We start from the raw sequence: 144,179 nt of genomic DNA, 5'->3' as shown, positions 1-144,179 counted from the left end.
TTGATTTACTAAAGGCCAATTGGCTGTTTGCTTTTCAAGTTAATTTGAGTTCCAACATCCAATCATGAACAAGCACGTGATTAGGAACTCTTTGCAAAGTGAGTTTTTACAACAGTAACTAAGGTAAGGGTAAATCCCCTTGCAAAGTGAAAAGCCTGTTGCCTTTAGTAAACCTCTTTGTCTGTCTACAAGCAAAGAATGTTCTTTGCATTCAAAATAAGTAAAATACTATGAACATTTCAGCATGTTACCAAGGTATAATTCTTAAAATATGTTCATTTGACTCTTCATAGGATCTTTTTCCCTCTTCTTGGAATGTTGTCCTCTAATCAGTGGCATAGGTGGACACACATAGACCCCTGTGCAAGATATGAGCCAGGGCCCCAAGCTTCAAACGTGTACCAACTGTATCAAACTTAATATTCCTAATTCTTATGACTTGCAATATAACTATCAAGCTGTTACCACCTGCACCTAAACCTCCAATTCTTATATCTCATTTTCCATCTTGACCAGCATATTCCCCTCTTTCTATAGAAGTGAATTGGCTGTGCAAGTGCTAGCAAATGGAAATGACTAGATGGACACTGTGGGCCTCACCAAGTGCAGGTGTCCAGTTGCAATCACAAGCTAAGCCTGCTCAGATGCAAGCTGTGATTCAAGCTTTCAGGACCTTCTCTAGGTTCCTTCCTCTGAATTGTATAATGTCTGAGGAAGGAACTAAAGAAACGTCCACAAAGCTTACATAGTTAGCTTTTAAAGGGTATCATCTATACTCCAAACTTTCTGCAGTATTTTCTCCAAACTCAAGAGGGCACTCTCTTCTCATGCAAAGATGGTCTCCAGTTCTTCATAGGGTCATGCTCTCCTTCCTGAAGCCTGATTCTGTAGGTGTGAATAATGTGTTCACAAGTGAGTCACTACAGAAGAGAAATAGGAAAGATGCTGGCACTAGAAACTCAGGGCAAGGCAGGACAAGTTTGTTCTCTTTTAAAATATTACTCTTTCCACTGTTTATTCATGAGTGGAATGGCTGCATAACTATTTGACTTTGTAACAACAAATAACCTTAATAAAAAGTCATTTGTCCTTGCAGGCATTTACAGAGGTCAGCACATGATATGCAATGTAAAATGTTTTTATATATCAAAGGTTTTTTTTTTATTAGAAAGACTAAAAAGTTGCCTTAAAAAGATTCTAAAGACTTACATTTTATTTTTTTTAAAATAACAAACATGTTTAGTTTAGTTAAGCTAGCCCAGGGCCGTATCTACTGCGAGGCAAACAAGGCGTTTGCCTTGGATGGCATTTTTCAGGGGGGAAGCACCGCTCCCCAGGCAGAAGGGACACCATGAGCAATGGCATCGCTCTGGGGGCATGGGGCCCGCTAGAAGGGTGACACCAGGCCCGGACTGGCCATACACAGACGCATGTCCTAACCACTGGTCGTGATGTGTGTCACCAGTGCTGAGGGGGTCGCCCCAGCATTGACAGGACAGATTAGCTGCTAGACCAGGGGTGGGAAACTGTGGCCCTCCAGCTGTTGGTGAACTACAAGTCCCATAACGCCTCTGCATTTTAGAGTCATGCTTGTAACTCAGTTTTGCAATGCCTCTTGGGACTTGTAGTTCTACAACAGCTGGAGGGCCACAGTTGCCCACCCCTGCGCTAGACGGATTCTGATCTGTCCATGTGACGGTGCTGACCAGTTAGAATGCCTCTTGTCCATACATGTTGAGAGTTAGGGATGCCGCGGGGATTTCAAATCCCTGGATCAGTGAAGCAGCATCCCAGCCCCTGGAGAAGAGTATGGGGAGGATTCAGCACACCTCCAGCCAAGCTCTCCTTTAGCTGGCAGTGCTCCTATTGACACCCAGCTCTTCTTCTAGGGGGACTCTATTGCCCGCACTGACCAAGGCTGCAGCTATAGCCAGCTCTTTCATCCAACAGAAAAGACAGGCCAGGGAGTCCAACAGTGACCGGGTATGTACCTCTAAGAGATGCAGCAGCCCCACCAAGGGCAGCCAGTCCCTGTGCGAGAGGCATATCCTGGGGGTCTGGAGGTGTTCAAGAGAGTCTGCAGTGGGAAGAAGAGGCCGGAGAAAACCAGGTGAGTGCATGACAGCTACTCACTCTATACATCCCTCTGTCTCCCCATCTACCCTTCCATTCATCAATCCATCCTCCATACATCTGGCCGTCCATCCACCCTTCTCTCTATCCTTCCATCCATCCACCCATCCCTCCATACATCTGTCAACCCTTCCCTCCTTCCTTTCATCTACGCATCCATCTGCCCCTCCATACATCCATCCACGCATTCCTCCATACATCTATCCCCCCATATGTCTGGAGTTTACAGGTGAAAGGGTGAATCTTAAACAAGAAGTGGTGGGAAAAATTTAGATGGGTGGGCACCCGATTTTAATCTTTCCTAGGTCAGCACAGAGCCAAAATACACCACTGAGCTAGACATAAACATATATATTTATTTCATTCATCCACGCTAAACAACATGGATGAAGAATTCTCCCCTGCTAGCTATTGTATTCTGACAGTCAACGCCCACCGTAATACCCAAACATTGATTTAAAATTATACTAAAGGTTCAGGCTCCTTTTTTTTTTTTTTTAATAACAAATGTTATACTTAACTGCTCTGTACAATGGTTTTGCACAGAGCAGCCCCAATCCTCCTCTTCTTGAGTCCCCAACGGCACTCCGGGCCCCTCCCTCTGCCAAATGCTCCTATACATAGTTACATAGTTAGTCTGGTTGAAAAAAGACACAAGTCCATCTAGTTCAAACAATAACAAGGAAAAAAAACTGTTTTTTTTAAAAATGTATATATATACATAATCAAAAAACATCCAGCAAAGCATGATGCAATTTGCTCCAGCAGGGGAAAAAGTTCCTTTCTGATCCTTTTTGTGAATTGGTGATTCACAATTCACAAAATTGTGAAATAATCAGTTTCAGCTGCTTTGGTGTTGATGAAATTAACAATAGTTGCACTAGATCAGTGTTTCTCAACCTTTTTTCAGTCAAGGCACCCTTTAAAATTAAAGTTATGGACAGTCCTGAGGCACCCTTTAAAAGTATGGACAGTCATAAGTCAAACCATTCTAAAATGTGAAAAACTATTCTAATAGTTTCCTATAACGCAGCAACATCCACACATGTAGGACTCCCAACATTAGAGGTGATTTATTCTTCCAAAGCAAATACACTTTTGCACACTGGTACTGAGTAGCATTCCAGTGTTTTTTTTCTCCATATCCATGGAGGGGCGCACAGACCTCTACAGCAACGGTCACTAAATGGCGGACTGCGGTCCATGAACACCCCAGCAGCGCTGCCGCTCGGCCCACCAGCCCGCAATGACAGATCTGCCACTGAGCAAGGTCACTCAGATGGACCCATTTTTTGTTAAGGGGGCACAAATGGGCACATACTGTGGAAAGGGGCACTCTGATGGGCACATGTGATGGAAAGGGGCACTCTGATGGGGAATATGACGTAAAGGGGCTCTCTGATGGGGAAATATGATTGAAAGGGGTACTTTGAGTGTAAGGGGGCACTCTGATTGAAATACCTGATGTAAGGTGGCAATGTGATGGGGATACCTGATGTAAAGGGGCACTCTGATGGGCACACCTGATGTGATGGGAATACATGATGTAAAGTTGCACCCTGAGGATGGCACCTAGGGGGCACACTGATGAGCACACCCTATTTGGACCTTGGCCAGAAGAACATTTTAGTGACCGGGCCTCCTTGAATTTTAATTCAATACCCCTATTCTACAGGCTTGAAAATGGCACCCAGGCTGCCATTAGGTATGGGGATGATATCCTTGGACCCATTGTCAGACCTTATGTTGGTGCAGTGGGTCCTGCGATCCTCCTGGTGCAGTGCCTGGCCTCATGTGGCGAGAGTATGCAGGCAGTTCCTGGAGAATGAAGGGATTGATAACATTGAATGATACCCCGTGCTCACCTGACCTAAATCCAATAGAACACCTCTGGGATATCATGTTTAGGTCCATCCGACGCCGCCAGGTTGCATCTCAGACTGTCCAGGAGCTCAGTGATGCCCTGGTCCAGATCTGGGAGGAAATATCCCAGGACACCATCCATCGTCTCATTAGGAGCATGCCCTGACGTTGTCAGGCATGCATACAAACACCTAGGGGCCATAAAAACTACTGAGTACCATTTTGAGTTGCTGTAATGAAATTACAGCAAAATGAACTAGCCTGCTGCATTGTTTTTTTCACTTTGATTTTCGGGGTGTCTTTGAATTCAGTCCTCTGTAGATTGATAATTTTCATCTCCATCAAACGATGGGGCATCCCTATATGCCTAACACATTACCCAGTCCATATCAGTATAGATATCCAGCATGAGATTTTTCCCCATTGAGATCTGATGTTTTCAAAGTGTTCCTTTAATTTTTTTGAGCTATGTATAAGGGGGGGGGAGCTGCTTACAGAAGGTTTTTCACTTGAATGCATAGCATTAGGACACCAATTACAGTATATACTTTATCTTCGAAAATTTAAGTACCTGGTATGAAAATTTTTACAAAGTTACATCAGTCCAGCTTGAACCAATTTAAGTATGTTTGTACCACACCTGTGGGATCCCCTTGAAAGCAGTAAAATTGTCATAGTAGGCAGTGACGTTGATTCTGTATTCCTGTGCTGACTGGCTGCTCTGCTGCTTACTGGACAAAGGAGGTCACTCACTCTGCACTGGTGCCAGTCAGAGAACACTTTTTTCTCAATTAATTCAGTACGTTCTATGATTGGACAAGGTGTAGAGGTGAAGTGGTGACATCATGATCAAAGTAACTATGTTCTCTGAATGTAGTAGCGGAGCCTACTACACTGATTTCCAGCTTCATCAAGATCCCACAGGTATCGTACATAATGTACATAATTAAATCGGCCCAAGCTGTACAAATGTAAAAATTGATATAGGTAAACTTCAGCTTTAACATACCAGAGTACAAGCAGGAAGCTGACAGGTCATATAAACTATTTTTTTTTTTAATTCATGAAAGTATTTCCCCTTTATAAAAGTTTAATGATAATCCTCAGCAGTGTGTTGTCATATCTCATATACCCCTTGATTCTTGAAATGTTTTCCAAAGAATTCCTTATATTTTAACCCCACTATCACCATTTTATTTTTATTATAATTCTTACTATTATTAGTTATAATGTAAAAACACAAGGCGTTATCATGCAGTCCGACCTGGGGCCATCCTATATTTAATACAAAAGTCTTTACCAGAGGCGGACTGACCATTTGGAAACTCGGGCACCGCCCGAGGGCCCAGGGTTAGTAGGGGGCCCCATGAGATGCCCATGATACCTTTTTCATAGGCTTTTTTGAGTTTGGGCAAGGACACAGGGGCCCCATGATCCCCTATTGCCCGGGGGCCCCATGAGTTGTTCAGTCCGCCCCTGGTCTTTACCACTCCAATTTAGCATGGGGTGTGACCTTTTTTGTAAGCATAGACACCCTTTTAAAAATACAACTAACTATTTCATGGGTCTGTTTTCTGAAGTCATAGTCTGTTGCAATGTCATAGCCAGTTTGGCAGTGTCTAAGTCAATATTGTGATGCAATGCCACGGTAGATGCTGTAATGCTAAAGACAGTAATAACTTTTTAAAAATCAAATGGAAATCATCTGGAATTATAATCATAATTTAATAAAAACAGAAAAAGAAGTGATGTAAAACGTGTATATGTGACAAGCTCAATGTAGGTATTTTGACAGGGCGAACATGATTTGACACCACCCTACAAATTCATAAATGGGTTACACGAAAATCAGTTCACACCCCAAATTAATTCAGGAAAGGGCATTCAATTTACAGTACATTTTAAAATGCTTGTTAATTCCACGGTTTACATATTTAATATCCATAAGTCTTCATAAAGTGAATTGACTCCTCATGGTTACATATGTATATTTCTGTATCCAGCTCCAGAATGTGTTTTCTTGATACAGGGGAAAAGAAAGCCAGGTAGCTTTATGATCCATTTTCTTGGCATCAGGGACGTATGTACACTGTGCATACTCTTAGGATGACCATAGATGGAGCAACACATGGTGAGATATTTGTCCACCCTCTCTCACATTGCTGTGCAGCCAGGACCCACCACGATCTTCTGTCTGACTTGGCAAAGTGTGAGCATTTTCTTTTCTTCACAGAAAAGGAAATAATAATTGGTCTCCTAGAGCTTTTCCAACATGCTTCCAGGAGGTCTATCAAATTATGTAATGTGTTCATCATAAACTGGGGGCATTGCTATACCATGATGGTGTAGGGATGTTGAAACACAGTTCTCCTGCTTCAACAATGCAGTGTAGAACTGTCAGCAGCTATTCACCATCACAGCTTCATCACAGTCACTCAGGACTGATGAGGAGGCATGGCCAGCTTGGGAAAGCAGAGAGTCGTGGCCATTGAGAGCTTCTGCTCCCCCACCCAACCTGCTGTAAGAGAACTCGGTATCTGAGACAGATAAATGGGGGAAGAACCCCTCCAAACAGCTCTGGGAATTCCATTAACTCCCATCGCCTTAAAAAAAGCTAATCAGACTTACAATGGAGAAGGAGGGAGTGAAGAAAACTTCCCCAACTACCACCCTAGCCACAACTAAAACAGGCACCAAGAGTATTCGATTGCAGAGGTCCACAATTCCACAGGATAGTTTCATTCTCACTTCAGATCTGCCATTTTTGCAAGACAGCAGAGAGAGAGAGAGAGCAAAGAACAACTGTACCCAGACAGTTTATTCCAGGCAAGATCTAACCACATTTCTCAATGCACAGATCTAACCCTGGGGCGAGGAGAAGAAGTAGGTAAGCCACAGCAGACATTTCCTTTAATTTGCACTTTATCTAAGCTGTTCTATCAACCTGAAATGTCTTGCAATGACATTAAAATCTACTAATTGAGAAGTGATCTGAAGCGCTTATTATTTAGAAATGAAGAAGTCAAAGCCACCAAGGCATCACATGCTCAGGCAATTCAGCAGTTGTAGTAAAAATCTAACACAGTTCCCTCGTCAGATCCTGCATGTTGAAGATAGAGGACCAGGAAAACAGACCTTGAGGTAACATGTTGTCCATTAGAGGCTTCTCTGAAGCCAACTTAACTGACACAGTAGAAGGAAAGACTTGGAAGCACTGGATTCTGCCTTGACATAACACTGCAACTGTGATGCCTACCAATAGCACAAAAGCCAAAAGATGTTCTATGTAACCTCCATAAGTATGACAAAAAGGAACTGTTTACAGACATACCCCAGTATTGATTTTGATAGACCCTGCCTTCTCCTGTGTCTAGACCTGCCAGTAGTGCTGCTCAGTGCTGGAGAAAACCTACAGTTCACCTCAATCTTGTTAAATCTAAGCTTAATTGGAATATAGTCAACAATAAATTAACCAGTATCCTGAATAACACCCAATATAAAAGTCGAAAAAACATGGCAACCCTGAATACAATGCAAATCTACTGAGGAATCTATATCTCGCCAAACTGATGATGGGGATCTCTGACTCATCTTCCGCTTTCTTTTCCTTTTTTCTCCTTGTAGCACTTAAGCGTGAAATGCGTCAACTCTTTTCCATGTTATTATATCGCCTGTGTGCTCATATGTTGTAATATTGATACTATGCTTCAATAAATCCACATATTTTAGTGGAGTGTGCAATGAAGGGCCACAATTCCTCTCAATGACACCAATTATGGGGCACAATTTGTCCCAATGGCTCCAACAATGAGGCACCATTCCTCCCACTGACACCAAAGTAGCAGTATGGTATATTCTTGATTACGCCGGGACCTTTTCTACTCCCAATGGCCACAATCCAGCCCCCCACAAGTCTGAAGGACAGTAAACTGGACCTTTGTTTAGAAAGTTTGGAGACCCCTGATCTATACTATGTAACCAGCTGGCACTAGCAAAGGGCCTGCTGTTTACTTGACAGCTGTCATTGGGAGAGGAAGGGATATCTCATTCGATCTTCTCCCCCAGCACCCAATCTTCTCCACATCACAAGCGCTAGAGTTACAGCAAAGATTCATGTAACGGCATAGCGCTTGTGATGTGAAGGAGATTGGGTGGTGGGGGGAGCGGCAGGGGGAAGAGAATTGGATGCGGCACTCCTCTCCAGATGACAGCTGTCAAGTAACCAACGGGTGCTTTGCTAGTGCCCGCTGGTTACACATTACGGAGGTGGCTGGCAGCTGTGGGGTTCAGCTCACCCTTGGCTCCTATTCCAGCAGTCATGGGGTTATCTGTGATATATCAGCTCCTTCCCCAGGCAGAAAAGACAGAGAATCTGTGTCGCCATGTTGTGCAAGGTGTGAGGGCACATTGGGCCTTCCCCTCCCTTGGGGCCAGTGTACACCACACACATTGCACCCATGGATGACACACAACTGATGAGCACATACTTCTGTGTCACTTACTACTGATCTTGGAACTCTGCTTCATTTACCACTGAACCCCTGTGCGCTAATGTGTTTGTGCTAAGAGCGCACAGCACACTCCCAATGCAAAGACCACTGTCTTGGACAGCCTCTGGTCTCATACTAACGATCTAAGCTGGGCGGACTGGTTCCTGATAACCTGTGATGGCCTGTGATTGGCTATCACAGTGATCAGTCACTACAGCCCAGCCCTGTTTTTTTTTCTCCCCCTCAATGGAGAAAAATATATATGGTATCTTTTTCCCCTAGCTAGAGGAGATCATTTTGAATAAAAAAAAAATTGTGTAAGAAAAAGAAGAAAAAAATAAAGATTGCTAGATCAGGGTTTGATCTCAGCGTCATGGTTATGATGAAAGGTTGGCGTCAAAGGTCAGGGCCAGTGTATTTAGGTAGGATTAATTACAAATTTAAATTAGTATCAGTATCAGTTAGTGTCAATGTGTTTTAGGTAGGTTACAAAAGCAAAATGCGCACTATTGTTTCTGGGCCATATTATTATTATTATTATTATATTATGGGTACAAACAACAAATAATGTAAACGTGGTATCACTGCGATCATCAGATGCAGGAGAAATTATTTCAGGTTGTTCTTTGGTACTAGATAATGGTAATAACAAGAAATATACAGCTAAACTGTAAAAAATATTTGTTTACTATTTTGTATGAGATGTCCATTACTATTTCTCACTGAAGGAAAGCCCAATTTGTCCTTTAAAAAAAACAAGGTATAATTCACCTGGATACACTAAGTAGTTATGAAGATATGTACAGTTTAAAAACACGTGCCAACATTGCACAACTCTGTTCAGACATTATGATTTGTTTTACCCTCCGTTATGAAGAGGTTAATGCATGGGAAATTTTTGTTTTGCTTGAGCTACCCACCCAAGCACATGCAGGAGGAATGTAAACATTATATTTATTTATGATTTAAAAGGGACAACATATTATAAATTGCAGAGCATTAACCACTTGCCCTCCAGAGGATTTACCGCCTTCCTGACCAGGCCATTTTTTGCGATACCGTGCTGTGTTACTTTAACTGACAGTTGTGCGGTCATGCAGTGCTGCACCCAAATGAAATTTGTAATTTTTTCCCACAAATAGAGCTTTCTTTTTATTTTTTGCACTATAAACAAAAAAAGACTGACAATTTTGAAAAAATATATATATTTTTGACATTTGTTGTTAACCGGCTCCCAACCACGCTATAGCCGAAGGATGGCTACAGCACAGTTGTGTAATCCTGGGACGATGTCCATCTACGTCATTCTAGAACACTCCCCCCTGTGTGCACCCAGCGCCACAGGTGTTCGCTGTGTCCTACGGACACAGCTGATCACGTGATACAGTAAACAGCCAAGCACAGCGGTCTTTTACTATGTGACACAGCAGATCACCGGGTAAATACAGTTGTCGGTTATCGGCTGCACTTTCCTCATGCTGTCACAGCGTGAGGAAAGTACTGCTGAGAACGGGCAATTGTCAGCTAAGGGATCGGCACTGATCATCAGTGCCCTGATGATCAGTGCCACCCACCTGTGCCCATCAGTGCCACCCACCTGTGCCCTGCAGTGCCACCCAGCAGTGCCACCCACCTGTGCCCATCAGTGCCACCCACCTGTGCCCTGCAGTGCCACCCAGCAGTGCCACCCACCAGTGCCCATCAGTGCCACCCACCTGTGCCCTGCAGTGCTACCCACCTATGTCCATCAGTGCCACCCACCTGTGCCCATCAGTGTTGCCCAGCAGTGCCTAGCAGTGCCACCCATCAGTGCAACATCATCAGTGCTTCCCATCAGTGCTGCCTATCAGTGCCCATCAGTGTTGCCTATCAGTGCAGCCTCATCAAGGCACATCAGTGATGGAGAAAAAGTACCTGTTGCAAAATTTTATAATTGAAACAAAGAAAAACTTTTTTGTTTATAGTGCAAAAAATAAAACACCAAGTGGCGATTAAATACAACCAAAAGAAAGCTCTATTTGTGTGAAAAAAAGTGATAAAAATTTCATATGGGTACAGTGTTGCATGACCGCACAATTGTCATTCAAAGTGCGACAGCGCTGAAAGCTGAAAATTGGCATGGGGAGGAAGGGGGTATAAGTGCCCGGGAGGCAAGTGGTTAAACATGTCCAGTAAAAAAATTTTAAAAATCAAATTTTGTCATAAATTTAGGCCAAAATGTATTCTTCTACATGTCTTTGCTAAAAAAAATCCCAATATGTGTAAATTAATTGGTTTATGTGAAAGTTATAGCGTTTAAAAATGGCAGTATATAAACTGGAATTTTAATTTTTTTTTTACTAGTAATGGCGGCAATCAGCGACCTATGGTGGGACTGCAGCGAGCATTCTGATACTGGGGGGAAGTGACTTGGTGTCACTGGCACTGTACTAATGGCACTGGGCAGGAAGGGTTAACATGTGGGACCATCAAAGGATTAACTGTGTGCTGTGTGTGTGCTTTACACTGTAAGCACACTGCTTTGTATGGCTCTGCTATGCAGAACCATACAAAGCAGTGTGCAGGAGCTGACAGGGGAGAGTTCTGTATTATTTTATACACAGGTCTCCCCCCCGTAGGTAATACTCAGAGATCGCCAGGTGCCGGCGGGGAATCCCCGGATGGGACCTGGTGATTGACAGCTGAGGCCGCGAATGGCGGCGTGGGTAGGGCATGTGCACGCCCCCTACCCGGAACTGCAAAATCACGTATATATACGCAGGGGACCCCCGGGCAATAGGGGATCATGGGGAACCTGTGTCCTCACCCACACTCAAACCACACCCAAAAACGCCTATGAAAGGTACTAGGGGTATCTCATGGGGCCCACTACTGAACTGGCCCTTGGGCAGTGCCCGAGTGCACAAATGGTCAGTCTGCCTTTGTATATACGTGATTTTGCACGCCCGTGCCGACCTGTAGCAGTATTTCTGCTATAGGGTGGCATGGAAGTGGTTGAATAAAAAGCAGAACCCTCTCATCCCTCCTGTATTAATCTGTATTGTAACTGTACCATCTGCCCTTATGTTGTAAAGCGCTGCGCAAACTGTCGGCACTATATAAATCCTGTAATATAATAATAATAAAATTGTAAGCTCCGAGGAGCAGGGCCCTCCGATCCCCCTTGTATTGAACTGTTTTGTTGCTGTATTGTCTCCCGTTATATTGTAAAGTGCTGAGCAAACTGTTGGCGCTATATAAATCCTGTATAATAATAATAGTAATAAGATTGTAAGCTCCGAGGAGCAGGGCCCTCCGATCCCTCTTGTATTGAACTGTATTGTTGCTGTATTGTCTCCCGTTATATTGTAAAGTGCTGAGCAAACTGTTGGCGCTATATAAATCCTGTATAATAATAATAAGATTGTAAGCTCCAAGGATCAGGCCCTCCTAACCCTCTTGTATTGAGCTGTATTGTTGCTGTATTGTCTCCTGTTATATTGTAAAGTGCTGAGCAAACTGTTGGCGCTATATATCGTATTTTTCGCTGCATAAGACGCACTTTTTTCCCCCCAAAAAAGGGGGGAAAATGTCAGTGCGTCTTATGGAGCGAATATAAAGCGGCCGGTCCAGTATTTCTGCAGCCACCATGTCAGAATACCGGGCCGGCCACTCAGCTGTTCTCTCCTGCAGGGCCTTACCTGTTCCTTGCTCCAGCGCTGCACAGTCTTCCCGCGCTGGCTTCTGTGATAGCCGGGTGCCCACTGCGCATGTGCTGCGCTTTGTGAATGATCCGGTGTCTTCTGGGACACATGATAGGTCCCAGAAGACGCCGGGCCATTCACAAAGCGCAGTGCTTCTCGCGCATGCGCAGTGGGCACCCGGCTGTCACAGAAGCTGGCCCGGGAAGAAGAGGGAAAGACAACGCTGCGGAAGTGGGAGCGGGTACCTGTCAAATTCAGGTACCCGCTCCCCCTCCCTCCCCAAAGGTCAGCAGTCTCTGGTCATTCCCTGCACTGTCTGCAGTCTCTGGTCATTCCCTGCACTGTCTGCAGTCTCTGGTCATTCCCTGCACTGTCTGCAGTCTCTGGTCATTCCCTGCACTGTCTGCAGTCTCTGGTCATCCCTGCACTGTCTGCAGTCTCTGGTCATCCCTGTACTGTCTGCAGTCTCTGGTCATCCCCTGCACTGTGTCCGCAGTCTCTGGTCATCTCCCGTATTGTGTCCGCAGTCTCTGGTCATCTCCTGTACTATGTCTGCAGTCTCTGGTCATCTCCCGTACTGTGTCCTCAGTCTCTGGTCATCTCCCGTACTGTGTCCGCAGTCTCTGGTCATCTCCCGTACTGTGTCCGCAGTCTCTGGTCATCTCCTGTACTGTGTCCGCGGTCTCTGGTCATCTCCTGTACTGTGTCTGCGGTCTCTGGTCATCCCCTGTACTGTGTCCTCGGTCTCTGGTCATCTCCTGTACTGTGTCCTCGGTCTCTGGTCATCTCCTGTACTGAGTCCGCAGTCTCTGGTCATCTCCTGTACTGTGTCCGCAGTCTCTGGTCATCTCCTGTACTGTGTCCGCAGTCTCTGGTCATCCCCTGTACTGTGTCCGCAGTCGCTGGTCATCTCCTGTACTGTGTCCGGAGTCTCTGGTCCTCTCCTGTACTATGTATGCAGTCTCTGGTCATCTCCTGTACTGTGTCCGCAGTCTCTGGTCATCTCCTGTACTGTGTCCGCAGTCTCTGGTCATCTCCTGTACTATGTATGCAGTCTCTGGTCATCTCCTGTACTATGTCCGCAGTCTCTGGTCATCTCCTGTACTGTGTCTGCAGTCCATTGGTTCAGAATATTTTTTTTTCTTGTTTTTCGCCTCTAAAACCTAGGTGCGTCTTATGGTCAGGTGCGTCTTATGGAGCGAAAAATACAGTAAATCCTGTATAATAATAATAATAACAAAGGGTGCCTAATACAGAAAAAACACAACACAGAAGAAGACAATGCTGTTATTAACTAGAAATGGTATGAACGCATTTTTTATTCCTGCTTCAGCAACTCTTCAATGTGTCTATTTGGTCTATTAAATGTTGCCAACTGTACGTAATGCTATATGTTATGTTTACCACAATGTTTTGTAGCTTTGGGTAGAAGCCTGTGTACCTGGTGCTTGAAAACATTCATGTGCTCTAATACAAGGCACTTCTTCAACAGGCCCACACTCCGGCTCGCCTCGGTGGATTCCTCACATTCTTGCAGTTTGTGAGTGTGAAAGTCAGCCTAAAGTGGATTTCTACAGAGCTGGCAGCTTGGGGTAACATGGGTGTTTTTCTTTTTTTTTTCCTCTTTTGGCTGCTTTCTGCCCTGCTTGCTCCAAACATAGAGGATTAGTAGCTGAGGCAGGAGGAGCAGGAGACTGTGTGTGTGTGGTCTGCGCTCCATCCCTTCCCCTGTACCTCCTCCTGTCTCCCAGGTCCAGAGCCCACCCTCACTGCTCAACCGGGCTGCTAGATTTTAACTGCTTGTTCCCTGACAGGCCTTCAGAACACAGCACAACTTGCCAGCACAACTCTCCAGCCTCATACTTTCTTTTGTTCTTATAATTGGTGACTGCAAAACATTGAAGACAAATATTATGCCCGATATTCGTATGAAAATGCTGAGTGTTGAGCTGGCCATACACCAGCAGAGTTTCATTTGAGCATTGGTTATTTAAATTAGAAAAAAAAAACATTTTGTCAGAGTATTTGGTAGTACAATTATGAATTTCATATGAAAACTTTGAAAAGTTTTGTTCAATTACCATGCCAATGTTTTGAATTGTACATTTGATTTCAGGATGCGCATGCACATTACAATAAATAGACATGTAGAGGGACTGAATTTATTCTCTCTTGAGAAGAGGAGATTAACCACTCGCCTACTAACGGGCACTTCTACCCCCTTCCTGCCCAGGCCAGCTTTCAGCGCTGTCACACTTTGAATGACAATTGCGCGATCATGCAACATCATACCCATATGAAATTTTTATCTTTTTTTCACACAAATAGAGCTTTCTTTAATCGACACTGGGTGTTTTATTTTTTGCGCTATAAACAAAAAAAGAGCAAAAAAATGTGGAAAAAAAAGTTTTTCTTTGTTCCTATTATAAAATTTTGCAAACAGGTAATTTTCCTCCTTCACTGATGTGCGTTGATGAGGCTTCACAGATAGGCAGTACTGATAGGCAGCACTCATGGGCACTGATAAGGTGGCAGGGATAGGCAGAACTGATGGGCACTGATAGGCAGCACTGATGAGCTGGCACTGATGATTATTATTATTATTATTATTATTATTAATATACAGGATTTATATAGCACCAACAGTTTGCTCAGCGCTTTACAATATAATGGGAGACAGTATTATTTATTATTATTATTACATCGAATTTATATAGCGCCAAAGGGTTTGCTCAGCGCTGTACAATAGAGGGGGGGGGGGACAATACATGAAACAGCACAGCAACAACAAACAGCACACGAGGGGTTAGAGGACCCTACTCTTTCGAGCTTACAATCTAGGAGGGAGTACAGCAACAATATAGTTTAATACAAGAGGGTTAGGAGGGCCCTGCTGCTTGAAGCTTACAATCTAAGAGGGAGGGACTAGTGGTAAAAAAGGTAATAACTGTGGGAGATGGACTGGTAGAAGGAATAGAAGATTCCATTATTAGCTGAAGGCAGGATAATCTTCCCTGAAGAGATAGGTTTTCAGAGATCGCCTAAAAGTGAGCAGATGATGATGCAGCACCGATAGGCAGCACTGATGGGCACTGATGAGTGGCACTGCTGGGCACAGGTGGGGGGCACTGATGGGTACAGGTGGGCGGCGCTGATGGGCACAGGTGGGTGGCACAGCTGTAGTAACATACAGGTGGTTGGCACTGCTAGGCACTGCTGGGCACAGGTGGGTGGCACTGATGGGTACAGGTGGGCGGCACTGATGGGCACAGGTGGGTGGCACAGCTGTAGTAACATATTACATGTTACATCTATATTCAGGGTGTAACCTGTAACATGTTACTAAAGCACCTGCCCGCACCCTGACCCAATCTTTACAGCAGGCAGGGAATCCTCTCCCCGCATCTGCTGTCCCAATTGAAAAACAGCATGGTCGTGTGGGGCTCTGCCCACAACCTTGCCATTCATTCATTGAGTTCTGTGAATTAATGAACTACAAATACTGTCTGCCATGGTGGCAGACAGCTTGTAGTTCTCAATGTACTGTGAGGGCGCTGATGAGCACTCTGGTAGTTCATTGATTATTCTGGGCTTCAGTAACTGTCTACTTGTATGGGAGGTACAGGCAGACAGCTGTACTGACAGTCTGCAGGAGCCTGACAATGAACTCGCGATCTGCTGATCGCAGGTGCAATGCTTTACAGGCTACCCTGGAAAAGTGCAGCAAAAGCACACCAGTGTGAGCGGAGTCTGCAACCTTTATCCTTGAAGGAAAAAAACTGTCACTATAACTGCTTATAAAGTGCGAGATGGAGTTTGGCTTCAATTTGTTAGTGTATCTAAGTCTGCTAGTACATCTAATACTTCCCTCCCCCCCAGACTGATAATGCTGCTGTTCAAAGGTGCCCCCTGTGCTCTTTCATCCAGAATGGGGGGCACTCTAATACATGATGAGTGTTACTGGCCAGATCACCAGGAAAACACAGAGGGGGGAAAAGCCTAAAAAAAGAAAACAAATGCAGCTCCAAATATGATTACATTATACTGTATATTACATTTTTGGTTTTGGGTTTAATTCAGCTGCAAGGCCAGGAAATGTCATTTGCAGCAAGAGCCTATCGGAAGTGCACTGAGTCAACGGTTGGCATGTTTTCTGTTGGTGGGTGGGTGGGCAAGCATTGATTATTATGAATAATTTTGATTCTGTATCACTGGATGACATGTTCAAATCTCTTCCCGTGTCATACACATGACTCTGTGAGCCCAAAGAGGCAATAATGGTACATACAGTACATGCTGTGTTTAATCCAGATGTTAAAATGCCCCAAAATCCTGGCTGTGGGGCACTAGTGATCATACACCAAAAATTACGTTCTCAGTACTGTACAGCTCTCCACTAATTTTGTAAGCAGTGGCACTGTATGAGAACACTTGATCATTCTAAATATGAATATTATACAATCAAACTGTCATATAATTTCCTAAAAGTATTGATTGCAACAACTGTACACAAGCATAAAGTGGAAGAAAAGCCTAACTGTAACTATTCTTAAAAATCTTCCCTCCGCCTCCTACTATATATCTTGCATATCCTGAATAATAAGGATCTTACCTATTTTTAATCTGCTCTGGTCCAGCCACTTGATCCTGCAGCCTTGGCACTGTCCCTGTATCAGTGAGCAGGTGCTGCAGGGGAGAGAAGGGAGAACCAACAATGGCTGGGCCATGGAAGTATATGGGTGATACAGTGGGTAAAATAAGTACTGAACACATAACCATTTTTCTCAGTAAATATATTTCTAAAAGTGCTATTGACATGAACTTTTGACCACGTGTCAGTAACAACTGACAATCTATACATACAAAGAAACCAAAAAAAATAAGTTCAGAAATTAAGTTATGTGTTTTAAAATGGAATGACACAGGGAAAAAGTATTGAACACGCTAACTGAAATTTATTTCATAGTTCGTACAAAATTCTCTGTTGGTAATGACAGCTTCAAGATGCCTCCTGTATGGAGAAACAAGTTGCATACATTTCAATGTCTTCAAATCTTGAAGGTTCCATGGGCCTCTTCTATGAATCTTTAGTTCTTTCCAGGGGCAGACTGACCATTTGGAAACTTGGGCACTGCCCGAGGGCCCGGGGTCAGTAGGGGGCCCCATGAGATGCCCCTGGTACCTTTTTCATAGGCTTTTTTGAGTTTGAGAAAGGACACAGGGGCCCCATGATCCCCTATTGCCCGGGGGCCCCATGAGTTGTCAGTCCGCCCCTGGTTCTTTCCATAGATTTTCTATTGTATTCAAGTCAGGTGATTGGCTGGGCCATTCTAGCAGCTTTATTTTTTCTTTGAAACCAATTGAGAGTTTCCTATTGAAATTTCATGTCAATAGCACCTTTAGAAATATATTTACCTAGAAAAATGGTGACATGTTCAATATGTTTTTTTCCCGGCTGTATCACCGATCCCAGAGCTATTGCCAAGTCCTTCCTTACACAGTGACTGGACCAGAGTTGATTGAAAATAGGTAATTACACAGATCTTTTTATACAGGTTCATCGGAACAGGTAAGAGGAGGGAAGATTTTAAGGAATAGTTATAGTCCGGGTTTTCTTCAACTTTAAGTATGAAAAAGGTTTGTATTAGAATGAATTTGACATAAATGCACCTTGTTCATGTAAATTTTCATTCATAATAAAAGTCAATTATTAGATAGGTTTATTATCATCTCCTAAAGGAGAATCGATGTTTCTAGAGGGTAAGACATTCTGTTCCTCCTATACTTGGAACGTGCAGCTCTGGTGGGTCTTCTGTGGTGTTCCTGGCACAATGATCTCACAGCAAGTTAACTAAAGTGTCTCATGCCAGAACTTACCATCCTGCTTTTCAGCTTTGGCCAGAATACACTTTTTTTTTTCTTTTAAAGACTGTTCTGGGTGTGGTTAGCACATTTTAAGATAGTTAGTTGTTATTATAATGTTAGTGAAGGAAACGTCCTTGGATGGCTGCAAATGAAGACTCAAAGTAAAAAGACAACTGTATAAAATCATTCCACCCCTTCCTCATTCACACCATGTAAAATGTGAGACATATGAAAAGAAATGAGGAATTCTTAATGGATCTAGCTATAATCCAATATATTTCATATGGGTGATCATTTTTAGTACAAATAAAAAAAATAGTCTGTGTCTTCTAGAATTTACTCTTTGAGCAATGCTTTGTTTCTTGGAAAACATTGTACATAAGGCAATACTTTACACAAGTGCCTAATATTTTGCATATAGCCTGAATATATTTTCCTTCCACCTCGCTTTTTTTTTTACTATTTTGTACAATCTGGTGATAATAGACTAAGAGCCATTCTTATAGAAATAAACCTAACTTTGTAAGTACAAAATTGAGTTTTTTGGCTTCTTTGTTTTGCATGCTTTACAAATAATAACAATTATCTGAATTAAAAAAAAGTAAGTATAAAAATAATGAAACTAAAATGTAATATAAGGCCCCTTTCACACAAGGGGTCTGATCAGGTCCACCTGTCAGTTTTTCAGATGGACTTGATCAGACCCTCCATTCATCCCTATGGACCGGTAGGTTTAAGTAGGTTTGTGTCCGTTTACATCTGCCTACCTCCAAGTTGGTCTGCTAAAAAAGAAACAGAAGAGGGTTATTCCCCTCGTCTAGGTAAGATCAGATCGGTGGGAAATCAGGTGTAAATGGACAGCGGAATCCATTTACACCCAAACCGCCCATAGAGCAGAGTGATCTCTGTCACTGTTAGCTCTGCATAATCGGAGATGGACCTGTCATCCAATCACTCAGATCCAGACAGATCTCTGGCTGATCTAATCAGAGTCCACCCTGTGTGAAAGCGACTGATAGAGAAAGAGAGAGCTAGAGAAGTGCAGAAAAAGATTCCAGTACTATGTGATGGAGATAAAGCTATTTAAATATAAACCGCAGCAGCTAATCTTGGGAAGGAATCGACTTCTTGTGTGTCCTGTTCTAGAACAAGTCTCTAGAGGACATCAGTGCAAGGACACACGTAATGTTTTGTATAATACTCAATAACTCCCAATCTGCATGCAAGATTTAATAAGCAGTTCTGCGTTATTATTATTATTATACAGTATTTATATAGCGCCAAAAAGTTTGCTCAGCGCTGTACATTATAGCGGGGGACAGTACATGAGACAGTACAGTAACAATACAATACACGAGGGGTTCGAGGGTCCTGCTCCTTGGAGCTTACAATCTAGGAGGGAGGGGATAGTGGTACAGGAGGAAATGGCTGTGGGGGATGGAGTGGTAGGAGGAGTGGAGGAGATCGGCTGTTAGGTGAGGGCGGGGTAGGCTTCCCTGAAGAGATGGGTTTTCAGGGTGCGCCTAAAGGTGAGGAGGGTAGATGACAGTCTGATGGATTGGGGTAGTGAGTTCCAGAGGATGGGGGAAGACCTGGAGAAGTCCTGGAGTTGGGCATGGGAGGAGGATACCAGGGAACTGGAGAGTAGGAGGTCTTGTGAGGAGCGAAGAGAAAGTGTTGGGTGGTATTTGGATATCAGGTCGGTGAGGTAGTTTGGGGCAGTATTATGAATAGCTTTGTACGTCAACGTTAGTAGTTTGAATTTTATGCGTTGGGCAATCGGAAGCCAGTGGAGGGAATGACAGAGGGGGGTGGCGAATACAGAGCAGTTGGTAAGGTGGATAAGTCTGGCCACTGAGTTCAAGATAGACTGAAGCGGGGAGAGTCTGTGATGAGGTAAGCCGGTGAGGAGGGAGTTTCAGTAGTCGAGTCGTGAGATAATAAAGGAGTGAATGAGTTGTTTAGTAGTGTCTGGGGTTAGGAACGAAGGTATTTTGGAGATGTTGCGGAGGTGGAGCCTGCATGCATTTGCCAGCGATTGGACATGGGGATGGAAGGATAGGTTGGAGTCTAGAGTGACACCTAGAACTTTGGCTTGTGGGGTGGGACTGATGGTAGCATTATTGGTCATGATGGAGAGGTTGGGGGGGCACGGGATGGGGGGAAAACTAGGAGCTCGGTTTTGGAAAGGTTTAATTTGAGGAAGTGGAGTGACATCCAGTCTGATGTGTCGTTCAGTAGGCAGGTGATTTGGGCGGAGACTGAAGGGGTGAGGCGAGGGGTAGAGAGGTAGATTTGCGTGTCATCGGCGTAGAGGTGGTAGTTGAAGCCGTGGGAGTGTATCAGTTGGCCAAGGGAGGAGGTGTAGATGGAGAAGAAAAGGGGCCCAAGGACAGAGCCTTGGGGGACCCCAACAGAGAGGGGGAGAGAGGGGGAGGTGGCAGCATTATAGGTAACACCGAAGGAGCGCTGGGATAGATAGGAGGAGAGCCAGGAGAGAGCGGAGTCTCTGATGCCAAGGGAGTATAGTTTAAGGAGGAGGGGGTGGTCAACTGTGTCGAAGGAAGCGGAGAAGTCAAGGAGGAGGAGGACTGAGTAGTGGCCATTAGCTTTGGCGGTTAGCAGGTCGTTGGTGAGTTTGAGTAGGGCAGTTTCGGTGGAGTGTAGGGGACGGAAGCCAGACTGTAGGGGATCGAGGAGGTTGTTGTCGTTGAGGTGGGAGCTTAGGCGATTATAGACTAAGCGCTCGAGGAGTTTGGATGTAAAATGGCAGCAGGGAGATGGGTCTAAGGTTGTCGAGATCGGTGGGGTCCAGGCAGGGTTTTTTGAGTATGGGGGTGATGTGCGCGTGCTTTAGGGGGGAGGGGAATGCGCCAGTAGAGAGGGAGAGATTGAAGATGTGGGTGAGGGAGCGTAGGATGGAGGAGGAGGGTGACCGTAGGAGTTGTGTGGGGACAGGGTCAAGGGGGCAGGTGGTGAGGCGGGCTTCGGAGAAGACCTTAGTGACCTCTTCAATGGTAGCAAGGTCGAAGGAGTGAAGTGTTGGGGGGGGTTTTAGTGTGCGGGATGTTAGGTGGGGTGGGGGTCTAGGCAGTTGCAAGGTCAGAGGAGGGGAGTGTTGAGGGGGTTATCATGGGAGGGAGGCTAGGTGGAGTGGAAGTCTGAGCATTGGCGATGTCCCTACGGATTGCTCGATCTTGTTTTGGAAGTGGTTAGCAATCTCATGGGCGGTGAGTGAGGTACTGGGTGGAGGTGGGGGAGGAGAGAGTAGGGAGTTAAAAGTGGAGAAGAGCTGGCGAGGACTGGAGGAGAGGGTATTGCTGAGGGTTACGAAGTAGGCTTGTTTGGCAGCGCTGAGGGAGGAGGTGTAGGTGAGGAAGGCAGATTTGTATAGGGCGAGCGCTTGTTGGCATCTGGTTTTGCGCCATAATCGCTCCAGCGCACGACTGCGTCATTTAAGATTCTTGGTGTGGTCATTCTGCCAGGGTTGAAGCAGTTGGGGTCTAATGCTACGTGTGGTTAGGGGTGCTAAGGAGTCTAGGGTGGCTGACAGCGAGTTGTTATAAGCAATAGTGGCCAGGTCAGGGCAGGACAGTGGAAGGATACTGTCGTAAAGTTGGTCAGCCGTAGAGTGGAGAGGGGCAGGGTTCAGCTTGCGGAGGTTACGGATGGTGATGGTTTGACATTTGGGGGGAGAGGTGTTTGAGGACGGGGAGACAGAGAATGTAATGAGGTTGTGGTCAGAGAGTGGGAAAGGGGTGTTTGTGAGGTTGTGGGGGGTGCAGAGATGAGAGAAAACAAGGTCCAGGGTGTTCCCGTCGGAGTGGGTGAAGGACTGTGTACACTGTGTGAGTGCAAAAGAAGCGGTTAGGTGGAGGAGTTGGGATGTAGCTGGGTTATTGACGTTGATAGGGATATTGAAGTCTCCAAGGATGATAGTGGGTCGCTCTGAGGAGAGGAAGAAGGGTAACCAGGCGGAGAAATCGTCGAGGAAGCGGGATACGGGTCCAGGAGGCCGATAGATTACTGCAATCCTCGATGTACACAGCAATGGTCAAAAGACTAGGACTAGACTAGAGACAAGACACAGCAAAATCAAAGACTGGGGGGGGAACAACACTCACAGAGTGATCCAGGCAGACCCATCATAACAGGTATGAACAAACTCACTGAACACATCTCAGGCTTTGTAGAAAATTTTTTAAAACCGTTAGTCAAGAATACTGCTAGTTTCCTGCAAGACACAACTCACTTTCTGAACAAGATCAACAACATACAGCAATTACCATCTAATACACGTCTAGTGACTATGGATGTAGTATCCCTGTATAGTAATATCCCTCACAAGGATGGATTAGCTGCATGTCACAGATCCTTATCATCCTCACCAAACCACAAATACATTGCTGGGGATGTTACACAGCTCATTGAATTCATACTTACACACAACTACTTTGCCTTCAATAAAGACATCTATTCTCAATGTATGGGTACTGCGATGGGAAGTAAAATGGCACTCCAATATGCCAATTTATTTATGGCTGACCTGGAGGAAAAATTCCTGAACAGCATGGAACAAAAACCATACAGATACTATCGCTATATTGATGATATTTTCATCATTTGGACAGAAGATGAAGAAAACCTAAAACAATTTTACTCATTGATCAACACTTTTTATCCATCAATCAAACTAAAAATGGAATACTCAAACACACACGTCAACTTCCTAGACACCACAGTATACATCAGGGATGATAAGCTTCACACTTCAATATACAGGAAACCCACTGACAGATGCAACTACCTCCACAGTTCTAGCTTCCACCCCCAACACACGAAACGTGCCATCATACACAGTCAGGTCATTAGATACCACCGAATATGTTCTGACCCAAGAGACAGAGATAAACAACTCGGACACTAGCAGACTCTTTCCATAAGAAAGGTTACAAGGACAAAACTATCAACACCAGCATAAACACAGCCTTGAGAACCCGAAGAGAAAATCTACTTCAGTACAAAGAGAAAAAACAAACAACCATGTACCTCTAGTAACCACATACAACCCAGCACTAGAAGGAATAAGAAAAATAATCAAAGATTTACAACCCATCATAACAGAGGATGGAACTCTGAAAGAAATATTCCAGCAACCCCCAATACTGGCTTTCAGACAACCCCCCAACCTCAGAAATAAACTAATCAGTAGGAAATTTCCTTCTGATTATGATGTCACAAATAATGGAAGCAAACCCTGCAATAAAAAACGCTGCAAACTGTGCAACCAAATCAATCCATCAAAAAGTGTCAGACACTCAAAAGGGATCTTCAGTATCTCCGGATCATACAGCTTCACCTGCAGTAATGTTGTGTACCTTATCCAGTGCAGAAAATGTAGCAAAGGATCTTGTGTTGGCAAAACAGGACAGAAGTTGCAAACAAAGATGAATTTGCACAGACACACCATCAAGGAACATAAAGAAGAGGACTTCTGCACACCTGTGGGACACCATTTCGCACAACCGGACCACACTATGGAAGACCTCCATATTTTAGTTCTTAAAGGAAATTTCAAATCTATTCAGGAAAGGAAAACTTTTGAACTAAGATTGATAATTCTATTTGACACAAGAGATAATGGCCTTAATTTGAACATGGGATTCCTCACTCATTATCGAACAGTTCAGGGGTGGCCAACCTACGGAACCACACTTCCCATGAGGCATTGCAAAGATGGGAAGTTACTGACTTGCAGAGGCATGATGGAACTTGTAGTCCCGCAGCAGCTGGAGAGCCGCAGGCCGGCCACCCCTGGAACAGTTCAATGACCCCCTCTGTGAGTGCTGCTCCCCCCCAGTCCCCGCCCCCGCTGTGTCCCATCTCCAGTCCAATACCAGTCCCTCAACCATTGCTGTGTACATCTGTTTGTGTGTGTTTCTGTTCTTTTTTTTTGTTTTTCCCTCGTTATGATTGCATATATACAGTAACATGCTATTTGTATGTCTAAAATTACTGAATCTTCTTTATCTAAATGTAGCACCCTCTTAGTTAGCTAGGGGGAGCTAGAGTCCTGATTGTTAGAGAAGAGGACTGAGTAGCAGCCTGGATGCAATAGTCAGGAGGTCAAATTGTGGTCAGGGCTAAGAGGCTCTGCAGGCCAGCCCCTGCTGCAATTAGAATTTCCCCCTGCTCTGGAGCTTTGGAGGAAGGTCTAGAGGCAGAGGGTGGATCTGAGGAGTGGCTGTCTTGTACTCTTGAAGGATTCTGACCAATCCCCAACAGTAGTCTTGGCAAGGGGCCAGGACAACCCCTAAAAGGAAGTGAGCCTGCTCAGCTGCAAGAGAGTTCGGGTGGAAGACAGTGAGAAAGATGTGTGGCTGAAGGCAGGAGCCTGGGAGGGAGCCCATATGGAGAGAGGGGCCCACCTACAGGCAGCAGAGCTGGAAAGGAAGGAAGCTCAGAGCTTCACTGGCTTCACAGCAGGGAAGGAGCAGCCCAGCTAAAAGGCCTGGTAGCAGCCACCAACCCATTAGGAGGATCTGAGTAAGTACTGCTGCACCCCCTAGGTGGGTAGGGGAAGGAGCCCTCTAGTGGGAATGCTATGTGACAAATGCGCATAGGACAGCCCATTCAAGTGAATGGGTGGCACTATGCGACACGCAGAATCATGTGAAGATGTCAAAATCGCAATAATGTGAGCAAGGCCTTGGATCTACTTTGAAGAAAATCTTACAAATAATAAGCATGTTGACATTGGTGAGCAGATTGAAACAATGTAGAAATTAATTTTGCTTAAGGCTTGGTTCACATTTCTGCGACTTGGAATCCAACTTGTGAGACCCCAAGTGGCATGACGTCAATCAGACAAGCTTTTTAAACTCAGCACTTTAAGCAGCTGTAGAAAAGAGAAGACTGGAGATAAAAAGGTACAACTTATGTAGGAGGATTTGTTTTATCTCTATGTATCACCTAAGGCTAGTTACTTCACTGGGTATATGTGAGGGTTTACAACCACTTTACTCCATCTTTGCCAAACTATGACAACCAGGATGTCTGCTTTGAAGATACGTGCTTTGAGCATATTATTATCATTATACAGTATTTATATAGTGCTAAAAGGTTTGCTCAGCGCTGTACATTATAATGGGGGACAGTACATGAGACAGTACAGTAACAAAACAATACACAAGGGGTTCGAGGGCCCTGCTCTTTCGAGCTAGCATATGGGTGTTATTGGGATAAAATCATGGGGGGATTTACTAAAACTGGAGCGCTCAGAATCTGGTGTAGCTGTACATGGTAGCCAATCAACTTTTAACTTCAGCTTGTTCAACTAAGCTTTGACAATTACCCTAGGTTCACACCGAAGCGTTTTCTGCAGCATTTTGCATTTTGCAGAAATGCATAGCAGTCCATTTAACAAGATTTCCTATGGAACAGGTTCACATCTTCGCATTTTCAACTGGTGTGTTTTTTTGGAAAGGGTTAAGGACTTTTTTAAACGCAAAAAGTTGCATTTATGGTTCTATAGACTTCAATGGAAAAGCTGCAAAAACGTATGTAGTGTGTTTTTGCAGCATTTTGCATTTTAAAGCTACCTAGCAACAAGTAAAAAAAAAACGCATCAAAAAAGGCAACAAAAACGTGGAAAAAATGCATGTGCACCAATGCAAAATGCACCACAAAATGCACTGCAAAAATGGATCAAATGCAAACTGCATAGGTGAGAGCCTAGCTTAAAGCCTGGAAGGTGATTGGTTTCTATGCAGAGCTACAGCAGATTTTGCACTCTCCAGTTTTAGTAAATCTCCCCCCATGATCATTAAAATCAGTGCACTCATCTGTAAGAGTGAATTCACACATATGTAGTGCGGATTGGAGCTCAGGTTTCACAGCTAATTGATACAGTAGCTGTTTACAGGTTCATGTCAGGTATACATCAGGGTCAGGACAGGACTAGCTTGTAAGCTCCAAGGAGCAGGGCTCTCCTATCCCTCTTGTATTGAACTGTATTGTTGCTGTATTGTCTCTCCCTTCATATTGTGAAGCGCAGAGCAAACTGTTGGCGCTATATAAATTCTGTATAATAATAATAATAATAATAAATAGCACAGGATCTTATCCTGTTCACATAAATGTGGTTTAGGAACGGTTCCCATAGAAGTCAATAGCCTGTAATCCACACGTGAACTGGAAGCCACTGCTCAGAAATCAGACACTATTATTATTATTATTATTATTATTATTATACAGTATCTATAAAGCGCCAACAGTTCGCTCAGCGCTGTACATTACAAAGGGGGACAGAACATGCGACAGTACAGTAACAATACAATGCAAACCATGAGGGGTTCGAGGGCACATGACTCTCTTTAAGGGCCAGTTCACACTACATGCGTTTCAGTTGCTTTTTTTTCTGCATCCAAAACGCACAGAAAGTAGGTTATATGGTTGTCAATGTCATAGTTCACATCAGTGCTTGCAGTTCCAGTGCGTTCCAGTTGCAGAAAAAAAGTGGAACATGCTGCATTTTTCCTGCACAGAACTGTACTGGAATGTGGTAAAACGCATCACAAATGCACTGGAACGCACCAAAAATGCACATGTCCCTATTTAAACTGAAGATAAAGAGGAGGAGAAAGAATGAACTGGAATACATAAAAAACACACTGGAAAACATCAAAAACGCACCAGAATGTACCAAAAACATGCATGTAAAACGCATCCGGAACGCATCTGGACTACGTTTCTATAGTGTGAACCGGCCCTGAGGGCCAGTTCACACTACATGCTTTTCAGTTGCTTTTTTTATGCATCCAAAATGTACAGAAAGTAGATTACATGGTTGTCAATGTCATAGTTCACATCAGTGCTTGCAGTTCCAGTGCATTCCAGTTGCAGAAAAAAATATGTAGAACATGCTGCATTTTTCCTGCACAGAACTGTACTGGAATGCGGTAAAACACATCAAAAATGCACCAAAACGCGCTGGAACGCACATGTACCTATTATAATTGAAGAAAAAGAGAGGGGAAATAATTATTTATTTATTTCAGGTACTTATATAGCGCCGTCAATTTACGCAGCGCTTTACATATATATTGTACATTCACATCAGTCCCTAACCCTCAAGGGGTGTACAATCTAAGGTCCCTAACTCACATTCATACATACACATACTAGGGCCAATTTAGACAGGATCCAATTAACCTACCAGCATTGGAGTGTGGGAGGAAACCAGAGTACCTGGAAGAAACCCACGCAGGCACAGGGAGAACACGCAAACTCCAGGCAGGTGGTGCCGTGGCTGGGATTCGAATCAACGACACTAGTACTGCCAGGCAGAAGTGCTAACCATTTAGGCACTGTGCTGCCCTAATAATGAACTGGAAAAATAAAAATGCACTGGAAAGCATCAAAAACATATCAAAAATGCAACGGAACACGTAAAAAAAATGCATGCCCTTAGGGCAGGTTCACACTAAAGAAACACAGTACAGATGCGTTCTGGATGCATTTTTGCATGCGTGTTTTGGACACATTTTTGGTGCGTTTCTGTGTGTTTTTTTAATGCATTCCAGTTCATTTTTTCCCTCTCTTGTTCTTCAATTTAAATAGGGACATGTGCATTCCAGTGCGTTTTGGTGCGTTCCAGTGCGTTTTTGGTACATTTTACCACATTCCTGTACAGTTTTGTGCAGAAAAAATGCAACCTGTTCTACTTTTTTTTTCTGCGACCGGAACGCACTGATGTGAACTATGACATTGACAACCATTCCCTTATATTGTAAAGCGCTGCGCAAACTGTTGGCGCTGTATAAATCCTGTATAATAATGATACAACCTACTTTCTGTGCATTTGGGATGCAGAAAAAAAGCAACAGAAACGCATGTAGTGTGAACTAGCCCTAAAATCACGCTTAATCCACACTGCCAGTGTACGGGACAGATGTGAACAGGCACCATAGGGAGCAATGTTTTTTCAAATGTCACGTGGATTGGATGAGGTTCAAACCGCATCCAATCTGCATATATGTGAACGGGCACTAACAATTAAAGCCCAAGGTGTCCAAGATGACTTGGATGATGAAACATATGACTTGTACATGTAGTACACTTTCACAGTACCCTTAGTTTTTAAACTCTACAGAAAAGCTGGATTTATTAAAGGACAGATCCCAAAGTGGTCTTTATGTCGGACAATACCCAGCTGGCTAACAATCCTATAAACATTTCTGTACTACTCTAAACAATGACTGTACAAAGGAGGCTGAGGAAGCAGTCAATCACTCGGACTGGAGCAGCAATCTGGGTGAAGCACGCACTGTGTGCCTTCTGACTGCGCTCACGTATCAATCTGTACACTCATACACAGTCCATGGATTCTGGGCATCTTAGCTATCTCCATACACTTGCAATCGTCAATGTACTCTGCCAGCCTAAAGGATATGATTCACGTTATATCTTGGAGAAGTAAAACCATTGCAGAAACTGCAGCGAAATCTGTCACCTTTCATTAGCAGACAGCATGGTGTAGTAGAGCACAGTGGAGGCATTCACTGGGAGGATTTCTATGGCGGTACTGTTGCCCAGCTCAGGCTGACATTATACAGCTGTCCAATCTCTTCTGTTATGACACTCTTTTATGTAATAGCGTGTACCATCTACAAGTGTGTGCAGGTGGGCACATGATTTTTAGTCCATATCCTTCGGTGGATTGTTGGAGTGAGGCAGGAATCTTTGTGAAAGCTGAGCTGGCAGCTTGCCAGGACGCTAGAGCATTGGGGCCCCCTAAGTGCCCTTTATTTGTATTACTTACTGAATAATTTACTGACCCCCTCTGATCATTCCCTGGTCTGGTCTTAAAGTGACACTACACTATATCCTTCTACAAAAAGAATTAATCCACACACACCCACGAATTAAAGTGTTACTAAACCCGCAACAGTAAAATAAGTCTGTATATGCAGGAAAGCATGCTTGTTATATTCACTGTGGAACCTAAGGGGTTAATCCTCCGCATTGTGTAAAAAGGTAGTTTGATCTGTCTTCTCTGATCTGCCCCTTCTTCTACTGCCCCCAATATATCTGCTGATAGTACAGCTCACTGTGTACATGCTCAGTTTGGTGTGTATTGCTAGAGATTTTTTTTTTCCCTTTGGGAGGGTGCATGTGATCAACACAGGGCCAATCATCACTGTCCCAACAGAAGGTCAGCCTCATAGTACAGGCAGAGCAGAATGAAAACTCCTCCTACAAGCTTTAACCAGTGCTCTGCTGGACACTGATAGAAGTCACAAGACTGTTCTAACTGCTGATGAGAAACGGTATTTAGCAATTTATATTTACTAAAATAATTGCATTTCCGTGTTCTGTGTACTGTGAGAGACCAGATAGAGTGAATGCAGGGTCCTGGGTGCAGTAACACTTTAATGGCCCTGTAATCTATTTTTCATGAAATAATTTCTTATTCCATTTTTCTGCCTTTTTGTAACTTCCTTAGTGAGCTCCCAAACTTCTAATTTTCCCCCTCACGTCCTTTTGTTTGAAACGAGGATTGCATGTTAGTTGTGATTATGTGTAGTGCTCTATTCACACTACACATTGCATAGTCCATCATGGGAGTGAGCAAGAGAGAGTGGCTACATTTCTACATACAATAATAATAAACAAACAGAGGGCACACTGGCCTAGTGTATTATCCTTTAAAGGCTTTAATATATAAAAAGGTAAGTTTTATACTCACAAAGTAAATAAAAGTACAAGTTCATCTCATGAGTACAGCACAAACAGTACGCAAACATCAAGATGTAACAGAACGATGGACCATCCACAGGTTGATGCGTTTCGAGGAATTATCCTCTTCCTGAGAGCCTACCAGGCTCTCAGGAAGAGGATAAGTACTCAAAATGCAAAACGTGTCTGTGGATGTTCCATCGATCTGTTACAGCTTGATGTTTGCATATCAAGCATCAAGCGCATTTGCATATCAAACATCAAGATGTAGCAGAACGATGGAACATCCACAGGCTGATGCTTTTCAAGGGCTTATCCTCTTCCTCAGAGCCTACCAGGCCTACCAAGCTCTGAGGAAGAGGATAAGTCCTTGAAATGTGAAATGCATCAGCCTGTGGATGTTCCATCGATCTGTTACAACTTGATGTTTGCGTATCAAGCATCAAGTGCATTTGCGTATCAAACATCAAGATGTAACAGAACGATGGAACCACGCTGATGCGTTTCGAGGAATTATCCTCTTCCTCAGAGCTTTCCAGGTTCTGAGGAAGAGGATAAGTCTGTGAAACGTGAAACGCGTCAGCCAGTGGATGTTCCATCAATCTGTTACATCTTGATGTTTGCGTACTGATGAGATGAACTTGTACCTTTATTTACTTTGTGAGTATAATACTTACTTTTTACATAATAAAGCCTTAAAGGATAATGCACTAGGCCAGTGAGCCCTCTGTTTGTTTATTATTATTGCAGTGCTTCTAGACTCCCTCAGTCTTGTGTGGGCAACAAGGTGAGTACACACCATGAAGGCCAAGTTTTGACTGCAGCCCATTAATCCTTGGGCTTACTCCCCATGCGCAGGAGGATTTAAGTTCTTCCATTTCTTTGCCACATTTCTACATACAGTGGCACCATGGAGAACAAACTTAGTCACCCTCTACCAGGAAGTCTGATCACAGCAGTGCTTTCTGTCCTGATAATAATGGCCATAAGGGCTAATGGAAAGGTCAAATCTCCCAATCAGGGACAAAGATCGCTATAAAAAAACCTGACAGAGATTTTAACATTTCCCTGCTGTATCCAATACAAGTGTGTGTTGTCCTGCTTTGAAATTTACCCGAATAGGCTGCAACAAGTGCACACAAGTGTGGCCTAATGGAAGGAAAGAGACATGACAGCAAGAGTCTTAAAACAGAAAAAAATGTAAAAAGTCACTTTTTTTAAAATTAAACCAGAACTTCACTCTCTCAATCAACATGAACTATTTCAAATCCTTCTGCCGCTAGCATTAGTAAATAGATTTATTTCCTGGTTTACAGGCCTAGACATACAACATCATACATCCCAGGAGTCTTCAGGAGGGGAGGGAAGGTTCTCAGCTCAGCCGATGCCTGAACTAAGGACAGATGGATTCCAGGAAGTACCTGCTACATAAATCATCTGCCCTTAGTCAAGATGGCCAATGCCAGAAATGCCAGGAGGTGTTCTTCAAAATTATTTCTCAGCAAAATAAAGCATGGAGACATGGATGGATGGATGGATGGATGGATGAAGGAGTTTGCTTTGAATATTAAAAATTAATTTTATAGCATTTTTGGTTTGTGGTACTCCAAGTGGAACTACACTGCATCTGAGCAGCACAAACCAAAAACACTATTTAATTCATTTTTAATATTCAAAGCAAACTCCCCATCCATTAATGTTTCTTTATTTTGCTGAGAAATCACTTTGAAAAACACCCCTCTAGCATTTCTTGCAGTGGCAATCTTAAGTTATGGCCAGGGGCGGACTGACAAGTCATGGGCCCCCCCGGGCAATAGATCATGGGGCCCCTGTGTCCTTCCCCAAACTCAAAAAAGCCTATGAAAAAGGTACCAGGGGCATCTCGTGGGGCCCCCTACTGACCCCGGGCCCTCGGGCAGTGTCCGAGTTTCCAGATGATTTTTTTTCCCTGGAATCCATCTGCCCTTAGCTCAGGCATGCAGGCAAGAGGGTGTGCTTAGCTTAGAAAGCCCCTCCTCCCCTCCAGAAGACTCCTGGGATGTATGACATAATTTGCCTAGGCCTGGAAACCAGGAAGTAACTGAAGAAATGTAAAACAACATTTAAAACAAGTAAATATCATATACTGTTTACTAATATTAGCAGCACAAGGACTAAAATAGTCAGTGTTGAGAGAGTGAGGAAGTGAAGCTATTAGGATTCATGCACACATGGCTTTAAAAAATGCCGCTTTTTCAGGTGTTTGATGTTTTATTTTCTGCCCCTAAATGCACCTCTATGTTAGCCTACTTGGCCATGCACACATGGGCATTTACAAACATAGTAGAAGAAGAGCGTACACAGGCTGAAAAAAAAAAACATTACTTGTGTGTTTGGAGGAGGAGCTAAAGGGCAGACAAAAACACCGAACACTCCTAAGTGCATGTAAACATGTAACACTAGGCGTGTTTAGAGTTTGAGCGTTCGTTCATTCATTCCAATGGCTAGAATGGATATTTTTTTCCTGCCAGGAGCAAAGGCATCCAGGAGAGGAAAATAACAACCTGTGTGCATAAGGCTTTAGAAGCTGACAGGGAAATGACACAAAGTTCAACTAAATTGTTACAAATATTACAAGAAAAATGGAGACGATGTTGAAACTAAAGTGTATCAAAACCCGTTCCCTGGCATGGATATATCATGTTACCAAGACACACAGCTCAAAAAAATGAAAGGAACACTTTTTAATCAGAGTATAGCTTCAAGTCAATTAAACTCCTGGGATATTGATCTGGTCAGTTAAGTAGAAGAGGGGGTTGTTAATCAGTTTCAGCTGCTTTGGTGTTAATGAAACAGGTGCACTAGATGGACAACAATGAGATGACCCCCAACACAGGAATGGTTTTACAGGTGGAGGCCACTAACATTTTTTTCCCTACTCATCTTTTCTGACTGTTTTTCACTAGTTTTGCATTTGGCTAGGGTCAGTGTCACTACTGGTAGCATTAGGTGATGCCTGGACCCTACAGAGGTTGCACAGGCAGTCCAGCTCCTCCAGGACGGCACATCAATACGTACCATTGCCAGAAGGTTTGCTGTGTCTCCCAGCACAGTCTCAAGAGCATGGAGGAGATTCCAGGAGACAGGCAGTTACTCTAGGAGAGTTGGACAGGGCCGTAGGAGGTCCTTAACCCATCAGCAGGGCCAGTATATGCTTCTCTGTGCAAGGAGGAACAGGATGAGTACTACCAGAGCCCTACAAAATGACCTCCAGCAGGCCACTGGTGTGAATGTCTCTGACCAAACAATCAGAAACAGACTTCATGAGGGTGGCCTGAGGGCCCGATGTCCTCTAGTGGGCCCTGTGCTCACTGCCCAGCATCATAGAGATCCATTGGCATTTGCCATTGAACACCAGAAATAGCAGGTCTTCCAAAGGCGCCCTGTGCTTTTCACAGATGAGAGCAGGTTCACCCTGAGTACATGTGACAGACGTGAAAGGGTCTGGAGAAGCCATGGAGAATGTTATGCTGCCTGTAACATCGTTCAGCATGACCGTTTTGGTGGTGGGTCAGTGATGGTCTGGGGAGGCATATCCATGGAGGGATCTGGGAGGAAATACACCAGGACACCATCCGTCGTCTCATTAGGAGCATGCCCTGATGTTGTCAGGCATGCATACAAGTACATGGGGACCATACAAACTGCTGAGTATCATTTTGAATTGCTGAAATTAAATTTCAGCAAAATGGACTAGCCTGCTGCATCATTTTTTCACTTTGATTTTCGGGGTGTCTTTGAATTCAGTCCTCTGTAGGTTGATAATTTTCAACTCCATCAAATGATGGGGCATCCTTTTGTTCCTAACACATTACCCAGGCCATATCAGTATAGATATCCAGCATGATATTTTTCCCCATTGAGATCTGATGTGTTTTCAGTGTTCCTTTAATTTTTTTGAACAGTTTAGTTGTCTATAATGTGGCCTGTGCAATACAGTATATTAACCACTTCAATACCGGGCACTTTTCAACTTTCAGCGCTGTCGCACTTTGAATGATAAGCTAGTGGTCATGCAATACTGTATGCAAATTTAATTTTTATCATCTTTTTGAGACAGATTGAGCCTTCTTTTGATTGTATTTAATCACCACTGGTTCTTTAAATTTTTGCTAAACAAAGACACAAAACTGACTTAAAAAAAAAATGTCTTAGTTTTGCTTATAAAATTTTGCAAGTAATTTTTCTTCTTCACTGATGTGTGCTGATGAGGCTGCACTGATGGGGACTAATAGACTACACTGATGGGCAATGATAGGTTGCACTGATGGGCACTGATGAGAATGCACTGATGAGGCTGCGCTGATGGGCACTGATAAGGAGACACTGATGACGCTTCACTGATAAGGCGGAGCTGATGGGCACTGATGGGCAGTACTGATGGGCTCTGATATTCTGCACTGATGGACACTAATAAGCTGCACTGGTGGGGCTGCACTGATAACCAGGGCATAAAAGGTCAGTGCCGATTATCAATGTAAATGTGTCCTGTCAGGAATGTCCGTTATCGGCTTTCCTTTCCTCACAGTCACAGCACTGAGGAAAAGAAATGCAGCAAGTTTGTTTACATGTGATCAGCTGTGATTGGACACAACTGATCACATGGTAAAGGGCAGCTGTTATTGGTATGATATGATATACACTCACTGGCCACTTTATTAGGTACACCTTGCTAGTGCCAAGAAAATATCTTATCACACCATTACACCACTACCACCAGCCTGAACCGTTGATACAAGGCTGGATGGATCCATGCTTTCATATTGTTTACATCACATTTTGACCCTACCATCTGAATGTCACAGCTGAAATCAATGCCCATTCTCCTCTGACCGCTGACATCTTTTTTGTCCACACAACTGCCGCTCAAGGGGTATTTTTCTCTTTTTTTGGACCCTTCTCTGTAAACCCTAGAGATGGTTGTGCTTGAAAATCCCAGCAGATCAGCAGGTTTTGAAATATTCAGACCAGCCCATTGGGCACCAACAATTATGCCACATTCAATGTCACTTAAATCTCCTTTCTTCCGCACTCTGGTTCTCAGTTTGAACTTCAGCAAGTTGTCTTCACCATGTCTATATGCCTAAATGCATTGAGTTGCTGTCAGGTGATTGGCTGATTATCAATATTTGTTACCAAGCAATTAAACAGGTGTACCTAATAAAGTGGCTGGTGGGAATGTATATATATATATATATATATATATATGCACACTAGATTGCCAAAAGTATTCGGACACCCCTCCAAATCATTGGATTCAGGTGTTCCAATCACCTCCATGGCCACAGGTGTGTAAAATCAAGCACCTAGGCATGCAGACTGCTTCTACAAACATTTGTGAAAGACTGGGTCGCTCTAAGGAGCTCAGTGAATTCAAGCGTGGTACCATGATAGGTTGTCCCCTGTGTAATCCGTGAAATTTCCTTGCTACTAAATATTCCACAGTCACCTGTTAGTAGTGTGATTACAAGGTGGAAGCAACTGGGAACAAAACAACTCAGTCACCAAGTGGTAGGCCACGTAAAATGACAGAGCGGGGTCAGCGCATGTTGAAGCACACAGTGCACAGAAGTCGCCAACTGTCTGCAGAGTCAATAGCTAAAAACTTCCAAACTTCATGTGACCTTCAGTTTAGCACAACAACAGTGTGTAGAGAGCTTCAAGGAATGGGTTTCCATGGCTGAGCAGCTGCATCCAAGCCTTACATCACCAAGTGCAATGCAAAGTGTCGGATGCAGTGGTGTAAAGCATGCTGCCACTGGACTCTAGAGCAGTGGAGACGTGTTCTCTGGAGTGATGAATCACACTTCTCTGTCGGTTGCCAGGAGAACGATACTTGCCTGCATTGTGCAAGTATAAAGTTTGGTGGAGGGGGGATTATAGTGTTGGGTTGTTTTTCAGGAAATTTTGGACAATTTCATGGTCCAAACTTTGTGGGAACAGTTTGGGGATGACCCCTTCCTCTTCCAACATGACTGCGCACCAGTGCACAAAGCAAGGTCCATAAAGACATGGATGAGTAAGTTTGGGGTGGAGGAACTTGACTGGCCTGCACACAGTCCTGACCTCAACCCGACAGAACACCTTTGGGATGAACCCATCTCTTCAGGGAAGCCTACCCCGCCCTCACCTAACAGCCGATCTCCTCCACTCCTCCTACCACTCCATCCCCCACAGCCACTTCCTCCTGTGCCACTATCCCCTCCCTCCTAGACTGTAAGCTCGAAAGAGCAGGGCCCTTTGAACCCCTCGTGTATTATTTTGTTACTGCATTGTCTCATGTTCTGTCCCCCACTATAATGTACAGTGCTGAGCAAACCTTTTGGCGCTATATAAATACTGTATAATATTAATAATAATAATAATAATTAGAGCAGAGACTGAGATCCAGGCCTTCTCGTCCGACATCAGTGCCTGACCTCACAAATGTTCTTCTAGAAGAATGGTCAGACATTCCCATAGACACACTCCTAAACCTTGTGGACAGCCTTCTCAGAAGAGTTGAAGATGTTAAAGCTGCAAAGGGTGGACCAACTCAGCATTGAACCCTATGGACTAAGACTGGGATGCCATTAACCACTTCCCGACCGGCCGTTGTATATAAACGGCCGGACGGTGGCACTGCAGGGTCGGGTGGCCGTCTATAAACGGCCTCCCGCACCCTGTTTGTGCGCGCTCCCTGGGAGCGCGCAGCACCGCGATCCGGTGCCCGCTGTGTCCTCCGGACACAGTGAAACACCGATCGTCGGACGGGACCTCTGTACGAGGTCCCGATCATGTGATCACTGATTGGCCAATCAGTGATCACATGCAAAGTAGTAAGCAAGATGTCACTTCTGACATCATTGCTTACTATGTGTGAAATCTGTGAATGATCACAGAGGTCACATGGTACAAGGCTATTCACAAAAGCCTTGTACCATGTGACAAGCTGTGACCAATCACAGCTCACTCAGTTCTTCTCAATGAGTGCAAGAATGCACACAGAGAGAAGGAGAAATGATTGCTTTTACATCCTATATGGGTGTAAAAGCAATCAGTGTAAAAAAAAAAAAAAAAATCTTCATCACCCCTCACAAGTAGTACAGTGTCACCATGGTGACACTGTACTGCTAGGGTGACAGTATGTAAAAAAAAAAAAATAAAATAAAAAAATAATAATATAAAAAAATAAAATAAAAATGTAAAAGAAAATGTTTAAAAATTATAATTTTTGCTTATAAACTAATTTGGATTTTTTTTTTTTACTAAAAAGATAATGGAATAAATTTTGGCTAAGATTTATGATGAAATATTATTTATTTGCAAAATTTTATAAAAAAAACACTTTTTTTCAAATTTTTTGGACATTTCATTTACATAGCAAAAAAAATACAAATCCCAGTGGTGAATAAATACCACCAAAATAAAGCTTTATCTATCTAAAAAAAATGGTAAAAAATTCATTTGGGTACAGTGTTGCATGACCGCGCAATTGTCATTCAAAGTGTGATAGCGCTAAAAGCTGAAAATTGCCCTGGTCAGGAAGGGGGTAAAAGTGTCCGGTCTGGAAGTGGTTAAAGTTCATGTGTGTGTAAAAGCAGGTGTCCCAATACTTTTGGTGATATAATGTAAATAAATATATATATACATATATATATATATATATATATATATATATATATATATATGGGAGGAGAGTGGAGGGTATGACAGTGAGCAGTATGTGTGGAAGAGGAGTGTGGCGAGTATGATGGTGAGCAATATGTGTAGGAGAGGAGTGTGGAGAGTATGACGGTGAGCAGTATGTGTAGGAGAGGAGTATGGAGAGTATGACGTTGAGCAGTATGTGTAGGAGAGAAGTATGGAGAGTATGACGGTGAGCAGTATGTGTAGGAGAGGAGTGCAGAGAGTATAACGGTGAGCAGTATGTGTAGGAGAGGAGTGTGAAGAGTATGATAGTGAACAGTATGTGTAGGAGAGGAGTGCAGAGAGTATGATGGTGAGCAGTATGTGTAGGAGAGGAGTGTGGAGAGTATGACGGTGAGCAGTATGTGTAGGAGAGGAGTATGGAGAATTTGACAGTGAGCAGTATGTGTAGGAGAGAAGTATGGAGAGTATGACGGTGAGCAGTATGTGTAGGAGAGGAGTGCAGAGAGTATAACGGTGAGCAGTATGTGTAGGAGAGGAGTGTGAAGAGTATGACGGTGAACAGTATGTGTAGGAGAGGAGTGCAGAGAGTATGATGGTGAGCAGTATGTGTAGGAGAGGAGTGCGTAGAGTATGACGGTGAACAGTATGTGTAGGAGAGGAGTGCAGAGAGTACGACGGTGAGCAGTATGTGTAGGAGAGGAGTGCGTAGAGTATGATGGTGAGCAGTATGTGTAGGAGAGAGGTGTGAAGATTATGATGGTGAGCAGTATGTGTAGGAGAGGAGTGCAGAGAGTATGACGGTGAGCAGTATGTGTAGGAGAGAGGTGTGAAGATTATGATGGTGAGCAGTATGTGTAGGAGAGGAGTGCAGAGAGTATGACAGTGAGCAGTATGTGTAGGACAGGAGTGTGAAGAGTATGACGGTGAGCAGTATGTGTAGGAGAGGAGTGCGTAGAGTATGATGGTGAGCAGTATGTGTAGGAGAGAGGTGTGAAGATTATGATGGTGAGCAGTATGTGTAGGAGAGGAGTGCAGAGAGTATGACGGTGAGCAGTATGTGTAGGAGAGAGGTGTGAAGATTATGATGGTGAGCAGTATGTGTAGGAGAGGAGTGCAGAGAGTATGACAGTGAGCAGTATGTGTAGGACAGGAGTGTGAAGAGTATGACGGTGAGCAGTATGTGTAGAGAGGAGCGTGGAGGGTATGACACAGAGCAGTATATGCAGAAGAGGAGTGCAGAGGGTTTGATGGTAAGCAGAATGTTCAGGAGAGTGAGGAAGATATGAAAGCAAAGTATGTGTAGAGAAGAAGGTGGGGGTATGATGTTGGGTAGTAAGCACAGGAGAAATGTGAAAGGTATAAGGAGAGTTGGTATGGGCAGGAGAGGAATGAGCGAGTTATGTAAGGAGAGGAGTAAAGAAGGTATGGTGGTATGGGCAGTAAAGAAGAGCGCAGGGTATGCAGGTGAATACAGGGTTCCACAGAGGAGGGAATGACCTCAGGCTGTTTGTTCAGGAGTGTTTTGAATGTCTGACAGCGTAGCATGTGCAAAAAAGCAGTACAGAAGGTATGATGGCAGGTAGCATGTACAAGAAAGGCGTGTGGATGGTATGAAGGTGGGCAGTTTGTGAGGAAGAAGATTGCAGGGGGTATACACAATGAGACCATATTGTGTGGCCAGCTCTAGGGTTTACTGCTGACCTGTCAGTAAGGATGTCTTTCAGGTAAGGGGGTGAGGGTGAGGCAAGCTGGGAAGGATACAGAATGTGTAATCTGGGAAGAGGGAATGCAAAGGAGTTGGGCCAGGATGTCCAGGGACTGAGGAAAGGTTATATGGGCCAGCTAGGGGTTATTGTAGGCAGTGAGAGATGTGTGTCAGCTGGGGGGGGGGGGGTGTATGCACTAAGCTGCATTCACATGGGTGTTTAGCCACAGTACCAATCTCAGTGGAAGGAATTTACTGATTCCTGCTGCTGGGTTTGACAGTGGTGAGCAGATAGCTGTGGATACTGAGCCTGTGGCAATGACAGGCTGCCAGTGACTGCAAGAGTTTGGAGCTCACATCCCTTTCTTTGGGACCTCCAATGCTGGGCAATGCTGCGTTTCCATCCTGCCTGTGTACCCGGTGTCATCAGCAGAACCAACAGTAGATATTCTCCTCCTCAGGCTCTTTCTGCAGCTGGCACTGGAGAGACAAGGGAGAGTGCCCTGAGTGTGTGCTAGAGAATGCTATTGTCCCCACAAACCTGATCTTGAGACACAGCCCAGGACTGAACCACAGTTTTACCACCCCAACCCTATCTGCTCACACAAACTGTAAAATAACAGCTGGATGGGGTTTTTAACTAAGGGTGGCATTGACACTGAGTTTAATGGGGCCGTACTTCAACTGCAACTTGCAGTAGTAGGGCAATATAGGGTTAAATCATGTGGTAAGAAGGCGCTATATAACGCTTTCTCACTGCCTGTCAAATATCCCCTGACAAGTGATCTGAACATGGATCGCTCTTTAGAGGGCACCACATTCTACTGTGAGTGTGAAAAAGCCCTGAGGCTAGGTCACATCTATACAATTTTTTTGTGTGTTTGCAGATCCAAAGAAAAACACTCTAATTATTAATATACAGGATTTCAATATTGCCAACAGTTTGCACAGTGCTTTACAACATTACAATTCAATACAGGAGGAATTAGAGGGTCCTGCTAGTTAGAGCTGACAATCCATCAAACCTTATTTACTATCCTGTTCATATCTATGCAATTTCTTGCAATGCATTTTTTGGAAAGGTGCAGGGACTTTTTTTGCATACAGCACGGTGCATTTTTGGCTCCATAGACTTTAATGGAATTGCATCGAAAATGCATGAAAAACACATATACATGCATTTTTGATGTGCTTTTCCTGCATGACAGCAGACACCTCCTCCTATTAACATCAACACTTCCAAAAAAATGTAAAAGCGTCCAGACTCATCCACCTTACCAACCGCTCCGTATCTGCCACCCCCCTCTGCCAATCCCTCCACTGGCTTCCGATTGCCCAATCCATAAAATTCAAACTACTAACATTGACGTACAAAGCTGTTCATAACATTGCCCCAAACTATATCACCAACCTGATATCCAAATACCACCCAACACGTACTCTTTGCTCCTCACAAGACCTCCTACTCTCTAGCTCCCTAGTCTCCTCCTCCCATGCCTGACTCCAGGACTTCTCCAGGACTTCCCCCATCCTCTGGAACTCACTACCCCAATCCATCAGACTGTCACCTACCCTCCTCACCTTAAGGCGCACCCTGAAAACCCATCTCTTCAGGGAAGCCTACCCCGCCCTCACCTAACAGCCGATCTTCTCCACTCCTCCTACCACTCCATCCCCCACAGCCACTTCCTCCTGTACCACTACCCCCTCCCTCCTAGATTGTAAGCTCCAAAGAGCAGGGCCCTCAAACGCCTCGTGTATTGTATTGTCTCATGTACTGTCCCCCACTATAATGGGAACAGTACAGCTATAACATACTGTATAACAATAATAATAATAATAATAATAAAATGTGAAATGCATTAGGGCCTCATTCACATCTGAGTGTTTTACCGTGCAAAGCTTCAAGACACTCAGGGAGAAAAAAAATCAATATTACTCTATGGAGATGGCTCACATCTCCACTCCAAGTCACCTGAAGCAGAACACCTGAAGCTCAAAAACGTTTTAGAGCTACTTTTGTAGCTCCATTCAGAGAGATTAATGCATTTTTGTCTCGTTTTTATTGCCATAGAAATACATGGAAACGCGCAAATCACGCTTTTTCATGCGCTTTTGCACGTTTTTTTGTCACAGATGACATTTTTCTCTATTGGCTAATACAAAAATGCCAGAACTCAAAAAGCCTGAAAACGTCTGAACAAATCGCACACAAATGTTTGCAAACATGCATAAATACATGCAACAAAAAGTGGGGAAAAAATTTACAAAAACGCTGCGCTCAGATGTGAATGGAGCCATAGGGTCCATACACACTGGCTTAAAAAAAACACCAATGTTCTTGGCAGAAAAAAAACACTAACTTTGAGTGGCTTTTATACTAGTGTTTTTTTTTCTGCCAGAAAACCGCTCTCAAAAACGCAAAACAGAAAGGGTTTTCTGCCTCTTTACGTTGAGCCTTTAATGACCTAATGTGCATGGACACATTAGTTGCTATATCTATCTAAATGCATGCTTGGTCCAGGGTCAGGGGTAGGCACGTAACTAGCATTTTTTAGGAGGTCACCAATAGAAATAGACATGTGCGTTCCGAATAGAATTTCAGATGAACTTTTTCATTATTCGAAGACTCGGATGTATCAGAATTACAAATGACAAAAAAAGAATTTAAACAAATCCAAAATAACGAAACAAAATTCAGACAAATTCGATTTGAAAACAAATTTGAAAACAAAATCGAAAACAAATTTGAAATTGAAAACAAAATCGAACAAATATCCGAAAACCAATTTAAAGAGGAACTCCAGCCAAACGGGGAAGTTCCACTTTAAGGACTAGTCCCCTGCTCCCCATTAAGGATTGGCACCTTTGGGGAGCGGGGGAGCAGGTACCCGAAATTGACAGGTAACCGCTCCCACTTCCTCTGCCTAGGCGATTGGAAGCGGAAGTTGTCCTTCCCCCCTCCCTCCCTGTAGTCTTCTGGGACATGTGACAGGTCCCAGAAGACTACGGGACCATTCACAAAGTACAGCGTTACTCGCGCATGCGCAGTGGGTACCCAATTGTGAGGCTGTCCCAGACGGATGCCCACACTGAAAATGCCGGAGCCGGGAGCACAGGGTGGCTGGTGAAATGGGCTTCAGGGAGGACACCGCGGGATTGGGGGACAGGTAAGTGTCTGTGTTTTAAAAGTCAGCAGCTACAGTTTTGTAGTTGCTGACTTTTCTTTATTTTTTTATTTTCAAATATACACGTGTATGGCCAGCTTAACTTTTCAAATTCGGTAAAATTTTTTGCAAACTCGGTTGAAATCTTTTTAATTTCTAACGACTTTTCAAATTTTGCTGAATCAATTTCGAATTCAGTTGAACCAATTTAGAATGTGAACAACTTTTCGAATTTGGACGTAATGTTTTCCAATTGAATTCGAATTATGGAAACGAATCCTGAAAACGAATTGAACGAATCCAACTACACGAAATGTAGATTTCGCATTGAAACAAAACTATTTTTTTTGTTTTGCACATGTCTAGTCATCAATGGCAGCCTCCACACTTTCCCAAGCCTGGAAAAGGCTTTGTAGTATATAAAGAGTTGTGAATAGTTGGCACTCCAGATGACCAAACTCTTCCCCATGTGATGTCCCAGCAGGACTCCCCCAGCCAGGACTGCAGTGATGATGCTGTGATCAGCACATTGTCCTGCCAATCACCACCCTTCTCCTTGTCTCACATTTTGGGGAGGGCAAATGGGAAACTTTTTTTTTTTTTTTCTCCTGTTCCTTCCAGCAGAGACATTCCATCGGCTCCTTTAAGAAGACGACCGAGTATTAGGATCCCAGCTCATCAGATCACTCAGCGAGGAGATCCACTTGTAGGATTCCAGGACAGGCAGCCTTGTAGGGGGGAACATGCCCCTTCTTTGTGCCGGGGAGCGCTTCCCCCTCAGCCACTGCATAGGGCGCCTTCATCAAGACAATTGAAGGATCGGCAGCCAGCGGGATCGCTGCTTCTCCTAGAGGTGGGCTGGGGGGCCATCATCTGTCCTGGGAGAGGTGACCCCCGGAGCCTGTTGTGTCTGAGGAGTGAAAGGGGACACTTTCCGAAGTGTGAAGCCAGATTGGGGCTGGGAGAGGAGGGAAGGAGGAGGAGGGGAGTCTGCCATCCCAGAGCCTGGATCACATTACATTCTTCCACTCCTCTCTACAAATCCCTTTCCTGCAAGTTTTCTGGGAGAGAAAAGTCCCCAGTTGTCTGCCATTGTATGCCTGGAGCTCGGGGAACACAGCAGGACTTCCCTGTGGATTGTGAGTCCTTGGAGGGACTGTGATGGAGGGAGGAAGACTGTCCCCATCCCACTGAGACAAAGCTGTGTGCACTTTGGGGCCATTTCTGCTTTGTGTTCATCTGGAGGATAGTCTTCCTGCCCAAATCCTCCTCCCTCTGCCTTCTCCTAAACATGTCCTCCTCCATGGGGCTGGGGATCTCCTGGATGCTGCTGACCAGCTTCTTCATGTCTGCCTCTGGAGAGATTCACTTCAATGAATCCCTTTACATGGATAGGTGCAAGAAGAGCACCACTTGTGAATCCCTCAAATTCAACATCTGCCTGGGATCTACTCTGCCCTATGCCTTCACCTCCACTGCCCTGGCTGAGGACTCCCTCTCCCAGGAAGAAGTTCATGATAAACTCCTGCTGTGGTCTGGTATGTATCTGGGGCTTATAGAGATCCAAATGTGGGGGCCCATTCACTACCTGGGCTTTGGGTGGGCTGGGGATCCACAAAACTAAGTCCAGCATATCTGTATAAACTAAACCCTGTGTTTTCTTTTACATGTGTTATTTATTTATTTCAGGTATTTATATAGCTCCATCAATGTACGCCGTGCTTTAGATATATATTGTACATTCACATCAGTCCCTAACCCTCAAGGGGCGTACAATCTAAGGTCCCTAACTCACATTCATACATACAAGGGCCAATTTAGACAGGAGCCAAGTCACCTACCAGCATGTCTTTGGAGTTATGTTTTGTTTTCTGTTGTGTTTGTTATAGTGAAAGAAACATAGGAAACCTTGTCATTTGTAACATTGTTTATTATTATTTGTTGTTATTTTAGTTGGAGCAGCAAGTTTCAGCTTACAGCATTTCTCTCTATGCACACAGGACATTTTATTTCCTCCTCTGGATGCCTATGCTCCAGGGGAGAAAAAAGCAGCGTTAAAAACTCACCTAAGGCTCCATGCTCACTAGCGGGGGTTTTTTTTAAGCTAAAAAAAACGCTGGATAAAAAACACTGGTAATAGCGTTTTTTTAGTAGCGTTAGCGTTTTATTAGCGTTTTTACAGTACATGTAGAAAAAAGCTGTTTGGAATGTTTTAGTAGCGTTTAGCGTTTTTCCTACTGGAAAAACGCTCCAAAAAACTTCTATGCTCCTAGACACTGAAGCTCAAAAAAATGGCAATAGCCTAACCCCAAGTTCACACCTAAGAGTTTTCTGCAGCGTTTTGCAGATACGCAGTACAGTCCATTTAACATGATTTTCTATGGGACAGGTTCACATCTCTGTGTTTTCACCCAGTGTGGTTTTTTTGGAAAGGATCAGGGACTTTTATGAGAGCAAAACGTTGCATTTTTGGTTATATAGAATTCAGTGGAAACGCTGCAGAAACGCATGTATTGTGTTCTTGCTGCATTTTTTCCGTGTTTTTGATGCATTTTGCATTTAAAATCTGCCTAGCAACAACAAAAACAAACAAAAAAGGAAAAAGAACCCCAGCAAAATGAATCAAAAACGCAAAGCAAAATGCAATGCAGAAACGCATCAAACCTGCATAGGTGTGAACCTAGACTTAAGTAGTGTGCATGAACACATAGGATAAGAGTATCGTCAAGAAGCAGAAAAAAATGCTAATAACAGCTTCTAGTAGCTTAAAAAAACGCTAGTGTGCATGAAGCCTAAACCACGGTTTGCAAACGCACTTAGGCGCATTAAGCACTTGGACATTTTTTTTCTGCCCCTAAACGCCTAGACATACCCATGTGTGCGTGGACATATTGGCTAACATTGAGGGACATGTCGAGGCAGAAAAAATGTAAAACACCTCTAAAAGTGTCAATTAAAACATTCTGTGTGCATGAGGCCTTTATCATCTTTATAGGGCTGATTGACCAAAGGAGCAGAGAATGAACAAAGTGACAGTTCAGCTTAGTGGATGCGGTAAGGCAGGGCTTAAAATTTCAAGTCCTGAGCTACTAGCCAGGCCTTAAGAGTTACTCGCCACCAACAAACACACACAAACAGAGACACCTGTACACACATACAGACATGAACATTCACACACACACATACACACACAGAAACATGTACACACGCACAGAAACACACATGTACACACATACAGACACATGTATACACACACAGGCACGTATAGACACGCATACACACAGACACATGTACAAATACAGAAATACACACACACAGACACATTTACATACATACACAGACACATGTACGTACATACACACGTACATGCACACACACAGACACATGTACACACACACAGACACATGTACAGACATATACATGTACATACACGCAGACACATGTACAGATACACACATGTACATACACACAGACACATGTACATGCATACACAGACACACACAAACACACACACATCTACACATACACACACGCCCGCATACACCCCCCCCCATAAAAAGTTGCTGTACTTCGTTGTTCACTCACAGAGCCCTGTACTGCACTCTAGGGGGGAGGCAGAGAGCACAGCACACAAGCTTTGCTTTCACTGCTCTCAGCTATTGAGCAGTCTGACGGCTCCCAGTGCCAATGACAGATCTGGCCTGAGCTCCGAGCCTGCTCAGCAAGACGGCCCTGGGGGACACACTCACCCCCACCATAATTTCCACTCGCCATTGGCGAGCAGGTGAGTGGAAATTTCAAGCCCTGCGGTAAGGGCTCATGAACACAGCCGTACCTGGCTGTATAATGTACATTTCAGCATATTATCCCACCAGGTAGCCCACACATACTGCATACAGCTGTCTAGAAGTCAATGGCTTTACACAGCTATATGTATGTATAGGCAAGTACATTCCCAAAAAATACGCACCTGCACACTGGCGTACAGCTCTGGACACAGACTACCTGCGTACGCTAATACGCATATGCGTGTCCATGCAAGTACTGATATGCGTGTATAGCCATTGACTTCTATGGGCAGCTGTATGCATCACTTGGGGGGCTCCGTGGTGAAATACAACATATTTATGTTACAGAACCATATCTGACTGTGTGCATGAGCTATAGACATTTCCAACACCCAATCATCCAATCATGTGTCAAATAAAGAGAAATCAGAATTTGTTCTGGCATATGATTGGATAATTAAAGCGGCCATTCTCTGCAAATTGTGAAAACTTTCAAAAAAAGTAAAATGTGTCAGATATACAGTATGTAGCAGCTTGTTAGGCAAGAAAGTGACGCTACATGATATCCTTCTCCAAAAATAATCTGTACACATCCACTATGTAATGGCCCTGTAATCTATATTTTCTGCCTCCTTTTTACATCCTCTGTGGGCTCCCAAACCTCTCCCTTTCCCTTTTCTGTTTGTTTGAAACAAGCAGTACACGATAGTTGTGGTCAGGTGCATGGCTATATGCACACAACAAACCGCATAGTCCCTCGACCATTTCAAGAGTGAGCAAAAGAGGATGGCTTCATTCCTACATAGGCCCTTTAAGACAGGGTGGATCTGTCAGCGTGAGCTGCCTGCTCAGAGGGGGATCTCTCTGCTGATCCCTGCTGAGCAGGCAGATAACAGGTCTCTGCAGAGCGGACACAGACACTACCCGCTGATTTCAATGGGACGGTCAGATGGAAATGGACCACCTATCCATTTCCACCCAATTGTCATCTGATCTGATCAGCTGGACAAATGGGGAACTGATCCCCATCCGCCTGTTTTTGGCGTACAGGATCGGATCGGGTGTCAGCGGGCTATTGTCCGCGGACACCCACCAGTCCATAGAAGTCTGTGGATGGACCGATGGGGTCTGCTGAAAAACAGACAGGTAGACCCCATCGGTCCATTTGTGTGAAAGGGGCCTTACAGTGGGACCACGGAGATCGAATATAGACACCCTCTAACCAGAAGTCAGATTAAAGCAACAGCAAAAAAGGGGGAATCTGGAGATTTGGAGGAGGCTGAGAGCAATAGAAGGTACTTTTTGAGTTAGGAATATATACTGTACATGAATAGGGTTTCTTTAACCAGAGTTTAGTGTCTCTTTAATAATAATAATAAATCATTATTATTGTCATTAGTTTGCTGCAGAAGCGTGCGTTGTCTGTTGTTTGCTACATTGTAATCTGTTCAGTAAGGAGATCTCACTATGTTACATCACTGTCGGAATCAGATTTTCTACTAGGTAGTTGTGAGCTCAGTGCCTGTGGCCTACAAGTTTCTAAGGCCTACATAAGAGGGAAGTTCTTTACAGCAGAAAAATAAGGAAAATGAATGTAACACAAAGGAAATGCGACTGAAACTTCCAAACTACATTACGAAGACATAAATCCAGAATGTCTTTCTGTTCCAAAAGTCACTTTAGTTTCTCTTTTCAACAAAATCTTCCCTATTAGGAGTAATGTTGCATTCAATGCACTGAGTAGTAGGAGAGATCATGGCGTTTGCTGATTGCATGTGAATCCTAATTTGGTTACTTTTAGGAAATCATCTTTTATTTATATATAGATATTAGATATATCAATCGTTTTATATTTGATGTAGGGATCAGTAAGTAAACCCTGTATATACCTTAGTAAGAAATTGTTTGGATCTTGATGTTTTTCTTTAGAATATTTATGTAACTATTAAAGATACTGACTGTCCACTAACTAAGCTACCATAATCGTTAAATCTGAATTGCATGTATGGTTTTTATTGCATAGGAAAGTTGGCCATAGATGTTTCCCTTTGTTTTTTAATCAACAAGCAGGCTGATTGAAAAAAAATAAGGATTCCCCCATCCACAGAAGCAGGGAGGATTCCTCCCCACTAAGCCATTGTATTCTGGACTCCACTGATGTTAGGCTACACTGATCAGCAGCTGCTGATCAACAAAGGTTTTCTGACATTCCCATTTGACAGAAGTTGATTGTTAGATCAATTTCTGTCAAGCAGGAATGGCCATACATGGATCAAAATTTGTCCCAAAAAATTGAACATCCCAACAAATCCCAACACTAGCATTTGAATTATATTCCATGGTGCTTGTTCACACCTGAGAATAGTGTCACTTGTAGCGCATTGCTCAAAAAAGTGCATGAACTTCTTTAAGGGCAGAGCCCCAATAGACTTGAGGGTTCCTTCACACCACATGAGGTGGGACTGTGTTGGGTGGCTATTCCAACACAGTCCCACTGCATGACATGGCAAACTGCCTTGTCTTTCTATCTGCCTGGGTCACACCACTGTGTTGCAGTGGTGCACACTGAATAAAAGAGTACTGCGTGCAGTCTTTTTTTTTCAGTGCAGAGCAGTACGCAGCCAGCAATTGAACTTCATGAAATATCTGTGTGACATTTCAATAAATTTAATTAAAAAAAAAAAAAAACAGGAAACAGTGCGCTGATCTCAGCCAGACCACACTCTGCGTTGCAATGCAGCGACTGGTGTGAGCAAGCTCTTAAAGGGAATGTATAATATGTGTTTTCTTGCATAGTAACTACTTTCCATTGGCTAAAAAAAAAAGTTTCAAGTGCATGACAAAATGCACACAAATGCTTGATCATCAGCTCAAAAAATGCCTGACATGGCAAAAATGCTCAACATCATAGTGAATGGGGCCTAACAAAATAATAGTGGTGATCTATTGCCAGTCCTGGAGTGTTTCTTGTGTTTGGTGCACCACAATACTTGTCTGAGTTACTTGACTCCATTGAAGAACCTTTTCAGGCCTGGGAGAAATATACAACGTAGTGCATCATTTTAGCATTTCACATCACTAATAAAAGTCAACACTTTCAGTTGCTAGCAATCAAAAATAAATAAATCTTTAATTTGCTTGTAATTTAATTGTATCTCAGTATAGGCTTGGGGTAACAAATGACAAGATAGCTTCACTTGAAGTGCTGGACTTTTCATTTTAAATGCTGCTTTTACTGCCTGCTTTCTTCTATTAAGAAGAAGACAGACAAGGATTGTTTTTTTTTTCTTGCACTTAAAGAGCTAAAGACAAACTTTTTTTTTTTGGGGGGGTTAAAGTGGTTGTAAACCTCAGACATGAAATATGAACAAAGCATATCCCTCTATAGTGTGTACTTGTCTCAGTTGAGAGCACTAAGTTTCATTTCTGTCTGCTACTTTTTTCCCCTCTTATCAGCATAAATCACTTCCAACTAGTTTTCCTGACACCAGGAGAAAAAAGGTAGCAGCGAGAGAGCTCCAGCACGCAGCCTGTGATTGACAGCTTCAGCTTTTGTCCTGTGTGCTGTGCAAAGTGGGGTGTCCCTTCCCTTCCAATCAACTCTCAGAGCTCTCTTTACTGAGCTCTGCAGTGTGTAATTACCGCTCCCTGCCCCCTGTTTTTTGAAAACTCAGGCAAACTTTATAAATTCTGGACTGTAGAGAAGAGAAGGCTGTAGATAAACAGTTGCAACATAAGTAGGATGATTTTGATCTCTTTGTATCAAAAATTGGAGGATTTTCATCTCTTTGTATCACCTGAGGCCAGTCACTTCACTGGGAATACGTAAGAGTTTACAACCACTTTAAGTATGGGAGGGATGTTAGGTTTTTTGGGGGGTTTTTTTGCCATCTGGGTCCCATTGAGGAGATTTTCCTTCACTTCCTGTCACATAGCCAAAACAGGAAGTGAAGGAAGGGAGTCCATGGCTGTTACCAGAACTAGTGTCCCCATTGGAAGATTTCCCCTCGATTAGTGTTCTGGGAACATCTCAGTGTTTGGGAATTTGATAAAAACTAGCAAGGATGAACCTCTTTAACGGGGCCACAGCCCACAATAAAAATCTAACAGGTGTTCTAATCCCTCTTCACTCTATTCAAAACTAAAAAGTTTTACTTTAAGCCCTGGTTCACACTGATGCGGTGCAGAATTCGCAGTGTTTTCTGTGCAAATTCTGCACCGCATCTGAATCGCACCCCGTTCATGCGAACTGCTGCATGGTGTGCATGTTAAGTTAACAACACCCCAAAAGCGCTCCACGAAACGCGGTGTGATGTGCAGATTCGGATCGCATAGGTGTGAATATCTATGTGATCCGATTCTAGTGCGGACCCAAAATAGGGTCCTGCACGTTTTTTGGTGCGGGTGTGGTGCGAATAGAGACATACAAAATGTATGGCTCCAATCACACCACACACAAACTGCATGTGATTTGCACAGGCATGCAGCGAGGTTCCTGTGCGAATCGTATGCGATATACCGTACCGCATATATGTGAACCCAGGCAAAGTCAAACTTCAGAGCCACACATGATGAACCACAGATGGCTACACTACCCCCAATACCTGATGCTTGTTGTTGATGCTGGCCTTTTGCCCTCTATACTTTCCCAGAAAAGTCATCCAGGATACTTGTTTCAAGTGAAAGATTCAAAATATTGAAGTGAGAGGTCGAGCCATGACAGCCAGGCTACTAACATTTTCACAAGGAAAGGTAAACAATGGAAACCTCCATATTTGTAGTGTAAAAGGTTTTGAATACAAGAATTTAAAGTGTTTTTTTTTAAATAACAAACATGTCTATACTTACCTGCTCTGTTCAGTGGTTTAGCCTGGATCCTCCTCTTCTCAGGTCACCCGCTGGCGCTCCTGGCTTCTCCCTCCTGTCGAGTGCCCCCATAGTAAGCAGCTTGCTATGGGGTCACCCAAACCGGCGTGCTCCCAAGCCACGGCACTTCATGTCCATTCACACACACAGAGCCGCAACTCCACCCAAAACTGAAAAAAGAAAAGTTTTGCCTTTAGTTATAACATAATTTTCAATGAGGTGTACTGCAAAATCTGTGCCCTATTGGCACTTAAATGACTTTTGGCTTCTTATAGCCCTGGTTCACACTGATGCGGTGCAGAATTCGCAGCGTTTTCAGTGTGAATTCCGCACCGCATCAGAATCGCACCCCATTCATGTGAACCGTTGCGGGGTGTGTATGTTAAGTTAACAACACCCCAAAAGCGGTTCTCAAAACACGGTGCGATGTGCAAAATCGGATAGCATAGGTGTGAATACTGCACATATCTGAACCCAGGCGTAAAGGAGCCGGATGGAAAATTGTCAGTTGAACATTCATCGTATTCAGTCAGATGCAGTCACTGTCCAGGTGTTCTGACAGCTGCAGGTGCTGGCAGTCACAGTACAGTAGCTGACGGGAGATTCCTCCATCCATGCTGTTTCGAGTGGATGACGAGCTCTCTGTGTATTGATAGTCTGATTCTGTGGCCATACACATAATGATAAATGATAGATCCTAGGTTTGATTGCCTCAAATGTTCATCAGTTTGATCCAAGAAATAAAAGATCAGTCTGGATGAATTAAAGTTGCTTTTCCACAAAGACCGACCATTCTCTTTCTCCATTGGACCGTTCATTCACTGCAATCAGTTTCTGATTACTTTCATCAGAATGATCATAATAAACTATCAGACCACTACGTTTGTGGCCAGCATGATATGTTATCAATTCATTTTCATGTTTATATGTCTTGGAATGTATTATCTGTTGTGAATTAGGCAGGCCATAGACGTGATTAGGGATTTCACGGCTTTCACCTGAAATGAACAACTTTGCAGACGTGAGCTCCGAATTATATGTTTATTAGCGATAATACAATTATATGAGAGCACCCATGGCCTGCCAATCAGATGCTCTGATTAGATATGTGACAGTCCATACTTTTATAAGGTTTTTTATGGCTTGTTGCCCACCTCTATGCTTATCAGTTACACTCCAGAATATTTGCCTTTTACACTTCGGGATATCTTATCGAGACATTTTATCAAACATTCATCATTACTCGCCAGTTTTTACAACTTACATAATCTTACATAAAATATCTCTTACAAGCCTTTGGTAGTAGCAGAAGCCATTTCAACTGCAGAATGCATTCACTTACTGATATATGATAGCAATAATAGCCATGAATAATAAATAAACCTTAATATATATATGTATTAATTCATTTAAATACTCTTATTTAATTATAATACATTACTATGATGTAGGATGTAGTAAGGATCATTTTTATCCCTATACAGACAGGCCGTTTATTGGCTGAATTTTCAGCCGATAAATGAAAAATCGGTCGGCCCCGTTGTTGATGTTGCAACCCATGTCCACGAAAAATCAGCCGTTTTTCACGGATTTTCCAGCATAACCGATAAAAATAAATGAGGAGATCCGCGAAAAACGGCCGACGGGCTGGTCCCACTAATGGCATGATTATTGGCCGATTTTTCATGAGGACGAAAATTCGGCCAATATACAACCCATCTATGGCCTGCATTAGATTGACAAGTCCCAAATGCATGTAATCTCAACCCAGCTCCATTTTAGGTTTTAGGCTCCATTCACATCTTAGCATAACATTTTTCTGTGTTTTGTTGCGTGTTTTTATGTGCATTTGCAAACATTTGTGCGCGATTTGTTCAGGCGTTTTCAGCCTTTTAGAGCTCTGGCGTTTTTGTATTAGCCAATAGAGAAAAATTTCATCTGTGACATCAAATGTTCCCATGTTTTGCCATGCCAGCAGAACCACTCTTGGTCGCGCGACAAAACATGCAAAAGAGCATGAAAACACGCAATGTGCATGTTTCCATGTAATTAGGAATAAAAAGTACGCCAAAAATGCATCAATCTGCCTGAATGGAGCTACAAAAGTAGCTCCAAGAATTTTTTGAGCTTCAGGCGTTTTGCATCAGGCGACTTGGAGTGGAGATGCGAACCATCTCCTTAGAGTAATATTGATTTTTTATCCCTGAGCTTTGTGCGGCAAAATACTCAGGCGTGAATGGGGCCTAAAGTAAACCAGTGGGAGCCTGGTCACGTGATCCCCCCTGTGTCAGCTGACCAGACCAGAGCAGGCTTAAAAAAGTACATGCATCTGTTTTACAGTTTAGTCAGCATAGATGTTCGGAGGGGATAGGCCTGTGCTGGAATTCTGTTATCTCAAAGGAGTACCTTTTATTTCTCCTTTATTTTGTTGCTGTATGCGACTTCTAATTAGAGAGTGGTTACGTTCATTCTCCATGGTCCCAGTGTATGACGGAACATAGCCACCCTCAATTGCCCACTTCCACGATGGAGTAGGGACTATGGGATTTGTAGTGTGTATAGAGAAGTGAACATGATCACAATTAACGTGTGCTGCTTGTTCCAAATAATTGGAAGTGAGGGGGAAAGTAAAGGTTCAGGAGCTCATGGAGGATGCTACAAGCAGGTAGAAAAACAATTTAATGAAAAACAAATTACGGGGCCATTAAGGCTAGGTTCAGGAACATTTAAAAATCCTGAGCGTCCCTGAACTGCAAGCAAAATGCATTTCTGTGAATAGGGCAGCCCATTAAAATGAATAGACTGTGCTACCCACAGAACGTGAGTTGCACAAGTGTGAACCTAGCCTGCAGTATATAGTGGATGTGTATGGATTATTTTAAGAGAATAAAGATATTGTTTAGTGTTACTTTAACCACTTGCCGACCATCCGCAATCATTTTACTGCAGGTAGGTGGCTCGTACAGGGCCAATCACGTACCTGATAGCATCTTTTTGTAGGTTCAGGGCGCGTGTGCCCCTCCCCAGCCGACTTCTGCTGTGATTGGACACAGTTGTCAGCCAATGATTCATGTCTGAGACCTGCTGATCTCCTGTGTCCAATCACATCACAGAGCCCTGTGTTGCCAAACACATAGGGCTCTATACAGAGGGAACAATCTGTGTGTTTCATTTCTCTGCAAAGCAGGAAGAAGGAACCAACAGATTTTTAGTTAAAAACAACACATATTACACACATTAACACTTGTTATGCACACACTTAACCGCTTGATCACCCTAAGATGTTAAGCCCTCTCCAGCCAGTGTCATTAGTACAGTGACAGTGTATAATATTATCACTGATTACTGTATTAGTGGTGATGTCAGTGTCAATTAGTCTACCTCTCACCCAGTGTCAGTTACTGTTAGATTGCCCGCCACACTATCAAAGGCCCACTGTAAGTCACTGATCACCGCCATTACTAGTATAAAAAAAAGTTTGTCGACTCTATGACTTTCACACAAACCAATCAATATACACTTATTGTGATTTTTCTTTTATCAAACACATGTCGCAGAATACATTTTAGCCTAAATTTATGAAGAAATTAGATTTTTTTTTTAATTGGATATGTTTTATAACAGAAAGTAAAGTAGAAATGGAAAAAAAGGGGTTTTTTTTTTGTTTTTTGTTTTTTTTCTTATTTTTGGACCGTTTTGTTTATATGAGGGGCGTTCAAGTCAAACCGAGACTTTTAATTTTACAGGTATAACAAGGGATGCTAGCATGACAGTATTACATGCAGTAGTAAGTGGCAAGTGTGTCCTATTACTGATAGGCGACGCACATGTCACGGACCAGTCCGGAGACCATTAATCAAGATGTCAGACAACAGTGTTAGTGCACGTATGGAACAGTGTGTGGTGATGAAGTTTCTTGTGAACGAAGGCGTAAAACCCACAGATATCTACAGAAGACTTCAAGCAGAGTATGGTGATGAGACACTCAGCCACAGTAAGACATTTGAATGGTGTAAACTGCGTTGTAATAGCGTTTTGACAGGGAAGGCCAGGATTTTCTAGAACGCATCATTACTTGTGACGAAACCTAGGCACATCATTTCACTCCAGGATCAAAATGAGCATCAAAGCAGTGGAAGCATGCAGACTCACCACCACCAAAAAAAAATTAGGAACAATTGTGTCTGCAGGTAAAGTGATGACAAGTGTTTTCGGGACAAACGTGACATAATTCATGTGAATTTTCCACTCCGTTGCGCCACTATCAGCAGTGAATATTACTGTTGTGTTCTGAGTGATGTGCATACGCGTCTGTGGAAGAAGCGGCCTGGTTTGATCACTGTTTCTCCAGGACAACACACAGGCTCATACTGGTCACCACACTGCGCATTACAGCAACTCGGCTGGGAGGTATTGCCACATCCCCCTAAGAGCCTGGACCTCGCTTCGAGTGATTTCCATCTGTTTGGACCCCTAAAACAGTTCCTCGGAGGTCAGCACTTCAGCATTGATGACGAAGTGAGGAAGCTGTCCTAGGATGGTTCAGGCATATTGATAAATCTTTCTATGCCAACGCTTTCCAGTCATTAGTTAAACGCTGGGATAAACAAACAAAAAATATATCCCAGCGCACAAAGATAAATACCAAGTGAGTATGCAGCTGTGCAACAGTGAAAAACACTAATAAATGACAACAAAAAAACAGCGCAAACAAAAACCTCCAAATATACAATATATGAGTGAACAAACAATAAATCAAATGTCCATATAAATAAAAGTCCTTATTCCCAGTGAGATGAATGTGTAAATTATTCAAGATATGCTTCCACCTTCCACCACGTGATAAATAATATCAATCGCACTCACCATATAAAGGTGATTAATGAGCCTTATAGGATATAAGGGATCTTATACCCCCTCCAAAAAGATCAAATCTTCTTTTCCACCCTGAATGGATATATTGCTCGCCTCCACCTTACTCCTCCATGAGCTCCTGCAGTTCTCCCCAAAAAAATGTCTTCCGCATGTGTGAGCTCGTTTCTTGGCGGAAGACATTTTTTTGGGGAGAACTGCAGGAGCTCATGGAGGAGTAAGGTGGAGGCGAGCAATATATCCATTCAGGGTGGAAAAGAAGATTTGATCTTTTTGGAGGGGGTATAGGATCCCTTATATCCTATAAGGCTCATTACTCATCTTTATCTGGTGAGTGCGGTTGATATTATTTATCACGTGGTGGAAGGTGGAAGCATATCTTGAATAATTTACACATTCATCTCACTGGGAATAAGGACTTTTATTTATATGGACATTTGATTTATTGTTTGTTCACTCATATATTTTATATTTGGAGATTTTTGTTTGCGCTGTTTTTTTGTTGTCAAACGCTGGGACAATTGTAAAATTGTAGCAGGGGAGTATGGTGAAACATAAATGCATATTCCACTCCATGAAATTTGTTCTTTTATTATATAAACTCAATAGTCCCGGTTTGACTTGAACGCCCCAAAAAAAAAAGAAATTTAAAAAACCCGGTGGTGATCAAATACCACTAAAAGAAATGTCTATTTGTGCGAAAAAAATTGTAAAAAAATTGCCAGTAATGAAGCAATGAAAAAAAATAAAAAGTATATAAATCACTCCAAAAATCCTCCCACCCTGTGATCCTCTTTTTGTGCCACTGCTGTCGCTAGATCTACAGGTGTTCCACACACATCACACAAATAGCAAACCTCAAACATATAAGCACATACATAAATGCGTGACCATAAAAAGCAAACAAGTCCCTCATGTAAATCTTTTGAGGTTATAAACAGTTCCAATTCCTTGTGTATGTATAGCAATCTTGTGCTTTTCATCAATCTTGTACAACATGTTCACCACGTGATATACTCCACCACCACAATCTGCTCACCTGATGCTTAGACCTACAGTATATAAACTATGTCAGGGTGCGCATTCCCTTTTAAAGCGATAATATAGCCTGGATGGATATCACTAATCCTACTAAATCTGGATGTTTCTTCAAATGCCACATACACTCTCTCTGATCCTTAATTAAAATCAATGGGCAGCACAGTGACTAAATGGTTAGCACTAGGGTCATTGGTTTGAATCCCAACCATGGCACCACCTGCATGGAGTTTGCATGTTCTCCCTGCGCCTGCGTGGGTTTCCTCCAGGTACTCCAGTTTCCTCCTACACTCCAAAGACATGCTGGTAGGTTAATTGGATTCTGTCTAAATTGGCCCTAGTATGAATGTAAGTTAGGGACCTTAGATTGTACACCCCTTGAGGGTTAGGGGCTGATGTGAATGTACAATATATATGTAAAGCACTATATAAATTGACAGCACTATATAAGTACCTGTAATAATAAGCCTTTCAGTGTCACCTATGGTAAAATTCCAGAGGTAAACAAAATGAAAGATTGAATCACCATAGTGTTTTCCTTAGGCATGCAAACATTTATGAAACTATCAATAAAAGCACACTCACATAGTACTGGGTTCTTGAGTGGTGCACTACAGGATAATGATGTTTACACTGTTCCTGTAACCTCCCTAGAGGTCTGATTATGTCAGTATTTCTGTGCTCAAAGCGGTACATTCTAAAATGAAATAAATTGGTGTAGCGCTCTATCTATAATAAACATATCAACAAAAATACACATATATATATAAATATAAATCAAATACGTGTATACATAATAAATACAAAAAGTGATCTGATCCTCCAGGGATCTATGTATGACACACTCCCACGTGACACAAATGACGTGAAGAAACGTGAATAAAACAAATTGGTCCAAATTGGACCCAATAAATTGTGAATAATCAAAATAAAACCCCCTAATCCCTAATTGGGATTAAAGAAACATAGATCCAAGTGCAATAAACAGTGTATCCCTAAAATGGGCATAAATCCTGAATAAAGTGATAAGTGCTCAGAATCCAGTATACAACATTCACATATAAAACAGCACCCTAAAAATTTTAAATCTCAACAATCCATATATAGAAAAAACTGTATAATGAAATATACATATAAAAATGTGAATTATAAAAGAACATCCCAAAAAAGTGCAAATCTGCAAGAGGCGATCCAATATACATATAAAGATGTGAATTATAAAAAACGTCCAAAAAATGCAAATCTGCAAGAGGTGATCCAATATTCAAGGACATGCAGGTGATACGGTGCCTTTGTATACAAGCCGATATGAATCCTTAAATGGCTAGATTGCCACCTCACCTCCTTACCGCGACCCACTGGGCCAACGCTCCTTTCGGATCACACCAGGATCCTTCACAGGCAGTAACTCCTCAATAGATAATATCCAAAGAAAATTATTATTATACAGGATTTATATAGCGCCAACAGTTTGCGCAGCGCTTTGCAACCCCCATCAATGGTGGCTCCTAAACATCACAGGTTCGCCTCCAGAGATAGGTACCGCAATACAGCCAACTCACTCACATGGATCACATTAATGACATAAAAGAAGAAGAAAGATCCTCCATAGTGTAACACTATTTATTTTATGTGTATAGTAGAAAAAAACGCCAAATTCCCACTCACTTGGTAGCAGATATACAAAGGCATTCACACCACATGCTATGGGTGTAATCTGCATGTATTTGGGTATACCAAGATGGTGTCCACTGGAACTACATCACCGCACACCTAACTCTGAACCCTGAGGAAGTCACGTGTTGAGCGTGACGCAATGCGTAGGTGCGCAGTGACGTAGTTCCGGCAGACACCATCTGCAACTGCATTGCATTTGAGCAGTTGGTGTGCAGTGCAATCTAGCAGAGCTCAGAAGTGATGATGCGTTGAGCTTGGCCGATTGCACTGTTTCCTTTTTCTTTTAAACAAAAGATTTTTCATAAAGTTCAATTGCCGGCCGTGCGGTGCACGTGGATTGCCTCTCTGCGTGCTGCACTGCATTGTGCCCACACACCACTGCGAAGCACGTAGGAGAGAAGGCATTTTGCCACCGTCCATGTGACTGTGCTGGAATAGCTTCCCAATGCAGTCCCACCGTATCTGGTGTAAAGCAGCCCTAATAGTACAGGACGTGACATTTTTGATCTGTAAGTTTCTTCTGACAGGGCTTTAGGGGTGTGTTGGAGCAAAGGTTATGACTTTGGAGAGAGTTAACAGATTATAGATATAACATGAATGTGATAGTGTCAAGATGAGCATAATAAGACAATGATTTAGAATTTCATACTGTCCCATGGTGTCATTCAAAATAAAATACATCTTAATGCACAGCAAAAAGTATCGTGCGTTACAGTAATGTATGAATATGAAAGGACTCTTTTTTATTCAAATTCATGAGAACACACATATGGTTCCCATCTGTGTGTTGTATTGAGATGACAAGTTGCATTGTGGTGCTATTCTCCAAAACAATGGCACTGCAATACAAAGGTTGTTTCTGTGTTGTGCATTGCAGTAAAGTTTGATACTACAACTCATATCCATGAAGCCATCCTTACACTACTCTCTGTATTAGGACGTAGGTGTCCGTTTATGAACCAGCGGTAATAGATCGCTGCTCAGTTCTTCGGCATTCTGGGAGAACACAGTTTTCCTGTGAATGCCTTTTATGAAGCGGTGTAGATCAGTTCCAAGGGAGAACGATCTACAAACGCTGGAAAACGGTCTACAAATGCTGGAAAACGGCTGATTTTACTATAATCTCATGAGATTACAGTAAAAAAATCAGTTTACTAAGCAGAGGTAAATTATCTCTGCTTAGTTTGTGGCTCCTCTGATTCTCCAGCTCTGAGCTGGGGAATCTGGAGGGAGAATACAGATCTCCAGTGAAGGGCTGAACATGTTCTCCGCTGATCTCCTGAGTGTCATAAACTGTGAATGACCAGAGAATAACTGTGATCCTCAGAATCGCAGCAATTCTCTGTGTCATAAACGGGCACCTTATTCAGATTATTTTGATGCAGAAATTTGACCAGCACTGATGTAAATAAACAGAGGTGACAACTGTCAGATTGATGTAAGTATACATCTATGGAGGGGAAGGGTGGTTATGGTTAGGTCAGGGTAAAGGGGTAAAAAGGAGATGTGCACCTTGTTTTATGCACTCTTATTTGGTGTACTTGATTGAAGATAATGAAAAATGTGACAAAGGACACAAGAGCAGGACAAACTCAATGACTGCATAATTTAGGTTTTTGACTAGGGATGCACCGAAATTTCTGTGGCCAAAATGTTTCAGCCAAAAACACCCCTATCGGCCTTTGGCCAGTATGAAAATAAGCACTGATACAGGTGCCAAAAATAACCCCACTGCCTGCCCTGCCGCCGCCCCGTGGTTCTCAACCTTACCTGAGAACCCATCCAACAATACCAGCGCTGGGCATAGAGATCAGTGAAGGAAAGATGGCCTCCACTCATCTCTATGCCCTTGGAGGACCGGAGCGACGTCACTATGTCACTTCCGATTCCGGCACCTTCTACACAAGGCCTTTTTTTTTTTTTTTTTTCAAAGCACTAGATCAATGCTTTATATTGTAGAGGAGAGATGTGGGGTTTTATTGACTCCATATCTCTCCATACAGAGGACCTGTCGCTGCTTATTTGTATCACAAGGGATGTTTGTATTCCTTGTGATAGGGATAAAAGTGATTAAAAAAAAAAAGTAATGGAACAGTGTAAAAAAAAAGTAATTTTAAAAAAAATGTTTAAAATGCCCCTGTGAGGTATCCCACGTGAACGTCAGAGCAAGAGCAATAATTCTAGCACTAGACCTCCTCTGTAACTTGGTAACCTGTAGAAATTTTGAAAGCATCACCCATTGAGATTTTTAAGTACTGTAGTTTGGCGACATTACACGAGCATGTGAAATTTTAAAGCAGGACATGTTAGGTATCTATTTACTCGGCGTAACATCATCTTTCATACTTTACAAAAATTGGGGTATATATTGTGGTTTTTTTTGTTTTTTAATCATTAAAGTGTATCTTTTTCCAAAAAAATTGAGTTTGAAAAAATATAAATTTTTAAAAACTGTCCATTTCAGTTTTGGTTTTCAGCCAAGTGCCTCCTGAATTTTCGGTTTTGGCACCAGAATTTTCAATTTGGTGCACCACTACTTTTGTCAAATGGGTCTATCTGACCAGCACATTCATTGAGGGATGATGTCAGAGGAGCTCAGTGCAGGTTAATATCAGCATTTTTAAGGCATTCTTTAAGCTTGTAAGCTCTCACTAGCAAGGTCATCTGATCCCTCTTGTATTGAATTGGATCTAACTGTACTGTCTCCCTTTTATTTTGTAAAGTTTTGTGCAATCTGTTCACACTAAATAAATCCTGTATAATAAAAATAACCTGCCATTTTACCCTGAATGGGCAAAGCGTCAGAGTCTCTTTAAAGCACAGCTCTACCCAAAAGGGGAAGTTCCACTTTAAGCCTTTGTCCCCCGCTCCCTATTACGGATTGGCACCTTTGGGTAGCGGGGGGGAGTGGGTACCTGAATTTGACAGGTACCTACTCCCACTACCGCTGTGATCACCTAGGCGATCAGAAGCAGAAGTTGTCCTTTCCCTCTCCCTCCCCATACTCTTCTGGGTCACGTGACAGTTCCCAGAAACACAGCGCTTCTCGTGCATGCCCAGTGGGCACCTGGCTGTGAAGCCGCAAGCTGTCACAGCCGGGTGCCCACACTGAAGATGACGGCGCCAGGGAGAGAAGATGACCAGTGAAACCAGCGGTGGTGAGGTCACGACTGGACCGAGGGATAGGTAAGTGGCTGTATTTTAAAAGTCAGCAGCTACAGTTTTTGTAGCTGCTGACTTTTGTTTTTTTTTTTAGGTGGAACTCCGCTTTAAAAGATATCTACATATGATTCAGATTTTGGGATAGACATTGTAGGGATTTCTGAAGACCCTTGTCACTTTGGGTTTGTAAATAAAAATTCATACATGAAATATACAGATTTACTGTATGTTTGTGTGTATAAGTGTGTATATATATATATATATATATATATATATATATATACTGTATATATTACATTACACTACATTTACCAGCTAGTATTTGTAGTATGGACTTACATTTAAATGCAATACATTTTCTTTTCATTAAAATTGTCAGTAGAATGTGTGTGTTTAAGTTAAATTTATCACATTTAGTCGGGTGATCTAGTATTTGTCTGATATTTGCACATTTATATGCTGAGGTGTTATTAAAAATAACATGCTAGAGCTGATTTTTTAAAATCTTTAGCATAAAACGCTTGTTATACCAGCAACAGCCAATCACAATCACTGTCAAATATTTCAGTTTTCACAAAGCTGCTTTAATATGCCCTGTAATTTATTTAGAATGAACTCTGTTGTATTGTAGGAAGATTCTTAACAAACTGGGTTGATTTACTAAAGGCAAATAGACAGTTCACTTTGCAAGGGAATTTGTCCTAGAGCTTAATGAATGCGGTGAATCTCTGCTGACGTCCATCATCCACTCAGGCAAAAATCATGTTATATTAGTGCTCTTGTTCCTGATTAGGGATTCTTTGAAAAGTGAAATTTCACCACAATCTATAAGCTCTGGGACAAATTCTCTTGCAAAGTGCAACTTCACTTGGAAAGTGAACATCCTATTTGCCTTTAGTAAATCAACCCCTGCCTGTCAAAAGTGTGCTAAATAAAAACCCATGTAAGACATACTGCACCAATCCATCAATCAATCTTTATTTTGTTACTCTTGTAACCTCAAAAGGAAGAATCTGGGAAGATAGACAGTTGTATTTTCTGACACAAGGCCACATCTGTGTCATTTGTTCCAAGAGTCCCAAAATACTGTTTATCAGACCCATTATTACCAGCGTTTTGTGTATCCATAGAGTGGCACCGCTGATATGTTTGCAGACAGCTTTTTGTTTGCATTCCGGCTATGTGCTCAGACGCCAACACACACCTCGGCAGAAGTACTAAACTAAAATAGCTTCTATGTAGAACAATGAACTCCACAGGGCAAGAGAAACACACAGGTACCAAATGTCTTTATAGTTGATATAACAAACTGTTTTCATTATTTGTGTATTTATAGGGGAAGAGGGTGATGTATTAATACTGAAAATGATAAGAATATACAGCTAAAGACCTCCCTGCTCTTGCCGTCATGTGTCCACAATTTCCTAACATTCCATGCATCAAAATAAAATAGATAAGATTGTTGTAACAACCAGATGTAAGTCCATTCACAGCTGTGAAGTATATAATGGAAACATTTCAGGATTACTCATATGGCAAATGATTCTGCAGTTACCCAAATCTGTGATATTGCTGCACTTTAGGTTTACAGCACAAATGTACATTACTGGTCTGTAAAATATATAGTTTGATGATGATGTCACATTTGGAAAAAAATAATGTCTATTCAGAATTTAGGATGGTGTTAAGGATTAGGTGCAAATTGTTCCACATCACTTGTTTTTGAACGAATAAATGTCAGTAAAACATGACTATGATTTACACTTCAAAGTAAATTCAACTGAAACGTATTATTGCAAACATGACCTATCATAACCTTCCCTGTAACTTCTGACATTTGTGGGATATCCTCAGCAATTTATATGTATCTTACCTACCTTTATTAAAAAGATATATATATATACATACAGTATATATATACACACACACTATATTGCCAAAAGTATTGGGCCAGCCCTCCAAATCATTGGATTCAGGTGTTCCAATCACCTCCATGGCCACAGGTGTAATCAAGCACCTAGACATGCAGACTGCTTGTACAAACATTTGTGAAAGAATGGGTCGCTCTCAGGAGCTCAGTGAATTCAAGCATGGTAGTGATAGGTTGTCACCTGTGCAAGTCCATCCGTGAAATTTCCTTGCTACTAAATATTCCACGCTCAACTGTTAGTGGTATTATAACAAAGTGTGAGCAACTGGGAAAAACAGCAACTCAGCCACCAAGTGGTAGAACACGTAAAATGACAAAGCGGGGTCAGCGCATACTGAAGAGCACAGTGCGCAGAAGTCACCAACTCTCTACAGAGTCAATAGCTATAGACCTCCAAACTTCATGTGGCCTTCAGATTAGTACAACAGTGCGCAGAGAGCTTCATGGAATGGGTTTCTATGGCCAAGCAGGTGCATCCAAGCCTTACACCAAGTGCAATGCATAGTGTCAGATGCAGTGGTGTAAAGCATGTCACCACTGGTCTCTAGAGCAGTGGAGACGTGTTCTCTGGAGTGACAAATCATGCTTCTCTGTCTGGCAATCCCATGGATGTGTCTAGGTATGGGGGCATGCCAGGAGAATGGTACTTGCCTGACTGTATTGTGCCAAGTGTAAAGTTTGGTGGAGGGGGGATTATGGTGTGGGGATGTTTTGCAGGGGTTGGGCTTGGCCCCTAAGTTCCAATGAAGGGAACTCTTAAGGGGTCAGCATACCAAGACATTTGGGGTGAAAGAAGTTGACTGGCATGCACGGAGTCCTGACCTCAACCTGATAGAACACTTTGGGATGAATTAGAGTGGAGACTGCGAGCCAGGCCTTCTCGTCCGACATCAGTGCCTGACCCCACAAATGCGCTTCTGGAAGAATGGTCAAACATTCCCATAGGCACATTCCTAAACCTTATAGACAGTCTTCCCAGAAGAGTTCAAGCTGTTATAGCTGCAAAGGGTGGGCCAACTCAATATTAAACCCTACGGACTAAGACTGGGATGCCATTAAATTTCATGTGCGTGTAAAGGCAGGTGTCCCAATACTTTTGGCAATATAGTGTATATACTGATCAGCCATAACTTTATGGCCACTGACAGGGTAAGTGAATAACATTCCCGGAAGAGTGGCGGCCATCTTGGCACCTCACCCTGAGCTCCCCATGCAGCTGCTGGCCGGCACAACGGGTTGCTATACAGTGGAAAGAGCCTCGCACATTGACAAACCTTTTATAAGCCTGTTATTTCTTCCATCCTGAAAGTGTAGTATACACAGAATATAACTGGATACTAACATAGGTAAAGTTGATCCAGGGAATATCCGATTGCCTCTCGGGGGATGAGGAAGGAATTTTTGTCCCCTGCAGGAGCAAATTGGATCATGCTTTGCTGTTTTTTTTTGCTTTCCTCTGGATCAACTGTGGGTATAGGATTATAACTTTTTTTAATGGTTGAACTGGATGGACTTTTGTCTTTTTTCAGCCAGACTAACTATGTAAGTGTTTTTAACCATACTTATTAAAGCCTATTTGGACTTATTGCACTTAGAGGCGCCTTCTTGTCTCTTCTCTCCTTCACCCAGACTCTGCTTCATACTATTAGAAGTGCTGCCCAGTGCATGTCTCCATTCCACCACAAACTACTGGCGGTCATCTCCTCATCCACCATCTTCTTTACAGATGTGCCCTATGAAATTTTGCTTTTGTTCCAACTACAGAAAGTACAGTGTCTGTGGATCAATTTGTTCTTCCAGTCTCACAAAGAACTCATGTTTTTTTCTTTTGTGTTAGGCTTACGGAATGCCCCGCGCTGCTGGGAGGCCATACAGCCACTCCTGTGTGCTGTGTACATGCCAAAGTGTGAAGGCGGCAAGGTAGAGCTTCCAAGTCAAGGTCTGTGTCAGGCTACACGTAGCCCCTGTGCCATTGTAGAGCGTGAGAGGGGCTGGCCAGACTTTCTAAAGTGCACCACAGACCGATTCCCAGAAGGCTGTCCGGTAAGTTAACTGTCGTAATTATATATGGAAATATCTTTTAATATGCTGAAAAAAATGCTTGTAAGATTGTATTAAATTTTTTGAATTGTTTACAGTTTTTAAATATACATTTTTTGTGAAGTGATTGTTGAAAATAGGATTACTTTTTTTCTTTTGTTGAACTTGTCCCTGTAAATTATTTAGTCTATTCAGGAGCTCTCACGTTGTGAAGAGAAAAATGATGAATGGGTTCTAAAATATTAGTGCGCTGTAAGACTTCTTTTATTGTTTATACAGTATGGCTGTGTGTGATATACTATACATGCAGTTACGAGGTGGAAGACATGATGGTCTCTATTACCAGAATACAAGAGTGCCCCTTGCTGTTAGTACATTGTTTTGCATAAGAGAACTCTTTTAGGCCTCATTTACATGGGTGGCTGAGGTGCTGAGCTGCAAGTTGGCAATGTTAGTACATGGTACACAGTAGTGGTAAAAATTATACTTCATGTCCCTTTAGGCAGGCAGAACCACCAATAAATGTGACCCATTCAGATACAAAGGGCAACAGCTGCGTGCAATGCACAGTTAATACAGGCAGTGAGGAGGCCACGTATTGCCTCTGAGCTGCCTGTCAAATTCGTTTATAAACTGGCATATAAAATGGTATATCTGAAAATCGGTCAATCCTGATGTACTGATGGCCTATCTCATTTCTGGTGGCCCAAAAATGTCAGGACGGTACAGATATTCCCGAAATTACCCCTTTATGGAAAGTAGACAGTCTGCGGTACTTAGTAAGAGGCAGGGCAAGTTTTTTTACATCATTTTTGTCACAATTTTTTTTTTACATACTGTCACCAGTGCAGTACAGTGTCATCATACAACTGGTGTGGCGGTGATCAGGGACACTGACTGGTTGTAGTGCGAATAAAAAAACATTTTTTATTACATTTTCTTTTCTTTTTTTACAATTTTTTTTTATAACACACTGTGACTAGAGTAATATAATATTACCATAGTAACATTGTACTACTCTAGGGAAGTGATCAATATTTTTTTTTACACATTATGATTGCTTATAGCAGTGAATTTCATTGCTAAAAGAAAACATTTTACTGAATTAAATTGATTCATTAGCCGCAGTTAATCACTTAACACAGATGGGCTGCGATTGGCCCAGTCTGTACCTATGATCACTGTGACCAATCACAGCTAGCAACACAATTGTTTACAATGGACTGCTCTGTAATAATGCCATAATTAGCAGTAACAACATCAGCCTCTGGTGGCTTCTTTTGAGCAGATGACTATTTTTTTTGTTGTGGAGTGGGAGCAGATGGTCCTGTCATAATGACTGATAGCTCTCTAGCCATCTCAGAATAGGTTCCCAAAACTTTTAGCATGGTCAGCCTAATGAACAGCTGGGTTATGTCCCACCAAAATGCAGCAGGCACTACAAACCTTTGGTTTATTAACATAACGAGAAGAGGTCCTGTATAGAGTAGCAAGGAATCGCTAACAAGATCATGAGGTTTATAGGATGTCCTTTCTGCATTTCCTATAAAAGCTTGTTGTTCACAGAGCTCAGTAGCTCAGGCTATCCTTTAAACACGACTTAATGAATTAGCCCTCTGCCTCTCTACTGTCACTGGAGTTGAATCATTCACTGTAATTTAAAAAACATGCACCGGAATATTAACCTACAGCGAATGTCTGGTGAATGTCAGATTTGCTGCTTTAAAAATATACCCCATAGTGTGGGGGTTAGCAATCAGTAGATCGCGATCTACCAGTAGATCACGGCCAGGTGACTGGTCTGAGCTTGCTGACCCGCCACCCCAGAGCATCAAACAGAGTACAACGCAGATGGACTATTCATAAAGTTGGAGCTGTAGTAGGGAGCAAGAGCCACATAAGCCGATATCTCCTCTGTAGTGCTGGCTCCTGTCCCATGCGGAGCGATACCAACTGCACTCCGCCTCTTACCCTGGCTAGCGGTCTCCAGAGTGGTGCCAGCTGCAGGAAAGAAGATATTTTCAGGTCAGTGTGAAAAAATACAATGGTCATAATCGTATAAGGCTGCTTTCACACTGTTTACCCACACCACGAGTGCAGTGTAGTATACCTGCAGCTTTCCTGTGAGTTTGCTTTGCTTAGCCATAGACTTCTATTATATCCTGTGGGTTTGGTGCACTTTTTGAAAGCACACCAAAACTCCTGAATGCAAGAGTTTTGTGCACTTTCAGAAAGTGCTCGACATCTGCAGGACATAATAAAGGTCTATGGCAAAGCGAAGCTAACCCAGGAAAGTCGCTGATGCACTGCGATGCACCCGTGGTACATGTAAATCGTAGAACATCAGTGTGAAAGCAACCTTATAGGGGGCTCAGAACAGTAAGGGTTCATTTACATTTGCAGTTTGGGGGTAGTAAAACTCCATAGTTAAGACATGTTTTTACCACCCTTGCCCCAACTGTATCCCCCTTAGCTGCAGTGGTCAGAGGTGCAGCAGGAGTTGTACGTCCTGTCATGGTTGGTGCGTGTAGCACCTGCCAAGCATGACTCATTCAAGTAAATGAGGCTGATCTGCAAGTGCCATGCAACCTTGTGCAGTACAGCAAACAAGGCGTTAAAGCAGGCAGCAGCGTGTTGCTTTCTCTCTACCTGTTTTAACCCCTTGGACCCCGCAGAAGCACACGGTTGTTAGGCGCTTGCAGAGTGGCCCCATTTACTTGAATGGGTCATGATTGGCAGGCAGTAGCACCCACCAAAAGCAACTGGGGGGGTTTAATTCCTGCTGTGGCATGTGTACATCTTTGGCTGCTGCCTCAGCAGCTAAAGGAGGTAGGGATTGGGGGGCAATAGAACTGTGACTCAACTGAAGACCCCCCATCTTGCTGAATGAACAAGCCCTAATGGTGCAGCTGCTGAAAGCAACTAGGGTCTCATTCATAAGTGCAGCTGGCACTGCTGCTCCTCTGAAAAGCGATCTGAGTGTATTTGACAGGTGGTGAGGAGGCGATATATCCTCACCATCTGATTTACATTCATGATTGCCATGCAATGCACGTGACTGGGACATGGTAGTACGGCAATTAGAGGTTTAAATAAGGTGTTAGTAGGCGACACTGTGCCCGGTGATCTTTGACTTCTCCCATGTTGTTCAGGTAAATCTCCACCTCTCTAAGGTTGCCTATCCCTGCCATAAAGTGTTTTGAATCCTGTGTGATGCTTGTAGTAATCCCTGTAGTAAATGCTTATTTGTAAAATATAGACTGTATATAAATAGTAACAAACAGATATAAAACATCCATTACAAAAAATGTATGAAACTAAAATATGAAATAATATTGCCCAATAACCATTATAATTTACACTTGTATGCCAATATAGCTTGGTTGAGTTACTATTGCCTGACTAAAAGTATTGTTTGTGTTTTGGTATGTTAAAGTACTTGAGGCCATAGGGGTTTTTTTAAGTAATGAATTGTACTTTTTACAGAATGAGGTGCAAAACATCAAATTTAACAGCTCCGGGCAATGTGAGGCTCCTTTGGTCCGCACGGACAACCCAAAGAGCTGGTACGAAGATGTGGAGGGCTGTGGCATTCAGTGTGAGAATCCACTATTTACCAAGAAAGAACACCGAGAAATGCATGTCTACATTGCCATATTCAGTTCAGTCACCATATTTTGTACATTTTTTACACTGGTAAGTGAGCCTTCAGATATTCATAATTTAAATAATAAATTGGCTACTTGGAGAAATGGAGATGTTCTCTACAGTTCAGTTAATCTTTGCTTAGTAAATTAACTGCAGTCAGGTTGTGCAAATCACCAAGTACTAAATCCCGTCCATTAATGGATGAGATCCATTGTCCACTACATTACACAAAGGAAACAAGTTCTATACCTATACCTGAAGTATTCTCCTTCTAAATGCTGATTCTATGAACAGATTGTGAATTTTCTTAAAATGCTCTAATGTTGCTTTAGACCAGCCTATCGCAAACTTTTTACACCAGAGGAACCCGTAAAAAATTTCAGGTCTCAGGGAATCCCTGCTTAAACATTGGGGTCAGTGAGAAAAATGTCCTTACATTGTTGGTCAGTGAGAAGAATGCAACCCTTACAGTAGTGGTTAGAATGCCACCCTTGCAGACAGATAGATAGATCATTGATGCTGGCTTTGCCAAGTGGTGTTGGCCCTGGAACTCTGCAGGCCCCAGCAAATGGGAAGTCGCTCAGCTACCATCGAAGGAACCCCTAACTCTGGAGGTACCCTAAGGCTCCATGGAACCCTGGTTAAGAATGGCTGCTCTAGACAAACAATGTCTATTGCTGTGATATATTCACTCATGTTATTCACATTATTATTTAAAAATACTCAGTATGTATGTATCCTTTCCATTATCCTTGACAGTAATGTTTGTATGCACTTGACGTACTTTCACTGTGGGCCGCTTTAGAGATAATTACAGATCGTTGTTTCCCCGGTGTACTACACACTTCCCATTGCCAACTTGCATTAAACCAGAGATAGCAGTAGTGGGGTTAGTGCAGTTTAGCTATGAGTAGTGTGTTTTTCAGTTACAGTATAGTAATTAATTATCACTAAATTGACCAATGAGAAACATACAGCACATCAGAAAATACCTCCTGATCCTCAGTCTGCAAGTGCCCTAACCCCTATTAACCTGGTGGTTACAGTCCCTGTTTGTGACTATGTATTGGTCTCTTCCATTTTTTTTCCAGGCCACATTTCTCTCAGATTGGAAAAACTCCAACCGCTACCCTGCTGTGATTCTTTTTTATGTCAATGCCTGCTTTTTCATGGGCAGCATTGGTTGGCTTGCTCAGTTTATGGATGGTGCTCGTAAAGAAATTGTTTGCCGGGGAGATGGTACCATGAGGCTTGGAGAGCCCACGTAAGTCCAGTTCATTTTGTAAATATATCCTCCTTATCTGCTACAACAGCCCACTAACAGAGTAGAGCTTGGACAAGCCAGATGGTCAGCCATTCACTGCCACAGATGTAAACAAGCTTTATTTATTTCACATTATTTGATTTGGATCTGGGAACCTTGGCCTCAATCCAGGACTGTAGCACAGTGTTGACATAAACAAAATCCTTCATTGGATGGCCTTACATTTTCTTGTATATTTTGAGTCCCCTCCCATTCCAGTGAATGCTGCTACTAGTGAATACGGTAATTCAGACATGTTTGCAAGCAGCTTCAAGCAGTTCAAGCATCACTTGCAAAAGTTGGCCAAAGATAGGGTCAAAAGTCAAGTACAGTATGCAGAGACCATATGGATCAACATGAATCCACGTGTGGAGGTAGCAAAAGGCCAGCTAAACAATTTGAAAGGACTTTGTTCAATGAGTATATCAAGGTCTCTGGGATGTCAAAATTAACACAACTTCCTTTTTCTATGCAAGAAGCACTCATATCTGTCTTAGTTTCAAGCCTTAAGTATGTTTATTATAATAAAATACACATTATTAAAGCATCCTAATGCAATTATATTTAAACTCCCCTTACCTGAAAAAGAAGTCAGTAAATATTTACCTTTTCTGGTGCCCATGAGGCCGAAATCCTCTGTGATTAATAAAACTGGTAAAAAGGTTTTGAAACAAATATGCAGGTTTATTTTAAACTCACATTGCAGTCATTTTTTTTGTAAATGTTCATATTTTTCTGTTCTTTTGCTTTCTCAGGTCAAATGAAACACTTTCTTGCGTAATTATATTTGTCATTGTTTACTACTCCATGATGTCAGGAGTGATCTGGTTTGTTATGCTGACATATGCTTGGCATACCTCCTTTAAAGCCCTGGGGACCACTCACCAGCCCCTCTCCGGCAAGACTTCGTACTTCCACTTGGTTACGTGGTCTATTCCCTTTGTCCTCACAGTGGCCATCCTTGCAGTGGCTCAGGTAACATGACTCAATAGACATATTATATGTATTTACTGTATCTTACAGTAGTGGGCACTACTCTGTAGCATTTTGTGACATTAGTATTATAGAACACAGAAATTTTACCTTCAAATCCTAAACACTTTAAAAAAACTTTACTCTGACAGTGAAGAAAACAACATTTCACAAACATACAAAATGAAGGGTTAATGATCTGTACATGATACATAGTAGTTTGCACTGAGTATAAATGAACAATGCTTTGCTGCAGACTATACTTAGCTTGCATTCTCTATTGGCTGCAGGAGTTCGTTCTCCATGGTCTTGAGCAACCACACATATAACCTTTGTATATTCCAAAATAAGAAAGGTAGAGTCACTTACCATAAAAGCAAAATTCTGGTTTATTGAAAGTATGGCACAAACAGTTCACCTGCTATCAAAGAAGCCCCAATGCATTTCACTCCTCGCAGGACCTTAGTCATAGGATGTCCTAATACTAAGCCCTTGCGAGGAATGAAACATGCTGGGGGCTACTATGACACCAGGTGAACTGTTAGTGCATTACTTTTGTAGCACTACCTCCTTAGGAGTTGCTGAGTTTTGGGTCTCCTTATAGTTCTGCACAGCCAGGCCACACGCATTTTCTTCCACACTTGCACTCTGGAGACAGTAAACAGTCTTTGAGCTTGTTTTTGTGGGAAGGGGTATTGAACTTGGTTGGGGTTGAAGGGTGTATGGGATGCCCAAGGAACTGTAGAACATGAGGACAAATTTCCTTAGCAACTCTGTACAAGTGCATAGACAAATATCCTCTCTTGAAGAGCTCTGCAGCACTTCTGGTGTACCTCCTCAGACCCCAGATGAATCCTCCTCTTCACCCAGCTGCCTGAGGGAATCCCTGAGAAATGAGACCCAGAAACTGCACTGTAGTAGAGCAGCCCCAGGCAATGAGTTATGTTGGTTTGGCACCCGGCTTCCCTCTCCCTTTATCTGGGCCGGGGGGTGCAGGATTACTCACTCTGTCCTCTCCTGTAAGCATGTGGGTTGGTGGCTGCATTCAGGTCTTATGCTTTGCTGGCTTATTCTTTGCTTCCAAGACCGTTCTCTCTCAGGGGACGGTTGAGACTGAGAGATCGTCCTTCCCAGCTCCTGCCTGCAGGTTGGCCCACAATCCAGCCTTCTCACACCTTCTTCCACCCGACACTGACTACTTCCTGGCCTCATGTGTAAGGGCTGTTCTGACCACATGGCAAGCCTCCTGCTTGGGAATTGGTCAGAATCCCTTGAGTATGCTGATCAGCCCTTTCTTACCCCCACCCACTGCCTTCTAGAAACTTCTCAAGCTTCTAGAGCAGGGGGGTATCAGGGAATTGACCTGCAGAGCCCTCAGTCTTGACCTAAATTTACCTGGCTGACTCATTCTAGGCTAACTCATACCAGGCTGCTATCCAGCCTCTAACTAAAAACCTAACTAGCTCCCCCTGACTAACTAGAGGGGCACTACACTTTCAATAAACTAGAATTTGGCTTTAATGATGAGCGTCTCTGCCTTTCTTGTTTTGAAATATTTAAAGGTCAAATCTGTACTGACTGTTTCGGGACAAATTTTAAGAAGTCCACCACCTTCATCAGGAATAAAGTAGTACTCTTCCAAAGCTGTGCAATTCATTGTACAATGGTGTCCAACAATAGGAACTACATAATTGTCTATGGGGCCCTTTCACACCTATTCAGTTAGCTTCTATTGGCCTTGGGAAAAAGTGCATGCATGTCTTTTGGTGTATCATAGTGTGTTTTTAGCCCTGTAGATTTCAGTGGGAGCACATGAAACACACATGTACATGTACTTTAATGCATTTTTGGTGCATTTTTTGCATAACCTCCTAGCAACATCTAATCTACTAAAGAGTCTACATAGGAAGATGGAGAAAGTAGGCCACACCATGCTTCATAATGAAGAACTAATATTGCTGGTAAGGTCAAGGATATTGCTGTATGATACCAGCAACAACAATTACAAGGATTCCTGCAAGCCTGAAGGACATTGCCCATGAGGTTTATACAAAATGAGATACAACCCCTCTCCACTTTTTTCTCCATGAACAGTGTTGCTGCCAAAAACCATATCATAGTGGAGATGATTGCTCAGATAGTACAAGTACACAACACAGGACAAACAAGAAGCAGATACAAGAATGATAGCACCTAGTGTATCAAAAATGTACATCAATGTGCTGCAAAAACTGGCTAAAAAACATGAAAATAAAGACGCACAAATGTGAATGGAGGCTAAATCCAAGTTTTTCAGCAACTTACATAAATAAAATGGATTTAAAATAGTATGTGATATGTTTCTTACTGTTTGTTATTTTTGTAACCCAGCTCCAGCAGAGATCTTCTATGGCTGTGCGCTGTGTGAGAGTAGTGGTCTCTCTATAGTTGTCTAGCATGCCCACTACTGAGACAAGTCTGCAGCACTCTAATCAGCCAAGCGCATGCTCCCTGCTGATTGCAGGGCTATTGGTCTGATTCAGCATGAGGTATGTCAAACCACAGTAGAGAGACCACTGCTTTCACACAGAGTACAGTGGTCTTACTTAACTTACTGCTGAAGCTAGGAGTTTTCTTCGGGGCTTGGAGGAAGATTACAAAAATATCAAAGCAGAAGACACTTATCACATGTCATATTAATTCCCTCTGATTTGTTTTATATAAGTTGCAGAAAACCTACAGTACAGTACAGAACATACATTCCACATTAATAATTTTGCTACCAAAATTAATGTGTGCTGTTAATTGCTTCCAGAATTGCCCCTGTTTCTTCTTGCTGGAGGCTACCATTTTGTTGAATCTCAGAGCAGTCGCTTCCCTATTGGAAACTCCCCCCTGTTTGGTCTCAAAAATTTTATGTCACTATATGTAATTACAAGGTGTGCATTTCCAGCCTTGATTGTATGTCTTGCCTCAGCTAGAGGAGAAGGTAGACAGAAGCTTTAGGCTCAAATGCTGTAAAAGATGCTGGTTATAAAAATGCTGGTAATTGCGTTTTAGTAGCGTTTTAGTAATGTTTAGAAGTGTTTACGAGAGTTTGCGTTTATTAGCATTTTTTTTAACGCTCAAAAAAAACTTTTCAAAAACAATTTTTTTTCTGCTCCTAGACGCTGAAGCTCAAAAAATGCAAATAGCCTAAAGTAGTGTACATGGACATATAGAATAACACTACTGTATTTAGCTTCTAGGAGCAGAAAAAAATACTACTAACAGCTTCTAGGAATTTAAAAAACTGCTAGTGTTCATGGAGCCTTACAGTGCTGAAGTTCACAGGCTGCCACTGCTGAGGCTGCATTCACACTTGAGCGTTTTGAAGCTTGAAGCTCGAAGTCTCCAAAAACGCTCAAACTTAAAAAAATCAGTTGTTCTCTATGGTGCCTGTTCACACATGAGAACAATTGATTTTTTAAGTTTGAGCTTTTTTGGAGCTTCGAGCTGCAAAGCTACAAAACGCTTAAGTGTGAATGCAGCCTTACAGAAAAAGGAGAGAATATCAGGGAGATCAGATCCTCTCCTTTTAAGTTTAACTATTCTGTGTTTCCCTGGCAGCAGAATTTGTTCTTTCACCTCTCCTGATTTTCTTTTCTCTCTTTAATCTATGTTCCCTCTTCTCAGACTGTGTCATTGCCTTTTCCTCCCCCTCACAGAGCAGTAAATATTGAGGCTATCAGCAGATTGGCCTCTAGTGACTCACTGATTATCGGCACAGTGCCGACAATACAGGACAACTGAGGCTGTGCAGAGCAGGGTGAGACAGTGCAATACTGCATTTTAAACTGTATAGGTGCTTATTTTTAATGTTTTACATAACTATAGCTGCAAAAGGAGTCAGTGTGAAGTGATCCATCCAGACTTCATTTTCTGACTAAAGTTTAAGATTGTCCTAAAAAAAAGGGAAATTTAAAATGTGTCACATACAGTATGTTTACTACTAACCAATAGGACTACAGCCACTTAACCTGACCATCATGTATTTTTGTTATTAGACCAATATGTAGTTACCTTGAGAAACAATACCACCTTAGCTGAAATAGATTTGTACTGATATATTTTATACATTTCAACTATTTCAATTAGGGATGCACCGATATATCAGTGGCTGAAAGATATCGGCCAAAAATTGTGTTATTGGCATTTTGCCGATAGGAAAAAAGGTGCCAATACATGCAAAATAGTGTCTCATAGACTTTAATGCAAAATCGAGTCCACATTGACTTCAATGCAAAAATGCCCCCTAGTGACTTCAATGCAAAATTGACAGCCACATTAATTAAAGTGGAGTTCCACCCAAAAGTTTTTGCCTCCTCCCTGCCATATTTGGCACCTTTTGGGGGGGAGCTGATACCTGGTTTTGACAGGTACCCACTCCGACTTCTTGCTCAGTTCGCCATGACAAAGTGAGATGGAAGTTCAGCCCCCTCCTCCCTTCCGCAGTCTCCTTGGAACCTTTACAGGTCGCAGAAGACAGCCGGACTAATCAGGATATGCAGCAGGGCTCGCGCTTTGCTCAGTGGGCACCCGGCTGTGAAGTCACAAGCTGTGACAGCCTGGTGCCCACAGCTGAGATGCCAGCGCCGGGGAGAGAAGAGGGAAAGAAGTCACAGCGCAAGTGAGCACATTGCTGGACCCTAGGACAGGTGAGAGTGTGTTTATTAAAAGTCAGCAACTACAGTTTTTGTAGCTGCTGACTTTTAATAAACACAAAAACGTTTGGAACTCCACTTTCAGTAAAAAAAAATTGTAAAAACTGTGCATATATATAAAAAATGCAGCGCTTAGGGAAGTGATAATGAAACACAGTCCAATGAGAGAAGTGCTCCGTGATTCCTAGTGCAAATGGTAAAAATTCACACTAACCAGACAGCGCGAAAATATACGCATGTGTGTATATATCCTGAAGAATCTCCTCTCCACTCGGATCTGGTCAAAGGAATAGCCGGAAAAGATAGAAGTCCTACGCCCTCATGTGGTGAAAGAATGGTCCAGCAGGTCAGAGAAATATCTGGGTAAGCCTCCCCCTTCACAGGAGCTGACACAGGGATCACTTGGGGCTGTAAGAATTGAAGAAGCTCCTCACAGGAGACATAGGGAGATACTCATAGTGTAGTAGATAAGGCTTTATTATGAGAACATAGGTGCATAGTGAACAGGGTATATAGCAAGTATGAATGAACACACTGACCCTTAGAAAATAAAGATGGCCGCCGGGCCTCCTCGTGGCACCGGCGGCTTAGTGTCAACGGCGTCCTGGGTGGGACCCAGGACGCCGTTGACACTAAGCCGCCGGTGCCACGAGGAGGCCCGGCGGCCATCTTTATTTTCTAAGGGTCAGTGTGTTCATTCATACTTGCTATATACCCTGTTCACTATGCACCTATGTTCTCATAATAAAGCCTTATCTACTACACTATGAGTACCTCCCTATGTCTCCTGTGAGGAGCTTCTTCAATTCTTACAGCCCCAAGTGATCCCTGTGTCAGCTCCTGTGAAGGGGGAGGCTTACCCAGATATTTCTCTGACCTGCTGGACCATTCTTTCACCACATGAGGGCGTAGGACTTCTATCTTTTCCGGCTATTCCTTTGACCAGATCCGAGTGGAGAGGAGATTCTTCAGGATATATACACACATGCGTATATTTTCGCGCTGTCTGGTTAGTGTGAATTTTTACCATTTGCACTAGGAATCACGGAGCACTTCTCTCATTGGACTGTGTTTCATTATCACTTCCGTAAGCTCTGCATTTTTTATATATATGAATTGTGGGACTTTATATGCGTTTTCCTATATGTTCAGCTGCTGCCACTGTTGTTGAGCGCTTACTATATATTTATTACCTTGTAAAAACTGTGCGTTTCAGTTTTCTGCCAAGTGCATCCAGAATTTTCGGTTTCGGCACCAGAATTTACATTTCACAGCACCACTAATAATTAATATCAATAATAACATTTTTAAATTTAAAAACATTTTAAATATAAATTAAATCAATAATTAACTGTGTTTTTGAGAAAACACTTTTCTTGTCATGTGCACGTGTATTATTACTTTAATACTTGTCATTATTACAGTGGTTCTCAACCTGTGGGTCGCGACCCCTTTGGGGGTCGAACGACTCTTTCACAGGGGTCGCCTAAGACCATCAGAAAACACATATTTCCGATGTGTAAAGAGCAGCTACTGTGTAGAAAGCAGCTGCTGTGTTGAAAGCAGCTACTCTGTTAAAAGCAGCTACTGTGTTGAAAGCAGCAGTATTGGAGGTAAAACGACATTCATGAATTATAATTACTGGGTAAATAATTTTATGGTTGGGGGTCACCACAACATGAGGAACTGTATTAAAGGGTCATGGCATTAGGAAGGTTGAGAACCACTGCATTATTAGATAGCAGAGTTAACCCCTACAACACAGCAACATTTTTTATAACCATTTTTATTATATTTTTATGATAATATTTATCATATTTAATATGCAAATGCTAAACACAAGTTTTGCTATAGTAGCATGGCATAATAGCCCTCCATTCACAAACGTACTCTGAGTGGAGGATTCATTTGTTGCTTGCTGTGTTCCAACAGGTTGATGGAGACTCTGTGAGTGGGATCTGCTTTGTGGGATACAAGAACTACCGCTATAGAGCCGGCTTTGTCTTGGCTCCAATTGGAATTGTACTAATTGTTGGAGGTTATTTTTTAATCAGAGGTGAGATTATTAAATGTGGGAATTGGTGCCATGGTAAAATTAATGGGAAAAATCAGACTTCTAATCAGATAATAGCCATTTTGTTGATTTATTATTTTTGTGCTTCAGACGTATTTGACAAACTGCATAGCTAGGCAGCTAACCCTGCTATTGTAAGTGTATCTGAAACAAAAATGTAATATATTGTAGCTTACCAGTCATTAGATGCGGTGCTTACATTGGTTTTCTGTTTTGGTTTTTTTAATAGGCTTTTTCCTTTATTTTATCTTGCTAATTCTATGAATTAAGCACTTCCTGTCTCTGGGTGGCGATACTCATCTCCACATTGTGTCTTTTGAGAGAGCCATGGCATTCACCCAGATTTCAACATGTCTTTCTTCCTCCATTTCCATTATTACTTTGGCCATATGGAGATTAGTAGTTTACAGAAAAAAAGATGAAATTGTTTTTGCTTCAAGATCAGGAAGTGACAAAGATTTTAAATTTCTGGCAAGATCAATATATATTTTCTGTACTTGCTGAAAATGTTCTTAGCCTGAAAAATGAAAACTAATACAGCCACCATGTGAAAGGACTGGTAAGCTGCAATGTATTGCTTTTTCATTCTTGCGTTTAAACTATAACTAAAGGCAAAACTTTTTATTTTAGTTTTGGATAGAGTGCAGAGGGATTAGAATGCTTGTCAGTTTTTATTGCAGTCTGTCCCCCAATTAGGGAGATTCACCATCTCTATTTGTCCTGTTTACCATTGGCATTGAAAGAGAAAGTAAAGGAAAATCCAAAATTTTGGTTTGTCCCAAGAAAAGAATAGAGAAGAAATCTTCCAGTGGGGACACTAGTTCTAGTGACCTGGGGGTTCCCAAGGAATTCCATTAATTTGCAGGGATTTCCTCTGGTTGCCTGTGGAAAGAGGGAAATCTCTGCAATGGGGCACAGATGGCAAAAAAAATCTGACATGGGGTTATAACCCTCCCCTGCTCTATCCAAAATAATAATAAAAAAAGTTTTGCCTGTAGTTCTAATTCAGTGATCCTTTGATTTCAGCTTTGCAGCTTCCAGTGTCAGAAGATTATTGATTGTACAATGAATCAGAAGATACAAATTCACTGTACATTTAACATGAAGGGGACACAGGAAGCTGTAGAGTTGAACCAGAACCTCGTAGGGTTACGTCCCTGGCTATGCATGCGAATCACAAGACTTGCTAAACAAAATTACAATTGTGTCGGCAGGTTAAACAATGTACAGTGGGGCAAAAAAGTATTTAGTCAGCCACCAATTGTGCAAGTTCTCCCACTTAAAAAGATGAGAGAGGCCTGTAATTGGCATCATAGGTAGACCTCAACTATGAGAGACAAAATGAGAAAAAAAATCCACACAATCACATTGGCTGATTTGGAAAGAATTTATTTGCAAATTATGGTGGAAAATAAGTATTTGGTCACCTACAAACAAGCAAGATTTCCGGCTCTCACAGACCTGTACCTTCTTCTTTAAGAGGCGCCTCTGTCCTGCACTCATTACCTGTATCAATGGCACCTGTTTGAAATTGTTATCAGTATAAAAGACACCTGTCCACAACCTCAAACAGTCACACTCCAAACTCCACTATGGTGAAGACCAAAAAGCTGCCGAAGGACACCAGAAACAAAATTGTAGACCTTCACCAGGCTGGGAAGACTGAATCTGCAATAGGCAAGCAGCTTGGTGTGAACAAATCAACTGTGGGAGCAATAATTAGAAAATGGAAGACATACAAGACCATTGATAATCTCCCACGGGGGGGATCTAGTGAATGACCTGCAGAGAGCTGGGACCAACGTAACAAAGGCTACCATCAGTAACACACTACGCCGCTAGGGACTCAGATCCTGCAGTGCCAGACGTGTCCCTCTACTTAAGCCAGTACATGTCCGGGCCCGTCTGAAGTTTGCTAGAGAGCATTTGGATGATCCAGAAGAGGATTGGGAGAATGTCATATGAAGATGAAACCAAAATAGAACTGTTTGGTAGAAACACAACTCGTCGTGTTTGTAGGAGAGAGAATGCTGAGTTGCATCCAAAGAACACCATACCTACTGTGAAGCATGGGGGTGGCAACATCATGCTTTGGGGCTGTTTCTCCGCAAAGGGACCAGGAAGACTGATCCATGTACAGGACAGAATGAATGGGGCCATGTAACGTGAGATTTTGAGTGCAAACCTCCTTCCATCAGCAAGGGCATTGAAGATGAAACGTGGCTGGGTCTTCCAACATGACAATGATCCCAAACATACCGCCCAGGAAATGAAGGAGTGGCTTCGTAAGAAGCATTTCAAGGTCCTGGAGTGGCCTAGCCAGTCTCCAGATCTCAACCCCATAGAAAACCTTTGGAGGGAGTTGAAAGTCCGTGTTGCCCAGCGACAGCCCCAAAATATCACTGCTCTAGAGGAGATCTGCATGGAGGAATGGGCCAACATACCAGCAACAGTGTGTGCCAACCTTGTGAAGACTTACAGGAAACGTTTGACCTCTGTCATTGCCAACAAAGGATATATAACAAAGCATTGAGATGAACTTTTGATATTGACCAAATACTTATTTTCCACCATAATTTGCAAATAAATTCTTTCCAAATCAGCCAATGTGATTGTCTGGATTTTTTTTCTCATTTTGTCTTTCATAGTTGAGGTCTACCTATGATGCCAATTACAGGCCTCTCTCATCTTTTTAAGTGGGAGAACTTGCACAATTGGTGGCTGACTAAATACTTTTTTGCCCCACTGTAATTCAGTTGCTTCCCTGGAATTTCACATTTCAGCCATAGGTCTGTTCATTTGGCAGCAGGGGCGGACTGACCATTTGGAAACTCAGGAACTGCCTGAGGGCCCGGGGTCAGTAGGGGGCCCCATGAGATGCCCCTGGTACCTTTTTCATAGGCTTTTTTGAGTTTGGGCAAGGACACAGGGGCCCCATGATCCCCTATTGCCCGGGGGCCCCATGAGTTGTCAGTCCGCCCCTGTTTGGTAGTAACTTATTATTACATACTATACAGAATGAAGATATGTTTTTTGGGAGGATGAGTGTGGTGGAGGGATCAATGCTTCCAAAAATATATGATATAATGTTCTCTATATTTTAAGTAGAAAGAAGTAAATTAAGCTTTTTCCACTTTCACTAGGGATAATTTTAAATAAGTACATATTTATTTCTGTGATGAAGCCTGATAGCCATGACACCAACATGTTTCTAATACAAAACATGGCAAATGTGCAATTAAAATTAATGATTTTTCTTTAAATTAAATCAGTTTATACATTTTTGCTTGCATTAAGGGGTTATTTGGGGGTTAAATCACTGACAGCAGCTGTGCTATGCAGATCTAGGAAGTATGAGCCATGTGCTTAACTGATTACAAAATTATGTGTTACATGAACCAATAAACCACATGTCACTAATAAAAAATAACAATACGTTAAAAAAAACAATTGTGCACATAGGGGTTGAATCATTAAAGGCAAATAGACTGTGCACTTTGCAAGCAAGTGTAGTGGCTCCGGAGCTTAGTAAATGTGGTAACACTGCTGAAATCCATCATCCAATCATGTGCAAGCAAAATGCTGTTTTTTTTTGTTTCCCATGCATGTGATTAGGCATTCTTTGTAAAGTGAAGTTTTACCTCATTTGCTAAGCTCTGGAGCAATTGCACTTACAAAGAGCAACTGAACTTGCAAAGTACACTCTCAATTTGTCTTTAGCAAATAAACACCATTATGTCACTTACAGCCTAGACAAAGATCACATGGTTTCTGGCTACCATATACAGTATGTAATTGACAGTATGGGGGGATTTTAAGAAACTGGACTGTGCAAAACCTGGTGCAGCTCTGCATAGAAACCAATCAGCTTCCAGGTTTTATTGTTAAAGCTTAATTGATTAAGCTTGACCACACTACCCATATGGAAGAAAAATATATTTGAAATATATTTTAAAAATATTCTTCCCAAACATATTGCCAAATATTTGAAATACTACAATTTTGGTCGTATTCAATATATTTCAAAATATATTTATATATATATATATATATATATATATATATATATATATATGTACTGCATGTTGAATATATACAAATCTACATTTTTGGAATGCATTTACAAATATATGTAAAAGTATATGTTAAAATTACTGTTTTATATGTTAACAAAAATCTGAAAAATATATTTAAAAAATATATAGTTTTAAAAATATTTTTTTTTAAATATATTCTTCAGATTTTCTTAAATATATTTTTCTTCCATGTGGGTATAGCCGAATGACAGCTACAGCGCGACCATTCAGTTCTGGTCGGACATCATATGACGTCCTCCCAGAACGCCCCTCCCCCGCACGGTGCTCTCTGTGATCGCTGTGTCCTTTGGACACAGCTGATCACATGACACAGTAAAGAGCCAATCACAGCGGCCTTTTACCACGTGATCAGCTGTCTCCAATCACAGGGCACTGATTATCAGTGCAGCCCTAAAAGTGCCCAACAGTGCTGACCATCAGTGCCCAGCAGTGCTGCCAATTTGTGCTGTCAGTGCTGCCTATTAGTGTCCATCAGTGCCCATCATTGCCACCTATCACTGCCCATCAGTGCCGCATATCAGTGCAGCCTCATCAGTGCCTCCTCATCAATGCCCACCAGTGCCACCTCATAAGTGCAGCCTATTAGTGCCCATCAGTGCTGCCTATCTGTGCTGCCTCATCAGTGCCCATCAATGCAGCCTCATCAACATTCATCAGTAAAGGAGAAAAGTTACATGTTTGCAAAAGTTTATAATGGAAACAAGGAAAAACTTTTGTTTTAAAATTTTTTGGCCTATTTTTTTTATAGTGCAAAAAAATAAAAAACCCAGTGGTGATTCAATACCACCAAAAGAAAGCTCTATTTGTGTGAAAAAAAATTATAAAAATGTAATATAGGGGCAGTGTTGCATGATCGTGCAATTGTCATTCAAAGTGCGACAGTTATGAAAGCTGAAAATTGGCCTAGGCAGGAATGGGGTAAAAGTACCTGGTAGGCAAGTGGTTAAGATGAAATTAAAAGCTTTCTGTATGTGTGTGACACAAATTTGAAAAGGCTACAGGTCCTCTTGAATTATTGCCACACCGCCTACATCTGATTGATACTAAAGCAAAGTCTTAGTAACTGCATTATTTAGAACTAATTTAGGCTGTGCAGCCCCTATGGAATCAAATGTTGGCAGACATAACCAATCTCAAAAGAACTATGAGTTTCCCAGCCAGGACTTGGATGGAGTTCTAAGTGTATTTTGCTGTATCACTGGTATTTCATGACCTTAGTGTTTGTGCTTTTGTATAAAGGGGAAAATCCTAATTATGTCCTTACTATTGGTCGTGGGTGATTGAGTAATATAATTGAATTTATGTCTAATTCCTTAGGATTGTTACAGTTATATTATTATTATTCATCCTAATCTGAAATGATCCAAAACTAGGCTGAAATTTTCCAGTGTACATTTGCAAAAATTCACAATTTAAATGTGTTTGAAGTGGATGCACTTATATTCATATACACTTTTTTTTTAATTGTGCATAATGTTGTTCACATTGTTTCTCTTTTTACATTTTTCCTATAGGTGTAATGACATTATTTTCTATCAAAAGCAATCATCCAGGACTCCTCAGTGAGAAAGCTGCCAGTAAAATTAATGAGACCATGCTGCGGCTAGGTAACTAAATTCCTATTCAATCTCTGAGTAATTTAAAGCTGAACCCCAGGATAAGCAAATATTCTCTAAATATTTCTTGAATCTTGGTATGCTTTATCAATTTCTTCCAGATCTATGCAGAAATTAAGTGTGAATCTCTGCCTCTATGCAGAGTTTCCTGTAATAAAAATTGGTATCTGCTGCTTTCTCTCCATTTTCAATGTTTTATCTGCAAGCACAGAGAAATGCCTTTTTTTTCATACCATAAATCCATTGGGCTTCTACCTTCTTGTTTAGCGTGACAACATTTGTTATGGGACGCTGAAATATCAAGCAGTGTTGTCATCACTGCCCATTTCTCCTGTACAGAAATACAGAACAGCTTCTCCTATGTTATGGAAATTAAGAAGGCAAGGCATTCTGTAGTCCAGAAGGAATGACTTGTCAGGGCTGATAATACTGCTTGAGATTTCATAGGGATGGATTTCTGGCAGATCCACATATATTTTTCTTTACTTGTAGTGCTTTTAAAGAGATAAAACATGGGGAAGTGTTAATGTGGTGCAGCAATGTACATCAGTTTCTTTTTCATTTGGCCAGACATACAATTCAGTCATCTGAAATGTGTGGCCAATAATTGCAGATTGGCTGTGTATGTGATGATCAGCCACCTACACAAACTTAATCCGTGTGATCTCTTTAAATGTCATACATTTTGAAGAGTTCACTCTAGCATACAAATATTTGCTTAGCATTAAATAGGATATTAAAGGCTAAATTCACCTTTTAACGAAAAGTAATAAATGCACATTTTGTTGCAGGTAAAAAAAAATTATATTTACTATTTTTTGGTTTTAAGAGCCTGGAAAGCATTGCACCAGTGATCAGCAGGTCGCTGGTGCCATCCAGGTCTCCTGCAAACTGTCAGTGTAATCTGTCTGCTCATACATCGTAGGGGCAGGCAGTTTCACACTGACAGGAATGATCCATGAACTACCAGAGCGCTCAACAGTGCTGTAGCAGTTTACTGAGAACTACAAGCCAATGTCTGCAAAGGCTGTCAAGACTGTCAAGAGCTTCCCATTTACAGAACTCTGTGAATGGACGACACGGCTGTGCAGGTGGAGCCCCGCCTGGCCTCGTATTTTAAAAATTGTGACAGCTAGCATGGGAAGAAGATCTAGGGTTGCCATTTCATCCCTTTAAAACTGAACACATATTAATTCCACAGGTTCTGTGGCTTCTTTCTGGCACCTCCACCAAACAGCTCATTTTTGTTCAAGTATCACCGTATTGTACTCCTTAAAAACAACCACACCATCTTTTTCCAGAGCAGCCTGTATTTCTTTTGAGGTTGTCTGTGGGTTTTTCTTTGAATCCCGAAAAATTCTTCTGTCAGTTATGGCTGCAATCTTTCTTGGTCTACCTGACCTTGGCTTGGTATCAAGAGATACCATAACTTTCCACTTCTTAATAGGTGATTTAACAGTACTGATTGGCATATTCAAGGCTTTGGACATCTTTTTATGTCCTTTTCCATCTTTATAAAGTTCCTTTACTTTGTTACGCAGGACTTTTGACAGTTCTTTTCTGATCCCCATGGCTCAGTATCTAGCCTAGTCAGTGCTTCCACGTAAGAGCTAACAAACTCATTGACTATTTATACACTGACACTAATTGCAATTTAAAAAGCCATATATGTGGGACATTAACCTCTAATTGGCATTTTAACCCGTGTGTGTCACCTTGTGTGTCTATACCAAGGCCAAACATTCCAGGGTATGTAAACTTTTGATCATTGCCATTTGGGTGATTTCTGTTATCATTATAGTTTTAAAAGGAGCCAAACAACTATTTGATAATAAATGACTTCATATGATCAACATCCTTCAATAAAAGAGCATTTTTTGGCATAATCAGCCATATTTTCAATATAAATGCCAAAATTTCACAATTTCTGCCAGGGTATGCAAACTTTTGAGCACAACTGTATATGACTGTTTGCATGCTGTTGGTAAAACCTATCCTGTGTGATTTGTTTAATTGTTGTAATTTTTTTTTAATAAATGTGCCCTTTGTGCTGTGTTCTGATACAGGAATATTTGGATTCTTAGCCTTTGGATTTGTACTTATCACCTTCAGCTGTCATTTCTATGACTTCTTTAACCAGGCAGAGTGGGAGAGAAGTTTTCGTGAATATGTCTTGTGAGTATTATCAGTCAAGCAATATCCTGCTTCATACTCTAAACGTACAGTTACGTCCATATATAATTGGACACAGGCACAATTTCAGTTTTTTTCAGGTATTTACCAAAGCATACTCAAGCTATAGTTATATAATGGATATGGGCTGAAAGTGCGCACTCTCAGGTTTAATTTGAAGAAGGGTTTAGGAATTACAGCTCTTAAGAGTAGCCACCCCCCTTTTTCAAGGGACCAAAAGTAATTGGACAAAAAGTTTCATGGCCAGGTGTGGGCTACTCCTTCGTTATTTCTTAATCAATTAAGCAGGTAAAAGCTCTGGAGTTGATTCTAAGTGTGGTATTTGCATTTGGAATCTATTGCTGTGAATCTACATCATGCATTCAAAGGAGCTGTCCATGCAAGTGAAACAGGCCATTGTAAGGCTTCAAAAATTAAACAAATCCATCAGAGAGATAGCAGCAACATTAGGAGTGGCCAAATCAACAGTTTGGTACATTCTGAGGAAAGAAGAACGTACTGGTGAGCTCAGCAACATAAAAGAGGCATGGACGTCCATGGAAGATAACAGTGGTGGATAATCGCAGGATCCCTCTCTATGGTAAAGAAAAACCCAATCGCAACATCAAGACCGGTGAAGGACACTCTCTAGAAGGTGGACATATCACTGCCAAAGTCTACAATCAAGAGAAGACTTCATGAGAGCAAATACAGAGGGTTCACCAGAAGGTTCAAACCATTCATAAGCCTGAAGAATAGAAAAGCCAGATTAGACTTTGCCAAAAAAATATTTAAAAAGGCCAGACCAGTTCTGGAAAAGCTTTCTTTGGATGGATGAAACTAAGATTAATCTATACCAGAATGACAGGAAGAAAAATGTGTGGAGAAGGCTTGGAACAGCTCATGATCCAAAGCATACAATGTCATCTATAAAACATGGTGGAGACAGGGTGATGGCATGGACATGCATGGCTTCCAGTGGCACTGGGTCATTGGTATTTATTGATGATGTGACAGCTGCAGCCTAATGAATTCTGCAGTGTTTAGAGATATACTGTCAGCCCAGATTCAGCCAAATGCAGCAAAATTGATTGGACAGGGCTTCACAGTACAGAAGAAAAATGATCCAAAACACACTGCAAAAGCAAGCCAGGAGCTTTTGAAGGAAAAGAAGTGGAATATTCTGCAATGGCTGAGTCAATCACCTGATCTCAACCCAATTGAGCAAGCATTTCACTTGCTGAAGGCAAACCGAAAGGCAGAAAGACCCACAAAGAACAACTGAAGACAGCTGCAGTTAGAGCCTGGCAAAGCATAATAAAGGAGGAGACTCAGTCTTTGGTAATGTCCATGGGTTCCAGACTTCAGGCAATCATTGCCAGTAAAGGATTCTCAACAAAATATTTAAAAAAATGAACATTTTATGAATATATTCATTTGTCCAATTACATTTGAGACCCTGAAAATGGAGGGACTGTGTATAAAAATGGTTGCAGTTCCTAAAATTTGTACTTGATATTTATGTTCAACCTCTTGAATTAAAGCTGAAAGTCTGCACTCCAAATTAATTTGGGTTGTTTCATTTTAATTTATTCTGGTGGCATACAGAGCCAAAAGTATGAAAATTGTGCCTGTGTCCAAATATATATGGACCTAATTGTATCTTTTCTGTAAAAATGGGTTGCAAATAATCATTCAGCTGTATGTTTTTAATAGTAGAAAAAAATGCACCATTCCCGCCTACTACTTACATCTCCCATATTCAGTGATGTGTTTAAAGTTCTCTTCTTCTGTAAGAACTGCTATCACTAGAAGTAAGGATGGGACACAGGGCGCAGATAGGACTGGGGCTGTAATAGTCAAATTGAATAGAGAATTATGTGTCTGAAAACAATCAAACTCTTACAGTTATATTTACTGAAAGGGGTTGTAAACCCTCACATATACCCAGTGAAGTGACTGGCCTCAGGTGATACACAGAGATTAAACAAATCTTCCTACATAGGTTGCACCTATTTATCTACAGCCATCTGTCCCCTACTTCCATTTATAGTGCATAATTTACACAGGATCTCTCAGCTCTGAAAAGCAGGGGGCGGGGAGCTGATTTACACTCAATGAGGGTAGTTCTGAGAGCTGATTGGAGGGAAGGGACACACCCCATTGGCACAGCACACAGGAACATAACTAAAGCTGTCAATCACAGACTGTGCCCTCCCATGCTCCCTTTTCTCTCTTGGTGTCAGGAAAACTCTTCAGAAGTTATTTATGCTGATAGCAGAGGAACTAGGCAGCAGACAGAAATAACACTTAGTGCTCTGGATTGAGACAATTACACACTATAGAGGGTTATACTTTGTTCATATTTTATATCTGGCATTTACAACCACTTTAAGGGTTACATAACATTCAGAAGGAGCAATAGTAGTTGCAAATTGACTGCTAGAACATGTAGCTTGAAATGTTTGGGCAAGGGTGTGTCAGTAGGGGAAAGTTACACTTCTGGGTATTATTATGGCAACATAAATTATTAATTTCATAATTTAAATATACACTTAGCCAACACTTAGAAAGCTGATTCAGTTGGTCCAGTCAAATGTACACTCATAGCTGGAATCTCATAGACAGGTTGTGTTTTCTTTTACAAGTGAGTTTAAACTGGCTGTGGATAGGGAGTGTATTACAAATTCAGGCTGGGATGTGGGTTCACAGGTGACCTTTTCTAGTTTCTACTTTTGTGGCCAATATTTGCATTATTTGCTTACTCTACATTTGGAGAATTTCTTCAGGAAGTGTGACACCATTGCTAAGTTGGTGAAATTTGGACTTTAGCTGAGAAGGTCATACAAGAACAAAACGTACAGGCCCTACCACCACTGCTTACTTTATTGTTCAAAGAGCAACAACATCCTACCAGACACAAGCTCCTCTGCTAACACTTTATGCCGTTGTACAGGGAATTGTAGCATCTTGGAAGATCACCACACAACCAGGGCCGGATCTAGCCTATCTGATCGGGGGGTGCAATAAAAAAAGTCAGGGGGCATAATGTCAACACTATGTGTGAGTCACTGACAGTCTGTCACACAGTGTTACGACCTGGGAAACACTAGTATGTATTAGACTGTCATTAGATTACGGTGATTAAACAAAACCTGTGCTCCCTTATATCAGATGTCCTATCAGAGACCCCGTTTACATCAGGAGTCCTCAGAGTGCTTCTCTACATCGTGACTACTAATCGGAGTCTCCCTTTACATCGTGTCCCCATCAGTGTACCCCGTACATTAGTGTCCCCATCACAGTTTCCCTGTACATCAGGTGTCACCATCAGAGTGCCCCCTTACATTAGTGTCCCTAACAGAGCCCCTCCTTGAATCAATTATCTTAATAAGAGTGTCCCCTTACATATGGTCAGTTATCCCTATCAAAGTGCCTCCTTACATCAGTGTCCCCATCAGAGTGCCCCCGTACATCAGGTGTCACCATCAGAGTGCCCCCTTACATCAGTGTCCCTATCAGAGCCCCTCCTCGAATCAATTATCTTAATAAGAATGTCCCCTTACATATAGTCAGTTATCCCTATCAAAGTGCCTCCTTACATTAGTATCCCCATCAGAGTGCCCCCTTACATCAGGTGTTACCATCAGAGTGCCCCCTTACATCAGTGTCCCTAACAGAGCCCCTCCTTGAATCAATTATCTTAATAAGAATGTCCCCTTACATATAGTAAGTTATCCCTATCAACGTGCCTCCTTACATCAGTGTCCCCATCACAGTGCCCCTATACATCAGGTGTCACCTTCAGAGTGCCCCCTTACATCAGTGTCCCTAACAGAGCCCCTCCTTGAATCAATTGTCCTCATAAAAATGTCCCCTCACATATGGTCAGTTATCCCTATCAAAGTGCCTCCTTACATCAGTTAACCCCATCAGAGTGCCCCTTACATCAGCTGTCCCCATCAGAGGGCCCTCTTACATAAGCTGTCCCCATCAGAGGGCCCTCTTAAATAAGCTGTCCCCATCAGAGTGCCCCCTTACATCAGCTGTCCCCATCAGAGTGCCCCCTTACATCAGCTGCCTCCATGAGAGTGCCCCCTTACATCAGGTGCCCTCATCAGAGTGCCCCTTAAATCAACCTTCTGCATCAAACTGGCTCAGTGGATCAGTGGATGCACTCTCAGAGATCTGGGGGGACACAAGCAAAATCTGGGGGGAGGGAGCACAAGAAAAATTGGGGGGGAGGGGGCACAGCCCACCCCAGCTCCCCTCTAGATCCGGCCCTGCACACAACACACCCAGATGTAAGAACCAACATGCGAAACTTTTATCCTTCTGGTCTCAGGGTTCTAAATCATGTACTTTTGACTTTTGCTGTCCTTAAGGTGCGAAGCCAATGTGACTATTGCAGCCCAAACTAATAAGCCCATTCCAGAGTGTGAAATAAAGAACAGGCCCAGCCTCCTGGTTGAGAAGATTAACCTCTTTGCCATGTTTGGCACTGGCATAGCCATGAGTACGTGGGTGTGGACCAAGGCAACCATTATCATCTGGAAGAGAGCCTGGTGCAGGTAAGACCACAGCAATCATCCTGTCATGTCTGACAATCTGACAACAGAAATGTTTACGGCAAGACCGCTGTACCACATACCTTCAGATTTCAATAAATATTCTTGTGTGCGTCCAAGGAGCCTCCAACCTTGCCTGGCACACTCTGTAACAGCCATAATTTCGGCTTCAAGTTACAGATCCAACCTCATCCCCTCTGGTATGCCCCACACAATGCAGGTGCCTCAGTGGTCAATAGGCAGGTACCTGCACTACTTACTGGTCTAATAGCAGATCAGACAGATCTATAACTTGGAGATAAAGTCATAGACTTGGAAGCCCCACAGGTACACAACTGATTGTTTCCTGAAATCCAAATTTGTACAGGCACTTGTTGACACCTGGTCTTTCTGGTTATGTAAATTATTTTTATTTATAATAGCTATGCATTAAAGTGATTGTAAAAGCAAAAAAATTAAATAACAAATAGGTTTATGTTTACCTGTTCTGTGCAATGGTTTTGCACAGAGCGGACCCAAACTTCCTCTTCTCAGGTCTCCCACCAGCACTCTTAGCTCCTCCTCTAGCGAGTGCTGCTTCCTATGGGGGCACACCTGTGGGTATGCTCCAGAACCCTGTTGCCTGCATCCATAGGCACAGAGAATCCCCCACTGATTTTGAATGACAGCAATGGGATGGCTGCTGTTGCCTCAGCAGAGCCTGTAAGACTAGAAAGTAAGGAGAGAGAGCTGCTGATGAGCGCAGTGCTGGATTGAATGGGGGCTCAGGTAAGTATAAGGGGGAAGGGTGTGAGGGGGGGGTGCTACTATAAAAATATTTTTTACCTAAATGAAATAAAGTGATTGTAAATGTTGTAATTTTTTTATAAATGTCATACTTACCTGCTCTGTGTAATGGTTTTGCACAGAGCTGCCCTGATCCTCTCCTTTTTGGGTCCCCCCTGGCAGTCCTGGCTCCTTCCCCCTCCAAGTGCCCTCAAAAGCAAGCCTCTTGCTGTGGGGGCACTCAAGCAGGCTCCATTCACACACAGAGTGTGGCTTGGTCCCGCCCCCACTCTCTCTTCATTGGCTCACTGGCTGTGATTGACAGCAGCAGGAGCAAATGGGTCCCACTGCTGTGTGAACCAATGAGGAGAATGAGACCCAGGAGAGTCGCTGCTCTCATGTACATCGCTGGATCGAGATCAGGCTCAGGTAAGTATAAGGGGGTAGAGAAGCGGGTGCTGAGGGGGAAGCTGCACGCAGAAGGTTTTTTACCTTAATGCATAGAGTTCAGTAAGGTAAAAAAAAAACTTCTGCCGTTAGAACCACTTTGAGGTAAAAAATGTTTAGGCTTTATAACCACTTAAAGGTGAAAATTACCAAAATGAAAGAATAATAAAATGAATATGGAAAAAGTAGTTGGGGAATTTTCTGTTGAAGATGGAATTATAAAATAGGTTCAATGTGCGCTTATCACAGAGAACTCGGATTTTGAGCAGTATTGTTTTTTTTAAAACACATTAAATGATATTCAAAAAGAATAAATACGAGCGCATCTATATAGCAGCTGAGCATAAGGTACCAAACACCCTCAAAACAATATATATCACAAGATGCAGCGCTAATGACTATAACATATATGCATAAATCAAGAAATCTGTCATAAATGACTAAACAGTAGAAAGTTCATAAAATGGGTGACTTTAGTGCTCTCTTCTCCTATATATCCTCCTGATGGTCAGGCGTTTGTGCAGAATAGTGCTGAAGGGGTGCACACTCACCAGAACGCACAGATAAATGAGCGTTTATTATAGATTCCCCTTTAGGATCATCAACTGGACATGCTGTGGTATTACGACAAAACACCTTCCAGACCTCCTAGATGTTCCTGTATATTCCCTGGTTTAGATGACCTGCGTACTTCTCCTTAGGATCAGCATACGATTCGTACCCCACAGAGAGATGAGTGGCTAGAATGGGTACTCCCCAAGGGAGTCAGAACAAAACGCATCCATAGTGTAGTAGGTCATATAAGGATTTATTTAAAATTCAGCAACCCGTGTACACGGTATAAGGTAAACAAAATGGACTAACCGTCCAGTATTAAAAATGACCGCCGGAGCGCCACGATGCTCCGGCGGTATGACGTCACGGCGTTCTTGGCTCCTCCTACTCCGTGTACACGGGTTGCTGAATTTTAAATAAATCCTTATATGACCTACTACACTATGGATGCGTTTTGTTCTGACTCCCTTGGGGAGTACCCATTCTAGCCACTCATCTCTCTGTGGGGTACGAATCGTATGCTGATCCTAAGGAGAAGTACGCAGGTCATCTAAACCAGGGAATATACAGGAACATCTAGGAGGTCTGGAAGGTGTTTTGTCGTAATACCACAGCATGTCCAGTTGATGATCCTAAAGGGGAATCTATAATAAACGCTCATTTATCTGTGCGTTCTGGTGAGTGTGCACCCCTTCAGCACTATTCTGCACAAACGCCTGACCATCAGGAGGATATATAGGAGAAGAGAGCACTAAAGTCACCCATTTTATGAACTTTCTACTGTTTAGTCATTTATGACAGATTTCTTGATTTATGCATATATGTTATAGTCATTAGCGCTGCATCTTGTGATATATACATTAAATGATATTGACCTTTTTCTTTATAAAGAACATAGATGTATTTGTGTTGTAAGGTTAGAAAAGCTTATATCAAATAGACCCTGTCACCAACTTGCAGTGAAAAGCACAGAAATGAAAGTATTTTGAAAACTTACTTGCAGCGTTGTTTATTTCTATAAACACTTTTTTTATTTTTAATGAGTCTTTTAACTTGTAGGGAGTGTGACGACCTTAGGAAGATTCAATTCCCTAGAACAACAGTTCCTCTTCTCTCCCACTCCCCCAGGGTCATAGCCCTCTCCTCTTCTAGAAGTGAAGAAGAGACATTCTGTGATGTTGCAGCTCCTCTGCCCCTCCCCTTTTTATACAACCTTTTATGCAGCAGTATTAAACCCAACACCAAAAATGTAATATATTGCAGCTCATCAATCCTTGAGGCTGCATTTCAGAGGCACGCATCTGTTGCTTCATTTGTTCCTATGTTTTTCAGTTTTTTTAGCTTTTCCATCAGCTTTTATTTTTTTTATTATTAATATTCATTTTTTTTGTGGTGGGGTAAGAGGTTAGAGTTAAGGTTAGGTTAGGGTTAGGGTTAGAATTAGGGGTTGGGCTTAGGGTTAGGATTGGGGGTTTGGGTTAGGGGTTAATATTTTATTGTCTTCTTATTTATTTATTCTTTTTTTTTTTTTTACTAGGGTTAGGGTTTTAATAATTATGCTGCTGCTACTACTACTACCACTACCACTACTAATAATAATAATAAATAAATAAATAAATGTAAAATAAATGCACAAATAAAAAAAATCATAAATAAATAATCAATACAATAAATTAATACTATGTAATAATAATAATAAAAAAATAATAATGAACTCCTAACCTTAACCGCCTAACTCTTAAAACAAATAAATGAATATTAATAATAAATTAATAAACACTCTAAGCCTAAATAAATTATTATTATGATTAATTTAATAATGATAATAGTCATAAATTATTATTATTAATTTCTTTCTGTTTGGGTTTTAATTTATTATTATTTTTAGGGTTAGGGGGTTAATGTTAGGGGTTAATATTATTTACTACATATTCATGTATTTAGTTTATTTTTTATTTATTATGATTTTCACTTATTTGTGTATTTATTTTATTTATTTTACATTTATTCATCCATATATTATTACAATTTGTTTTTTTCATTTAAACATAAAATCACACAAAAATGCGCACATTTTCATTAATTTCTATGGGAATAAAAACACTCCAAAAATGCGCAAATCTGCCCAATTTGAGCTACAAAAAGCTCCAGAACTTTTTTGAGCTTCAGGCAACTTGGAGTGGAGGTATGAACCATCTCCATTGAGAAATATTGATTTTTTTTTTTGCTCCTCAAGCTTTTTGGAACTTCGAGCTACAAAACGTTCAGGTGTGAATGGGGCATAAATGTGGTGGCCGCATTCGTATTTTTAGGCTTTTACCCTTTATTTTTACATGGTGATTCAATCAGTAGTACACTTTTAGTTTTAAGGTGTCTTCATCCTGTGTGGAAAAGCAACGAAGAGACCTGTGGACAGCAGCAATGTCAGTCTGGGGAAAGGGTAGGGTTAGATGAACTAGCAGATTTGGATGGACTTGACTAACAATAGTGTTGCCATGTCATCCCTTTAAACCCGAACAAATATTAATTACACAGGTTCTGTGGCTGATTAAGGTGGTAATTAAACCCGCTTAGTGCCTTATTTGTATTAAATTCACCTGTGTAATTAATATGTCTTCGGATTTAAAGGGATGGAGTGGCAACCCTAACAAATTAACGCCAAACTCCAGCTAACACTTTTTAGGCTTCGGTCACATGGGGCATGTTAAAGCGTATACCCATGGAGAGCTGTGTTTATCCGCATGTGGATGCACAGGTGTTTTGTGCATCCCCATGCAGGCAGTCCCATTGATGTCAATTGGACACAGCAGCTGGACAGACACAGTCACTGCTCCCAATTTGACAGGTGTAGGTACGCAGCCCCGAACACACACTGTCAGGGCTGTGCATTGGGATGGTGGGGATGCATGAAACTCCTGTGCATCCTCATGCAGGTAACCATGGCCCCCCACAGGTGTATGCTTTAGTACACCTCGTGTGAACGAGGCGTTAAGCTGTTACGGGAACAGTATTTTTTTTCTTTTTGGGAAGAAGGTTGGCTAGAAGGTCGTAATGGTGCGCAATGAAAACTAAAAGGCAGGCTTGTTCCACCCATTGGTTTGTATACAAGTTTTGGGCATTTTTTAGAAATTTTGCCAAGGCACCCCTGAAGAAACCTCAAGGCACCCCAGGATGCCTGGGCACCCTGGTTGAGAAAGGCTGGATTACACACTATGTGGACCTACTTACCTGTTCACCTCTACTCAAAGGAACTGAATAAGGGGATGGTGGAGTGTTGGATGGATCTATCCTGAATCTAAAAACACCAGATTTTCTGTGACAGGCTTAAAGGGTAACTCCAGTTTTGTGTGAGAAAATAGCAAATAAAAGCAAACAATACAGCATATACAATTGCTACACAAGGCATACTGTATTGTAATTGGATGTTATTACAAATGGCCTTTCCTTTTCAATCTGCAGTGCTGTAATTGTCTATCAAATGAAATGCAATATGGGAACCTGGAGGTATTCTGTACATTGATTGTGTACATACCCGCCTCCCCCAGACATGTCATTTCCTGCTTCTGTGATTGGCGCTCTGATTTTCCTAGAAATCTGCACTAAGATACTACTTTTGGGCATCCCCTGCAACAACAAAAAAAATCATATCATATACTCCCAAAGGGAAATCACATCTAAAGAGATGAAGATACTGACACTTTCCTCATCAGAGCCTTGCACGTGCAGCAGCTGATTGATAATTATAAAATCTCCACCATATAGATTCATTCTGCACATGGACACAGACAAACAAACAGCTGCTTCTTCAGAATAATAAGGAAGGATTCTGCAACAAAGTTTGTTAAAATCCTTGCAAAGTACATTGATCACCCAAAGGGAAATGCAAAAAAAGTGGAGTTACTCTTTAAATATTGGATAAAGGCTAAAATCTGTATGATTTATTCAGTTTCCACCAAATAATGTATCCACAAACAAAAAAAGCACATACAGGGAAGTAGTTTTTCCCTTTAACCTGTCAAGTGTTGACAGGAGTTCTCCTTTTAACCACTTTCCAAAAAAATATAAATAATAAGATAAAAAAAAATTAAAATGTAAAAATATTTGTAAAAACATTATAATATTTGGTTATAAACTAATTTGGGTTATGTTTTTTTTTTTACTAAAAAGATAGCTGAATACATTTTGGCCAAGATTTATGAAGAAAGATTATTTATTGGCCTGGACAGGAAGGGGATGAAAGTGTCCGGAATAAAAGTGGTTAAAGGTTATGTTGGCTTTTATTTGGATAATAACTATATACTATACTGTAACTTCATCAGTGTTTCATTTTATGCCTATAATGAACAGAATTTTAGGTCGCAGTGATGATGAACCAAAGAGAATCAAGAAAAGTAAAATGATTGCAAAGGCATTTTCCAAGAGGAAGGAGTTGCTTAATAATCCTGAAAAGGAACTGTCCTTCAGTCTCCATACAGTTTCCCATGAAGGACCAGTTGGTATGTATAAGTCCTCTACTCAGACTTTCGGTTCCTTTAGTCACACCAAGGTACATCCCTGTCAAATTATTAGTTATAAAAACTGACTGGCATACTGGAAAACATTGAGCTGGTCTTTGAAAGGTGTTTAAAGAATTCAAACTCTCCAAAACTGGCATACACAGCTATCTGAGCCTTTCTAAAGAGCCCTCAAAATGTATACTTAAATGCAATTCATGTAATTATCTAAATTTGTCTTGATATTACCCTCCATAATTCTGTGCAGCAACACTGAGACAGGAGGTGCAGGAAATCAGGATCTGTTGCATGCACATATACTGACAGCATTCACTATGTAGGCCGTAGGTGTGTTTTTGAATAATCTGGTGATGCTGCTGTAGTGGCATTAAAAAAGCTGGCTATATTGGATGGCAGGAGTGCCTGGATTAAAATGTTGGCTGAACACAAAACAAATACTTTGGCAGGTAAAACAGTTACCAAACATTTATTTTAAAATGTACAGTGAGGAACAGAAGTATTTGAACACCCTGCGATTTTGCAAGTTCTCCCTGTTAGAAATCATGGAGGGGTCTGAAATTCACAGAGAGACAGAATTTAAAAAAAAAATTCAGGAAATGATTTTTAAAGAATTTGTCTTGCACTGCTGAACATACGTATTTGAACACCTAAGAAACAGCAAGAATTCTGGCTCTCAAAGACCTGTTACTGTGCCTTTAAAAAGTCCATTTGTACTCCTCTCATTAATCTAACTTAGTAGCACCTGTCTGAGCTCTTTCCACCCCACAGTCAGTCCACCCCACCTGTCCACCCCACAGTCAGTCAGACGCCAACTACTACCATGGGCAAGACCAAAGTGCTGTCAAAAGACACCAGAGACAAAATTGTGGACCTCCACAAGGCTGGAAAGGGCTACGGGGCAATTGCCAAGCAGCTTGTTGAAAATAGATCAACTGTTTGAGCAATTGTTAGAAAATGGAAGAGGCTAAAGACGACTGTCAGTCTCCCTCGGACTGGGGCTCCATGCAAGATCTCACCTCGTGGGGTATCACTGATGATAAGAAAGGTGAGGAATCAGCCCAGAACTACAAGGGAGGAGCTGGTCAATGACATGAAGAGAGCTGGGACCACAGTTTCAAAGGTCACTGTCGGTAAAACACTACACCGTCATGGTTTCAAATCATGCATTGCACGGAAGGTTCCCCTGCTCAAGTCATCACATGTCCAGGCCCGTCTGAAGTTTGCCAATGACCATCTGGATGATCCAGAGGAGGCATGGGAGAAAGTCATGTGGTCAGATGAGACCAATGTAGAACTTTTTGGTCTAAACTTCACTTGTCGTGTTGGAGGAAAAAGAAGGATGAGTTGCATCCCAAGAACACCACCCCTACTGTGAAGCATGGGGGTGGTAACATCATGCTTTGGGGGTGCTTTTCTGCGAAGGGAACAGGACAACTGCACTATATTAAGGAGAGGATGAATGGGGCCATTTATTGTGAGATTTTGAGCAACAATCTCCTTCCCTCAGTCAGAACATTGAAGATGGGTCGTGGCTGGGTCTTCCCACATGACAACGACCCGAAGCTCACAGCCAGGATAACCAAGGAGTGGCTCCGTAAGAAGCATATCAAGGTTCTGGAGTGGCCTAGCCAGTCTCCAGACCTAAATCCAATAGAAGATCTTTGGAGGGAGCTGAAACTCTGTGTTGCTCAGCGACAGCCCCGAAACCTGACAGATCTAGAAGAGATCTGTGTGGAGGAGTGGGCCAAAATCCCTGTTGCAGTGTGTGCAAACCTAGTCAAGAACTACAGGAAACGTTTGACCTCTGTAATTGCAAACAAAGGCTTCTGTACCAAATATTAACACTGATTTTCTCAGGTGTTCAAATACTTATGTTCAGCAGTGCAAGACAAATAAATTCTTTAAAAATCATACAATGTGATTTCCTGAATTTTTTTTTTAATTCTGTCTCTCAGAGTGGGAATGCACCTACAATGTGAATTTCAGACCCCTCCATGATTTCTAAGTGGGAGAATTTGCAAAATCGCAGGGTGTTCAAATACTTCTGTTCCTCATTGTATATTCCTATAATAAAGTATATTTAAGCACATTTTGTAGAACATAGTGTCCTGGAATAATAGCAATAATAATCTGTCCTGACCTCTAATGCTCAAAAATAAAAAATGATGTATAGAACATATGATGGGTGTACACAAGGATACATTCTTACCCATACTTTTGAAATTTTGAAATTCTACCTGATAGCTTATTACAAAAAAAAAAAGATAATAATGTCCTATTGAGTTAGTCATTGATTTATATGGGTGAAGTCACTAAGTTTGTTTCATTTATTCCTCAGCGGGTCTTAACTTTGACATTAATGAGCCATCTGCTGACATGTCCTCGGCATGGGCACAGCATGTCACAAAGATGGTTGCCAGGAGAGGAGCCATTTTGCCTCAAGATGTTTCTGTAACTCCAGTGGCAACTCCAGGTAAGCACAATAATTAATTGATATAATTTTTGTGTAAACAGTGATTTTTATTATTTTTTTTAGCTTTCTTGTTTTGTTTACATCTGTTACTAATGGTCTTAAGCCCCGTTCACATGGGGCAGATTCCGCCTGCAATCCGCTTGTTCAGCAGGGGATCTGTCTGCTGATCTCCACTGAACAGGCCATCCTATCTGGCCAGATGGAAGGGATCCCCATACTTTTTTTTAGCAGATTGGATTGGATGTAGGTGGGTGTAAAGGGACACATGACTGTTTACACCCACCACTCCATAGAGGAGAATGGAGATTTTGGTCGGGTGTGCCTGAAAAATGGACAGGCCTACCCGATCGGAACACTCCTGTGAAAGGGGCCTTGTTCAGTAAGGCAAATACAGGAACCCATACCCCCTAATCAAATTTAAAGTGGACCTCCACCTTCCAGATCCATTTTGGTTCTCTGGTTCCCCTCCCCTTTCCACTTTTTTATGGTTTCTTTGCTTTTGTCTAATTTCCTTTTTTTACTTTTGGTTCAGAGACATGTGTGCCTATTCCCTCAGCCTCCTGGGATATCTCCATCTAGGGTTGCTACCTCATCCGTTTAAACCCGAACACATAATAATTACACAGGTTCTGAGGCTAATTTAATGCAGATAAAGCACCAAGTGAGTTCAATTACCACCTTAATTAGCCACAGAACCTGTGTATTTAATATGTTTGCTTTTAAAGGGAGGAGGCAACCCTATCCTCATCACATATCTAAGGAGGCTGCAAGAGCAGGGACATTCAAGGACTGGTGGGTGGAGTTGCCATGTGTCCAAACCAAGAAGAAGCAGTTGGCTTCTCATGACTGACGCAGATCAAGATGGCAGCATAATACATGAGCTGTGACACCTGAGTAGCAGAACGCAGCAGGACAACGCTGGATTTGCTGGGCAGGGGAGTATCTGAATCAAGGACAACCCAGCATAACAGGTAAGGGGAGCTTTAAAAAATAGAGGGGGAGTGAAGTTCCACTTTAATCTTTCATTTATCATTGATAAAACGGAATCTAAAGGATTGCTAAGGGTTATACTACACATTACATATCCATTATAAGATTGCACTCCTTGGGCACAAAACTAACACAGCGGAGTAAGAATCCTTTTTTTTTTTTTAGCTAAGAGCCAATAGATTTGCAAACTTTAAAAAACGTGCCATTTTTATCACTTTTTCCTGCAGTGCCTCCTGAAGAGAGAGAACACTTTTGGCTGCTAAATGCTGATAATCCTTATGGACTGGAGAAGAAAACTAAGAAAAAGAGAAAGAGAAAGAAGAAAGAGGTCAGACCAGTGGATGAAAGTAAAGGAATTGAAAACTATAATACAAGGGCTTCAACAGCAGTGCCTCGTCTGCCAAAGCTGCCGGTTAAGCCTGGTCTAGTGACCAGGACAGTGAAACCTCAGGAGTTTGAAGAAGCCCTTCCAGGATCATACAGAGAATATAAGCGATGGCCACCTATTAATGACGGATTGTATCATGTGGAGAATATGAATGACCATCATGGATACAAAAAATACACTCATGCCAATTTTATTTCACATCCTTACTCCACTGATGAGCTCCCTATAGCTCAGTATAGTGGTGTTCAATTTATCCCTCATCCAAGGCATGATGGTGTATTTCAGTACTCGAATGGGAATCTCCCATCCTATTCCACAAGACATGGTCCCTGCAATGACAGGACTCAAACTAGAAGAGCAGAGATCCCCCCCATGCATTCCAGAGCAAACCTCATGGATGCTGAACTCATGGATATGGACTCTGATTTTTAGTTCTACAACAGACACTTGAAGAACTCCCTTTGAGTTAATAGAATGCATAACAGACACAATCCAGGTTGTGTGCATCCCTTTTGTACTGTTTAACAAAGGTTCCCTTATGGACAGAGAGACATACACAGAGGCCTGAAATCTTGGTGAATATATATTTTCAGATGATGATGGGTTTTACTTGGAATTATATTTCAAAATGACACCAACAGATGGATAGAAACAGACAAAATGAATTCAATTTACTGTTTATTCACAATGCAGCTATGCAATGCAGAGTTTCCATATTCACTCTTTTTTTGCTTTATTTGATAGAAGTTATTTTGCTGGCTATGGTTATGTATTGTGCAACTAATTGGTGATTTCTGTGAAGATGGCATACATAAAAGGAAATGTTTACTGGGCCAAGCTACATTTTGTCTGATCAGCTATCTTGTGGTACTATTTAGAAGTGAACACACAACCTGGTACTTTGTATAAATCTTTAGAAGTGTGCCTTACATAGCTGGCTGTTGAAGCTGGCTTTCTTGGTTTTATTATTAAACCTTAAGGGTGCGTCATATGTGAAATAGCTAATATAATCAGGTCCTGATCTTTGAATTTCTGTTGATGCATATACATTCTTTTCTCCTTTTTACAAATGAGATCAGTGCTATACTGCTGGACCTTGAACATGCCTTGAGATTATACTGCATAAGATTTAAATATTCTGTAGTGTCAAAATGTACACACTTCATTATGTTTACTAGCAGGAAAGCTGCAAATTTGGAGCATCATTTCACTGTATTCATAAGCAGGCTTAATATCTTTCTAGTCAGGAAATACATCATTTCCTTTATGTACTAAGACACTATCAGCATCCCCCATAACATCTTCTTTTGCTTCATTTTAATGACTTTATTGTCAGATTAGAAGAAATAACAGGATTCAAAGAAAGGAGTAGCTGTAATAATTATAGAACTTGGTATTGAATAACATCATATTAGAACTCTAATGGGTATATTTATAAAGACTTTTTAAATGAAGCATTCTCTTCTGGTGAGTTAATTACTGTCATTTCAAACACATGCACCAGGTAGAGTCACCTGCAGTGAATGTTTGGTAATTGTCATTTTCACTGCTTTTAAAATACTTTAGCTGACACCCACATTGGTACTGGTGTGGTCCATGTTTTTAGGAGAATTTCTCTGGAATCAGGTTTTATTACTAGACTATTAGGATACGTTCACACTAGCGCTGTGTGCATGCGGCAGAGAGGCGTTTGGGAAGTGTTTTTACCGCTTCCCAAACGCCTCTGCCAATTCTGCACATTACAGCACATGGTGCTGTTCTAATGGGAGCGTTTACGTCGCGTTGCGTCGCGGCAAAACGGACGCCTCTGGACGAGTCAGGAGGCGTTGAAGCCTCCTATTCTCGTCTATGTTGCCGCTCTGCAAACGCCCGGCCGGCGTTTGCGGTGCGGTTGCGGAGCGGTAACACCACTCAAACTGCATTATAGGCGTTTGTGGGGCGTTATTAACGCTCGGCAAACGCCGGACCAACGCTTGCCAAACGCTATAGGGGCGTTTGGCAAGCGTTGGCAAAACAGCCAAGTGTGAACGAGCCCTTAGGCTTCTTTCACATTTGCGGTAAGCTGACCACCCTCAGAAAACCAACCTGTGGTGGATCCCTTTTAAGAGGGTAGTATAGCAGTGGCTGACAGGCATGCAGGAAGCACTACTGCCATTTCCTAAATTCCTGTTTTCTTTTTTTTTCTAATTCCCATTTTTTACTTTTCTCCACAACTGCCAATCAAGCATTTGGCTTGTGGGTGCAGAGTGGCTCAATAGAACTCAATGGCCGAGTTTGACAGACCGCCTGTCAGACTCTGCGGCCTGAGTTAAAAATACTGCTGCTGTGAAGCAAAGCATCCCAACTGCAGCATGTGTAGGACCCCATCCAGTTGTATTGTTACAGTTTGGGTGGGGGGGGGCTGTAAAACAGCTCAGTTGCCTGTTTTAACCTCCCCCTGCCGTCCATGTGAAAGAGCCCATTTGTTGTTTAAACCACGGATATGGATATTCTCTATGGTTATAAATAAACATGAACATTCCAAATCAATTAGGAATCTGAACTTGCAGGGAACTTCCTACAGTTACATTTTCCTGCACAATGAGGTCACCCTAAGGCCCCGTTCACACAACACTTGATCCCGCTACGCGATTTTGTCATGCAATTTTCACGTGATTCTGCATGTAACATAGGGCAGCCCATTCACTTGAATCTTGTCCTATGTGCTTTTGTTGCCTGAAAAGAAGCTCCTGCTCCTTTGCAGGTGACAAGCTTCATGTGATTTGTGAAGGCGTGGTTTGCTGACAATAGTGGCAGAATTGCATTAGGATTGGTGTAATGTTTTAAAAATGCGTGCAGCATGTTGTGCTGCGATTGCCGTGCGATTTGGAATTATGGGCAGAATTGCAGCGATTCTTCCCACAATCCCAAATGTTTAGATGTGAATGAGGCCTAAAGGTGCTTTTCACACTTATACTTAGTGCCGGTTCACATATATGCGGATTGGATGTGGTTTGAACTGCATCCAATCCGCGTGACATGTGAAAGAACATTGCTTCCTATGGTGCCTGTTCACATATGTCTGGTGCACTGGTGGCGCAGATTCAGTAAGGCTTTAAAAAGAGTCATGTCCGATTTATGAGCAGTGTGGTCTGGTTGCGGGGCGGATTACAGGCTATTGAGTTCTATGGGAACCGTTTATAAACCGCACATGTGCGAACAGGATAAAATCCTGCAATAATCCTGTCCTGAACCTGACATGAACCAGTGAACAACCTCTGTATCAATTAGCTGTGAAACCTGAGCTTCAATCAGCACCGCACATGTGTGAATCAGCTCTGAAAGATTTCTATATCTGCCTGGAGGTCTACAGCTATATGTAGATATGTAAAAGACAAACATACAATGATCCCTCAGGTGGAGTAACATTAGTTTATCATGCTGGTGTCTGTAAGGCACACAATGACAATTTCCCAAAGAAACACCACACACCCAATACAGCCTTCATGGAACAACCATGACATAGGACCAGACCTAATATACACTTACCAGCCACTGTATTAGATACACCTTGCTAGTACTGGGTTGGACCTCCGTTAGCCTTCAGAATTGCCTTACTTCTTGGTAGCATAGAGTCAACAAGGTGTTGGAAACATTTCTCAGAGATTTTGGTCCATATTGACATGAGTTACTGTTGCCTTTCTATCATCTCAAACCAGTCTGCCCATTCTCCTCTGACATTAACAAGCCATTTTCATCCACATAACTGCCACTCACTGGATATTTTCCAGACCATTCTCTGTAAACCCTAGAGATGGTTGTGGGTGAAAATCCCAGTAGATCAGCAGTTTTTGAAATACTCAGACCAGCCCATCTGGTATCAACAGCCATGCCACGTTCAAAATCACTTAAATCTCCTTTCTTCCCCATTCTGATGCTCGATTTGAACTTCAGCGAGTTGTCTTCACCATGTCTAGATGGCTAAATGCCTTGAGTTGCTGCCATGTGATTGGCTGATTAGCAATTTTTGTTACCAAGCAATTGAACAGGTGTACCTAATAAAGTGGTTGGTGAGTGTATTTTGTCAGGTACACATTTTGGGTACCTGTTTTTTCCTTGGATTACTGTTTTTGGGTAGCTGAAGTGGCTCCATCCAACAAACACACGTAAGATCCTGGCAGTGGAACAGTAATTATCTGGATAACCATTAAAACAATTACAATGTCAAATATGGACCATTATTTGTTCATGATTTCTACTAAACTGTATCTTTTGTTTTCAGTTTTTGATTTTTTATTCAACTGAAATAATACTGTTTTTTTTCCTATGGAAATATTACCTGAATTGAACTGTATATATGAATCTTTCAGTTTAGCACACCCTTGTTCTTCATATACAGAGCATTAAGCATTTTGGTGCTGCTTCTAAATTATATTTTATGTGCATGTTAGTTATTTTTTTATGTGATATATTGTACAAGTGAATGCTATGTTGTGAAAAAATTTATTAATTTTTTTTCTCTGACCATGGAGTCAGTAGGTATTTTTGTATTTTGTGTTTTTATTGCCTTTTTTGATAAGAGTCAATGACAATGTTCTGATAAAGTCCATAAATGATTCATACTTGTACTTGCCAGCAGAGGAACAAATCATAATACCCTTTTAAGTAGGTGATTAGAGTTTTTTTCATTTTAAAAAATTACTTTCCATGACATTTATCTAGGGGTGCATTTTAAAAAATACATAGCAGTTTCCCCAGTGAAAGTACATGCACATTTGTTCTGTGGGATGGGGCAAACAAAATGAATGTTAATAGGCAATTTCCTGTGCTGGACAAATGTTTTTCATTTATTTAAAACAGAAAATACCACACTTAACCAGTAGATGGCAGGAAGTATCATTGAAATTTCCTAAGGTATGTAATGCCATCTAGTGACAAAATTCAGCTTTTTACCATTTAAATCAATGAAAAACCTTTGTCCAGCACAAGAAACAGCCTAATAACATTTGCTTTTTCTCGCCGTTGCACAGAAGGATTGCACATGCACATTCAATGGATGAATTTTTTTTTTATATAAATACAACCCTTATTGTGTGAATATTTTTATTAAATGCCAAGTCACCAGACTAGGTTGTACATAGTGTTAGATCCTCCATTGGACTTTAGAGATTCCGAAATTCTTATCCCCCTTCTTTTGTACTCTGCAGGGAAGTGTCAACACTCCCTGAGATTACTCACTACAAAAATTTGCATTGCCATCTATCTTGGCTGCTGAGCACAAAACTCACTGATGCCACAATGGGACACAAGGGACCAGGGATAAATATATTGATTTACACGTAAGGCAAACCGCAAACTTTTTCAATTGACCTAGACATATTGAGATAGACTTGTTCAGTCTACAGAGAATCATACAATTTATTGACTAAAAGTGTCTGGATTACTGAATTGTATGATTCTCTGTACATCGATTTGCGATTCATTGACTGATTCTGCAATTTTCATTCAAATCTGTGAAATTTTAAGGGAATTAAATTGTTAATGATCCAGAAAGGCACAATTAATAAAGCATATGATTCTCCACAGATCATAAAAGTCTTCATGAATATATTTAAGCAAATTAAAATTGTGGTTAATAATGGGTGGTTACTATTTATTGCACAAAAGAAATACCATAGCGGCCCACATGGCACCTATGAGTGCATGCGCAGAAACACTCGGGCTGATTTACTAAAGGTTTTGGTTAATGTTTACACAATAAATTGTGTGACTATTCACTTTAAGTAGCCAGTTGTGCAGATGAAATAAATGGGAATTGTATTTTCACATGATTGGATATTTGAAGTGAACCTCAACACAACTTATTGCTTTGAACATTCTCAAATCCTTTAGTAAATCAGACACTTTGCGTGTAGCATGTTAAACTTCTTTCCTACAGTACTGTTTCTTTTCCACCAAATTTTCTGAAAAGATCAAATTGGATACAAGTGTAAAACCATCATAGTTTCAAATGAAGACTTCATGAATCCAAAACTTCCCTACAGTACTTTTTATACTGACAGCACCACCTGCCATCTGCCTATTCAGAATATAGTCTGTACAAAATAGATCATAGTGCTGCAACAGCTGCACTCACAAAAGATATCGTACACCACAACGCGGGTAAGAAAATGATTGCTAAGGTGGAGATCTATTGGGAAATCTTAAGTCGGCCATAGATGATGCGATTTTCTTGCCTGCAACCACAGGCTGCATTCTATTCCCCCAGCAACACAATCAGTGTTGAGAGGGGAATCCCGGAGCTATTGTGTTCTCTCGATGGGGGGGTTTTCGGGGTGAGGGGGTTTAAACCCATTCGTGCCAGGAGAATACGGGTTTCATTACTAAAGCTGGTTCACTCAGACTCTCGTGCATTTCTGCATAGAAACCAACCAGTTTACAGGTTTTATTTCTAAAGCTTAAATTAACAAACTGAGGTCAGAAGCTGATTGGCTACCATGCACAGGTTCACGAGATTCTGAATGCACCAGCTTTAGTCAATAAATCCCACAGTGATTATTGCTAGAGGCATGAAAAATCCAACAGGCTGGTTGCACACAAGTTGTACAACAATCGCATTGGTTACAATCAGCTTGCTTAACCGGCCGAGATTCAGACATCTATGGCCAGCTTTACTGTAGAAATTCCCCAGACCTCAGACCCCAAGCATTGTCCCAAAGCTTAGAGTTTAGTTTTGGGTGATCTTGCTCTTTATTATATTATTATTATACAGGATTTATATAGCGCCAACAGTTTCACAACGCTTTACAAAATGAAGGTAGACATTACATTTACAATACAATTTGGTACAAGAAGAAACAAAGGGCCTTGCTCGTTAGAGCTTACAATCTAGGAACAATTGCCCTTGAACATACTTTATTTTCCCATTACAATGTGCTAACATGTCAATACAAAACCAACCAAAGGACTTCCACATTTGGATGTAAAAACTTGGCACACTCTTCATACATCATAAAAAAGCATCTTGACACTTTCTACTTTCATGCTGTATACATTGGCTGTTTGACAGATCTGCATTGTCCAAATCTTATACTAACTCAGAAGTGACTTGGCTTTTAAATGTCTAATTGCATCCACTCCTTTTATTACATTTCAGTGTTTTGTAGCCATTTTAATAGTGTGTATAGTTGTGGTAATGACTGTATCAAAAGGATGACGATAATGATGATTTGGGTGTCAAAAAATGTGTGTTTCACGGTCAATTTACCTGGTTTCATTTGAAATGTTTGGAGGTTTGTGATTTTCCTGTCTCATATGTACATGGTTGATGTCTTTCATTCTATAACATATCATAGTCATGCTCAGCTTATTTAGTTCCTTGTTGCTGTAAACTTGTAATACTTTTGTTTATTTCTTATACAATTGAAATAATATTGTACAGTAAAAGGTTTCCACTGAAACAATGGTAGATCAGTGAAGCTTGGGCATTCTGAACCTGTGCCTTGCAACAAATACACAGAACAAGTTTTGGTAGGCTTGTCATTTGTACAGACTGGATACATGTTTGCAGATAAAACTTCTAAACCTAAAACTTGGAGGAAAAGCTGTTACCAAAATGATTTGTATTTTTGTATTTCTTATTTGTAAATATGAATAAAATCTGCTCTTTTACATATTTTGCTAGTATGTCTGATCTTTTTTTCAGACCTTGTACAAACGCTTTAGGTTGGACTCACTCTCCTGATTCATTCATGTTGCGTATAGATAACCCATTCATTTTGAGCTGTCAGTGCACCGCAGAGCAAGATATGTTGCACCTGCAACCTTTTTTTAAAAAACTCAGCTCCCTACAATGCACACTAGGCTTGATTTACTAAAGGCAAACGAGCTGTTGACTTTGCAAGGGAATTTTCCCTTAGCTTAGTGAATGGGGTGAAGCTCTGTTGACTTCCATCAACCAATCATGTGCAAGTAAAAATACAGTTTTATTTTTTTCCTTACATTTGATTGGGTATTATTGCAAAGTGAGTTTTCACCAAATCTACAAAGCTAAAGGAACATTTCTTTGAAAAGTGAACAGCCTTTCTGCCTTTAGTAAATTAGTCCCAAAGTGCCTGTAGGTATGAGTTAAGGCAAAAAGGATCTCCGTTGAGGTGCCCTGTCTATGTGAATTGGAGCCAATCAAAATGTATGGCAATGCATTGCAATGTGTGGAGAATCATGCATTCATGTGCATTGTGGGTTTTTTTCCCACTCAGTCCACTCAAACACGTTTATTTTCCTGCAATATAGTGATTTAGTTGAGGACTAAATTGTCCAGTGCTTATCTGCTCCTGTCCAAATTAATCATTCTAGCTTTGGAATGTGCGCACACTGGAAGAGACTCACGCTGACACACAAGTTCAGTCTATGAACACTTCTAGTTTATTATAATGAGAAAGTGAGCTTATATATGCAAAATGATGCGAGAGTCCTGTGAGAACAGCATAAGCATTATATTAGTCTTTGATTGGTCATTTCCACGCGAAAACAATCTCTGTCATGGTATAGGTGTGATCTTCTTCCAGGTCTTATCTATAGAAAGAAAAACATTCCTTTGTCTCAAGTTGGCACGATGGGGGGGGTCGGTGCGTGTGAGCAGACATTTCTTAAGCAAGGATTTCTTAAAGTACCAGAAAGCCCAGCAGGCAGAAAATATTCACACAACATATATATATATATATATATATATATATATATATATATATATACACATATAGAAATATAAAAAAGTATAAAAGTAAATGTGTATAAAAATGTGTATATATATATATATATATATATATATATATATACAATAGGAAACGAAATAGGCATTTTACCATATCCATCACAGTCCCCCCTTAAAATGACTATTTTACTCTGTCCCTATAAAGCCTAGCTCATCTGTCCTTATGTACCTTGGAACTCTTTTATGCTGTACGTTAGACAGGTGATGACTATTTCATCACCCCCCTTGCCACAGACTTTGTACATAAGGAAGTCAGATGCTATCCCTACAAAATTGTGAGATTACTGTTGGCGGGGAGGGACCGTAATGGGGTGTAAGGTTTTTCATCATCTATCATGTGGAGATCCTCTTGCTCCTGGTTCAGGAAGGTAGGTGTTCTGTTGTCTACAGCTTTGCTCATCAATTTCCTCACACATGGTATAACACAGCATACAACCAGGACCAGGAGAATCAGAATTATTAGTATAGTTATCCTTACCTACATTTTTATTCACAGTTATCATGGGAATCTTGGATTCGAAGCCTGCTTTTACTTGGTCTCTGGCTTTAAATTCATTAGGCACCCCCCTTGAGACTCCAGTGGCATCTATATACACATGTGGGTCAAAACTACCAGAAGGAGCTTTTCGCTTCCTCCTACGGCCAGGCATTGGGTCATTGAGTATTTTCTGCTAGGATGTGGAGAGGCATAATGGCCTTTGCAAGAGCATACTCACCAGTCCAAATCCCTTCCAATCTGGTTCTAATCTTTTGGTCCCCAGTAATCATCCATGACATATATGTATACCTGGTCACTACTATCGGAACATGCTCATTGTGTCAAGATCATATGGATCATGGTCATAGCACCCCATGGGATCTATACTACAGAAATCAAAGGTGAAAATAGCTACATGAGTGTTGGATGAGTTGTACCAAAATATAATGGTGTCACCTATTTCGGTGATATCCACCTGTTGAGCCTCTGTCAGACTCATTAGAAAAAGGATATACAACATAGTTGTCATGGTGTAGATGATGCCTTTTCCTCAGGGTTGGGACTTTCTTGCATTGGGAGGCGTGTATCCAAGTGTTCTTCCCGGCCACCTTGACAGAAGTGGCTGTGGTCAGCAGAACTTGGAATGGACCATCATATCTTGGCTCAAGGGAATGTTTCCTCATAAATGTCTTTACTAATACCCAATCTCCGGGTAATAGGCTGTGAGTTCCTGTATCTGACTCAGAATCTGGAATGGAGAAAACACTTGGACATAGATACGGGTTAATTCACGTGATAATACAGTCACATAATCAGTTAGCACATCAGATTGTAATTGCAACTGTTGTGGAAAATAACAACCAAGTCTGGGGGCTGACCTAAACAAAATCTCATAAGGGGATAGGGAGTGTTCTCCCCTTGGTGTGTATCTGACACTAAATAGGGCAATTGGCAGACTGTCAGCTCATGCCAGTCTCTTGGGCCATTTTAGCATTCTTTCTACTTTTCCACTACTTTGAGGGTGATAGGGGGTATGGAACGCCAGAGTGACTCCTAATGCCGCCCATATTTATTTTGTTACTGAAGCTGTGAAGGCGGGGCCCTGGTCACTCTCACCTCTGGAAGCCCATATCTGCATACAACCTCAGTGAGGAGTTTCTTCGCAGTTGTTTTAGCAGTCATGTTAGTTACAGCAAAAGCCTCTGGCCAACCGGAAAACATGTCCACCACCACTAGGGCGTACTCAACCGCCCACTCTTTGGCATCTGGATATGGTCAATTTGTATCCTTTGAAAGGGTATAGGGGTTTGGCCAAATGTTTCTGTGGTGTCTTCTCTGTGCGTCCCGGATTGCATTTTGCACAGATGGCACATGTTCTGCAAAAATTGTTTGTCAATGTGGTGATTCCAGGCACTATATAGTACTTGATGAGAGAGTTCATGATGTTCTTTGACAGATGGGCTGCTCCGTGTGCCCACTGGACTACAGCTGGAAACATATTCCTGGATAAACAAAGCCTCTTGTTACACTCAAACAGACCGTTTTTGAGAAGAGCTCTTCTCCGGCTTTCTTTTTCTTCTGGACTTGCTGCTTCTTGGAGTTTCTTGAGGTAGCTTCCATCCACAGATAAGGTCTGTAGGGTGAATATTTGTTCCCACTCTCCGGTCACCTCTCCTTCCATTTCTGGTGGTTTCATGGCCGCTCGTTTTGCCGCCAAATCTGCCAGATTATTGCCTTTGGCTTCTCCGGAGTTTAATTTCCCGTGAGCTTTTACCTTCAGAATAGCCACTTGAGTGGGTAGAAGGAGTGCTTCCAGCAATTGTCCAATGGCTGTTCCATGTCTTATGAACGTACCTGCTACAGTCATAAATCCTCTTGCCTTCCATATGGGTCCGAAGTCATGGGCCACCCTAAAGGCATATCTGGAGTCTTTTTCCTTCTGCCATCTGGCATGCTGTTGTGAGTGCTTGAAGTTCTGCTCCTTGTGCAGATATTGCTGGCGATAGGGCTCTTGCTTGTAGGACTGTATCTGCAGTAGTGACCGCAAATCCTGTATGATATTTGCCTCCATCATCTGCATATCTGGAACCATTAACAAAGAAAGTGAAGTCTGGATCCTGCAGAGGTGTTTCACTCACTGTGGGGAGGTGGAAAGTTTCCATTTTCATCACTTCAAGACAGTTATGAGGCTCAGTGGTTCCATTATTCTCTCCATTTTCTTCATTACCTTCATTACCCCCCTCAGCAAGTGGGAGGAGAGGGGCCGGGTTCAAGGTTTGGCACCGTAGGAGAGTGACGTTATCAGGAAGTTGGAGGGAACACTGTAGTCTGAGATGCTTCGCTGTGGACAAATGTTTAGGTTGGACTTTATTTAAAATGGCAGCAATGTCATGTGGCGCCAGGAGGACAAGTTCATGTCCCAGACCGATATCAGAGGTCTTATCCAGCAGAGCTTGAGCAGAAAAAACTGCACGCAGACTTGAGGGTGCTCCTCTAGCCACTGGGTCTAAATGGCATGAGTAGTAGCCTACGGGTCGTACACAGTCGCCATGGGACTGGGCCAATACTCCTGTGCCATGGCCTTGGCGAACTGGCTCGGAGAATTTTGCGCCCCTTGTGGGTAAAAGCGAAGAGGTATCTGCAGGAAGGATGCAGAATGCCTTTGCCAGGTCCACCACGGTGAAGTACTTTGCTGTTGGAGGTACCCCTGTGAATAAAATGTGGGGATTTGGGGCGATAAGTGTCTCTAAGACAGTGGCTTCATTCACTGCTCGGAGGTCCTGTACAAAGGTGAACAAAGGTGTGTTGCATGGAGAGGTACAAGGTATGAGTGCACCATTTGCCACAAGGGACTTGACCTGCTTTGAAATGGCCTCGGATTGCGCTGGTTTCAGTGGGTACTGTGGTTTCCTGGGTAGGGGAGCTCCAGGCTTCAGTTCCACCATAATTGGGGGTACCTTTAAATGTCCAATATCTTTGGGTCCTGTGGACCATAGGCAACTTGGGATTCTGCTCAGCACATCCACTGGGATGGTGGTGGTAGGGGTCTCTTGCAGTGCCATCAGAAGGGGAATGGAGAACAGTGCAGACATGTCCTCGTCTTCTAGTGGTAATGAGATGACCACCTTGCCATCAGGAGTGAATATGATAGAGGCCTGGAGCCTAGATAGCACATCAGCTCCCAGGAGATTCAGGGGACACGTCGAAGACACGACGAACCGGGCCAGCAAGTCTGGGAATGTGGTCACTAGGGAAGAAGCCTGGGACGGAGTAAAGATGACATACAGCACCGGAACATCTGCTGGGTGTGGAGTCTTCCTTCCTGAGATGTCCTCCCTGTCACCAATGGCCTAAGAGGAACATCTGGAGAAGCGTATGCAGATAGCGTAGGAAGTTCCGGACCTGCGGCCTCCTCGTCTAACCAGGTTGAGCCTAAATGCAAATGTTTGCTTCCTTTTGGTCTATTGGGGACAAAACTGTCTCTCGCAGAACCAGCGGTCGTGTCAGGTTCAAGAACTCGCATGGTGGGGACACATGGCACATCCGGCGGTACGTAGAATGTACCATTGGCTTGTGAGACCGGACACACTGGGTAGAGGTGGCTCACTCGAGGCGTTGGCCTTCCAGTTGTCTAATTTGGTGTACCAAAATGGCCACCACCAGGAAGTGTACTGGGCTTGACAGGAAGTGACAATGCAGGTGCAGCAAGATGGCTGCCGTCAGGAAGTGCACTGGGCTGGGCAGGAACTGGAAGGGCAGGGAAAAGGGCGGTGGGTGTTCCTTTTCAATATTTAACACATTAATGATACACAAACAGTTTTTTTTTTTTTCCTGTTGCAATACCTTTTCTGTCCACTGCTGTGGACAACCTTGGCTACATTATACCAAGCTTCTTGCTGTCTTCAGCAAATTGATGTCAGCTAAGACATCTTTCTTTTCTTTTATTCATTTCTGCCATCAAAATGACTGGAGCCTAACCTCCTTATTTTTAATTCCACATACTTTTGCTAACTTAACTAATCTCTTCACATACTATTTCTTCTTCTCTCTGTGCAACCAGGTCACGTGCTAACATTCCTTTCTAGGGGTCTTATCAGCGTCTGACCCATCTCCTCCTTCCTCTCTGTCCTTCCTAACAGAAATCCAAGACACTTCACAGGCTGCTGTCCAGACTTTCCTTAACCCTTAATAAACCCCAACCTTCTGTTATGAATGGCAAACATTAACTCACAGACACACATTTAGGACATGACATAGCAGTCTATCTTGGTGGGCTATGAGTACAGATCACTGAGTAACCCTTCCTAGCCCCAAACATGGCTAAGGCACCCCGCTGCCACACTACAGTGATGCGTACACGACACCTCCTCTTGTTGGTCAACACACAAGGTTACCACACCCAAGAGAAATTATGTGTCAAAACCCTCAGTAGGTCCACTCCTCTTCCACCTCAAGAGTGATACATAAAAACAAACACAAAAAAAACATAAAACCAGGTAACAGATAAGCACATGCAGGTAGGTTGAAATAAACTCTGGGCAAGCAATGTTACCTGCCTTTTAGTGACCTTTTAGCACCAGGCACAGGAATGAATCAACAACAAAGACAGGATAAGCAATGGTAAGATAGCAAAATATATCTTACCATGCTCCGAGAGTTGATCAGGCTCTTTTCCCGTCTGCTGCGATTGACACCTAATGCCCTTTCTGGTCGGCTGTCCACGGGTTCATGACCCAGAGTTCCCGGGTTTCTCGGCACCAGCTGATTTAGTTGAGGACTAAATTGTCCAGTGCTTATCTGCTCCTGTCCAAATTAATCATTCTAGCTTTGGAATGTGCGCACACTTGAAGAGACTCACGCTGACACACAAGTTCAGTCTATGAACACTTCTAGTTTATTATAATGAGAAAGTGAGCTTATATATGCAAAATGATGCGAGAGTCCTGTGAGAACAGCATAAGCATTATATTAGTCTTTGATTGGTCATTTCCACATGAAAACAATCTCCGTCATGGTATAGGTGTGATCTTCTTCCAGGTCTTATCTATAGAAAGAAAAACATTCATTTGTCTCAAGTTGGCACGATGGGAGGGGGTCGGTGCGTGTGAGCAGACATTTCTTAAGCAAGGATTTCTTAAAGTACCAGAAAGCCCAGCAGGCAGAAAATATTCACACAACATATATATATATATATATATATATATATATATATATACACACATATAGAAATATAAAAAAGTATTACAGTACAAAAGTAAATATGTATAAAAATGTGTAGAAAAACGTATGTATATATATATATATATATATATATATATATACACAATAGGAAACGAAATAGGCATTTTACCATATCCATCACAATAGTGCATGCTTTTTGATGGATGATGCCCTGCAGCTCGGAATGTTCTAGAAATGTAGATCAATGAGTAACCCTATTGAAAATAAGTATTTTGTGGGAGTTTTCGCACATCTGCACTGTGAAAAAAATCTGTATTCATAGTAATTAATTCTTTGTATGAGTAATTCATGGAAAGGTGCTGTTAAATTGGACGGAAATATGCATTAAAATTGATAAATGAACATAAGCACTTGCAAAACATTACTCTACTGTATATGTATAGTGCCCAAGGGTCCATGTTATTCATGCAAAGCACCAAAGAATTAAAAATTTTAAAAATGTAAAATTATATGTAAACCCTCACCTTGTAAAACAACGCATTCAGTTTAAAAATAGAAATGAAAGGCAAAACATTTGTGTATACATATATAAAATATTATTACCTTTTTTCCCTTTGTTATAAGTGATCGTATACCCTCTAATCTCAGGGACATAAGGAGCTAAGAGAGCTAGGGCAGGATAAACAGCAGTGCACTGATCTTCCCAGTGAATGGCTGTGCAGGGGGACATGTCAGCACAAGTCTAACCATTGCAGGAGAGCAGGCTGAGTTCCCATTACAGCCAGAAAACTGACCATGCTGTACTCTCATGCCCAGTGTGGTCAGTTTTTAATAGGAAATAAGAGGGACTGGGAGGAACACCAGGGATTTCACACAAAGGAAATAATACTAAGAGAACAGGATGCTTTTCCATTTAATTACATGGTGCAGCAGGCACATATAAAGAATAAGCTCCAAGGAGCAGGGCCCTCCTATCCCTCTTGTATTGAACTGTGTTGTTGCTGTATTGTCTCCTGTTATATTGTTAAGCGCTGAAAAAACTGTTGGCGCTATATAAGTCCTGTATAATAATAATAATGATAAAAATAATATGAAATGTTGGGGTAACATATTCGTTTTAAAACAGCACCTGAAATCAGCAGCTCATGGGGATCCTGGCAATAATTGGTAATAGAATTGTTGTTTGTCAGTGGTAGCTGTAATCCAGCACTAAGAGTAGGAGCTGAAACAGTCAGCTTCTCTGAAAGCAGGTAAAAACATCACCAGATCCAAGCTGCACTTCCAAGTAATGTTAGACTCAATTCAATTGTCTGCCCATGGCCATGCTCTTACGCGTTACGTCATGCCCACATGACTTCATCAGAGGATCCCTGGTGGCTTTATTAAAGGGAATGGATCCCATATCTGGCTTGATGTTGTTTTATAAGTCAAAGATGTCTGACGACTTCTATATGGTTAATGATCGGGAGAGTGAAGGAATCCTTACCGGTTTGGAATTATAAAGCGCAATTTGATTTCTCTGAGGTGAGAGTTCTGTGAGCACTGAGGTGCCACCGCCTGCATGGTTATAGCACTTAGCTGATGGTGCAGGTTTGAGCACATGAAGAAGCAAATGAGCTGTGACGAGTTGGATTGTTTGTTATATCACTGATTATTTCACTTACTATGGACTTGGTTTATGGACATTTACTTATCATATTGATTTGATGTACCACACTTTATACACATTTTGTTTATTTATTCAAGTATTTGCAGCACAGCATTGATTTTATTTATGTTTATCAGCATAGAGATGGTACTTAAAGCCATGGGAGTTTATCAAGTGACCACAGGAGGAGGTGTAGATGGAGAAGAGAAGGGGTCCAAGGACAAAGCCGCAGAGAGGTCAAGTAGTAAGAGTACGGAGTAGTGGCCATTTGTTTTAGCAGTTAGTAGATCATTCGTGAGTTTTAGTAGGGCAGTTTTAGTGGAGTGTAGTGAGTGAAAGCCAGACTGTAAAGGGTCAAGAAGGTTGTTGTCAGTGAGGTGGGAGCTCAGGCGATTGTAGACTAAGCGTTCTAAGAGTTTAGAGGTAAACGGGAGCAGGGGGTCTTAAGTTGTTCAGGTTGGTGGGGTCCAGCGAGGGCTTTTTAAGTATGGGAGTGATCTGTTTATGCTTTAGAGGGGTGGGGAAGGCACCATTAGAGAGGGAGAGATTGAAGATGTGAGTGAGGAAGCATAGGATAGAAGAAGAGAGTGACCGTAGTAGTTGTGAGGGCACAGGATCCAGGGGGCAGGTAGTGAGACAGGCTTCTGAGAAAGCTTTAGTGACCTCTTCAGTAGTAGCAAGGTCAAAATAGAGAAGTGTTGAGGTTGGTTTCTTATAAGGTATGCAAAATGGAATGGATGCCTGTGTAGTGGAGATGCCCCTACTAATTGCATCAATCTTGTTTTTGAAATGATTTGCAATCTCGTGAGCAGTGAGTGAGTTACTGGGTGGAGGCGGTGAAAGTAGAGAGTTAAAAGTACAGAAGAGATGATGAGGACTGGATGACAAGGTATTAATAAGAGTGACAAGGCAGGCTTGTTTGGCAGCATGGAGGGAGGAATTGTATATTAAGAAAGCAGATGTCACAAGTTATCCTGCAACCTCCTGTTGCTTTGTCTTATCTCCTTGCTATTTGTCTTTCCTTCACATGTGTGTCTCTCTCTGTTCTCCTATGGGCGTCATCTGCTTTCCCTGGGTTTTATGTTCTTCCCTTTCATCACTTCCTGGCCCGCCTCCTTGTCTGCCTGTCTATTTAAGACATGCTCAGTCTGTCTCACATTGCCTGAGCAACGGTTGTTGTCTGTGCTCCCCAGTGTTCTTCCGAGTATCCGTTTTAGTGTTTCTGTGTATCGACCACGGCTTGTCCCCAACTTCTCTCCTACATTGTCTACCTGTGTACCGACCCCGGCTTCGTTCCTGACCTTGCTTGTCTTCTGCCTGTCCTGACTTCGGCTTGCCTCCTGGATCTCCTAGTCTGCTCCCGCTAGCGGTCTCTTCTACCACAGCTGGGTGTACCTGGAGGCCGCAACCTGGTTTCAGCCTGCTCCAAGTCCATCCCCACCATCAGGGACTCTGGTGAACAAGCAGGCTGGGGCTTAGTCTCCATGCCCTGGGGAGCCCCAAGCTGTGGATTAAGAGCTCACACCACAGGTGCTGACAGTTTGCTCAGGCCATGAGCTCCTTGGAGACACCGCGGCCTCTCCTGGAGCAACTTCAGGGTTTGATGCAGCGAGTCGATGTCCAGCAGGCTTTCCAAGAGCAGATTATGCATTGCCTTCAGGAACTCTCCTCACGGTTGGATCAGCTACAGGCTGGGGCCAATTCCTCACCCTCTGCTTTGGCTTCGGTTCCGGCCCCTGCTCCTGCTGTTCCACCTTCTGCTGTTCTCCCACTGGAACACCATCCTTCAAGACTCCAGTTGCCTCCTCCGCCTCGCTTTTCTGGTGATCCCAAGGCTTTTCGAGGTTTTATTAATCTGAGCTCGATTCATTTCGAACTTGCAGCCGATCTTTTCCCTACCAATCGTTCCAAAGTGGCATACATGATTTCCCTCCTTTCTGGTGAAGCACTGGCATGGGCCTCGCCGCTGTGGGAGCGTCAAGACCCCACTATCTCTAGTCTCCCAGCCTTCCTGCAAGCCTTCCGGAAAACCTTCGACGCGCCTGGCAGGACTTCATCTGCTGCGGGAGCTCTTCTTCGGCTACGCCAAGGTAGCATGACGGTCGGTCAATATGCAGTACAGTTTCGCACCTGGGCTTCAGAACTTGCATGGAACAATGAGGCCCTTTCTGCAACCTTTTGGCAAGGTCTTGCGGACCGTATTAAAGATGAATTAGCCGGAAGAGACATACCCACCATCCTGGATGACTTGACTGCGCTTAGCATCCAAATCGATGTCCGCTTCCAGTAACGAGATCTGGAAAAGTCTGGCCCACGTCACTCCCAAGTGGGCTCATTTGCTCCTGTGTTCCAAAAAAGCCCTGAGCCATCTACCTCCACAGCCGGGTCAACTTCCGAGGAACCTATGCAGTTAGGCCGTACACGCCTCACTCTACAAGAGCGATCGCGTCGCTTAAGACTTGGTCTATGCCTTTACTGTGGGGCTAAGGGTCATGTAATTAAGTCTTGTCCAGTCCGACCGGGAAACTCTCGGGTCTAGGTCATCTTGAGGGTGGTGATCTAGACCAGAACCCGAACTCCGCCCCCTTCCCTCGATTCCTTATATTTGTCTCCATCCACTGGGCTCTGAACTCCTATCAGGTTTTGGCTTATGTGGAAATTTCATTGAACGATCCTTGGCTGCTGAATTGGGCATTCCTCTTGTTCCTTTGATGACACCCCTATCAGTATCTGCAGTTGATGGCTCTATCTTGGCCTTAGGACCTCTACGCTTTCGAACTGGCAGCATAACTATGCATGTGGGCGTTCTACAATCTCCATCCTGGTCCTCCCGAAGTCTTCAAGTCCCATCATTCTGGGACTTCCATGGTTGCAGAGACATTCACCCTATCTTGACTGGAACTCTGGCCAAGTATTGTCGTGGGGGTCACAATGCCATCAGACTTGTCTTCCTAAAGTGTGTCCTCCTAGGAGTGTACCTGTGGCTGAGGTCATCATCTCGCCAATACTCCCTCCGCACTATCGGGCCTTCCAGGATGTCTTTTGCAAGAAAGCTGCTGACTCTTTGCCGCCTCACTGTCCCTATGACTGTGCTATTGACCTCCAACCTGAGTCTTTGCCCCACGAGGTAAAGTTTACCCCCTCTCCATTCCTGAGACTCAAGCCATGTCTGAATACGTCCAGGAGAACCTACAGAAAGGATTTATCTGTAAGTCCAATTCTCCTGCTGGGGCTGGCTTCTTCTTTGTGGAGAAAAAAGATGGTACACTATGACCCTGCATTGATTATAGAGGTCTCAATGCTATCACTGTTAAGAATCGGTACCCTTTACCTCTGATTTCGGAACTCTTTGACAGACTCCGGGATGCCCGAATTTTCACTAAGCTAGATCTCTGGGGAGCATACAACCTGGTCAGGATCCGTGAGGGGGATGAGTGGAAGACAGCTTTCAATACCAGAGACGGGCATTATGAATATCTTGTAATGTCCTTCGGCTTGTGTAACGCTCCAGCCGTCTTCCAGAACTTTGTTAATGACATTTTTTCTGATCTTCTGTATGTTTGTGTCATTGTCTATCTGGATGGCATACTCATTTTTTCCCCAGATTTAGAGACTCATCGTCAGCACGTGAGTTCTGTTCTCCTACGTCTTCGGGACCACCGCCAGTATGCAAAATTGGAGAAGTGTCTGATGGAACAAACCCACGTCCCTTTTCTAGGCTACATAGTCACGGATAAAGGACTGCTTATGGATCCTGCCAAACTCCAAGCCATCTCGAACTGGCCTCAGCCCTCTGGGTTGAAAGCCACACAGCGCTTCTTGGGATTCACTAACTTCTATCGTCAGTTCATCCCTGACTATTCTTCGCTGGTGGCCCCAATCACTTTTTTGACTCGATAGGGTTCCAATGCCAGAACCTGGTCTTCTGAGGCAGTCGACGCGTTTCACAGACTAAAATCCGCCTTTCTCTCTGCATCAATTCCCGCACGTCCGGACATTTTTCAGCCTTTTTTCTTGGAGGTAGATGCTTCATCCTTGGGAGTGGGGGCCGTCCTGCTCCAAATGCATGATGGTAAACTCCGTCCTTGTGCCTTCTTCTCTAAGAAGTTTTTGGATGCTGAAAAGAATTACACTATCGGTGATCGGGAGTTGCTGGCGATAAAGCTGGCATTGTAGGAATGGCGACATCTGCTGGAGGTATCTCCACATCGCATTCTGATTTATACGGATCATAAGATCCTTCAGTACCTCCAGTCCGCCCAGCGTTTGAATCCCAGACAAGCACGATGGGCTCTATTCTTCGCCAGATTTAATTTTGACATTACCTTCCGGCCCGGTTCCAAAAATGCCCGTGCGGATGCCTTGTCCAGATCATTTGACAGTGCTGACTCTGAGTGTCATATTGAACCAGAACCTATCATTTCTTCCAATCAGATCCTAGCCACCACTCATCTTCAGCCTAAACGCATCCCACCCAGAAAGACTTTTGTGGTTCCCGCCCTTCGTCCTAAGCTACTCAAATGGGCACACGACTCTAAACTCTCTGGACATCCCGGGGTACAGCGCACCTGTGCCTTCCTGCAGCGTCATTACTGGTGGCCCTCACTGCGTAAAGATGTTGAAGAGTATGTCCAGGCTTGCTCCATTTGTGTGCAATCTAAGTCCTCCACGTCTGCTCCAGCAGGTCTCCTTTTACCTCTACCGGTTCCAGATGAACCTTGGCGTTGTATTTCCATGGACTTTATTTCCGAACTTCCCCCTTCAGCTGGTTCTACTGTTATCTGGGTGGTTGTGGACAGGTTTTCTAAAAATGTGCCACCTAACTCCACTTCCGGGACTTCCTTCGGCCGTCACGTTGGCCTCCAACTTCATTAAGGAAATCTTCTGTCTTCATGGTATGCCTTCTCACATCGTTTCGGATAGAGGAGTTCAATTTACTGCGTGCTTCTGGAGGGCTCTAGCCACGTCCTTCGGTGTCGAGTTGGACTTCTCTTCAGCTTTTCATCTGCAGTCTAATGGCCAAACCGAAAGGGTCAACCAGAACGTGGAATGCTATATTCGTGCTTTCATTTCGGCCCATCAGGATGATTGGGTAGACCTTCTACCATGGGCAGAGTTTGCCCTTCATAACCATGCCAGTGCCAGTACTGGTGAATCCCCCTTTTTCACGGTGTATGGTCAATATCCTTTGGTGCCATTTCCTGTTCCTATCTCCTCTATGGTACCTGCGGCTGCAGATAAACAAAGATCATTCAATTCCATCTAGGCAGAAGTTTCTAAGAATTTACATCTGGCAGCTTCCAAGTACAAAACAGCTGCAGATCCCCATCGCAGTGTGAGTCTCAAATTCCTCCCTGGTGACAAGGCTTGGCTCTCTACCAAGAATATCCGTTTACGGGTACCCTCTATGAAATTTGCTCCTCGCTTCATTGGTCCGTTTACCATCCTCCGCCAGGTCAATCCTGTTGCTTTCAAGCTTCGTCTCCCTTCACATCTTAGATTCCCTAATGTTTTCCATGTTTCTCTTTTGAGACCATATATTATCAACAAGTTTTCCCGTCCTCTTCGTCATCCTTCTCCAATAGCGAGTACTTCAGATCAGTATGAAGTCAAGCAAATCTTGGATTCTAAGTTCATCAGAGGGAAGCTTTTGTATCTTATTGACTGGAAGGGATATGGTCCTGAGGAGAGGTGTTGGATTCCTTCTGCTGATCTTTCTGCTCCCTGTCTGGTGGAATTTTTTCATAGAAAGTTTCCCCTTAAGCCTGGCCCTAAAAAAGGGGGGAGACCTCGTAAGAGGGGGGGTACTGTCACAAGTTAGCCTGCAGCCTCCTGTTGCTTTGTCTTACCTCCTTGCTGTTTGTGTTTCCTTCACATGTGTGTCTCTCTCTGCTCTCCTATGGGCGTCGCCTGCTATTCCCTGGGTTTTATGTTCTTCCCTTTCATCACTTCCTGGCCCGCCTCCTTGTCTGCCTGTCTATTTAAGACATGCTCAGTCTGTCCCACATTGCCTGAGCAACGTTTGTTGTCTGTGCTCCCCAGTGTTCTTCCGAGTATCCGTTCTAGTGTTTCTGTGTACCGACCCCGGCTTCGTTCCTGACCTTGCTTGTCTTCTGCCTGTCCTGACTTTGGCTTGTCTCCTGGATCTCCTAGTCTACTCCCACTGCACCCTGCTCCCGCTAGCGGTCTCTTCTACCACAGCTGGGTGTACCTGGGGGTCGCGACCTGGTTCCAGCCTGCTCCAAGTCCATCCCCACCATCAGGGGCTCTGGTGAACAAGCAGGCTGGGGCTTAGACTCCGCACCCTGGGGAGCCCCAAGCTGTGGATTAAAAGCTCACACCACAGGTGCTGACAGTAGAGTTCTATGACCTATACTGGAATAAAGTTGTGTTCTGGTGACCAATGGAGCAACTAGTGATAAACACATTAACTAATTCCCTACAGTCTGAGGGTTTCTGCAAGCTTGGAGTCCAATTCATGCATGGGTGCCAGGGCTCAAAGGCTAATGGTCAGCTCAGGTAGAGTTTCTTCATAGACCATAGTGCTGTCCAGTACCAATGGTATCAGCTGAGATATCTGTCTTACAGGAAGATGAAAAATAGAGTCTTGGGATCATATACAGTCAAATTAATTACAGACTGAATATTCTGCTAAAATATCTCTAACATAGAAGCATAAATTAAATGAATGACCTCAAAAGATACCCAAGCCTTTCCTATTATATTCAACATCAGCAATATAGAGTCAGTGGCTATCACTAATAGAAATATGGAAGCCCTTCTATGTTTCACCAAAAAGATCCCAGCTGTTTTCTTAAGATTCTGCTAAGAATGTTCCGTACACCGATTTCTAGATAATATTCTAGGCAATCTACCAGAGAGGAATACACTGGCTGACATCCTTCTGAAGATGTTAGTTAGCGTAATTTCAAAGAGTAAACACCAGAGGGCGCTTGTGGTCTAGAAAAAGAAGAGAAAACTGCATACTAGTACAAGTGCTTTTATTATTGGATGAAGACTGTTCTGAATCCAACATTTTACATTCACAATTAGCAGGTATACAGTCATGCCTCCCCCCAGGACAAGGCCTCTGTGAGCAGAGGGGATTACCATCATGGGAACTTAACCAGTATTCTAATCAAAATAATTGGGAGCAGGAGAACAACTGCAACCAGCATATAACCTTAACTATAAGATGCAGGCCAGTCTGGAAATAACACAAGATTTATGCTGTATATGAAAAGATTTTTAACAGTACATACATCCAATTTACAAAAAGATATCAGCAAAGGGCCCGATAGGAGTCTTGGTGAAATTGTAGTTATTAACAGAGATACCTCCTTGTTGCAGAAAAGTTCAGCTGAAGGGTCCCATAAAGATTATCACTTTGTGGCGTTCGTCTTGGTGTCAGGGACCTGAAGACAAGATCTGTGGTGATGGGAAGACCCTCCTGCCATTGTCCAACCAGCCTGGAATGCAGCTTTTCACCAACAAAAGCCGTGATGTGGCACTGGAACTCAGAGTCAGCCATTCTACTCTGTGCTTTAGTTCCTCCCTAGTAGTTTCTAATCTGACATACAACCAGACCTCTAACTGCCAGAAATAGCTGTTGGATGCTATAGAATCCTAGACCAGAAGGGACAGTATTAATTAAGGAGATGCATATATACTCTATTGCAATAAACACGTTCACTACTAATATACTGGAAGGTGAGTACTACACATAAAGTAGCATAGACTTAGATTTCTGTGCATGTGAAATAAAATCAGGACAGATATAAGACTGTCATAAAGATTTACTTATACACTCAAGAAGTTACAGGCAGCTGAAGTTAAACTAATATGTGAAATACCTACAGCGCAATAAATACCTATCTACAAAATATTGCAGCTAACATGTATAGTGTTCCCACATATAAATAATATTTTACAAAAGAATGCAGCGCAATAATATACTCTCAAATGGGCTAAATATATAAACAAATTGTGAATATATAAACATAAATCTTGCTGCGTGACAGTATGATGAAATTAAATACCCATATCTGTGCATAAACTGTGCTCCATATACAAAACGTCTCAAAATATCAGAATCTCAATGATGCACCATTCCTTTATTGCTTCCCGTACTTCACATGTGTTATTGCAACTAGAGATGAGCGAATCGAACCAGGCGAAGTGGAATTCGTTTCGAATTTCAGGAAAAATTCGATTCGCGGCGAATCCGAATATTAGCATACTTTGGGTGCGCGAATCGGATTTTTCCCGATCAGCCGGCAAAAGTGTCCCTACAGAGAGCTCCGCTATTTCTGACAGTTCTCTGACAGTTCCTTCACATGTACAGCAGTTGAAACATTGTATCTATTTCTTTCCATTTAGGATACAGATGTTTTTATTCGGAAACAGATACAATGTTTCAACCGCTGTACATGTGAAGGAACTGTCAGAGAACTGTCAGAAATAGCGGAGCTCTCTGCAGATACACTTTTTGCTGTACTGGAATACTTCTTCTTTTCATTCTTCTTTTCATTCTTCTCATTCTTCTTTTCATTCTTCTTTTCATTCTTCTTCTCATTCTTCTTTTCATTCTTCTTTTTCTTTTCATTCTTCTTTTCATTCTTCTCATTCTTCTTTTCTTCTTCATGAAAAGAAGAATGAGAAGAAGAATGAAAAGAAGAATGAAAAGAATGAAAAGAAGAATGAAAAGAAGAAGAATAATGAAAAGAAGAATGAGAAGAGGAATGAAAAGAAGAATGAGAAGAAGAATGAAAAGAAGAATGAAAAGAAGAATGAAAAGAAGAAGAAGAATGAGAAGAAGAATGAAAAGAAGAATGAGAAGAAGAATGAGAAGAATGAAAAGAAGAATGAGAAGAATGAAAAGAAGAATGAAAAGAAGAAGAAGAATGAAAAGAAGAAGAAGAAGAATGAAAAGAAGAAGAAGAATGAAAAGAAGAATGAGAAGAATGAAAAGAAGAATGAAAAGAAGAAGAAGAATGAAAAGAAGAATGAGAAGAAGAATGAAAAGAAGAATGAGAAGAAGAATGAGAAGAATGAAAAGAAGAATGAGAAGAATGAAAAGAAGAATGAAAAGAAGAAGAAGAAGAATGAAAAGAAGAAGAAGAATGAAAAGAAGAATGAAAAGAAGAAGAATCTATTCATTCTTCTCATTCTTCTTTACATTCTTCTTTTCATTCTTCTTCTTCTTTTCATTCTTCTTTTCATTCTTCTTCTTCTTCTTTTCATTCTTCTTCTTTTCATTCTTCTTTTCATTCTTCTTCTTCTTCTTTTCATTCTTCTCATTCTTCTTCTCATTCTTCTTCTTCTTCTTTTCATTCTTCTTCTTTTCATTCTTCTTTTCATTCTTCTTCTTTTCATTCTTCTTCTTCTTCTTTTCATTCTTCTTTTCATTCTTCTTCTTCTTTTCATTCTTCTTCTTCTTCTTTTCATTCTTCTTTTCATTCTTCTTCTTCTTTTCATTCTTCTTCTTCTTTTCATTCTTCTTTTCATTCTTCTTCTTCTTCTTTTCATTCTTCTTCTTCTTTTCATTCTTCTTTTCATTCTTCTTCTTCTTTTCATTCTTCTCATTCTTCTTCTCATTCTTCTTTCATTCTTCTTCTTTTCATTCTTCTTTTCATTCTTCTCATTCTTCTTTTCTTCTTCATGAAAAGAAGAATGAGAAGAAGAATGAAAAGAAGAAGAATGAAAAGAAGAATGAGAAGAAGAATGAAAAGAAGAATGAAAAGAAGAATGAGAAGAATGAAAAGAAGAAGAAGAATGAAAAGAAGAATGAGAAGAAGAATGAGAAGAATGAAAATAAGAATGAGAAGAATGAAAAGAAGAATGAAAAGAAGAAGAATGAAAAGAAGAAGAAGAATGAAAAGAAGAAGAAGAATCTTTTCATTCTTCTCATTCTTCTTTTCATTCTTCTTTTTATTCTTCTTCTTCTTCTTTTCATTCTTCTTCTTCTTTTCATTCTTCTTTTCATTCTTCTTCTTCTTCTTTTCATTCTTCTTCTTCTTTTCATTCTTCTTTTCATTCTTCTTCTTCTTCTTTTCATTCTTCTTCTTCTTTTCATTCTTCTTTTCATTCTTCTCATTCTTCTTTTCATTCTTCTTTTCATTCTTCTTCTCATTCTTCTTTTCATTCTTCTTCTTTTCATTCTTCTTTTCATTCTTCTCATTCTTCTTTTCTTCTTTTCATTCTTCTCATTCTTCTTTTCATTCTTCTTCTTCTTCTTTTCATTCTTCTTCTTTTCATTCTTCTTTTCATTCTTCTTCTTCTTCTTTTCATTCTTCTTCTTCTTCTTTTCATTCTTCTTTTCATTCTTCTTCTTCTTTTCATTCTTCTTCTTCTTCTTTTCATTCTTCTTTTCATTCTTCTTCTTCTTCTTTTCATTCTTCTTCTTCTTTTCATTCTTCTTTTCATTCTTCTTCTTCTTCTTTTCATTCTTCTTCTTCTTCTTTTCATTCTTCTTTTCATTCTTCTTCTTCTTTTCATTCTTCTCATTCTTCTTCTCATTCTTCTTTTCATTCTTCTTCTTTTCATTCTTCTTTTCATTCTTCTCATTCTTCTTTTCTTCTTCATGAAAAGAAGAATGAGAAGAAGAATGAAAAGAAGAAGAATGAGAAGAAGAATGAAAAGAAGAATGAAAAGAAGAATGAGAAGAATGAAAAGAAGAAGAAGAATGAAAAGAAGAATGAGAAGAAGAATGAAAAGAAGAATGAGAAGAAGAATGAGAAGAATGAAGAGAAGAATGAGAAGAATGAAAAGAAGAAAGAAAAGAAGAAGAATGAAAAGAAGAAGAAGAATGAAAAGAAGAAGAAGAATCTTTTCATTCTTCTCATTCTTCTTTTCATTCTTCTTTTTATTCTTCTTCTTCTTCTTTTCATTCTTCTTCTTCTTCTTTTCATTCTTCTTCTTCTTTTCATTCTTCTTTTCATTCTTCTTCTTCTTCTTTTCATTCTTCTTCTTCTTTTCATTCTTCTTTTCATTCTTCTTCTTCTTCTTTTCATTCTTCTTTTCATTCTTCTTCTTCTTTTCATTCTTCTTCTTCTTCTTTTCATTCTTCTTTTCCTTCTTCTTTTCATTCTTCTCATTCTTCTTTTCGTTCTTCTTTTTATTCTTCTTCTCATTCTTCTTTTCATTCTTCTTCTTTTCATTCTTCTTTTCATTCTTCTCATTCTTCTTTTCTTCTTCATGAAAAGAAGAATGAGAAGAAAAATGAAAAGAAGAATGAGAAGAATGAAAAGAAGAAGAAGAATGAAAAGAAGAATGAGAAGAAGAATGAAAAGAAGAATGAGAAGAAGAATGAGAAGAATGAAAAGAAGAATGAGAAGAATGAAAAGAAGAATGAAAAGAAGAAGAAGAAGAATGAAAAGAAGAATGAAAAGAAGAAGAATGAAAAGAAGAATGAGAAGAAGAATGAGAAGAAGAATGAAAAGAAGAATGAAAAGAAGAATGAAAAGAAGAAGAATGAAAAGAAGAATGAGAAGAAGAATGAAAAGAAGAATGAGAAGAAGAATGAGAAGAATGAAAAGAAGAATGAGAAGAATGAAAAGAAGAATGAAAAGAAGAATGAAAAGAAGAAGAATGAAAAGAAGAATGAGAAGAAGAATGAAAAGAAGAATGAAAAGAAGAATGAGAAGAATGAAAAGAAGAAGAAGAATGAAAAGAAGAATGAGAAGAAGAATGAAAAGAAGAATGAGAAGAAGAATGAGAAGAATGAAAAGAAGAATGAGAAGAATGAAAAGAAGAAGAATGAAAAGAAGAAGAAGAATGAAAAGAAGAAGAAGAATCTTTTCATTCTTCTCATTCTTCTTTTCATTCTTCTTTTTATTCTTCTTCTTCTTCTTTTCATTCTTCTTCTTCTTTTCATTCTTCTTCTTCTTCTTTTCATTCTTCTTCTTCTTTTCATTCTTCTTTTCATTCTTCTTCTTCTTCTTTTCATTCTTCTTCTTCTTTTCATTCTTCTTTTCATTCTTCTCATTCTTCTTTTCATTCTTCTTTTCATTCTTCTTCTCATTCTTCTTTTCATTCTTCTCATTCTTCTTTTCTTCTTCATGAAAAGAAGAATGAGAAGAAGAATGAAAAGAAGAATGAAAAGAAGAAGAAGAATGAAAAGAAGAATGAGAAGAATGAAAAGAAGAAGAAGAATGAAAAGAAGAATGAGAAGAAGAATGAGAAGAAGAATGAGAAGAATGAAAAGAAGAATGAGAAGAATGAAAAGAAGAATGAAAAGAAGAAGAAGAATGAAAAGAAGAAGAAGAATGAAAAGAAGAATGAAAAGAAGAAAAAGAATAATCTTTTCATTCTTCTTTTCATTCTTCTTCTTCTTCTTTTCATTCTTCTTCTTCTTTTCATTCTTCTTTTCATTCTTCTTCTTCTTTTCATTCTTCTTCTTCTTTTCATTCTTCTTCTTTTCATTCTTCTTCTTCTTTTCATTCTTCTTTTCATTCTTCTTCTTTTTCTTTCATTCTTCTTCTTCTTCTTTTCATTCTTCTTCTTCTTTTCATTCTTCTTTTCATTCTTCTTCTTCTTCTTTTCATTCTTCTTTTCATTCTTCTTCTTTTCATTCTTCTTCTTCTTCTTTTCATTCTTCTTTTCCTTCTTCTTTTCATTCTTCTCATTCTTCTTTTCATTCTTCTTTTCATTCTTCTTCTCATTCTTCTTTTCATTCTTCTTCTTCTTTTCATTCTTCTGTTCATTCTTCTCATTCTTCTTTTCTTCTTCATGAAAAGAAGAATGAGAAGAAGAATGAAAAGAAGAATGAGAAGAATGAAAAGAAGAAGAAGAATGAAAAGAAGAATGAGAAGAAGAATGAAAAGAAGAATGAGAAGAAGAATGAGAAGAATGAAAAGAAGAATGAGAAGAATGAAAAGAAGAATGAAAAGAAGAAGAAGAAGAAGAATGAAAAGAAGAAGAAGAAGAAGAATGAAAAGAAGAATGAAAAGAAGAAGAATGAAAAGAAGAATGAGAAGAAGAATGAAAAGAAGAATGAAAAGAAGAATGAGAAGAATGAAAAGAAGAATGAAAAGAAGAAGAATGAAAAGAAGAATGAGAAGAAGAATGAAAAGAAGAATGAGAAGAAGAATGAGAAGAATGAAAAGAAGAATGAGAAGAATGAAAAGAAGAATAAAAAGAAGAAGAAGAAGAATGAAAAGAAGAAGAAGAATGAAAAGAAGAAGAAGAATCTTTTGATTCTTCTTTTCATTCTTCTTCTTCTTTTCATTCTTCTTCTTCTTTTCATTCTTCTTTTCATTCTTCTTCTTCTTCTTTTCATTCTTCTTCTGAGGATGAGGATGAAGAAGAAGAAGAAGAAGAAGTAGGATGAAAATAAGAAGAATTCCAAGCCGGCAAAAAGTGTATCTGCAGAGCTCCTCTATTTCTGACAGTTCTCTGACATTCACATTTACAGCGGTTGAAACATTGTATCTATTTGTTTCCATAAATGGAAACAAATAGATACAATGTTTCAACCGCTGTAAATGTGAATGTCAGAGAACTGTCAGAAATAGCGGAGCTCTGCAGATACACTTAGCGGAGCTCTGCAGATACACTTTTTGCCGGCTTGGAATTCTTATTTTCATCCTACTTCTTCTTCTTCATCCTCATCCTCAGAAGAAGAAGAAGAGGATGAGGATGAGGATGAAGAAGAAGAAGAAGTAGGATGAAAATAAGAAGAATTCCAAGCCGGGAAAAAGTGTATCTGTCAGAAATAGAGGAGCTCTGCAGATACACTTTTTGCCGGCTTGGAATTCTTCTTATTTTCATCCTACTTCTTCTTCTTCTTCATCCTCATCTTCATCCTCTTCTTCTTCTTCTGAGGATGAGGATGAAGAAGAAGAAGAAGAAGAAGAAGTAGGATGAAAATAAGAAGAATTCCAAGCCGGCAAAAAGTGTATCTGCAGAGCTCCGCTAAGTGTATCTGCAGAGCTCCGCTATTTCTGACAGTTCTCTGACATTCACATTTACAGCGGTTGAAACATTGTATCTATTTGTTTCCATTTATGGAAACAAATAGATACAATGTTTCAACCGCTGTAAATGTGAATGTCAGAGAACTGTCAGAAATAGAGGAGCTCTGCAGATACACTTTTTGCCGGCTTGGAATTCTTCTTATTTTCATCCTACTTCTTCTTCTTCTTCTTCTTCATCCTCATCCTCTTCTTCTTCTTCTGAGGATGAGGATGAGGATGAAGAAGAAGAAGAAGTAGGATGAAAATAAGAAGAATTCCAAGCCGGCAAAAAGTGTATCTGCAGAGCTCCGCTAAGTGTATCTGCAGAGCTCCGCTATTTCTGACAGTTCTCTGACATTCACATTTACAGCGGTTGAAACATTGTATCTATTTGTTTCCATTTATGGAAACAAATAGATACAATGTTTCAACCGCTGTAAATGTGAATGTCAGAGAACTGTCAGAAAAAAAGGAGCTCTGCAGATACACTTTTTGCCGGCTTGGAATTCTTCTTATTTTCATCCTACTTCTTCTTCTTCTTCTTCTTCATCCTCATCCTCTTCTTCTTCTTCTGAGGATGAGGATGAGGATGAAGAAGAAGAAGAAGTAGGATGAAAATAAGAAGAATTCCAAGCCGGCAAAAAGTGTATCTGCAGAGCTCCGCTACGTGTATCTGCAGAGCTCCGCTATTTCTGACAGTTCTCTGACATTCACATTTAGAGCGGTTGAAACATTGTATCTATTTGTTTCCATTTATGGAAACAAATAGATACAATGTTTCAACCGCTGTAAATGTGAATGTCAGAGAACTGTCAGAAATAGAGGAGCTCTGCAGATACACTTTTTGCCGGCTTGGAATTCTTCTTATTTTCATCCTACTTCTTCTTCTTCTTCTTCTTCATCATCCTCATCCTCTTCTTCTTCTTCTGAGGATGAGGATGAAGAAATAGGATGAAAATAAGAAGAATTCCAAGCCGGCAAAAAGTGTATCTGCAGAGCTCCGCTAAGTGTATCTGCAGAGCTCCGCTAAGAAATAGCGGAGCTCTGCAGATACACTTTTTGCCGGCTTGGAATTCTCCTTCTTCTCATCCTTCTTCTTCTTCTCATCCTTCTTCTTCTTCTCATCCTTCTCCTTCTTCTCATCCTTCTTCTTCTTCTCATCCTTCTTCTTCTCATCCTTCTCCTTCTTCTCATTCTTCTTCTTCTCATCCTTCTTCTTCTTCTTCTCATCCTTCTCCTTCTTCTCATCCTTCTTCTTCTTCTCATCCTTCTTCTTCTCATCCTTCTCCTTCTTCTCATCCTTCTTCTCATCCTTCTCCTTCTTCTCATCCTTCTTCTCATCCTTCTCCTTCTCATCCTTCTCCTTCTTCTCATCCTTCTCCTTCTCCTTCTTCTCATCCTTCTCCTTCTTCTCATCCTTCTCCTTCTCCTTCTTCTCATCCTTCTCCTTCTCCTTCTTCTCATCCTTCTCCTTCTCCTTCTTCTCATCCTTCTCCTTCTTCTCATCCTTCTCCTTCTCCTTCTCCTTCTTCTCATCCTTCTCCTTCTTCTCATCCTTCTCCTTCTTCTCATCCTTCTCCTTCTCCTTCCTCATCTCCAAGGGCATTTAAATTAAAGGTACAGTGTTCTGCACTAATATAAAGGCTCTCTGAAGCCTAGAAACCCTTTTTATAAGTTAAATTCGCAGCGAATAAATTCGCATCGAATCGAATTTCTTCCTCAAATTCGGCGAATCAGCCGAATCGAATTTTTGAATAATTCGCTCATCTCTAATTGCAACATATCTGCTGTGCATCTAATATCATCGACCAGTGTCCCAATATTATGATATCACAATCCTGGTGGACCGTCCCTTTAAGACCTCAGTGCTCCAAGTGCTAATGTGCAATCACTCCACTGCGTTTATTCATCCAGTGCTTCTGTGTGACTCCCCAGTGCTTTATCCACCTCCAACACACTTATGCGATCACCTTATGGATTGACCCGAACAGTCAGGTCAAACTGCGCCTTTCCCTTTACTCCAGGTGGGTATGCTGGTATATAGATCTCCAACTCCTCCTGCACCTCCAAACTCCAAAACGCTCCACAGATAAAATGAAAAAATGCTCCAAATAGTGAAGTATATAAAAAATGTATAAACGTTATTAAAACACTTTAAAATATTGCACTCACATTCATTTGTGTCCACCTGGGACACTATAGAATCAAGGACGTACACTTCCAGTTCTACGGCTTGACCAAGGGTACGCCGATGACATCAAGCCGTAGAACCGGAAATGTACCTACCGCCATCTTGAATAAGGGATCCATGCAGTTCATTCACAAAAAGAAATATATAGAGTCCTTGATCCTGTAGTGTCCCAGGTGGACACAAATGAATGTGAGTGCCATATTTTAAAGTGTTTTAATAAAGTTCATACATTTTTTATATACTTCATTATTTGGAGCATTTTTTCATTTATCTGTGGAGTGTTTGGAGGTGCAGATGGAGTTAGAGCAGGGGCGGACTGACCATTCGAGCACTCGGGCACTGCCCGAGGGCCCGGGGTCAGTAGGGGGCCCCATGAGATGCCCCTGGTACCTTTTTCATAGGCTTTTTTGAGTTTGGGCAAGGACACAGGGGCCCCATGATCTCCTATTGCCCGGGGGCCCCATAAGTTGTCAGTCCGCCCCTGAGTTAGAGATCTATATACCAGCATACCCGCCCAGTGTAAAGGGAAAGGCGCGGTTTGACCTGAATGTTCGGGTCAATCCATAAGGTGATCGCATAAGTGTGTTGGAGGTGGATAAAGCACTGGGGAGTCACACAGAAGCAATGGATGAATAAACGCAGTGGAGTGATTGCACATTAGCACTTGGAGCACTGAGGTCTTAAAGGAATGGTCCACCAGGATTGTGATATCATAATATTGGGACACTGGTCGATGATATTAGATGCACAGCAGATATGTTGCAATAACACATGTGAAGTACGGGAAGCAATAAAGGAATGGTGCATCATTGAGATTCTGATATTTTGAGACGTTTTGTATATGGAGCACAGTTTATGCACAGATATGGGTATTTAATTTCATCATACTGTCACGCAGCAAGATTTATGTTTATATATTCACAATTTGTTTATATATTTAGCCCATTTGAGAGTATATTATTGCGCTGCATTCTTTTGTAAAATATTATTTAGCTGAAGTTAAAGTGTTACTAAACCCCGGACCCTGCATTCACTATATTTGGTCTCCCACAGTAGACAGAACATGGAAGTGCAATTATTTTAGTAAATATAAACTGCTAAATACCTTTTCTCTTCATCAGTATATAGCAGTCTTGTGACTTCTATCAGTGTCCAGCAGAGCACATCTTAAAGCTTGTGTGAGGAGTTTTCATTTTGCTTTAGGAGGATGCAGAACCCCTGACCTCCGTCTGGACAGTGCTGATTGGCTGGCCCTGTGCTGATCACATGCACTCTCTCAAGTAAAAAAAAACCCCACTCTAGCACTACTCACCAAACTGAGCATGTGCAGAGCGACTCCACACAATATGTCTTATCAGGTATTAAGAGGGGGACACTGGATGAAGGGGAGGATCAGAGATATCAGGATCAAACAGCATTTTTACACAATGCAGAGGATTAACCCCTTAGATTCTACTGTGCGTATAACAAGCATGTTTTACTGATTTTACTGTTGTGGGTTTAGTAACACTTTAAACTCTTAGAACATAGGAATACTTGCATAATTGTCCTTCTGGCCTGGAGTTAGCAGCATGTACAGAATATGTGGCTGAATATGTGGCTGAGTCTTTTGGGTTTCTTAATAAATCTAGAGAGTGTAAAATCCGGTGTAGTTCTGCATAGAAAACAATCAGCTTCCAGGTTTTTTTTGTTTTTCTTGTCAAAGCTTAATTGAATAAGCTGAGGTTCAAAGTTGATTGGCTACCATGCACAGCTCTCCCAGATTTTTTGCACTCTCCCATGTTAGTAAGGGCCCATTCACACTTGTGCGACTTGTCATGTGACGTTGGGGTTCAAAGGTGCATGACAAGTCGCGCCCTATGTTTCCCAACGAGTACCATTCCTATCTGTGCAACTTCAAGTCGCAGTGACTTCAAAGTAGTTCCTGCGCTACTTTGGTCTGACTTTCATGCGACTTGAGGGCCATAGACTTCAATGTAAACCCTCCAAAGTCGCCTGAACCTGAATGTTGTATATGCGACTTGTACAGAACAAACAATAATCCTTGGTCAAAGCCAAAGTCACACTCATCCAAAGTCACATCAAACTCGCATCAAGTCACACTGTAAAGTCACAATGAAAATTGCACAATTTTGAAGTTGCACAAGTGTGAATGGAGCCTTAATCAACCCCTTTATCTCTCTCTTCACTTCCTTCTTCTGGGGCTCCCGGAGACAGGAAGTGCTAATACATAATTATACATAACACTGTGATATTAGCAGCTGACACTAGAGGGAAGCATATCTCTACACTGCGCTTCAAGAATTCCCAAAGAAGCACCCAATTATTCTCACCCCTTTCTTTTCTATGTTGCTGTAACAACATAGAAGGAAAGTTGGTATTAATAATAAAGTCATTTTACCATTATTATTAGTAATTTTATTATTATCATACAGAATTTCTATAGTTTGCACAGCGATGAACGTATATTACATTCAATTACTCAATGAGCAGTTTTCTTCTCCCTGACCTGATCCTATGGTTTGTCAAACATGATATTTCAGATGTTTTACTGTATGTGAGTTTATGGCTTAATTTGTAATGTGATGGCCACATTTGTTCTTATAGTGTACAGCTAACAGTTTGTAGTTATTTTTATGGAAAAATAACTAAGCTAATTTCCTTAAACCTTTCCCAAAACTAAAGTTATGAAGCTGACAGTCACCCCAGGATGGCATGAAACCTGTTGGGTTTGCACAGATCTTGGTCTTTACACTCAGCAGCAAGTTCCGTCCTGTCCATCTGCTACTTGTCATAAACACGCTCCCGCTCATGGCTTTCTGGCTACTGCTGGTCATGTTTGTAAGTGATAGCATGCTCATAGCCATGCCTTCCTGATGCTGTGCATGCCCAATAGCCTGAAAGTTTTTTAAAGTGATACTAAACCCAGAACCCTGCATTATATCTGGTCTCCCACAGTACACACAACATGGAAATGCAATTATTTTAGTAAATATAAACTGCTAAATACCTTTTCTCATCAGCAGTTATAGCAGTCTTGTGACATCAGCAGAGCACTGATTAAAGTTTGTAGGAGGAGTTTTCTTTCTGCTCTAGGAGGATGTGAAACCCCTGACCCTCTGTCTGGACAGTGCTGATTGGCCCTGTGCTGATCACATGCACTCTCCAAATAAAAAAAAACAACTCTCTAGCAATACACAACCAAAATGAGCTTGGGCATGTGACTATGAATTCAATCTGTATCAGGTGGTCATTTCAATAAGAGGAGGGGCAGAGAAGAAAGGATCAAACATCCTTTTTACACAATGCAGATGATTAATCTCTTAGTTTCCACAGTGAGTATAACAAGCATGCTTTACTGTATATACAGACTGATTTTACAGTTGTGGGTTTAGTGACACTGTAAACACTGTCCTTCCTAGTGGCTGGTACTGTGTCTTCTTGCCAGCTACTCTGAGTGTTGAGATTGCTGTTAAAATGTCAGGGCAGGAGCTGCGGAACGGACAGGCAGGCCTAACAATGTAACGCACTGGCTGACGACAACCACCACCCACAGACCGAAGTCCCTCAGGGCGCGGAGTCTAAGTCCCAGGCTGCCCTTCACCAGGGCCCCTGATGGTGGGGATGGACTTGACGCAGCCAGGAACCAGGTCGCGGCCCCCGAGACACCTCAGCTGCGGTAATGGCCGCCGCCAATGGCGTGTAGCTGGTGGAAGAGACAAAAGAGTAGTCAGACAAGCCGGGGTCAACAACAACAGGACAAAACAGTACAGGACAGCAGACGAGAATCACAGGTCACGAGCCGGGTTCAGCAACAGAGGGTCAGATCAAAGGAGAATACAAAGAATAGTCAAGTCACAAGCCGAATCAGATACCAGGAGAGTTACGAGAGTCAGAACAGAGTAATAGCGACACAAAGACACAAGTGCAAAGAGCATGTGCGGGCCACAGGCTTATATGTCATCAGCCACACCCCTCTGGGGGATGGACCACAGAAACCTGAAGGCATAAAAGGATTCCCATCATGCACAGCAGAATCCAAGATGGACGCCAGCACATGGAGTAACATAACCTCAGGGAAAAGGTAGGACCTTGACAGTACCTCCTCCTCAAGGACCCCTCCCCCTCCGCGGCTCAACAAAAGGTTTCTGAGGAAAGTGGGTATGAAAAGCGCGGAGGAGGGCAGGAGCATGGACATCCGCGGAAGGAACCCAGGAACGCTCCTCGGGACCATAACCGCGCCAATGAACCAGGAACTGTAATCGACCGCGCACCAATCGAGAGTCCAGGATCCGGCTCACCTCATACTCCTCATGACCGTCAACCCGGACAGGACGGGGCCGAGGCAGAGAGGTAGTGAAGCGATTGCAGATCAGAGGTTTCAACAGGGAAACATGAAAGATATTGGAGATCCGCATCCCAGACGGAAGGGCAAGAGCATAGGCCACCGGATTCACTTTGCGGAGAATGCGGAAAGGACCGACAAAACGGGGAGCTAGTTTGGGTGTGGGCACCCGAAGATTGAGGTTGCGAGTAGGCAACCACACCCGATCGCCGACCTGGTATGAAGGAGCGGGCAACCGTCTGCGATCAGCCTGGAACTTCTGGCGCTGAGCTGAGTCCCTCAAGGCCCTCTGGATCTGCCCCCATGAAGAACGCAAGGCAGCAAGATGGTTCTCCACAGCCGGAATGTCCTGTGGTGAGAACCTCTCAGGTAATACCACGGGTTGGAACCCATAGTTGGCCATGAAGGGAGACATCCCGGAGGAGGAGTTGACCGCCGAGTTCCTGGCAAACTCTGCCCATGGCAGGAGATCGGCCCAATCGTCCTGATGGTCAGAAATATAACACCGAAGGAATTGTTCTAAGGCCTGATTGGAACGCTCCGCAGCCCCATTGGACTGCGGGTGGTAGGCTGAAGAAAAGGAGAGACTAATACCCAACTGGGAGCAGAAGGCGCGCCAGAATCTGGACACGAACTGACTCCCGCAGTCTGAGACAATCACCTTAGGTAACCCATGCAGGCGAAAAATCTCCCTGGAAAAGACCGTGGCCAGTTCTTGCGCTGTGGGTAATTTCCTGAGTGGAATGCAATGGCACATCTTGGAAAACCGATCGACGATCATGAGGATGACCGTATGACCCCGAGACACCGGGAGGTCTACAATAAAGTCCATCCCTAGATGTGACCAAGGACGCTCCCCATTGGGAATGGGTTGCAGAAGACCCAAAGGGAGACGCCGTGGAGACTTATTCTGGGCACAGATCGAACATGCCGCTACATAAGAGGCAATGTCGGCACGGAGGGTTGGCCACCAGAATAAGCGAGAGACGACCCAACACAGCTGGTTCTTCCCCGGATGCCCGGCAGTTTTGGCGTTATGGTAGGTACGCAGCAGGCGGGTGCGCAATCCCTCGGGTACGAAATATCTACCCTCCGGCTTCCCGGGAGGAGCATCAGTTTGAGCCGCCAAAATCTGCTCCGCAAGGGGAGAGGTCAGACTGGTGCGAATGGCAGCCAGGATCTGATCTGGAGGTTTAAGTGAGATTGGCTCAGAGTCCTCCCTGGACAACTCAGAGTATTGCCGTGATAACGCATCAGCCCTGACATTCTTGGAGCCAGGCAAATATGAAACCACATAGTTGAAGCGTGACAAGAACAGAGCCCATCTGGCCTGGCGGGGTGTCAATCTCTTGGCCTCCGAAAGATAAGTCAGGTTCTTGTGATCGGTAAGAATGAGGATCGGAACCGCGGAACCCTCGAGCAGGTGCCTCCATTCCTTGAGAGCCAGAATGATGACCAACAACTCCCGATCTCCAATCTGGTAGTTGCACTCAGCCGAGGAAAGCTTCCTGGAGTAGAACCCGCAGGGAAGTAGGGGTCCATCGGGCGACCGACGCTGAGACAGGAGAGCCCCTACTCCCGTCTCGGAAGCATCAACTTCGAGGACGAAGGGCAACCCAGGATTGGGATGCGAAAGAATCGGAGCCGAAGCAATGGCAGCTTTCAGAGCCTCGAAAGCTATGATGGCCTCGGATGGCCACTCGTGAGGGTTACTCCCCTTCTTGGTTAGGTCAGAGAGAGGCTTTGCCAATGTGGAGAAGTTCCTGATGAACTTCCGATAGTAGTTGGCAAAACCCAGAAAGCGCTGAATGGGCCGAAGACCATTGGGACGAGGCCACTGCAGAACCGCCGCAACCTTCTGAGGGTCCATGGAAAATCCCTCCACGGAAATTATGTAGCCCAAAAAGGCAACCTGGGATCGATGGGACTCGCACTTCTCGAGTTTACAAAAGAGTCCGTTCTCACGCAATCGTTGCAGCACCTGCTTGACATCCTGGACATGGGACTCCATGGAGGTAGAGTAAACCAAGATGTCATCCAGGTAAACCACTACGCACTGCTGCAACAAATCACGAAGGACATCGTTTATGAATTCCTGGAAAACCGCGGGCGCTTTACACAATCCGAAGGGCATCACCAGGTATTCGTAGTGCCCAGTTCTGGTGTTAAACGCGGTCTTCCACTCATCCCCCTGTCTGATCCGTACGAGGTTGTACGCCGCCCTAAGGTCGAGTGTGGTAAAGACTGTTGCTCCCTTAAGGCGGTCGAACGACTCAGAAATCAAAGGAATTGGATATGCATTTTTAATGGTAATCCGATTGAGACCCCTATAATCGATGCAGGGCCTCAATTCCCCACCTTTCTTCTTTACGAAAAAAAAACCCGCTCCTGCTGGGGAAGTAGACTTACGAATATGCCCCCAGGAAAGCGCATCCACAACGTACTCCTCCATGGCCTTATTCTCCGCAACCGAGAGAGGGTACACCCTGCCACGTGGAGGAGTGGCCCCGGGTTGCAAGGATATGGCGCAGTCGTAAGGACGATGCGGTGGTAAGGTACCAGCGCGTACCTTATCAAACACGTCCCGGTACTCCCCATAGTCGGTGGGCAACGCAGAGTCCGAGGAGGCACACAATACCTTAACCGGCCCCCGGATGCACCCGGCCCCACACTGTGGAGACCATGAGAGAATCTCGGCTGTTTGCCAATTGAAGGTTGGATTGTGCCTCTGGAGCCAGGGATACCCCAAAACCACCGAATAGTGTGGGGAAGAAATCACCTGAAAACAGGCTAACTCCCTGTGAACAGCCCCAATGGCTACCTCTATTGGCAGAGTCTCGTGGGTAACCTGCGGCAGTTGCAGGGGCCTGCCATCTATTGCTTCGAGAACCAATGGGGCAGCACGAGCCTGCAGGGGAATGGAGTGCTGTGCAGCAAACGAGCTGTCCAAGAACAACCCACCGGCCCCAGAGTCTACCAACGCCTGGGCCGTCACCGAGCCCCCCGTCCAAGAAAGGACCACGGTGATCAGTGGCTTATCCTTGCGGAACGCCGGGGACGAGGAAACTCCACCCAAGATCTGTCCCCGACATGATCTCATGTGCGAGCGTTTCCCGGACGGACCGGACAAGACTGCCAAAAGTGCCCACCGAGGCCACAGTACAGGCAGCGATCCTCCCGACGCTGAGCGGCCCGCTCCCCCTCGGAAAGGCGAGCAAACCCCAGCTGCATGGGTTCCCCACCAGACAAGCTATCCCCAGGAGGCGTGGGAGGAGAGGGAGGAACGGGTGGGACAGAAAACGCAGGTGCCAGTCGATTGGAAGGCCTCCGCAGGCGTTCCTTGAGTGAAGGCCTCTCCCTGAGCCTGGTGTCAATCAGGATCAGGAAAGAGATGAGCTCCTCCAACACCACAGGCAGTTCCTTAGCTGCAATCTCGTCCTTCAATGTGTCAGAAAGACCATGGGAAAACGCAGCCACCACAGCCTCATTGTTCCAACCGACCTCTGCCGCCAGGGTACGAAACTCTATAGCGTACTCGGCCACGGTCCGTGAACCCTGATGCATGGTCATGAGCAGCTTGGCCGCCGAGGCGGAACGAGCCGGTACGTCGAATACCCTATGGAAGGCATCGACAAAACCGGAAAAATCTTGAATCACCGGGTCGTTCCTCTCCCATAAGGGATTTGCCCAGGCCAAGGCCTTGTCTGAGAGTAGTGAAATTAGGAACCCCACCTTTGACCTCTCAGACGGAAAGGCGTGGGGTATTAATTCAAAATAAATACCCACCTGGTTGAGGAACGCACGACACTGACTCGGCTCACCCCCAAAGCGCTGTGGAAGAGGGGCAGAACCAGTCATACCTCTGGGCGCCGCTGATGCAGCCGTCGAGGTGGTGGACGCAATAGGCGGAGAAGCAGCGGGAGAGAGCAAGGTGTGCAGTGCGTGCAAGCAGAGTTTGCAACGCCTGAGCGAACTGATCCAACAGGTGATCCTGTTGATAGAGTCTGGCGACTAGCTTTGGGAGCGAAGGCGTGCCTGCACCGTCAGGGTTCATGGCACTTGTGTAATGTCAGGGCAGGAGCTGCGGAACGGACAGACAGGCCTAACAATGTAACGCACTGGCTGACGACAACCACCACCCACAGACCGAAGTCCCTCAGGGCGCGGAGTCTAAGTCCCAGGCTGCCCTTCACCAGGGCCCCTGATGGTGGGGATGGACTTGACGCAGCCAGGAACCAGGTCGCGGCCCCCGAGACACCTCAGCTGCGGTAATGGCCGCCGCCAATGGCGTGTAGCTGGTGGAAGAGACAAAAGAGTAGTCAGACAAGCCGGGGTCAACAACAACAGGACAAAACAGTACAGGACAGCAGACGAGAATCACAGGTCACGAGCCGGGTTCAGCAACAGAGGGTCAGATCAAAGGAGAATACAAAGAATAGTCAAGTCACAAGCTGAATCAGATACCAGGAGAGTTGCGAGAGTCAGAACAGAGTAATAGCGACACAAAGACACAAGACACAAGTGCAAAGAGCATGTGCGGGCCACAGGCTTATATGTCATCAGCCACACCCCTCTGGGGGATGGACCACAGAAACCTGAAGGCATAAAAGGATTCCCATCATGCACAGCAGAATCCAAGATGGACGCCAGCACATGGAGTAACATAACCTCAGGGAAAAGGTAGGACCTTGACATAAACCTGATTACCTGTTGCTGACCCGGTTTGCCTGACTCTGCTTGTGTCTTCAGCCCTTGTTGCTGACTCTTGCACATTCTGATTATCCTGTTGCCAACCACCCTCCTAGACCCCTGATTGAACTCTGACTACTTTCTTGCCTTCTGCAAGCCTTGACCCCTGCCTGGACCCTGACTACTCTCTTGCCTGCTGCCTGCACTCAATTGTCTTTTGCCTGCTGCATGGCACCTGCCTTGACCTCTGCTTGTACAGCGACCCTCCATCTAATCTCAACCTGTCTTCTCAGCGTAGTCACTCTGCCCATGCAACCCAGGAGCAATTTGGTGGGGAAATCCTGAAGGCCATGACCTGGTTCAGCTAGCAGGCAGAGTAACCCGGGGGCACTAGAATCACCAGCCAATAACTCCTTGTAGGGTGATCTAGTGAAAATCAAGCTGTCACTTAGACTCTGCACCCTGAGTGAGCCCTTGTCACTTCAAAGTAACACTTTTTATCCCATATCTACTAGTGCTTGCTGGAAATCCATGACATATGAGGGGAACAGAGGAGTGCTTTCCTGACCCTTCTCTGTGACCTACTATCAGGTCCAAGCAGTGCCATATAAGAGATGGATGTGGATGGGTGTGCCAAAACTTATTCCAGTGTTGAGATACAGAAATCACTTTTTTTCGTTGAAACCATTGAAGGCTGCAGAAGATCTGAGAACTTCTGAGGACGTAGAACCTTTCCTCTAGCATTATATAGTTTATAGTACTTTAGGGGGGGCAGGGGTGAGGGACAGAGTAATACATTTAGTGACAGGATGCTAAGAAAAAATTATCCTACTAGTATAGCTAAAAAATATTAAAAACATAAAACATCCAAGATGGTAAAGTTTATATTTTCATAATTTGAAGATGAAGGGATAAAAAAGTAGTTGTGTTTTTACCCAAATAAAGTTACATTGACAAAGAAAGGCTCAAGAAGCGTTTCCTAAAAGGTATATATTGAGGATAGGAAAGAAGAGATAGATAGAGATACTTGTTTTCTGAAGGAAGGCATCTTCTGCATCACTTTAGTTGTACATGCTCCCTGCTCATTCCAAGGTAGTGTGCACATGTAAAGAAATGGCGACTGTGACTTTTTATTGTAACCCCAAATCTATTGGATGGAATATTGTGCATGGCTGTTCCCACACACATATATTCTGGTCAACAACTGATCCTAGCAATACTGTCCGAATCAGAAGACTGTTGCATCTACTGTATGTCTTTAGTTTGGATTCACACTACAGGGTGTTTCAGACTTTTGCTTTTTTTTTTTTTTTTGTTTATTATGCAAAGTGAGGGAAAAACAATCAAATGCAGATCTATTAAAAAGCACAAAGCCACATAATGTATGTCTTTTTTTCTGGATTTAACACTCCTTTCAATTGGTTCACTTAACATGTAAATGCACAAAACTGTAGCACTTATTACATTTTATAAATGCTTCTGTAAAAACATTTGCACTAAACTGTAGTGCATAGGTTTGAACTAGCCACAATGAAATCACTGGATAGGATATATACTTGACAAATTGTTTTATGCAGTAAATATAGCAGGAAGGTGGACAAATGTGTAAAAGCCAAGTATGGTTATAAAAACCCAATCTTTTAGCACACATCTATAGTACCCTCCTAGTTAGGATGCTAGTACAATTAGGTAAATTTAGTTTTTGGCTCCTCTGTAGCCAGTGGATTTGACTGCTTTTGCCAGTTCTGGGTCCTGCCGGTTGCAGGTTCAGCTGAACTGCCCGTTTCTCGTAGGCTCTAGAATATAGTGGGTTGGGAGAGGCAGATCTTGGGCTGAAAATTCACAGCGTCCAACTAAAATAAATAAATAATAGGAGTCCTTCAAGGTTCTCCGTGTACCCTGATGAGGTCTTCTTTAAATCCACCAATTCTTAGTGATCCTCAAAGCAATATGTCTTCTTCTACCCTTAGTACCTCAAAAAAAAATTAAC

General features: G+C 42.2%; 1 protein-coding gene across 1 annotated transcript; it reads left to right on the top strand.

Annotated features, from left to right (window-relative positions):
* Positions 1-42,918: 42,918 nt before the first annotated feature.
* Positions 42,919-108,607, top strand: SMO (smoothened, frizzled class receptor). The gene is made up of 12 exons (XM_089676937.1): positions 42,919-43,854; positions 65,487-65,692; positions 69,176-69,385; positions 70,429-70,601; positions 71,396-71,615; positions 78,227-78,350; positions 83,980-84,072; positions 86,148-86,256; positions 90,639-90,824; positions 96,936-97,084; positions 99,441-99,575; positions 100,793-108,607. Exons 1-12 carry the CDS (start codon positions 43,608-43,610, stop codon positions 101,383-101,385), a joined length of 2,445 nt encoding a protein of 814 aa, XP_089533063.1. The 5' UTR covers positions 42,919-43,607; the 3' UTR covers positions 101,386-108,607.
* Positions 108,608-144,179: the final 35,572 nt, after the last annotated feature.

Source organism: Staurois parvus, unplaced genomic scaffold (assembly GCF_062004578.1).
Source record: "Staurois parvus isolate SC_StPar_1 unplaced genomic scaffold, SC_StPar_1.0 ptg000175l, whole genome shotgun sequence".
Lineage (NCBI taxonomy): Eukaryota > Metazoa > Chordata > Amphibia > Anura > Ranidae > Staurois > Staurois parvus.
Note: the sequence above shows the minus strand (reverse complement) of the source record. Positions and strands in the feature narration are given on the sequence as shown.

What these genes read in the sequence shown, in the direction of transcription:
- SMO (XM_089676937.1), top strand. Translation starts at nt 43,608, where the DNA reads ATGTCCTCCTCCATGGGGCTGGGGATCTCCTGGATGCTGCTGACCAGC. An exon ending in TTCCCATGAAGGACCAGTTG is followed by an intron (nt 97,085 to 99,440) that starts GTATGTATAAGT and finishes TTTATTCCTCAG; the next exon opens with CGGGTCTTAACTTTGACATT. An exon ending in AACTCCAGTGGCAACTCCAG is followed by an intron (nt 99,576 to 100,792) that starts GTAAGCACAATA and finishes TTTTTCCTGCAG; the next exon opens with TGCCTCCTGAAGAGAGAGAA.